This window comes from Coloeus monedula (genome assembly GCF_965178545.1).
Source record: "Coloeus monedula genome assembly, chromosome: 1".
Lineage (NCBI taxonomy): Eukaryota > Metazoa > Chordata > Aves > Passeriformes > Corvidae > Coloeus > Coloeus monedula.
Window position 1 is genome coordinate 25260443 of NC_138781.1, and position 144179 is coordinate 25404621.

Below are 144179 nucleotides of genomic sequence, written 5' to 3' on the forward strand. Positions count from 1 at the left end.
TACTCCAACCTGCAAACTCCATTTCAATAGTAACTTAAAAATACAAATTAGTCCAAGAGAATAATTTTCATGATGACCCAAATACAAAACCAGAGTAATTTCCATTTCAGTATTTCCACAAATTACAGCACAGTGTGATACTGCACACCAAACTCATTCTTCTGCAGAGATGCTGCATCTGTGCATTCCCGCAGTTCATGGCCAAGGTTGAAGGCACCCACCCCTCACCCGCCCCTCTCCAAGGAAACAAGTAAGGTCAAATTCCTCATCTTAAGAGGTATCATAGAAGACACCCCACAGGACCTTCAAGTGACTAGGTGATCATAACCCTTAACCTCCCCCCAAAAGTAAAGATCGAATATCAAAGCTTACTCCAATCCTGGCTTCTGATTGAAGAAAAGTTTCTTTTTTCCTGAGTGACATCTCCACCAAGAGATGTCTTTTCTAGGCAGGGGAACTGTGGTAATTTTTTCTCAAGCTGCAAGTGTTTTTATAGCCTACAAGTGCAAATATTAGCTTCATCTTAACCTGACTTTATCACTGAAGTTGAACAAGACATTTGATGTACTGTGTTATTTCCGTAACAGAATACCATGTGTGCATCTCTTTGAAAGGTTTATTTCTATCTTCATAAATACAGAATTTTCTAAACACTGTGCAAGGCACCAAAAATTAAGTAAAATCTTTTATTTTAGATTATTTTAATCTCTTTTGACTCAATTGAAGTAAATAAGAATCTGAAACCACCTATTTGCCAATTACAAGCCAGCAGTTAAGGCAGGTACCATTGATACAGTGCATGAATTTTCTATTGCAGTTATTTAAACAAGCAGCGTTTTACTATAGAAGTGCATATACAGACTGAATTCCAAACACCAGCAACCCAAGATAGGCACCTAGTTATGAAATTTTCTTGTATGTGTAGTAGAATGCCAAAAGTTCTGCCATAAAGTGCAAAGACTATGGACAATAACACTTTCTTTTGAGCATTTTGATACCAGTAACATAATACAACGACTAAACATTTATAAATGTGGTTTCCATTACAAAAACATGTTCCACATAAAAGCTCCATAATACAATCCAGAAACAGAACTTGTGCGTGTACAGATGTAAGAAGTTGAAGCTGTACTGGCTTACTTAGGTACCGGGTATGTATTTGCTGACCTCTACAGACACGCACCAAGTTTAAACCCAATTTACACACACAGTCCAAATCATTCTGCTTTGAGCACCGTGATATCCACTGAGCTTTCCATTTGAGTGACGATGTGCGACATCTGCCCTGGTAATCTGCAACTGAGCATTGCCTGTAAAATGATCTGGTTCATAGCTCTCACCCAGCCCACCCCAATAAATGGAACCTAAAATTAGTGTCTTCCCAACATAAGCACATGTCAGATGTGGACAAATACATTCATGGTCCCAAACTTAAAACAACTGGTAAGAATTTCACAGTGATCTGGTTACGGAAGCACAAAGACAAATGATTACATTTAAGATGAAAGTTACCTTAAAACTCAAATGAAGCTAATCTTTTATATGATGAGAAGCTAAAGGAACAAAGTATTGACCAATTACAAAAGTGGCTCTTTCCCAACTAATAACAAAAACCCTACAGCAATAAACTTATGGTCCTACTGCTGCAGCAGCCTTTGAGGTAGGTGGCGATGGCTTAAACCGAGGTAGGTAAAGTCCAAACTTATTTTCAATCCCTGCAAAAGTGGCAACTGCCAATTTATAACCACCAACATGGTCAGGGTTAGGAGCAGGGAGCGTGATCCTAGATTTAGGAACTGTTTCTGATCCAGCTGGTTTTCTGCAAAATAATAAAAATAATAAATTAACTTCCACAGAGTAAAATCAGTATTCACAAAAATCTCCTCCATAAAGTCAATTTAATGAGACATCTGAGTGTACTTCCCTGTAAGTAACTAAATTAAATACTGCAATGTAAGGAGAAATACCCTGGTTTAAAACCTTCCAGAACAGTAAGGAGCCTTCATGTTGATTGAGTATGGTCAAATCCAGATAAAATTTGCAGTGCATTAATCAAAACTGCAGTGTGAGGTAACGGGTTCATAAGTCTTTGCTACAGCACAAAACCAATCCAGGAACATAGCAGAGTTTAAGTAATTTTTGTGGTGGCTTTCAAACTGCTGTCCCCAAAGATCCGTGAAGAGTCTGCAGCTGCTCTGGGATCAAGTTAAACAGCTATATATGCCCATCCACCTGTATTGTCAACAAAGGCAGGAGGCACAGCTGAAGCTCCAAAAAATTGGTTTTGAACTCGGTGACAACTGTATACTTTTTTGGATGTCAAATACCCTAATCAGGGACACAGCTCCTCCACCAAATAATGAGGACTAATGCAGAGTGTATCCTGACCTGGCAGGCATCCCATTTTCCCTGCAGTTACATCCCCAGCCCATTATTTAGCCTCCCACTGTCTCTGTTTATGCTAACATAGGTCCCCTGCTTGAAACTGTGATATAAAATGTGGTAATATCTTGCTATGAAACAGGTACTGGAATATCATCTCAACCTCCATCAGTATAGTGTGCTTTAAATAATATTTACAAAGCCTTTACAACATGTCCTAGGCAAGCCCCTGGCTCTGATGTTCCAACGAGGACCAAGACCCAACAAAACCAAGAATAACTTCAGGATCCCTGGTATATTCAGATACCACATACTTACACTCCTCCGAAGTCCACATAAAACCATCTCTGCAGTAGCTCGTAAGTCACCAGAGTTACACCAAACTGAGGAGAAGATCGAAATACACGAGCTTGAAAGAAAAGAACACAGTTCCTAAGTGACAAATGGCTCAATTAGAAATCACCTGGCAATAAAAGCTCTTTTACACACCTCCTGCTCCTTTCCAGAGAGCCTTTGGACCTTCTTCCCGCAGGATCTTGGCAAAACAGTCCACAACACCGCTGTAGGTGGTCTGTCCTGCTCGGGCTGCCACCTGTAGCCTTGTTTTGATCACATCTGCAGGGGTGACCAGAGATGCTGCAGGCATACCTGCCCAACACAAAAGTCATCAGGTGGGTACCACTGGCTTGGCACATATGCTACACACACCTCATTTATCCAGAGGTAAGCAGGTCTTTCCTCCTAACATCAGGAGAATCCAGCCACATTTGATTTAAGCAGAAGCTGGGAAGGAGAACAAGCAACAAGCAACAAAAGGTGGCTGTTGTGGACGTGGCTTAACCCAGGGAGAGCTTCTCCCAGAGGAACCACCACATCACATGCTTCCTGCCAAGCTGGGAGGCACAGATTGGAGTTTTCAGTGCTAATCAGAAACTTGCATAGTTAATAAGCACAAAGCTTTTGGAGGGAAGGTTGATATTTCCCTTTCCTTTTCATTCCTCTCTGTGGTTGCTGGCATCCTGGTTGTACACTGTGCTAGAATAGGCTACACACACATCCAAACACAGACACACAAACACCCCTCACACAGCAATGTCACCGAGAACCAGATAATGCCGTGCATACTCAGCATGGCTTGAGAGCTAAGGCTTACAAAACGGGTCATTCTTCTCATTAGGAATGGCAGACTGCTCAGCTGCAAAGCCACAGCTGACATCCTCAGCAGAGTATGTGGAGGAAGATTTAAATTTACCCTGGCAGATAATCAACTGAAAGTAAAAAATACCAAATTACCAATGGGTGGTATTTCTAAAATCATTCCTATCCAAACTTGGGGCTGCCCATGTTTAGAAGTGGAAAGAAAAAAAAAGCCAAAAAAAAGGCAAAGAAAAGCACCAAGACTGTACCCAGAAGACACTGTCTCTTACGGTTTTATTACTTTTCCATTCTGCATCTGTTCCAAACCAACTTGCTCAGATGTAGATGCATTAATCTCCTTCCCCTTTTTTTTTTCCAGCTTAGTAATTCTGTAACAACTTTTGTCCAAACCAGCATGGTCTGGCCTCAAGCTCCAGAGCACCCTTCCTGCAGACTGCTCCAAGAGATCAAATCATGTGCATATCACCAAAAGAAGATTTCCTCCTCCTTTCCTTGTCCCCCCAAAATAACTCATTGACTGAGTGTGCACGCAGTGCAAGCACGAGCTGTCTGGCAGGCAAGCACTAAAACCTGGTCAAGGTTGTTCAGAAACACTGAAATTCCTCTTTGCTTAGCCTTTCCCATACCAGGGTATTGCCAGAGTCTTCAATTTAAAGCCCGCCATTTGTCCTTCATAAGCCAGCCAGTGCTTTCAAGAAAACCAAAGAACTTACTTAGAAACAATTCTGCTTACTACACGTTGACTTCCATCTCCTTATCACTCAGTCTATATTATTGAGGATATTTTGCACTTGAGATACTTAAAATCCTTTTTTTAGGAACTATGTGTACAGGACAAAAGCATTTTGTCGAATTTACAGATTGCTGCCAAGAGAAGCTTACAATCAGAATGTGACAAATAGCCCAGCAGGAGCTGACAAGAAAAAAGAGGAGCTAGGGGAAGAGAAGGAAGTTCATGGAGGCAATAAGCAGATGGAGCAAATTAAGGAGAGATCCTGCAGATGATATCAGAATCATCTCAGAATACGCTACAGCACAACAGGTTGAGACATCTGGTGAACACTGAAAACCAGCAGCAGATCAAGCTAGATGACATGCATGTTGCCTGTGACCCCAACCACAATGGAAAGGAAGCAGTACAAGCAACAGGCACCGGCAAAGGACACAGGTGCACATCTGAGTACTGCTAGCTTGAATATCCCAGCAGCACGGGCTGTGTGTGGGAAGGGGGAGCTTCCCACACACAGCCAGAGCTCATGCCCACATCTGAAGTCCCATGACCAGGTGAGATCCCTGGCCAGAGAAGAGACATCAGCCCAGAGACCGAAGCCAGCTTTTCAGAAGCAGTGCGTGTTTTGTTCTGTCTTTCCCTTGACTTTTGGCAAAACAGTGGACACATGCACCCCCATCACGCTTTACATGTACCCAATAAAATAAATTTCTTGTTTTTGTAAACAGTATGATGAGTGTTGTATCTCTAACACTCTAATTTGCTCCTGAGAGTTAACCTAGGATGGGATTCACAGGAAGCACTGGGTAAAATTCACATTATAGCTAGATTGGTGAGCCGTATCAGCAACAATAAAGACTGCTTCTGTGCCTGAACTTCAAAGGGACGGTTATCTCAGTCTGCAATCACCTGACAATGGCTAGAAAAATAGGAAAATCTAAGAAATTACTTGGCTTAAAAAACCCATCTTATGTTTCAAGTCTGTAAATATGATCTAAAGTTCAAAAATTGTTTTGTTCCATTAAAACGGGTGAGAAATAGGCTGGCTGTAAAAGCTCCTGTTGGAGGGTTTGGAGCCTAGCTCTGGAATGGGGTGTGGGAGGGGAGAGGACAAGGGGGTTTTGAGCAGCAGTCACTGGAACACAGCTGGTTTTGCTAGTGCCAGCTCAATGCCTTTGGACTATGAGCTACTGAATAGAGATCTATATGCCTCAACAAGACAAACCAACTGATCTTAGCTGTTGTCTAAGACCAGATACTGGCTAAAAAAGGGCCCTGCTCCTCAAGAGACACAGTCCCAAGTATAATCTTGACCAGTCAAGGAGTTTTCTCAGGGAGGAAAAAGCTTAAAATCAAATGAGAAAACATTGCTAAACCACCTTTCTGTACTGGAGTCATACCATTCCATCATTTTTCTCACCTGGCAGGTCACAGCAGTCTGCCAGGGGCCATGCAGGAGGAAGAAACTGGGAGAGAGCAAGCAGCCCCTGATAAGCATGGTGGAAATACCTGCTGATGTGAGCCCTTCTGCTTGCTACTCACTCCCCTACAGGTCCTGTTGCACAAATTTGCAAGCCTATTTGTTTCCTAGGGGCAACCATAGACACTGCAGGAGCAGGACACTCAAGCTGCCCCCTGCAGCAGATAGCTATCAAGTGGAGGTCCCCTTTGGGTGTAGAAGCTGGGTGCTGCAGAGGGCTCTGCCATGCAGCACACAAGGGCAAGCTGAGGCTTACAAAGCCTGTCTCTGTCTTCTCCCTTGGGCTCTGGCACACTCAAGCTAAATTAATCTGTGAGAAGTTACGCATGTTTGGGCTCTTCTGTCTGTTTTGCAGCAACCTAAACCAACCAAGTGCTCAAGATCACACTCTGCACCTCTGTCATATCTGGGTATGCTAGGAATTAGCAATCTGTGGTAGTGCAGAAATGTTTTAAAGATCTTCTGCTTTATTTAATATTAAAAAAAATGACAAAGGTAAAATCCTCAAGAAGCCAGGTAACTTCACGGGATACTGAGGGTAGCAAATACTGTCATCATTTTGTCACCTGTTATGTCATTGTGTTTGGAGAGCTGTACTTCTAGTGTGGCTTCTGGACTATATATACCAAAATCCAAGATTCATTCGATCACAAAGAATTTTATGAATGCCATGGTTTTGTTGATAAATCATTTCAACAAAACATTACCTCTCAGTGAGACACAGCCAAAACCAGCAGAGTAACTTCACAAGGGATGATGATATATGATAACAAAACATCAGCAAAAGACTTTATTTTCCTTTTCTTTTGCTTCCTGAACGTTTTGATTATACCAGGAACTTACAGTATCTTCAACTCATTCTACAGCATGGTAACTTCGTTGTTTCTGTGTAAGGTTGCAAAATACAGTATTGTTGCATATAGTCCTTTTGAGAGTTTTTTGTTACTGTTGCCACTGCTGTAACTATTGTGCTGCCAGCACAGTATAGAGCCCTGAAAAAAGAAATCTGGGCACTTACCAGCTATTGATCCAGCCAAGAGCAGATTTCCAGGGCTAACCCTCCCATCTTCATTTGCAAACGAAGCTTTCAAATGAGCGTAACAGGGGAAGTAAATGGCAGAGAAGGGGATGTCACGCAAAAAACATGCCTTAGCACCCTGTGTTGAAAAAGACACCAAGTTTTGAGAATGAGCAAATTTACCATGAATATCTGAGAACAGAGCAACATTGTATTTTTTCATTTTGCTGCAAAGGGTTTATAGAAAAAGCAATTTCTCCTCTCAAGAGATTCATGTATTTCACCTTGCTGAGGAGTGACTGTGTGTTGTTTCTTGGTTCACTAATTTCGGTCATTGTATGTATCTTGTCTACATGTCCTCCCTCACTCTGTAGCACTGTAGTTATGTGCTGGTAATGGAGAAAGTATCACGTGTTTGAGTAAACTCTGGAAACACCTTTGGAGAACTTTAAATAGTTGACCTTGTAGCCATGAACCCATAGTGGGAGTTTGAGACGTGTTTGGAACAGACTGAGCCACAGGACAGGTCTGTCACCCCTCACTCCCACTTAAAATAAATACTCCAAGGGAAACAGTGCCCAGTCCTTACATCTAAACAGGCACTATAATTGATAATGCAACATATATTGAGGGGGTAGGGCCATAACACCAAGTCTTTTGCAGAACAGTAACAGCCTGATTTACTTGTGAATTTTGAAGTACAAATTATCTGGGATACAGTTTGTTTCAATAAATTTCATCTCTTACTGTTAAATTTGCCTTGTTATCAATTTGTGGAAGTGGCACAATCAGCCAACGAAGTTGCCAGCAATACAGCTGGTTTCAAATCCAAGAGGGAGGCAAACAGGGAAGAAGATTTTTGGGGGTAGTGGCAAACAGTCAAAAGTTTTTCAAGCAGGGGGAAAAGCAAAAAGGCCACTAGGGAAGGTCAACCAAAATAAAATATCAAATAGTATCCGTGCTCCAACAGCAAAAGTAATTTGAAGTCTGCCTTTCCTCAGTATGGAGATCCAGAGGACACCAGAGCCTGCCAGGACTAAGACCAGGAGGAAAGCACAAACAAGAGGTGGCTTGGGAAAATGGGTAAAATCTTTCAAGCTTGAGAAAGAAATGGTTCATGGATGAGCCTAAGCCTCTTCTCTTTGAAGGAAGGGTGGAGACCAGGAGAAACTGCTTGAGGTTCATCCACAAACCCTCGGGGGGTGCCCTTGTTACTGTACTTCTCTTTTTCACAGGTCTACCAGCACATGCCTCAGTGCCAGACATTTCACAGGGGACATGTTAATATCCACATAATTTAATTAAATCTAATGATATGCCTGGACACATCTGTAAGCTTAGCTTGTACTGTAATACCACTTAAAATACAGTGCTTATCCAAGCTGGATGCTGGTTATCAAAGACAAAGGAGCTGCAAGGTGTCAGAAAAACCGTAAAGTTGCCTTTCCATGAGGCAAGGCAGGGGAAGGCAGCAGGATGTGTGACAAGAAAACCAGGTCCTGCAAGCCACTTCTCAGGAGACACTCATAAGTGCAGTCTGCAGTCAGAGAATGCCTCTGAGAAAATAAAGATGTATTAAAAAGGCCATTAGATCTTGTAGTCAGACGTTGTGCGTCACAAACTCAGCTACTGAACACAGGGAGCAAGGCTCTGCTCCAGCTCCCACTGCTTCCCACCACACTTTTGTCAGCTTATTTCTTGTGTTTTCAGCTGAGTACTGACCACTTCCCCTGACACTCCCTTTGGAGGTTAATGACTCCTGCTGTTCAGACGCTCTGCCTTCTCACTCAGTTGGATCTGTCTGATTTATGCTGCCAGTTGCTGGTTCTTGTTATGCCTTTCTAGAGATACTAAGGAAAATGCCATAAAGGAACTCAAAAACTCAAAGCTCTGCCTTGACGACACAGAGAAGGTGAACCTTTGTATTCAACAGAAACAAGGATTCTGGACTCTCATGTGCAACAGAAGCCTGTTTAACAATTTACCTTTAATCTTCAAATAGGAAGACAAGACTAGGGTTTTACCAACTTCTGCATGAAAAAACCCAACAATTTAAGGATCAAATGTCTGCACTGTATTTACTTCACAGGAAAATTATGAAACTCACTACTGAAACATTCACAGACTGACATGGTTTCTTCAAAGATTTATTTTTAGAGCATGCTTCTCCTCAGAGCAAATCTCCTCACTACCTTTGCCCTCGGGGCACATTACTTTTATTTTCTTTGCAATGTTGTCATCAAACACTGCACACATTTTTTCCTCTGCATTTTTTTCATACCCTGAAATATCCTGACATAGTTAAAATAACTTACAGAAATCAATAAAGTCCAAATGCAAGCAACTCTTAGTTCAACCTGAGCTGCTAATATTCCTCCCCCTTCATTAAAAGGCTCTTTTTCATAGGGCAGCAGTGGCATATTGTTAATATCACTAATAATAATACATTCAGGTATGCAGAGAGGGAGGGATGTCCATCAACTTAGTTGGCTCAGCGTAAACAAAACCTTGATCAAAACTTGGATCCACTTTAATAATAACCCAGCTTGGCTCTGGTCCAGCATTGCAACAGTCTAAAGTTTCCCCCCATCATTCCGTTTAAAGTCTGGGAAAGCATGTTTAAAAGCAGGCCCCATTTAACTACAAGTTAATCATCCGCAACCAGCCCAGGCCAATTAGGAAGGCTTTGGGAGATTGGCCACAGTATCTTGAAAAGCAAAAGAAACATTTATTTTACTTCTCGCACCTTTTTGATGTGGACAACGTGCTGAAAGCCAAAGGGAGGTTTAATCAATCCCCAGAAAGCAGTAAGGAGCATCCACCCGAGTTTATTCTGGCAGCCAAGGTGCAGACCTGCCAGGCATGAAATTATTGGGAGATCCTACACACCAGGACATGTGCCTTCCTCGCACAACAGCCAGTTGGCTCCCATCTTCAATCTCTTTAATAACCTTAAAGCTCTTAATCTCGGATAGTATCTCACTGAATAAACCAACAGAGGAAAAAAAACCCTGATTGTCAAAGATTCGGATAAATAAGCCCAAGTCACTGCTGGGACAGGTTCTTTAGCATGCTAATTCCTGCTTATACCAGCTCTACCTGCAAATAAGGCTCTAAACAAACTATTTCTACTACAAGGGGAGGGTAATTATACTGACAAAGGCACCTCTGTGTCGGGTTGGGCAGAAGGAGCCGGCAGGTCTGGGAGACGCAGGCTTAGCCTAGTCTCCTGCAGTGAATGCACATTGTCTAGTGCAGGGGGAAAAATGCCAGACTGGGGGGACCTAGCAGCATTCAAGACAACAGTGGTGCACCTTGTCTGAGAGAGTTATTTAATGCTTCTGGCACCTGTACTTACAGCCACCCCCTCTTTTTCTCTTTTACAGGTTTAGAATTTATTTGGCATGTATAATTGTTATTTTGATCCTATAGCTACAAACAATAGGCAGCATGTCATTTCGTGATCATTTTGCATTCTTCTTGGGTTTTACTACAGACTTAACCCTTCAGAATCGGAGCCCTAACAGCACCTAACAGGTTTTGTAACAGTCAATCAAATATTACTGGTATTTGCTTTCAAGGGCTGCATTCTTTTTTCCCCTGTAAAATGACATTGCCTTAAAAGCTATTATAGGTTTTTATTCACATATATTTATACCAACCAAAATATGAAACTGATTTAGAACATCAAGTTAGAGGAATAAAACGTTGATTTCAAATGTTCTACCAGCAATTTCAACTCAGTTTGCAGGAAAAAAAAGATAGCTGTTTTAGTTGGAAGGGCATTGTTTCGGGTAATTTCAAAGGAAATTTCTGAAAAGCAGGTTCTCACATACGAGAACAGTCACAAATAGGCATGGTGGATGCAAAATGTAACTCAAAACTTTTACTACTGTGTTTCCTATGTTTGTCATCCTGCTGTAAACCCTCAGCTTCATGACATGAAAATAGCTCAGCTGTTATCAAAGGAACCAGGTGAGAGCTTCATACATATCCTGTCACCTGAGATTACACTTTCCAGGTCAACACACCAGAAGCTTGTTTATGAAGTATTCGGGGGTAAGGGAGGGGAGGGGGAAAAGAAGACTTTTGGAAGCTTTTCTGACTAGTTTTGGAAATGGAAACTGTGTTGGCAATATCAGCCAAAGCACAAATCTGAGCTAAGTACCTTGTAGTAATTATAAAAATAAACATTACCACAACCAACATACCCTTTCCTTGAAGAATCATTTACCATTCTTATTTACTGTCTTCCTGGGATACAGAATAACTTTGTTGTGCAAAATTATGGAGTGGTACTGTCTGTTATGTTGTAAAGCACTATTCAGAATGATTATGTATACAAGGAGTAACATTTTATTAAACATTTTATGGCAGATATTATATAAATATGAGTTTGCTGTGATGTACAAAATAAGGAGGTATATTTACAGTGGTTATTTACATGAACACTTTAAAGATGTCTTTTAAAACCAATAGAATATAAATTCAACTGACTTTAACGGGACTTTATTCATATTAAGGTGTAAGACAGGTAGAAGACAGCAAATGTATTAGCTATGGATGATTACTTCAATATTCAGCTGTGGCTAGGAATTCAATAAAATCTATTAAAAATACTGAAAATCAGGAAAGTATCCTTTCCATTTCTGCCAACGCAAATGACATTTTGCATTAGGTTCTCTCTATATTTTTAAGAATATGTTCTCTCTATATTTTTAAGAATAGCTGTAATATACAGAGTATCTGTAGCTAAAGAATTGACTAGTCACAAGCTTCCATGCCCTGGTGCTTTCACAGTTACTATTACTGGGAGAAAGAACACAAATAGAGAAAACAAATTCCTTCTGCAAAAGTGCTGTTATGTGCCTCCCCAAAGCAGCAGCTGGATTTTGAGAAGTACAATGTTTTAAAATACTTATTTACACAAGTAGTTCAGAATTTTAGAGAAAGGCAGAAAAAAATATTTGCTTTCTAGCTTTGAAGAATGACAGGGGTTCAACCCAGCAGTCAGTTTAATGAGCTGTATGTGTCAAATCTTTTTATTGCTGGAATTCACATGCATTTTATTTCTAAGCTGCATATTATTACAGAATGGCTAATATCTGACCACCCAGTGAAGGAGCAGGGAGTCTCAGAGGAAGCTCTGACTGTAAATTTTGGCATTTATTATGACCCCAGACCTACTCTTTAGTTCTTTGGTGAGGAAGGAAGAGAAGGACATTTCAATTATCTGACCCTGAGCTATATGTGCTGTGATAGGAATTTTCCCCCAAAGAAAAACTTAAGGAGTTACAAAGGTCCATCAAGGACAGTCTCCTCAAAAGCACTAGGACGGTTTATTCCACTGTGTAGAAGGTTGAGCAACCAACTCAGATGACCAGCATGGAGGAACTCATGACTGAGCACAAATGCAGAAAATAAAATGGAAGCAGAGGTGGGTATAGGCTACTCAGGATATAGACAACCACTGCTTGAGTGTGCAGCAATTGAGACAGAAAAGCCAAGGATCAGCTGGAGATCTATCTAGTAAGGGATGTGAAGGGGGAGTAAAAAGGGCTCTGGTAAACACATCAGCAGCAAAAGGACAATAAATAAATTGTGAGGCTGTTGCACAATGGGGGCAGGAAACCTAGTGACAAAGTACACGGAAAAAGCAGAGAAATTACTTTTGTCTTGCTTTTTACTAGTAAAATCTGTCCCCAGGCCTCTCAGCTCCACAAGTTACCAGGAAAGTCTGCATTACCTGCAGACAGGGCACTAAGAGCCATCTGCACATACACAATCCTGAGACCAGAACAGATACCTCCAGTGGTGCCGAGACAGCTGGCTGATGACATTGTGAGGTTGTTACTAACTTCAAAAGGTCAAGTCAGACAAGAGGGTTCTGGTAAGTAGAACAGACAAACATCACACCCATCTGGAATAGCAAGAAGGAAGATCTGGGAAACTGCAAGATGTTTGGGCACACCTCTGTTCCTGGGAAGTTTATAGAGCCAATGTTCCTGGAAGCCATATCCAAGCATATGAAGGACAAAAGAGAGACTGGGAACAACCAATACGGATTTATCAAATTGCAGCTGACCAACCAGTTTGCCAGACCTGTAGAAAAGGGGACAGCAATGGATGTTGTACAACTTGACTAAAAGCCTGGCTTTTGAGATGGTCTGTCATAATATCCCATAGCTAAACCAGTGGAACATAAGCTGCTCTCTCAGCAGATGATGCTGAATTGGGGAAGCAGTGTGCTATAGTGAAAGGCTGTTGCTCAGAGACACCTTCACAGGATGGAGATACAGGCAGACAAGAATACAATGAAGTCCAAATCAGCAAATGCAAGGTCCTGCACCTGGACTGGAACTGACCTATGCAGCAGCACAGCCTGAAAGCATTTTTGGAGAAAAAGTCTGGAGGATACTGTGCCCAAGTTGAGTATGGGTCAGCAACACCTCTTTGCAGGGAAGTCAGACAGCCACACCCTGGGCTAGAGTAGCAGGAGTGCAAGGGAAGTGATTATTACCTCCATTCAGCACCGCTGGGACCACATCTGGAGCCCTGTGTCCAGTTCTGGTCTCTCCCATACAAAAAAGATGTTTTCACACTGGAGGGAGTCCAATGAAGGGCCATCAAGCCAGCTGTGTAGTCCACGGCATATAAAGAGAGGAACTCAGTGTGCTCAACTCTGAGAAGTGCAGGCTAGGGAGAGACCTTATTGCTCACTTAAAGGAGAGTGCAGGGAAAGAAAACTACTCTTGGAGGTGCACAATGGAAGGATCACAGGCAAGGGACAGCAGCTTCAAATGTGGCCAATTCAATGAGGCCTAAGAAAAAGGGTGCGGGTCTTTTTGTTTTGCTTTGTTTGCTTTAAACCATGAAGGTGGTTAAATACCTGGTCAGATTGCCCAGATGACCTCCAGGACTGGCTCTCAACAAAAATTATTCTAAGATCAAGTCTGCAAGTAGAGAGAGCACAGAGCAGAGATCTCAGCACAGTACTACTGTGAACTGTTTCTGTTGGTAGCACACTGAAGTGCCACACTCACATGCCAATGAATGACGCCAAAGAGTATTACTCTCACTTATACAGAGAGGCACCAAAACTATGCAATCCAACTTCTCAGTGATCCTCAATGGAAATTCATTTGCACTAGAATGCTGGGATAATTATGATCATAATCAATACAAGATTCACTCAGCTGGATGCAAAAAGGGTTTACACAGCATTTCTTTTGTTAATTTGTTGGCATGAGACATAAGATTTATCTGTCTGTGCCTTGATTTTCTCTGTTAATGCAAGACAGGAGCACTGAAATTACCTGTATCAGGGGGGTGTGGGCATTTTATTTTGAAATCCACAGAAGTGCTTCATAGGTAGAAAATAATACCAAATATATGAATTCAAATAACAAGCAGTACATCTTGTTAAGACATGCAGGAATTTGCCTCATGAAACTAAGACCAATTCTTCACATCTTCTGGCTGCACTTAATACATTTTTCCTTGCTGACTACTATCTGGGACTCCTACAGATTTTCACCTAAATTTCAGCATAAACGACTCATGGGAACTAAGCAGAGCATGCCAAATGGACCTGTAGTGGTAAGAACAATTTTCAGGGATGACTTTTCTCTGAACTAGGAAAGGAGAATTTTCACTGCAGTCCTTGGAATGTGGTAAATAAAACTTATAACCAAAAAAGACATCCATTTATTTCAAATTAAAATTCTTAAAATTAGAAGTCTAAAATTTTGCTTTCAACACTTGCAAAAGAAAGTCAATCAGTTAGTTTAAGTCATGGCTAAGATAGACAAGTGTTTAAACAGCTGGAATACCTACATGAAGGCCCATTAAGCCTACAAAGAAACTCCAAGATTCTCAAATAAAACTATTTTCTAGAATAACTATCTATTTTTGTTCTTCCACAGCAGTATGTATGGAGTAATACCTAGATCTACTAAAATAAGTACATCAAGGGCTTGAGATGCAAGTCTTGTGTCTTGAGACCAAGAAACAAAGACCTCAGATGCAAATGGAAGACTTGTTCATGTTAGAGCGAACAACATGAAAAGTACTGAGATAGTCATAAAATCCTCATTCCTTTTTTATAGTTCAAAGCCAATTTGAGTTGTTAAGAGTATGAACATTCCAAATATATCAAGATATTTCAGTTCTCATTAGTAGAAGATTCATTATTATTTGATGTCCACTTGGCCTTTTTATTTACTAAATTAATTTAGAAGCTCCACCAGAGAAGGCAGCACCTACCAAATCTAGTCTCATCTGAAATCCATTTAAGACCATTGATGTGTCTGGGTCGCACTTACTGGGGCTGGTGACTGATGCAATGAGTTATTAATGCCTGCCTGGCCTCACAAACACTGCCAGCTCTAGCACAAGCATTCAGGAGAGGGCTGCTTTTGCTTCTAACACTGCTCTAACACAAGCACCTCAAGGCAGTTTAAAACTATTCTGAGACAGACAGGCTCCCCATGCCACAGCCATTCCTCCTTTCGACTGGGTACAACCACCTGGGAAGCTACAGAGGGAGCTGGTCTGGGTTCAAAACAAACTAAGCCCTAAGGAGAAGGAGGCTTTAAGGACTCTCTTGTTCCAGATCATTATGTGGGTGCACCAATGCTCTCACTGGCACAGAGGAAAGGGGGCTGCTGCAGTGCCAAGTGTTTGGTAGAGAACAGCACAAACTGCCCAATTACAGGCCTAGCTGTGACTAACGGTGGTGCCCTTGGACACAAGCCTTGTGATGTGGTCTGCGCTCAGTGGGTGCCTACCATCACCAGGCTAAATTCTCTACTTTTGTCAAATAATTCAAATTTTTGTAGGCAGTGAATCCTAATGACATACAAAAGGACATGAACACAAGAAGTAGGGTGGGGGGGTTAAAAGAAACAGAAACAAAGACAACTGCTGAGTAAAACCAAACCCAAACACTTCTGCGGCTTTTTTTTTTTTTTTTTTTGTGGAGGTACTCAATAAATGAAGCAATGAAACTGTGTGTCTTGTGATTAGATAACTGTCTGTTTCAACGCAACATAGTGCTGTAACTAGCTTGTGTTCATGTGTAGTCCTGACTAATATCCACCGGTATTTACTCTAGTGGATAGAAATAATTCATGATACAACCCAAGACATTAATGCCATTAAAAATGGAAAAATGTAGCAAATTCTGCTCAACCACGAAGAGAGGTACTCAGGGAGAAAAAAAATCAGAAACTGCCACTTTAGTAAACTAGTTCACTGGTTCTCATTTTGGGTTTTCTTTTTGCTAGTCCAAGTAAAAGTCAGTAGCTGACCTCCATTCCTGCGCAGCCTCAGGGAAGCAGACTCTTTACAATATCCCTGTTTTCAGTTATAAATGTTAATCTGATCAACACAGTAATGCCATTTACTAGGAGTTTACACAATAGCCTCAGCTTCAGTAAAACACCTAAAAAATTAGCAAGTCAATTTAAAGGAAAAAACAACTCCCCATTAAATCCTATTCAGACCTGCAACTTCTCTCCAGGCCAAAACATACAGACACGTTCTCATGGGCAGGCTCCTTCTTTGTAATGTTAACAGAACAATTTTAGAAGACTGGATGCTTAAAAAAGCAGATGGAATTCAAACACTGTGGATAAAGGGAATGGGGCTCATTTGGTGTCTTCTGAAGCATCTTCAATTTATGGCTGCACTGCCATAAATAAGAAACAGAGGAATACTGCCTGCTTCACTGGAAATCCGGGGACAAACTGGAAGTGTGAAAGCTTTCTTCTGAATAGTAGGCTGCAGAGTCTGAAGAAACACCACACAGTGCTCTGCAGTATATGGTATTCATTACAGCTTTTGTTTCAATGCTTGAGTGTACTGGCTATCTCAAAGTACTTCAAGACCTTTCATATTCCCCCGTATCGAGTCTCCTTCATTTAAAAGTAGAAGACATCATAAAAGTATCTTAATCCTTTAAATTATTTGTAGCATATATCCTATTAGATTCAACATTCAGAAGATGTTTTTATTCCTGCTGCCATCATTAAACCTAACTTTACTTCTACGTATTTATGTATCTATGTGAAGACAGTAATGTAGCAAGCAGAACTGTGGAGTCTGTAGCATACACTCACAAAGGCAGCTTTTCGTGGTATTATTTAGGGAAATATTCTTCTAAGGAAGCCAGGGGAAGCTTGCTTTAGGAGTTTATTTTTATGCTGGGCTCCCACTGCCTGTATTTCTTCACTATTATTGTGCTGCAATTAATTCCCATCACCAAATGAACGATGACATCTGGGAAAGTTGCTGAATCAAACACAGAAGAGCAAAAGCAAAGTTCCAAAACTGTAAGCTCTATATCATGTAGCAGATGAAAATAAGCTTATTTTTACACCTGGCAGAATATCAGGAATCACAAACTAATACTCAATGAACCTTAAACCTGCTTTAGTGAGAGAAGTCTCAGTAAGATTTACAAAAACCACATGCTCAAAAAGATGAGACAGTTTCTTCCCTTAATCAAAACTGAAAAATGAAAATATCACATAATAATTGTTTTTTTAAAAAATAAAATTATGTCCACCTATGAAAGTTTGTGGGAACACTGAAATTATACATTCATTTGAAAGATTTATAATAGGCTTATTTTAAACATTTTTTTAAAACATACCTTGTAGAGACCAAAGAAACCCAAGTCCCTTAATACACTGAGGGCACTAACTCTTGGACCAGTAGTAATTTCTCCAGCCACCTGCAATCGAATCTTGACAATTTCCAGTGGATTGGTAAAGATTACTTGAGAACCTCCAGCCTGAAATTAAAAGTAGAAATCAATATATTAACCTGCTACAATATTTGCAGTGTGCATCCTGCTACATTCAAGATAAGGCATTTTCAATCCTGCTGCAGTCGGTTAAGATATTAGCAGACAAGAGTTTTAGTATTAGAGCACCTCCCAAGGTAAGAAACCTACTCCCCCACAACATGAGTGGTCAGGAAAAACAGAAAGGAAGCAGGTCACCCACTGAAGGACACTGCAGTACATCAGACAGACACTAGCTAAATTCTTTTTGCAAGAACACGGTCATCAACATCAAGTTATGCAATACTGACACACCAAGAACACTCTAACAGAAGTAATGAAGTAAAAGGAAAAATTAGTAACTAGTAAAGAAGCTGTGATGTGCAGTATATAGAAAGTGAAATCATACTGCTGAAGAGTAGAAATCTGGCAGAAACTTTTTTCAATTTTGACATGAGTTCATATAACAAAGAACACATGGATTCCAATAAACAGAATTGCAAGTATATTGTGCTTTCTTTAAAAAAACCTCTGAACTACCAGTTTGAGTGCCATTAAGTGCCATTTGATTCAAGAGTCTGAGCTCTACATCATTATTTAGGTACCAGGTATTAAAGAAAAGAAAGTCTACAGACTGAAGGATTCTATTAATCGAGAACCACTAAATGTTTTCAATGTGTTAGTCTCCATTTGTTGAGAAGACACCACTCAACCAATTCTGACAGTCTGATTTAAAACACAGCAGTGGCAAGCATTTCGGACTCCCTTTACTTCTTGTGAAGTTCATCTCATTCATCACATGTAACTTAGGGCACAGCCTTTCCACTACACTGACAGATCTGGAGCTAAAATTCTGCAACCAGAAAAAAAAGTAATGCAAAGGTTACCTAAGTGTATTAAAAAAAATACTCATTCAAACTCCTTCTGGCTCAAATTCAACAGAGTGTCATTCTAACTTCTGTTAAGTACGTAATTCTGTGGCCTGACAGCTAGGCTCTCCTCTAGATTCTGAAATCACACGAACTATGCAAAGGGAAACCCTTGCCCTCCCTACAACAAACCAACTATTTTGTTCTAGAAGGTAATGACTAAAATGAAATAAGTGTTTAAAAGCACTTGCATGTAGTGATGTCTAGTATGTAAACACCATATACACATCTTTTTTATATTATCCCAGTGTTAAAATAATTAATTGTAGCTCAGATTAACTATCATTCAAAATAAAAAATACGCTCAGTAATATGGTTCAAATAATGTGCTGAAGAAACGGCAAATCACATGAACAACTATTCTTGTCTACCACTCAGAGTGAGCATACACGATGTGGTTACAAATTAAAGTCTTTACATAACCCCTGAAATATCCCAAGTGTTTCCTATTTTGACCAGAAAAAGCATGCTCTTGTGTAACTCAACTGGTTTTGACTTTCAAATTGGCATAATTTAATTTAACTGCTTTTACCAAACCAGAATCCTGGTATATATAAAACAGCTATTCTTGTTGCCATCAAAAATTAGACTGATAAATTATGTGGCACATATGCTAACTTAAGTTTTGCACTTAAGCTGAAACGTGTTAAATAAGTAAGCATTCAAAACAAAAAAAAAAATTTCTTTTCCATGTCTACTCATCTTGAAAATTCTCAAAATAAATAAAAATAATCCTGGAAAAGTCCTTTGATTAATTACATATTCCTATTTAATAACAATTTTGGTGTAGGTATTACAATTATTAGGCATTCCCACATGCCAATATATATATTTTTTCTTCCTAAAGATGATAAAAACTGAATTGCAGGTGATAACGTTCATTTGAAAGTTTGTTACACCACAGCCATTTTCTAAAACACATTACTTAAAAACTCTTATCACTTGATCTATTAGCACAATTAAAGTACTTTCCCTCAGCATGATATTCCTGCAGTTTATTGTGCCATGACTCCATGAGAAATGTTCCTTTAATTTTCACTACAGGAAAAACATATTAAATTTTAAAAGATTACAACAAAATTCAGTTTTAGTATTATTATTGCTATTAATGCACCAAAACATCGAACAACTTAAAAATCCACAAAAATGTTTGTAAGTGAATGTCATATTTAAAGGCAAATAACTTCAATATAATATAATTTCCATACAAACAGATGGGAAGTACTTCAGGTGTTAGCACATACAAATGCCTGTGTTTGCATGCCCAGCTGGCTGTGTTGACACTTCCAGCATTAGACGTTTGCTGCTCTGGCTAAATCACATAGGACTTCCTCTGCTTCAGCTTGCTATTTAAAAACATGGATGCTATTATTTACCCACTTCATATAATCAAGCTTACTACACTCAAATTTTTAAAAACACTGAGACCTGCATGCACCAGAGAGTACTAAAAGCACTACAGATTTTGCTGCCCACACAGCAGGTTTGAAGAGAGACACTGGTCATTTCCAGTGAAGTGTTTCCAAACTGTCCAGATACTAGCCCAGAACTTCCTGAACAACCTTTGTCATGCTCTGAATTTGATCAAAGATATACTCCAAAATCAAATGGTGAATGACTGAAAGCGATGAGCCAGACAATACCTGACAGAGGTCTCAGTAGGAGGGTTTCTACCACCTGCCTGCCTCGTGATGCAGAGGGAGGCTGGTTTATCAGCCTGTGCAGAGGCAGTTTCAGTGGTAGTAAGTACAGTCGCCTGGTGGGGAGCTTTGATCATTCTGTTGTTTGAGCATCTGTGCTGGTAACTGCAGCTCCTTGCTCTCAAAATGGGGGGGAAGCAAACTGGAGATGGCTACTGTACTCTAATGAAATGATTTCTTGCTTATCTAGTACTGGTAACTCCTATTGTGTTATTCATCATCACAGTAATGCAAGCGTCTCATAAATATTAATTTATTTCCTCCCAGTGCTTCTGTGAGGAAAGTACAATGACTCTGGTTTTACAAGGAGGAGTTTTGAGGCAGACAGGTTAATTGTACGACCAGTGTGTGCATTCCTCCCTGCTCAAACATTCACAACTTGTCAGAGTCTCCAGATATCCTGATCTCCAAATCAGTAGCTTGAATCACAATAGCATGGCTTCTGCCTTCTTTCTAAGTTTTTGCATAGTGAATGTAATGGAAGAAATCTCATCACTCTGGTTTTTTTCCAGTCTTTTCGAAGTACTGGTATGGGAAAAAAACCCAGACAAAATATCCTCAGCACATCGTATCACCCTGCTCATTCATTTTATTTGGCCAAAAGTTGAAGAATACTGCCTTCTGGTTTGCTAGCTTTTGCAGTTAAAAATGTATTTAATTATAAAATTTGAAATAAGCTCCCAAAGGGCAGAATTTGAAAATCACTTTTTTTTTTTTTTTTTGTCCAGAATAAACACCATTTAAGCTCAGGTTGCTCAAGCTTAATGATTTCTCCACTGTGTCAGAAAAATCAAATTCATCAACTGTTTAATACAGATGGTTCCCAGTAACACCAATTTTTCTGTACTGAAGTTACAAGCTTGAATACCCTGAATTCCCAGTTCCTTATCACCTCTCCCAATCATTTTTTAAACAAATGATCTGACTGTAAATCTATTACTTTTCAGTTATTATCATGTGATTAAAGTAAAAACTACAATTTTTGAGTTATTTATAGGAGTATATACCCAGAGGTACTGCATAGATAATTATCTGTAAGGGCCCACAAAGGGCCCATATTATTCTGAAAGAATTTAACATTTGACCTAATCACAAGCACTTATGGTCTTGTTTGATTTAGAGCAAGAAAATGAAAGGGAAATATCACTGTCATCCAAGAACGATTAATACACACACAACTAGGAATCTGTATGCCTTTAAATGTGCTTCAACAAAGTCAGCCAGCTATGCACCTACACACATGTGAATTTTTAAAAAGAAGCTGGGTTTTTTCCCATTTCTGCAGTTCTTTAACTCTGCAATTGCTATGATATCACCCAACACCTCTCGATGGCAGTATAGTCTTGTACAGTACTGTCTATCATGTCTCCTGCTACTTTCCTACTTTACTGAACAGAAAGAAGAAGTAGGAATAGTCGAGGATTGGTTGGGGTTTTTGTCCATGGAGAAATAAGGCCTAGTCTGTAATGAAAAAAAAAAAAAAGTTTAGTAGCAATCACTTAATACTTCAGTTTAAGTCAAAATGTTTTCTGTTTCTTCATGTATTCAACTCACTCTGCAATAAACTTACTGGAAAATAAACAGATTTTCCTCATTACACTGAGAGAAGAAATTCCTGTTCTTTTTAATATAACTGCTTTTTGTGCCCTTACGAGATTAACTAAGAAATGAGCACACCAGACACAACTCTCCTCGGGCTTTCACATCTCCATTTGAAAACTCTGGTGTATGTTCTGAAGAGAATACAGCTTGCAATCAAAGAAGGAAGTTCTCTGTTCTCCATTCCAGAAGAAAGTACTAGATTCTTTCCCTTTCAGTGCTACTGACCATCAAATGTTCTTGTTCCCCTAATTACCTTATTATCTATTTCAAATTGTAGCCCCTTTCCTGCTCTCAGTAACAGCTTTTGGGGTCAGCCTGGATCTTTATTCTGCATCCCATCCAACTTATCACATATTTTCTTTTTTGGTTTCACGGATGAAGAAAGGATTACTACTGCTATTAGAGTGTTAATGTTTCTCAACAGTATCCCCCAGGGATTGCAATTATAGCAATTAATGGCAATCATTGAAATACATAAGCAATATATTATACAACTATCAAAAATCAACCTCTGCAAAAGAAATCGTCTACAATGTCTTGGTTACTTGTTTAATTTACAAAAGACAAGCAGGTGCAAATTCCAAAATTTTTAGTCAACTGTTTCTCATATTCAGTCCTACTGCATATCATACTCTGTCCCAAGCCCTTACTCCTTGCCAGTTGCCAGATGCAGCTTGTTTTCCTGTGCATTTCCTAGCATCCATTAATCCTAATTAAAGTCAAGGTTCCTTAAGTACAGACACGAAATAAAGAATTTTCCTTGTCATAAAAAAAAAAATTTAAAAAAATTTAAAAATGTACCATGGATTTCAAGAATGGAAGAATTACCATCCTCACTGTATAATAAAGGACAACTAAGGCATAGAACTGTTGAATCATTTACCACAAAATCACATGCCAACTCTGCAACAGAACAAGGCTTAGAAGCCAGATTTACAGAGTGCCACTACAGTGCTTCGAACTACTCTAAAAGTCTTGGTGTTTGTGTGGCAATAGATCCCAAGAGTGTTAGATGAATTATGCTGAACTGCTCCAGAGGGGATTTCACTATGGACTTTCCTGTTACCAGAAAAGCTCCCAAGTAACAGACAGCAGTCCAAAGTGACTGTTTTCCTTACAGATCTCAAAGGTGATAACCATAATTTCATGGTACAGTATGTCAAGAGCAAAGCATACTGGGTTCTCAGAAGCTTGGTTCTATGTTACGTTTTCTTTCCATAAAGTCAGGCCACAAAAATCAAGACAAGCCATCTCATGCTATTCTGTGTTCTCTCATCTGTGGTCCTACCTACACAGCATTTTGGTAATGCTCTTTAGCAAAGGGAGTTCATATAGTAAATACCTTTTCTTCAGATCACGAGACTTCCTGAGCCCTCACTCATCTGCTTTTCACTACCCTGATCAGGCTATCACAGAAACAGCTTCCATGCTGCTCAGGCAGAATTGTGTTTTTCTCTAGCTAATCTTTCTTGTCTTCTGAGGACAGCCTTCCCTTGGTCTGGCTAAGGTTTTACTTTGTGCAGCTCAAGCAGCAAACACTGCTAGAATCACAGTCTTGTTAATGTCCAAATGCACATAAAATGTACTGCAAGCTCTGTCAAATCCTCACATAAAAGTGCTCATAAATAGAATTGTAATTAATCTGAACAGAAGTGCATTCCTGCTACTGCATCAGCCAGATTTCCAAGACCCAGATACAAGTTGTGAGGACTGTCCTACAACAGAATATTAATGACCTGTCTAAACAGAAACAAACAGGAGTATGGTTTGTTATAAGTCTGCAGTGGGAAAAAAATTAAAATTGTGGATTTGATATTTTCCACGTTATAGGTAATTCACTTCTCAGAAGCCTAGCCAAAAAAACAAAGTGGAGCCTACTTGATTGGCATTATAAAAGCAATTAACTTACAGACCTGTCAAATATGTTAACGTTTGGCTCTGTCTGCTCTACTTGTCTATTTTGACTAGTTGTAGAATCATTTAATGATTTACAGACCTTTCAAGTCCTAAGGCATGGTAGCTGTATTAAAACTGTGACCCATTATTTCTTGGTCACATCATAAATTACTGTGACATCATAAATATCTTCCTTTTTCTCACAGAAAGCTAGATTTTAATTCCTGATTTGAGCTCAGGCCTTTGTTTTTGGATTTGGGTTTTTTTTGAACCTTCACTGGTAAACACTGTAATATTTTACTGCCAGTAAAAGAAGTAGTAATAGGAGAGAAAGGCTTATGTAATAAAATATAATTGTCAAAACAAATACATGTTTTAAACTGCAGTGTGCATTTATACAAAACTCTGCAGTCATTATTTTCTAACATAATAGGAGAAAAAAGAATAAGATTCAAATCGAATGAATAGGAAGTTTGTTGGAAAAAACCTGACTTTTTAAGCATTCAGGATTGTTTGGTTCTGGACTCAGAAACCTATCAGCCTAAACCTACGCATCCCTCCTTGTTTTACAGTTTGAAAAATTTTCTCTCTCTCTCTCTTTTTTTCAGGGGAGAAAGGAAATTAAAAGAAAGAGGAGAGGGAAAGCAAAATGGGAAAGTATCTCTAATTTGTAATGGAAAAATATTTTGTGAAATAAAAATTAAAATTAGATTAATTAATCCAAAAGGAAAATTCAAAACAAAGTGAAATCAAGTTCTGCAAAATTCATTACTGATTTGCGGAAAGACCAGTTTAAGTAGGTATGACTGGGTGACAATTTTAGCAAACTGGTATTTTTAAAACATCCAAACCTGCAAGGAAATAGGGGTGAGGACAAAAAGAAGCAGGAACTTTACACCAGGAACTTTCCTACCCTTTGGTACAACCTCTTGGAAGGGCTATCATGCTACTGTATGCTGCCTTCCCAAACCTCATCGTAAGGCTTAAATCAAAAATTAGATGAAAATTTATCAGAGACAATTAAAACAGAGCAGCGTTGAAATACAATGCGTTTGCAAATATGAATTAAAATTTAAGTCCAGATCTAGTTGGGGTTTTTGTACCAAACACTTAAAATTAATTTAAATGATTTTCAGCATGCTGAAAATATCTACAATTATAGCAGTTCAGAGAACAAAACTACACTTTAAAAATACCTAATTAATTATAGTATATTCAGTTACATTATATCCATTATGTTAAACAGAATTTAAATCTAATTAATTTATTGAACAACATCAATTTTATGCACAAAGAAAATAGCTTTAAATTTAATCAAGAAAAGAAAGCATGTATTAGGAGTTTCTGAACTTTTCCTTAAACCAGATGAGAAAGTTGGGCATACACAAGCAGGTAGAACTCCCCTTGAAAGTAATGGATCCTCAACCACAGGAAGAATAGACCTCTGAGAATAAATCTCCTAAGTGTTCAAGAGACATATGCCATTTGCTTTCAAAGGTCATAAGAGCAATCGTCAAGATTACCATCTTTATTTAACTATCTCAATAAAATGGACCAAAACTTTTCTGTGTGACAGCAGCTGTTTGGTTGTTTTGTTTTTTTTTTTTTTTTTCAGATATACATGCAGGTATTTTTTTCCCCTGGCATATATAAGGTTCAGTTTAATTTTACCCATAGCTCAGCTTCCCTCACCAAATATAGTAGAATGTTAGCATATTTAGGTTTCAGAACAATGGAAGAATGAATGAATGACACCCTCAGTTTCCTTTAGTCCACAACTTCCAAATCTCTGAATTTTTGCAAGTAAGAGATCTAAACGTGGGAATTGCAATTTATACCCCCTCTGCCTCCACTGCAATGCCACAGAGAAAATGTAGCTTAGATCTAGACTTATCTTTATTACTCTCTGAAACATAAAATACATGTTTTAAGTAGCTTAATAAAACTATTTGCACTGGATCTGTTATTTGGCACAATTCACCTGGAACTTCACATCACATTCCTTTATAAAAATTAATTCTGGGCAGGATTTTGCACTCCATCTTAACCGTATCTAATTTTTATGTTCCACAGCAGAGTTGAGGCTGTCCAAGCAGGTCCAATACATTTTAACTTTATTATGATTCCTATAAAGTCTATCGAAATATGCCTAAAATTGCCTTGACAATTTAAACAAAAGCAGATCTGTATGGGATCTGTAATTGTATTGTGCTACATGATTTAAGCTGGCTAATAGGGAGCACACACTGAGCAGCTGGGAAGGAAAAGACTCCATGCTCAGGAGGAGAAGGGAGAGCAGTAGGAAAGGTTAATAAAGCAAAACGTAGTTCTCTTTTCTTGCTGAAAATTAAGCCTCCTACTTACCGATATCACCGTATTAATATATGCAGACAAGGCAACATATATTACATAGCTGTTTCTTTTTAGTCATGCTATAATCCTTCTTCTGTTTTCTTAGCATTCTTTTATGTTTTATATCGCTCTTTATTTTGCATATTTGCATCTCTTCCCCAGTTACACAAACGTAACTTTTTCATTACATGTGGAATTGTTTTATGTAAGGTACCAAGAAAAATGACTGTCTCACCTGAAAAGTTAGTATTAAAGGTAATGTCTCAAAACCCCAAACATATTTATTACTCTTTTACAACAGAGTTTTCAATGTGTTAATATAACTCAAAAAATAAGAATAATATATAATACTTTATTAAAAAAAAATCAGGTTACTTTCAACAGATGCTCTTAAGTGAATTAAGTTTAAAAAAAGCAAGCAGCTAAACTTGGTATGACTTAAAATTATTTTTTATTTAAAATATAAAATCAAGCAAAAGACCATGAAATAAAGCTTCCAGAAATTCAAGATTATTGTAACTCTAAAAAAAATATTTCAAATTGTACTTACAGCTTACACATCCTTTTATGAAAGAACTCTGAAGGTAAGTTATAGCATTAGCAGAAATCAAACCTAGCATATTCGTGCCCATTTTAATTCAATAAGGTTAAGTCAGCTTTGTGGTTTAGATGCTCAGCAGATCATAGCTCTACAGCATCATCACACTGTGCCTTGAAACTGAAGCTTTTTACTAGTCTAATAATGATAAGGGCTATATAGGGTTTGCATGAGTGATGAGAGTCCGAAATGCACAGCAGAGATCAGAGTTCATGGTGGGTGTCAGGCACTGTGCAAATCTGAAAGCTACACGCATTTTTATGGGTAACAAATACTGTAGTCATTAGGAAAATTTCTTACAAACAAAGGAGATGGAAATCTTGAATTAGTAATTTACATAACAGCCGTCCTTAAGTATAAAGGTTATACTTTTAATTATATTCTTGGGGGTCTCAAAAAGAAAAAATCTCAACCACCCTATCGCTTTCATCTTCACATAATAAAAAGCTATGAAACAGGCTGTTAACTGAATTAAGTGCCACAAGGTCACGAAATAAATGATCTATTTTCTTCTTTTCTTTTTCTTTTTTTTTTTTAGGAGGGAAAACAGTTTACAAAACAGAAAAAGACTTGTTCAATGAAACAATCAGCTTTAGTTACAAGTGCAAAAGTCAGCCATGTGTACTAATTCACAGTAATTATGATGCAAAGTGAACTCCTTGGGGACTTAAAAGTCAACGCCTGGCAATGGTTGGGCAAACAGCAGAGTGGAGCTACTCAGGTGATACTGACCCCTTCAAAGCCCTTTGTGTTACTGAACAACCCAAACCATCCAAGTATCTGCTTGTCCTCCCTTTCTTAGGTATTATTACTATACCGTATTCACAGGGCTGCTATTTTAAACATTACAAACGAGCATGCATCCCAGCACTCAGCTCTTGCATAAGCAATGAATACACTCCAAGGAAACAGAAGCACTGAAGAAGAAAAATTTAAATCTGTGTTTGCAACACAATCCCAGCTGAGACTTAGACGGGGAAAGCAGAAAGGTGATAGGGCAGGTGTCTTAGAAAATTCATCTTAGTTGGCTTCCCCTTTTTAGACTTTAACACATCATGCCCTCCTGTCTTCTTGCCTCCCACATAAATGATTACTACATTGTGAAATGAGGTAAAAATCAAAGACTGACAGTTTTCAAGCATTCAACACTGTCCGTGCTGCTTCCACAGTGAAATCACAGGTTTCACGATGGCTTAAACGGGGACAAAAAGTGAGGCCAATACAATGCTGAAAGCCTGTCTTTGGCATCTCGTATTTTACACCATGAGAGAAAAATTCACCCCAAAAAACCCAGGGCACCACTGGTAATGAGAGTCTCTGTTGCTAGTCTGAATTGGGTTTAAAATTACAGAAGAACCCAAAGACCACCTGCAGAAGAGACAAGTTGCAACCTATCTACCTGGCACCAAACTATGCCCTTGAGTGGAGCACCACAGTTAAAAAGAAAACTCAGGGCATTCTGCCACTGCACGTCTACTGCTGCAACTTTATGCAGCATCTCACTGTTAATATAAATTTAGGGCAAGCCAACATTTACAGCACATTTAAAATACATCTCAAACCACCTATCTCTTAAAGCAGATCCTTAGTTTACAATGAACTGCTGGCAAAAAAGCTTGCTGCAGCATTCTCATGAATGACAGGTCTCTGTAACGAGTGCTTTTTGTACTGCATTAAAAAACTCACAGCAGTCTGTAAAATAAAAACTCTAGATCAAATGACATTTTAAATGAAAATTTTGCTGAATTCTCTGTGGCTGCAATGTTCATGAGACATTTTATTAGTGTAAGGGGCAAATACTTTTTACTCTGCAAGCACTTTATTGCATTTTTCTTTCATTTACAGCATGCTTTTTTATTTAGGGCTTTAGAGACCCACATTCTTCTCCCCCTCCCCTCCTTTTTTTCTTCCCTGAATGCTCCTAAAGTTACAGAACAAGGGGATCCTACCTGGCAGTCTACAACAGGTCAGTGATCAAACAGAAGGAGCAGTGAGACAGCAGCCAAATCCTGCCCCATCTCCTGAGAATTACAGAAAGCCAGGGCTTCTCAGCCTGCAATGCAACCGAGCCACTGCACCCTGAGGCTCAGATAATCGTAGTTCACTTTCTGCAAGCACATACAGCACACATCTCTGCACGTACTGAGGTTAAGACGCGAGCATTTTTTTTATTAAGTTGCTGCTCACTGTAGTTTTCGACACAGGTAGAAGCTGCTTGAAAATGTGACCTCATCTGTCTTATGACAGCAGAAACAAAGATAGATTAAGAACACACCAACATTGCTCTGCCCCAGTGATCAAAGCTGTTTTAAATAAACAGTGCTCTTTATCTGTAAAAGGTACTGGTCTTTGAACAACTATTCATTTTACCTAAAGTATTTACATTTGCTAGAACAAATCAATACACCAGATACAGTAACCTGTAATATGAACAGACAGAACTAGACCAAATAGTGAAGTATTACCATTTACCCAGTGATATGCCAGTTGTTCATTAAGATACTACTTTGTGCAAGGAAAACACTCCTAAAATCTTAGTGGGTTTTAAATACAGCCTACATTCAGGAATGCATTATGCACGGAGTTAACATTACACAGCCTACGTCTGCTACGAACTCAAAGAAGCATGAGCAGTCTTTGCCATTTCAAAAAGCCAGTATCACTGCAAAAAGTGAAAATTAGTGGGTGCAATAACACATCAGGAAAGAAGTGACGTGGCAGAGTGGGTGCCACAAAGTAGTAACTAATTATTAACTTCTGGAAAGGTTAGCATGAATCCTCTTTAGGCCATAAGCTACAGCCAACATGAATAAAGAGACATTCTTTATTAAGGAAACAAACTCTAAGCTGTGAGAATTAGAGTGTGCAGTTAAAAGGCACGATGCACAGAAACATTTACCCTTTCATCAAGAACGGCTGGCCTATCTAGGAAAGAACTGAGATGCTCTAGTAGAGTCTCTTGAACCGGATCTGTGGTTAAACAGAAGCCTCAGTCCACACAGTCAATCGTATAAACTGCACTTTCATGAATCTCATATGAAGGAAATTAAAGATACTTACACAGCCACCAGCAAGAATTTCTGCAGCCAGGGGAACAGATCCATCTTTACTCCGAAACTTATCTCTCACAAAATCATTAACCTTAAAAGACAAACATTTATGAAAGCTAATAAATTAAAAGGTCAGAGAAAACACTCATCAGCTGCAAATTCTGTGCAAATGAAAATGCAAATACATCCACTAAGCTACCAAACTACAAGATATTAAAGAAATCAAAGTCTAAGATTTTATATCAAATATTCTAAAGCTATGTTTTTCTTAAAAAAATTTGCAGCATAATTCAAATACTTATTACTGAAAAAATGTATCATCATTAAGTAATTTTAAAAATCAGAAAATTATAAAATTATATTTTAGAAGTGCTCACTATATTTAAAATTTAAATAAAATGTCAAATTAATATCAGAATGTTCAATACTAAGCTTTAACACAACGGCAATTCAATTAGTAGCATTAAGCACCTTTCTTTTTTTTTTAATGCATACTACCAGCTTTGGTGAATATTACCTTATCAGTGAATAAACAATATATTATGATTGGGTTATAATAAGAAATTCTTAAGTGCCTTACAAACACTCAAGAACTAACAAAATTACAGAAGTAAAACCATTCAGAAAAAAAACCCCACAAACAAGTTCCTTTCTTACAACAATTCACTACACGCTCATATTATCCATCTCCTGTTGCACTAGAATCATACATACAGGAACCACGTGGAGATACAAAAACATAAGCCCTCCAATAAGTAACTATTCTGATTTGTTAAGAAGTTAAACCAAAGGTTTCTACACTACTTACAACCAACCAGATGAGCTGAACAAGTTGAATGAGCTTTTTATATTTTGGAGTGAGTCCAAAAATAAGTTTTCAATAGGATTCTTAAAATGTACATGTACACCTCTGGATGAGACTTGTATGCCACTTGTACTGTTCACAAGTCAGATATTAACAGATGCTAATTGTAATTTGATGCATTTTACAATGTGGAGAAATGTGAAAACAATCCATTTACAAACTTACAGTAAGTTTTATGGCCTTCTCTGGTGCTACCCCTAATAGCTGTGGTAACAGACCTGTAACATGGAAATAGAGAATTCAAGGCATTGAGTAACTTGGTATTAAATACACAAATCAACAAATATATGTAGAGACCAGCACCTAGAAACAAGCAATTTTTATAGCAATTTTGTGTTATTATGTATAATGAGAGTATTTAAACATTCAATTTTGAGAACAAACTTGGTGCTACCACTTCAAGTGCTACCACTGTCTATATGTACTTGTTTCTTTTTCTTTTTAATTTATACTAGCTCATTTTATGCTTAAACACTAATACAGATTTGCCAAATATGTTTCAGCACCGTCCTAAACTAACATCTGTTTTCTGTGTCTCCACACAAAAATCAAGACTTTCTAATTAATTTTGTGAGATACACAATGCATCCACCTCAAAAGTCAAAACCTCAGTACTTTTTTCTAACAAAAAGAATGGCATTAGATGGAAGGACTGAAGGGGATAGGAATCAAAATATTGCAAAACATTCAAACATGTATGACTGCATTCTTGAGCTCTTTGCCCAGCTAAATCATCAGTTCTTAAAACAAAGGAAATTACGTTGCTTTCTTCCCAGGTATGGAAGTTTTTATTTTATTTTGTCAGAAGTGATGTGTTACAGAAGTGGAAGTGTGAATTTCTGACTGCCAGCTTCACTTGTTTGATGTGAACAGTCGATATTTGGTAAACACTTGAATGACACAGCCTAAAAATAGGCAAAGCTTACCAACAAAGCCTGAAGCTAGAATGGTGTTGCAAGCATTCATCAGCATAATGAAATTAGGACCCCATTCAAAAATGTGAGAAAATCACCCCAGCTAGAGCTCCTGGTGCAGAGCCCTTTGTTTTAGCAACTCAGGCAGCACCTTTGGGTACTTTCTACAAAGCCTGACATTTTCACCTCTCCATGGTTTTATTTTGTTGAAAAAAAACCAATTAAGTTTCCACTTCTAAAAGTTAACCTGCTGAAAAGCATTTTCCCAAAGAGCTAAATGTCAGAACACCACTGAAAAATGTACATGCTCTTCCACCCTGCCACCATCCATCAGCTTTACTGGTTCCTACTGATGCTCTTAATAAGGAATTGACATTGAAGAAAAGCACCATTTGGTTTGTGGTAGCAGGAGACCCAACCATATTTAGATGGTGATGTCTTTATACAGCTGACGTACATATACATGTAACATTTACCCAAGACAACTATGGTGCATTATGATCATATGACTGAATATTCAAATTAAAAAATATAGTAGCACTAAGTTCATATAAAGTTGTGCAAAACCAAGAGATTCTGCAGAGTAAGTTAAATTTCAGAATCTGAGTTTCTTAAAAAGTTTTACTTGCACAGGTAATTTGAAACCAGACCTCAATGAAAAACCATTAAGCCACTCAGAATGATGTAATTAAATATTACATTATCTGCAGCACTATGAGGGAAACAGTAATATAAAATGAACAGGATATTTTTCATTACAAAATTATCTTTGTAATTGCTATAATATTTACATCTTGCTATAGGACATGTTTGGCTTTATATAAACACTATGGCAAATTAATTTATATCTTTAGCGATTAAAAAAAATGTTCCATATACTTTAAAAGTACAATACCTAATCTTAAACCTAATCCAGTAAAATTAGAGCAGGTCTGATATAGCAGATATAATTTTAAACACAAAGGTCATTAATTTTAAAATCACATATACATATATTACTACACCCCACCATGACTTTCAAGTCATATTTTATCAAATAAATCACAGAAAAAGACATTCCATATATGAAAATTATAAAAGTAGTCCAGTTGGTTATCTGTATAAACCTCCAGTCTTAGAAACAACATTAGCAGGACAAATCAAATTCATTTTCACTGAACTGATCAAAGATGTCCTTTTAACCATATTTCAGCTCCCAAAACTTTGCATTTGTAAAAGCACTTGTAAAGCCATAGGGAAAATAGGTTTATCTTGGCACAAGTTATCTTTTTTTTCATCTGGTTCTTTCCTTTTGTACTCGAATCTGAATGGGACTGTTACGACTCAAAGCTCTCCATAAAACTTTGAGGTAGAGAAGTTTAATAAAATAGGCAGCATTTAAAGAAAACCCCAACACTAGAAAAACCCAACTGAACAACCAAAACCCAGAGCACTTTTCTCTTTTCCTGCCTCTACTTCAAATGATTTTATAGTATAAAAGTGCTCTTTAAGTTTAATTACATATAATGCTGTATATATCTACTACAAGACAGCAGAGTATTGTATAAAAGGTAGCAAAATTTTAAGACTATGTTTTATAGCATTACCAGGTACCAGCTAGGCCCACTGTCTCCAGCATCTTAGGAAGGTAGAGGGACCCTTCATCTGAACTCATACCTATGCAATAAAGCTATCTCTAGTGGTACCTGTGCATTCTATATGCTATGACCATCAAAATTAAATCTTTTCTTTATTGTTTTGATGGGAGCCCTGAAACACTGTTGAACATTTTCTAAACATGATAAAGATACTAGGTTTTGAAAGAAAGAAAGCACATCAAGGGCCCCATATGATAATGTCATGTTTCTGCTGGGGTTATCCTGACATGGTGGGAATTTCTCAGTGTTACTATGCATTAGCAGATCAGCAATATGATATAAACACAGATGGAGAACAGGCTTAGAAATGTCTGACAGTGCCTTAAAAATACATGCCTTTTATAACATCAGAGCATAGTATCTTGCACATAGGCAGCCTGCTAGTATAGTACACAGCAAACACATTATTCAGTGCATTTTTTATATCCAAGGTTTTTTAGCAGGAATTACAATGTACCATTTCATCATATGTGACACACTGTCATAGTGGGACTCTCAGGGAAGGTGAAGGTGTGTGCAAGAGAGAGCACCAAGAGCTGCATTCAGTTTGTGACACTGTACATGTTCTGAAAGCAGTCTAAATACACTGTGAATATGCACACAACAGCTCAGCCAGCCCAGCTATACTGATGGCACTGAGAAAAAAAAAATCTTACTTGGCCAAAGTATTTTTTTAGGTATCTAACAGAGATGCTTCACATTGTGTAACAGATGTGATTTTCCCTTCGTATTAGAAAAAAAAGTGACTGAAGGTTTTGTTACTCGGTCTATATAAAATATTTGACACCATTAGGGCATCTTACAGGAACACAGTAATGGAATACTGCTGAATTTTTCAATTACAGGAGTCACACAATAAACTGGACAAGTAATCACCACTTGCCATTCAAAAAACACTCCCTCAGACTGGAAAGGGGGTATTTCCTGAAAATTTTGTGTTTTGACAGAACTTGGGGTACAAGCAGGCTTGAAGTTCCAGTCTCTATAAACAGTATTCCATTGCATAATTTGGAAGGAAAGTTTCTGCCACAGTCTTATTACACCATTAGCATGGGAGTTCATCAGTAATAATGAAGCTGGATGATGATCAAATCATTAAAATCTAAATTAGGTGGCATTTGGAGTGACTGCAGGGCTAGAAGCACTATCAACAGAAATAAAACTAACAAACAAGCTCCTGAACAGTTCATGATCATAGATGACAGTGTCTTCAACAGCATTTCCTGTCTTTTCCATCCTCTAGGCAAAGTGGCATTAACAGCATGGCTACCAAACATTTTCCTAAACTACCTTTTATCTCTGGTACTTAAATTTCCCATGAAACTTCTATCAAGTATGGGTGAAACAATCTCTACTGGATGCACTGCTTAAGTCTGTGAAGCATTCTGTGACTCATCAGGTGGACTTCTGACTAAAATTCTATTATGACATGAAGGTGACCTCATCAGTTGGGAGAGATCTTGACAAATCACAGCTTTCAAAATTTTCTTAGATTTGCATATATAAAAATACCTGTGAGTTTCTAAATACGCATTTCAGGTATAAATGTAGACAGAACAGTAAATTACAGGTATATGAGATGAGCATTCTTTTCAGCCATGCTGAGAGACAGATGAAAAATTTATCTCAGATATGGTCTTAAAAAATATGCTAACAACACAGCATTCATATAATCCATATTATAAAGACTCTACAGAGGTTTATATCATGTTTGGTTTTGTTGGGTTTTTTTTAATCCAAGTGTCTTTTCAGTGGCAACATTGATTATACTTACAACCAAACTGACATCAAACCAAATTCAGTGATCTCTATATATCCACAAGATGGTGTAATTTATCCTTATCTGAGATGGTGGTTTAAAACATGGTTTCCAAGTTTGGAAAAAAACAGTGATACAAGAAAGAAAAATCAGTTCACTTAGTTGGACGGATATATAAGCCTTGTATTAAAAATATCATCCAAAATGGCTGAGTTCAGAGTGGGGCTTATAATTACTGCTTGCTTTCTTGAAGGCCATCATGAAAAAGAGACCACTGCTCTAAATGTTTCTAGTACAATTTTTTAAAAGCTTTTGTATCTATTCAGCTAAGAAGAAGTCTGCCAATGATTACTCCCTCCTTCAAAACCACCCACATTGACTTAACCCTGAACAAATCACAGTTGAAGAAAGAATTGCCGTGACCAATGAGTAGCAAAAAGTAATGTACTCTGTAGTGTGTCCTACCTAGTGCAGGATTCAAGACTAGGAGGAGATGACTCTTGCTATACATTTACTGCATTACATTGGGTAATTACACTAACCTATAAAATGCTCCTTTCAAATTTTCTTGTCCTCTCAAGCTTAACTGGAAACTTCTCTCTGCACTCAGCTGCTAAACTTTCTTCAACATCATCTCCTTGGGAAGTAGGCAATGGTCCAAATTTACAGAACTGCACAGAGGGAGCTCCAGATTTTTAAGCAGTTTTCTCTATTTGTCTCTTTAAAAAGAGCTAAGTCAGGATGCTCTTTAAGGAGAGAATTTGTAGAAACGCAGGTCTCAATTTGCCTCTAAAATTATGGTGCTCTACTGTATAATCCAGAAATTAGATTATTGGCCTGGTCTTAGAAGTTCAGCTCCACCAAACTGAGATTTCACTATTCAGTATTCCTTAGAAAACTGAAAAGTAGTGAAGACGATGGGGGATGGAAGGACAAGCTATACCAATGAAGTTTCCCAACGTTCCCTAAACTTGGCAATGAAAAAAATCACTCCAAATTCAGGACAAACAAATGGAGTTAAGAACATGCATTTATGACATTTCTGAGGGATTTTTGGTTTTGGGGGGTTTTTTCCCAGGTGAAAAAAACCACTGTCCTTCAGAATTTCAGTAAGACACGAGGCGGCAAGAGTGGAATTCTGCTTATTTATACTTTCAGGATGCTGGAAGAAGCAGACAAAAATTTGCAAGGAATACATTTGGTTCTTTAGCTAGTAACTGGGACTTTTGAAAGATTTTGATTGCTATAAATCCTTACAAAATAGAGACCATGCCAGTACTCTTTATTAAATTATTATGTCTACTCCAAAAATTGTCTCAAGCAGAGCCTTCCCCATCTCCAATTGTGCTGAAATAATTACAAAGTCTGTATTTTGCAGAAGAGCTACTTAGCCAACCTCCAGTAGCTTGGGTCCTATGTTACAGTGTGCACACCTATCACACCACCTAGTTTTAATGATGTTTCCCACATTGTTTTATGAACTGTTACTATTTTTTAAGGTACACATAACTTTGCCAGTTCATAACAATATGTTACCAAAATCCTCTGTTCCTCATTCCTTACTCAACTGCTTTTAACAAGTTATTTCTTTCATTACAATATTTCTATTTTCAAAAATGCAAAAAAGATTCTAAGCAAGCTGGCTGAAAATGAAGTAATGCAAATTTCAAATTCTACCCTATCAATACGGCAGAGGGGGATAGAAGATCTCAATAATTGTGACACCAGAAATATAATTTACTTTAACTCTGTGACAGAGAAGAACTGCAGTCTCATGCTGAGGTTCCTGATTCTTTATGACTTCTTCGAGGTTACCTGAACTGACACCACTGATGCCACAACCAGGACAAGGATAAAACAAAAAAAGCGCCACCATTTAACTGCAGGCACTTATCCAAGACAGCCAAAGTGAGGATGATTTACATCCAAAACAGAATCAATAGCTTTTGGCACTTTCTCCATTGACAAAGGCAGTTTGGAACAGGTAACTTCTTAACTTGGTTACATATATAAAGCTAAGTGGGATGAAATGCAGCGAATCACTCTCCCTGACTCCACAGTGACAACCTAAGAAAAGGTATACATAAAACTTGATAAAGATGACTATTTCCAATGATAACTGAAGCAAATGCAATTGGTACACAGAGACCTTTTTGTCTCAAAAGAAATACAACAAAAAGTATTCCAAAGAACAAAAACCCACAGATGATCTAACTTCTTACCAAACAGGACAAAACACTCTTGGCACTAAGGACTGCTAAGGAAATGAAAATTTTACTAACAATATATACTTGCTGTAGGAAATTGCTAATGTTGCCCTATGGCAGATGAGGAGGGAAAGGACAGAGAGGTCCTACAGAAACGTTCTCATTACAGTGAAGTTTTAACTATTGAGAAGTTTGCAAATCCTTCCCCTGTAAGAGAGAAGAAGCAAAACTGAAGTCTGAGCTAAAAAGACTTAAAAATCCAGTCACACAAAACTCTTAATAGCATCTTATCATTAGTATATAACACCTTTTAAACTTACCTCGATAAAGCCCAAAGAAACCTTCATAACGTAGCACTTTCTTGAAGCAATCAAAGCTGTTTTTATACATAAGTTCTCCCACAAAAGAGCCTGTAGAACGCTGGTTTTGCATGCGAGTTTTTACTAAATCAATTGGGTAGACTGCAGTGGCTCCAACAGCTGAAAACAAAATCAAGATATTAGAAAACATGATTTTGCATTTGCACTGTTTGACTGCAAATGTCATCTTTCACATTTACATCTAGCATATCAGTTGTATCTTTTTTCTTCATGATATATTCTGGATACATTAAACTACCACAGCTTTAACCAAATGCACTTTCCAGTCCTACCTCATTATTAATCTGATTTTCCTGAAATTTGTTTGGGGACAAATCAGATAGCAACGTCACCTGGAAACTCCAACGGCTCATAAATTCCAAAATTCTTGTAGACCAGATGATCCTTTCCCCTTCAATCTTACAGTCATCCCATCCCTTAGACACAGCTCCAAAGGAAAGTCTGAGAAGCCTTCCAAACTTAAATGAGAGGCAGAAGGGAAAGAAGGGCAAAAGAAAAGAAGAAAAAAACCCAAACAGTGAAGATGAATATTCTTTTGCTCAGCCATGACTAACCTCCAGCAACTGAACCAAGGGCAAACCTGTACGCTGATTCTGCAATCTGGATGAGAACAGGTCGAGACACATCGCCTGAAGCTTTCTGTCAAGGCAGGATTTAAAACAAAAGGAAAGACAAGAAAAATAATCAGAACATCTCATTTCCCGAGAGAACATTTCATGATCAGACAGATATAAGTATATGGATACTTGGAAAAAATCCCTCAATACACCAGAGATTTTGTTCTCAATTATTATTTCTTTTCCACTGAATTCTAAGTGTCATATAAGGCAGCCTCTTCAGATTGGAATAGCAAAGAAAACAGACCGATACTACAACAAAATTATACAACTCTAAAATCAATGGTCTAAATGTGGTCTAAATGAGGGCTTACATATTGCCCCTTAAGTCATTAATTTTCTACAGCTAAAAGCAACTCCAGCTTGGAATTTCTTTCTACTGTCGCCAAAACCAGGTATACCTATTACTTGCCAGGCTACCAAAACAAGTATGCAAGCATTGTTCACTCATACTAGCTAAAGAAAATAAGGTTCCATGAAGCACCCCCACGATTTCATTTTGCTCACAGTCTATGAGTGCTAGATTCAACCCAATGAAAAATAAATTTCAAAAGTGCTCCAGATTTAAAATTGCTATCTAATGAAAGAAAATAATAAAGAAAACAAAATTTCTGCAGGGGCGGGGCATTCAGTCTTCCATACTTACTATCACTTTTTGCAATATGTTATTTTTAGCATACTACAAGTAAAGGAACAAAATAAAAATATGGAAGGATTTTCCTGTGTTTATGTTTTAGTTTATTCCCATACAAGTGGAGTTATCCAGAAAACAGATTGAAGATATCAATGTAGCTGAAAATCTTTCCAGTCTCAGCATCAAGCAGCTGACATTAAAAAGGAATTGTGTGGAAAAAAATGAAAAGGTAGAACACATATACAGAAGAAATTGTAAGATTTAAGCAGGTTCATATGTCCTTGCCTCTTAGAACGTAAATCATGGTAGCTGACACAGTGGCCCCAAAGCAAAAACTGAAGAAGCTGCTACTTTCATCACACATTTTTGGCTACCTTTTACTGCCACCTATTGTAACTTATGTTACTTGATATTCAGACCAATGCAAATACTTTTAACTCCTTTAGGAATCTTCTAGGAATAGATGGTGAGCTTTGGGAGCCAACTCATTTGAATTCATCCCAGCATCATCACCATTTAGTCACTGCTCAAACAAACAGCAAACCACCACCCCAGATACTGTCCTGGAGAGGTGGTGGGGGTGTTCACATGTAGGGGAGGCAGGAGAAGAAAAAAGAGAAGCAAAAGAGATGCATGTGTACACACACACATACACAGAGGCCTGGCTTACGGCCTGGCAGTCCTAAAAATGTAGCCTGGATCAACTCATTGTGGTCAAACTGGCGTCTCCGCACAGACCCAGAGCAGGAAAAAAGAAAACCAACAAAAAACCCTTAGTCTCACAAGACACAAAGTCAAGACTGCCTTAAAATAGAGATGGAAAGAAACAGAAAGGTTAGTTTTAAATCTATCTGTATAGAAACTTGTATCAATGAAAATACAAATATGATAAAATAGTATGAGAACTAAAAAATCAACAGGTCTGACATTTAAAGAGCACTCCTATTTCTTTTTGCCTCAAAACCAAAAAAAAGTCCATTTGCAGTTATACCATTGAAAGTAAATATCCTTTAGGTTTTGGACATGCAGTGAATATTAATACTTTTACTGAAACTGTGATGTTTCTATTCTAAAAGCTCTCCTATTTTGATATTCAGCAGAGCATAAAGCAAAGCAGAGAACACTGTGAAGCCAGGAACATGCATGTGTGTTCAGAACAAGGGCTGCCATTTCATAGGCTAGATGCTGAATTTCACCATCCATATATGAAGTAGGAAGTCTTTTTCCCTCATCAAAAAGAACACAGGGCAATGGAATCCCAAAACATAAACACCTTAATTAGGTATACATCTAATATTTACTGAATGGCTGGATGACACTCCTGTATCTTTTATCTTTCCAAAGTAAATTACATTTGACCCATCCAAATGCAGCCCAAGAGGAATGGGGCATAGAGAAGAGGTGGAGTGAACATGACACAGGTTAAAAAATAAATTCTAACAACATGTTACTCCTCACAGTTATTACAGAACACAAGAAAAAAGCAACTTACATGACAACACAGGAAGAGGTTGGCTGTCTATTTGCCTGGCACTGGAAACAAACAATAGCAATGTACTGGCTTCTGTTCTTACCTGCCTCTGAGCCTCAGCCAGGTTGTAGGGCAACGTCCCTTCCTCCAGAGGAGCAATTCTTTCAATATCAGCTAACGTCATGCGCCTGAGAAAATTAATTCACATTAGTGTTTGCTTAGAGGTTGGTTTTCAGATCACTAAAAGATACCTGCATGTGGCCACTATGCTACACTCTCCTGTTCCCCAACACCGCCTCCCGCTCCAACAAAGAAGGGAGAGGGAGAGGGAGAGGGAGAGGGAGAGGGAGAGGGAGAGGGAGAGGGAGAGGGAGAGGGAGAGGGAGAGGGAGAGGGAGAGGGAGAGGGAGAGGGAGAGGGAGAGGGAGAGGGAGAGGGAGAGGGAGAGGGAGAGGGAGAGGGAGAGGGAGAGGGAGAGGGAGAGGGAGAGGGAGAGGGGAGAAGAGAAGAGAAAGAGAAAGAGAAAGAGAAAGAGAAAGAGAAAGAGAAAGAGAAAGAGAAAGAGAAAGAGAAAGAGAAAGAGAAAGAGAAAGAGAAAGAGAAAGAGAAAGAAAGAACAGAAGAGGAGAAAGAAGAGGACAGATAATTCTCCACCTACCCCCGTGGCTCATAAAGATCTGCTAACTGAAACAAGATGTCAACTTCCATGGGTGTAACCTGACCAAATTTCTGGGCTGCCAAAACAAACTCCTCTGAAACAGAATAAAAATACAGAAAATAAAATGCAATCAAACCAGAAGAAATAATCCAGAGCACCCCAAATTTGCTCTATATTTTAGTATAAAGTAGAAGACACTGGTTGGGGCAGGGGTGAAAGGGAAGTTACCCAAAATAGAAGTGTTCCTGTCACTACATAAATGTGTGCTTTAAATGGTCTGTCCATGCAAGTAAGTACAACTCTCTGGTCTTAAAGCTTAGTGCTACCAGCAGGATTTAGGATATTTGACATACGGTATCAATCAGCTGCAGGTCAGAGGGAAAAATATAAAATAAAAAGCAAACAAAGAAAAAACCCCAAAACAGGAGTCAAGAGATGTGGAACTTTTCATGCATAGTCCCAGTAGGCCGCATTAATGAAACTCTGGTGTTGCACAGGGAATTCTCCATAAAAGTGGTTAGATATAGCAGATAACATCTTGTTCCAAGCTTGTAGATCAGCTTACTGTGCCGCCAATACAAGTTTATGGAATTCTTCAACTACCCTTGAAGGTCACTTTAATAGGCTGCCAATTTGGCAGGGGTCCTAGGAAGTTTTTTAAACTTTTAAATATCTTTACATACTTTCCTCGCCCTGCCCCCCACCACAAGTTTACTACGACCTTTTTCTGATTGAAACAAAATGAAAAAGCTGGAGGGTGGACTCTGACAGGACTGTACAAAACTGAGTGGCAAACCAAGGAATGCTAACGAGGCAGGCTTCCCCCCCCAAATTGATTTAAAAGAATACAGATGAGGTCTTTCCCTCCATTCAAATGCCCAAGGAAACTTCCAGACTGCAAACATTTCTACCAACCCTTAGTGACTTCCACATCTTTTCTATTTCCAGCCAGAGTACTGTAGATCTTTCTAATGAGCTCCATGTTGTTAAGGAGAGAATTAAATCCATTAAAATAGGAAAAGCTGACCTGATGGGAAGTGGTACCTCCAGCAGCCTAGAGTACAGACAGTAAAAGAAGAAAAAAGAAAGGAGATTGTTACAAAACTAAAAAAAACCCTTGAAATAAAAGTTTTCAAACAATGTTATTTTACAAGAGTGACAGTAGCACAGGCTTGCTTTTTAAAGAAAACCCCTGCAAAATAAAGAACTTTAAACTATGAAAGATTCTTCTGTTACTGAAACTAATCATGACCAGAATATAAAACTCTCCCCACCCTACAAATCTAAACAAATACATATGCAGGATTATAACAACATAACCAGTAGTAATTTACAAAGTTCAAGTTTCAGTACTGCTTCAGTTGGAAATGTTTCATAAGTTGGCTTATATCTAGTAATGAGGAAATCTACTTCTACATGTAAAGCATATTACTATATAGAAAATTTCAACAAAACCAAAACATATTCTGTAAAAGGTCAACTGAAACCTTTAAATTCACAGGCATTTCAAGTCATGGAAAACCAGCAGTAAGCTCTCGGGCTTGTATCAGGCCGTCAAACATAATGGGAACAATAAGGTTCGAACAGTCACTCATTTTCAAATGAGAACTGAGCCTAAACCTCTGTTTTAAAGTAGTGTTGGATCTGCACACAGAAAAATTATTGGATCAATTCTCTATTTAAATTATAAGATCAATGATCAAGCAAATTTCTGAAAAAAATATGCATAAGCTTGCGAAAATTTAACTGACCTTGAGGGATAATCAAAAATCTTATCTTATGTTTTATGACAGAGCATATGACCCAGGAAGGCTGTTAACAGGACTGTGAGGGAACCATCGAAGAAAGTACCAGATCTCACTGTCAGTCCCTAAGCCTTCTGGCTATCCTTTTTGCTGCATGCATCTTCTAATATTCTGGTCAGAGTTTGGAGTTCTCATTGCCTCACATATCCCCCTGAAACTCTCCCTTGCAAGTCAAAGCAGAACAGATCTTCAAGCAGATCTTTAAACCTGAATATGGCCAAGCTTTAGAGTACTTAGAACATGCTGCTACAAGTTCCCAAAATTAGAAACTGTGGTCAAAACCAAATGTACCTCTTTCTTCAGTGAAATTGCAAAATTGCAGTATTTAATTCAGTTTATGCACTCCAAACTGTGACAATATACTCTGAATGTCCTTGGCTGATGTTCCAGTTCATACATTGTCCCAGGTACTTGGAAATTACACTCAGGAGCTTAGAATTTACATTACAAAGCAAGGTCTTTGAGGATGATGTCCTAAGTGGGATGCAATGGCATTCTGAAGTATTTGACACAGTCTACTATGATGGAATGGCTGGAAAAAGGCAAACTCTGCATCTGTAGGCCATAACTAAGGTCCATCTACATGCTTTGTCTTTTGTCTCTGGAGACCAAGAACATTGAGGATATACATTCTGCTATCAGAGTTAATTTTCATATGTGTCGATAATAACCGCTAGACTTCAAAACATGCATCCACAAGCTGGATTAGGTGTCATACAGCAGTCAAGGTACATAAAAAACAGAATCCCACAGCTGTATCCCAGGTCTGCCAGCTGGGATACCAGAACTACTCACAGCTACTAGACATTCTTCTACAAATGGTGTCAGCATGTGTGGCCGGATAGTGACCATAATGTCCCTGAAGTCCATAGCTGTGACTCTTCCAGATTGAGCATTGTCTCTCTGTACAAAAGCCTGTTTTGCATGTTCTAATTGTATCTCCTGCAAACATATGGGGAAAAAAAAAGTTACGTTCAAAATCGTCACCTTAACAGTTAAATTTAATGTAAGTAATGCAATCCTACAAGACTTCTCATTCCTAACAAAACACAACTACTGGTAATCTAATGTTAAGTGGCTATTGTATGTATATAGTATGTAAATTTCAGCCTTTTCTAGCAGGAGCATATATGGTCTCTATCACTGACCTCAATACCTTGGACAACATCATGATTTCTTTGCTGCCTGGACATTATGTCATGCAATTCATTTAACTGAGAAATGGAGAACGCATACCAACACACCAGTGCAAGTAATCTCCCGCCCATGAACATTAAAGTGTTCCATGATGTGCATTATCCAGTTTATTGCATGTATCACAGCAGGTCAAAATACTTTCTGTAAAAGCACTCACTACTCCTTGAATGAGGACAATGAAATCATCAGAGATTTCCATGTAGACACTTACTAATCTGGAAGGGATTCCCTCAAAAAGCATCCTCATTTAAAACATAAAGTTATTTGTCTACAAAAGACACCAGCAGTTTAATTTAGAACTCCTTGTATCATGACTGATTAAAGATCAGTTCTCAGTATTTCAGCAGTAGTAACAGGCATAAACATTATCTGATACAACCACCTGATAATCTCATTTTGTGATTCAAATGTACTACCAAGAGAAAAAAGGAGAAAAAAAGGTATATAATCTCTCAGAGCTGAAAGTCCTACTGTGACCTTCACCCTTTCTTCTTAAATTACTGTTAAGACTACTTTCCTTTTTTTTATTTAAAAGGAACAATCCTGCACAGATGTAACTTGTTATTACATATGAATTTTTGTTGAGTTCTACAGGTTTGTAAAAAAAAAAATACCTTTGGTGATGTAATCAGACTTCCCAACCTGTATTTTTTAGGTGAATGAAGGAACACAAATCACTGCCGTGTCTTCCCTTTAAATTTCAAGGATTATAAAAACTTCTTCACTGGAAATACAGTGCTTATTTTGAATACATATTCATAATCAGTTATTCAGAAAATGGAATCAGAGCAAAACTATGTCAGCAATACTAAGCAAGTCTTGCAGCGGATCATGACACTATCCAACTATTTCCATTGTATTTGCAAATATGTGCCTTAAAATACATATTAATCCAAGACTCAAGCTAGTCAAGAGTCACCATCATGATGTACTCTCAGTAAATATGATCTCCTGTAAGCTGTTATTTGTCTCACATCAGCATTCAAGGAAATAAAGAGTGAAGGGCAAAAGGCAAATTCAGATGGAGTGGAACCGGACCTGCCAGAGGCCTGCAGATGCCATCCCTCCCTCCTTCTATTCACTCAGTTCACGTGGCCACTCAAGCCATGCTTGTCCTTTTATTTCATCCTTCTGACTTTGCCAATTTTGGTCCTAATTTCTAATTGCAACACTGTACCCTGACCTGAAAGGTATGATGAAAACCTCCTAATATATTAGGCAGAGGGAGGAAAGGGTTGGGGGGAAAAGACTGGTCAATGTTTCACTCCCAGAACTAATCTGAAATTTGTTCTTTTGATGGGAAATGCTCCTGGGGGTTATAATTTGAAGTGGTACAATTTCAGTTCGGCCACGTTTTCTTTACATTACAGACCCCCATGTTGAGGTGTTACAATTCAGCAATAATACTCTGGCTGGATGCAGCCATGCAAGTTCCTACTTCACTCCAACTGAGACTGTAATTTCAACAGAAATTTGGAAGAAAGCAATTTTGGAAGGTTTATGGTGAGATGAGCACAAAAACACAAAAAGACTTAGTCAGCTTGAGGCAGGCAACTACTTGGGAGGCAGAGAGCTCTGCAGAGGAGTTTGGTATAATAATGCTTGTATCCTAAATACTCATCACTTAGCAGGTAGAAACGTGGGAACAAATGAATAAAAATGTTTGTCATTAAATGGAAGCACTACCAGAGAAAAAATAAATTGTATTTAACAGAAGGATTACATGGGAAACTGTGAATATTGCTTTCTTCTTCCCTCACTCAATTTGTTTTAACCACTGAAACTGCTGGCAGTATTTCATTGGCAGAATCCAGCACTAAAATGCAGTAAAAAAACCTGGACACCACCTGCAGAAGTCCAATCTGTTCCCATCTGTGTACACCCATCAGTGAGTCTGGAGGTATTGTACCATTGGTGAGACATTGTCTGACAGTGATGTCTTAGCCACAGAACAAAGCAGGGCTCGTGCTCCAAAGAGGTGCATCAAGTGCGTGTTTCTTGTCATCATCCAGCTAACTGCAAAAAGGCTGCTACTACTACAGTTGAGAACAAGCCAAAACACCCTATCCTCTCCTTGCTAACATGATTCTTTCCAATTTTCTTGGTAAACTGGAACGCACTAGAGAGAATTATCCCACTTGTTAAACATATTGTCAAGGTCTTGGCGCTGCCATTTACCCATCTTTTTGTCAGACAGAAAAGAGCCATTTAGCTGTAGACAAACAGCAAGACAAAACTGTGAATGGGATGATGTCAGTCTTCTGAAACTCCCTATTCATACCTCCTCCTTAGTTCAGAAACTAAGTTCCAGTTCAAAATGGTTTACGAATACTGCACATAGACAAGAGAAGACTGACCTCAGGAAGGGAGAGACTTTTTAGGCTACGGAGACTCTTTAGGTTATTTTGAGCAGAGCTACACATTTTCCAGCTACACCAGGAAGAAAGAAGCACAGGGATCTTCAGCCACATGACATTCTCAAACCATGACCATGGATGGAAGCAGTATGGTACACAAGAACACGCAGACAATCACATGGTAACAAACCATCTCAAATCTAAATTTCAGACAAACCTACAAAGTCTGTTACCAACAAACCAGACATATGTCACTTTTCTAATCACTGCACCATGCATATCAATGCAATAAACTCCTTAAAGTGTTTACCTCAAAAGAAAGGCTATACATTCCCTCAGCCTCCATGCCTGAAAGCTGAGACAACTCACAGCATAACTATGTTTCAAAAGGAGTTTCAAAACTGCTACTAGCAATTTATCAGAAAATTCTTTATGAGATGTTTGTAACATCACCTTTGTTGTGTATATGCAGCTAATATAAAGAATACCACCTTAAAAATAAGGTGAAAAACAATACAGCAAAACTGTAGTCTTCAGAGATGCCGACTTGCAGTAATTTTATTGTTGCACCTATTTCAGTCCCATATTGTTTACCTAGACAGACTAAGGTTTAAAGAAATACAATCCTCATTACTTTGCAATACAAATTACACTTCCTAAAGAACCTTCTCCAACTAGACTTTCTGTAAACTTAAGATATACATAGAAAACAAGCATCTTCCTTGATGCTAGAAGTCCAGAATTCCCCCAGGCAAAATAAGACTCTGTGAAAAATTAATTTGTACAGCATGGCAGGCATGCTGGCACCAGATTCTAATGAAATTATTTCCTATCTAGAGATTTTAACTCAGCTTTCACTTACTCCAGCTCATTAAAAGCTTCTTTACCTTGCACTTAGATAGAAATTTATGTTTGCATTCCATCCCAAGGTATCTACAAGTCATCAGATACAACACAATCTTTGCCACTGGAGTAGATCCCAAGGTTCAATTATAGAGACTACTACTTCATCAACTAATATGCTGGGCATAAGTAAATTCCCAGGCAATACAGAAACAGATTTACCAGGCCCACATATGTTAAAATTCATTGTGTGGAATAGATTTTACATGCTGAGAAAGGGGCTGATTTTGCTCTTCGTAAGGCAGACTTGCCACTTAAGTGATGATGGAACATGACCATATGCAAACAGATAGAGATGTGATGGGTATATAGTACAGGTACACAAGCTAATTTTAAGCCAGCAAATGAGCAGGGTAAAACAACACACCCTGAGCTCTAGGTTGATGCAAATAGATTGTTAACTGTATTAGAGCCAAGGAGTTTGGAGGCTATACTTTCAGGCATCTCTGTTACTACAGACAGAAAAAGTGCTGGCAGGATATAAATATTCAGAATCCCATATAAACACTTCTTATTTAAAGCCACAAGAGATCTATCTTGTGCATGGATAAAATATACTAATGTTATTTTCCAAATACCTTTAGCTTTGCCAGAAGTGATGATTAGTCCAAATGCTGCAACAGATAATGATCACGGAACAAGTTTATGTGACATAATAGGACCCAATGTAAAGGAATTTGAATCTAGCTAGATTATTCCATTAAAAGTTGCAAATTGCACTGTACTTACAAAGCGGTACCTGAAGCGCCCTACAGAACCATCTGGTCCATGTTAAGTGCAGTGTAAACTGCATTCACACATCAGGAATGCAGAAAGGTAATTTGGTATCCACTGTGGTCTCCTGCTGTCTAAGGTCCAAGGTCTAGACATCAGACCAAGAAGACTGACTCATGCACAGGCAGAATGTCAGAAGGAAAGACTGAGTACTGAAGGTTACAGAGCTTAAAGGGAGATTTCCATGCCTGTGAACAGCAACGCTCCACTTAGTGCCGAGAGCCATTTCTGTGCCCAAACTTCAGCATCTGTAGTACAATGCTGCAAGGCAAGAATCAGCAGGGAAGCTTACGTGATTTACAGTTTTAGAAAGTGGGTAAACAGATGTACCCAATTACTGTGACTTGACTGAGCATCCTAATAGACTGTACTGATAACAGGCAGCTTCAGAAGTCTTAGGACAATTAATTTATTTGAAAATCTTTCCTGCCTGCACCAATGCTGAGAGCATCTCTATTAGCAGTATTAGAATTTTTCCTGAGTGGATCTCACCTCTCCAGAGACACCCAGAATTGTCATACTTATTCTCCTGGTTTATCCTCCTCCTCCTGTATTTCTGACCTATATGGATCATCACCAGAAGGGCTGGCTGGTTCATGAGGACCACTGACATCCTCCAACACAACCAACTATCCCCGAAGTATCATCCCATCCAAGAAAAGTCCTTTCAGATAAGTAAAGAGGAACATCCCTCCACAGGAGGAGAAAGCCTAATAGTTAGCACTAATCTCCAAAGTTAGAAAACTCCTGCCTCAGTGCTTGCTTCTCCTAATTCAAGTTAAAAACACAAAAGAACCCAAAGAAAGAACTCAAATATTCCAAACACCAGCCTTAAGATTACAAGCTCTTTTAGGTCTCTGACTCTAACCTCTCAACTTCTCTCACAACCCTTACACACACACTTTAAATGGTGAAAAAGTGTCTTGTTTTTATTCTGAATTTTTCAACAGGTTTTCCTCAGATGTCCAAACAAATAGACAAATGAGGCAAACAAGACTGGTACTTTGTTAAAACTGTGACTTTAAACCACCAAAATCAGGATACATATCTGAGGCTCATTGTGTAGTTGCAAGGAGATACCAGAACACATTGCCAGAGGCATTTTTTCCTAATAAAGTAGCACATTTGCTTTTTCACTCAAAAGAGGTTCTGATTCTTATTTCTGTCACAAAACTGGTTTATGTCTTAGCTACTTAGGAGTTACAATAGTCAATACAAAGCCTAAGGGAATACAATTTAATCATGTGATACCTGACGTCCTCTTCATACAAAGTTAATTAGGCTCTGTTCTACAAAGTCAATTTGAAACATTTGTCTCAATAGCATTATCTTAATTATTCCTCATCAAAATGATACCACCTCCTACTGTGAACTAACATACTTGTGTAAACAAGAAAAAAAGAAACCTTGCAGTCTTGAAGCAGGTTCCCATTTTAAAACTCTCTAGTGTAAATACTAATACAGGCATTAAGTATTCAGGAGGAATACAAATAAGAAACTCACGTGTTTCACCTCTTTTCCTACTGAAGACTATTTTACAGTACTGCTGAAATACAGATAATCAGTTTATTTTTTTATTAGCATATTTTACTTCCTGTAACAAAGTACCTTGTATGACTAGTATGAACAGCCAAGAATTACTTGCAAAATAGTGCTTTATTCATTATATACAAGCAAATTTTCCCTAAAATAATCCTAATTCAAAAAAGATCAAAAGTAAAGTGTGTGGAAATGGCTTGTAAAAACTATTATTGGATATCAGCTCTGAATTAAATATATGTTTAGTAAACATGCTGTTTACAGACAAAAGTACTTGTTAATATGAGTCTGGCAAGTTGAGTCCAAAATGTTCAATACTGTTATTTAACATTCTTTGACTCATAGATTTAAAAATACAGGAGATTTTCAGACATCGAAGTCTAGGTTTTTAATCTCATGTCTATGGCTACACAACAGTGTAGAAATAATCACCTTCTGCACACAGGTGCAAAAACAAAGGAAAAGGAAAAAAACCCCAGCTAGCCTGAATCAGCAGTTTTACCAACAGCATATCCTATTTACCAGCATACTATACAAGTCCAGCACTCTGACTGTAAAAGCCTACACTTGCTATATATTTCAGCTTTGCTACCAGCATGGTATTTGGCAAGTTTGCAAACACTTTGATTCTTGCATCCTTCTTATTACTCTTGACAAACCATACTGTATTAGACCCACCAGTAAAAACTGAGTGAACTCCGCATATGTTAGGTGTCTTTTTCTATCCTTTCCAAAATGCAGCTGTACGAACTCTGAATTCCAGTTAAAAGGAATGTGCTGATGAATGGTAGTCTGGCCAAAAACTTGCTTAGCATCCTCTGGGAAGAAAAGAAAAATGTTCATTTAGTAATAAAATAAAATAACAATAGGGACAAACATATAAACAAATATGATATGTTGTAACAGGAAAGCAATACTGTTCATATAAATTAGTAACATAAAGCAAACCTAATGTTTTTGTTTCCCCAAATCATCACCCTCACAAATAGTTTCTGAATAATAGTTTTATTTGTGAAGTTTTATACCCACAGCATTTAATTAAAAGAAACTCAGATATTTCAAGTTTTGAATTCAAACAAGGAAAGATTAAAATTAAAAGACAATTTATAAAAAGATGACTAAAGCTAACCGATTTTCAGCATAATCTTTTCAAGCTTCTAACAATGAAAGTTTTGTGTCACTGTAATTCAGGCTTTTGAATTTTTCCCAGAGTTCTCCACATTCAAACCAATCAACTACAAAAATACCATTATTTCAAGATCCACTTTTCTGGAGTTACTGACAGAGCAGTCACAAACAGGACAGGGGATGTGCAGAGACATGGCAGGCAGGAACAAAAACTTGTCACCAGCAGTATGCAGACTTTAAGCCTATATCTCTTCTACGAGGAGGGGGGCAGCATGACAAGTATGATCACAGCTAAATACAAGCTTCATAGTTAGTAGTCACAACTGGGCAGCAGGCTTGGCAGACTGGTAATACACAGCAGTTTCCGTGAAGAAGCCACTATTTGATACACACCAAATTGTGCAGTAGTAAGGACCATACAGTTCTGCAACTAGACTGCATATACTGTAACTAATGAAAACACCAAGATCTGAGCAAGTACTTGTCTCAAAGGACAGTGCCCACTTCAATGTGACAGTTTGGTCTCTGCCAAAAAACCAGGGCAAAGATATCCTCTGAAGACAAGCTGAAGGCCAGAGGTTCCCAGCTGCTATATGCCTTCCTAATTGCTGTATGACTCCTTCAGCAACTCAAGCGAAGAGCCAGATCTTGTCTCCTGCAAGTTCTTGTGAGCATGGAGAGATGGTTCCCAGGAGTCACTCCCTACCCCCAGGCTGGGCCAGGAGCTGGTCTGCTCCCTTCACGCTTTGTGGAAGACCAGGAGTCCAAACCATGAGCTCCTGTCTGTCTCTGCGAGCAGCAGAGCTGTAAACCCGTTCCCAAGCATGGCTGGTGCCTGGGGTTGAGGAAATCAGCAGAACTTAGTGCTTGCCTGTGTTCAGAACAAGCTGGGAACCACCTCACTGGAGCCAGCCTTTGCCTGCCAGGCAGGACTGGGAGCCACCTTCCAGCTCATTCCAGTGCCACAAGCAAAGGTGGGAGCTGACTCCTTGGGGCAATGAGGTTGCATCTCCTGTGCATGTTGAGTTCTGGCTGATGGTTCAGTCCCTGCCAGGCAGGCACAGCAGTTTTGTTGACTCAGGGAAATCCAAGCAGGGTGGAATCCCCATTTTTAGGCAAGGAAGCAGGAAAAAGTGAGAGCATAAGTGGCACAGCTGAGAGCCAGGAAGATGTCAGGAAGAGCCCAAGTAAATGAAGAAAAAAGACATAGAAAAATATGGTCACAAGGAGATGAAAGGGGCAGATATCTGCTGCACCGACCCAAAAGCCCTGCAGATGGTATAACCCACAAGAATAGCTTGTTCTAAAGCAAGAAGGCTTCACAGAGCAGAAACGAAACTGCAGACCTCTTCCCATCTCACAACCCAGTCAGTAGTTTCAGCTTTAAAAACACCCACTGATCCCAGGGCATCAGTGGTGAAAGAGCAAGTTGGATTTAACTTACAAACAGGAAGACTAACCTCAGTTAACCTCAAATTCATAAAATTCATAACTCCAAGTCCTAATGTCCTAAGAGAATTTTCTCCAAGCAAAGTCAATGCCCCCCAGGACAGCCCCATTGTTCATTCATGTCTTAAGCTTCATCACAGCCAGCTTGGATCTTGTCTGCCAGCATTCTCCAGGAGCAAAATTCTACTCCTGGAGAGCAGAATGGGAGAGAAAGTCTATTGGTTCAGGGTGAGGTCCTATCCCTCTACTTGAGGTCTTTCATTTAGGGTGCTTCCTACTGCCACAGCTCAAGGCACCTTGCCATATGTCACTGGAGATCATATTTATAAAGTTTCTGCTTTCTGCCAGACTTTCTTCAAAGAAGGCAACCAGCATGAAAAAGACAGCCTGTCTTGCCTGCATATAAGAGGAAATAAAGGTTGTCTCTTTCTAGTAGTGACCACTGCTTTTCCAGAGAAAGACATTCCCAGAACCCCTGTCAGCTGTCTCTTGCACAGAAATCAGATGTTCGTTGGCTTCCTCTTTCCCTCTCATCCCACCTCCAGAATTTCCCCAAAGCAAGCCACTGATACTGTGTGGATGAGATTAGGAACAAATCATTGTTTACCAAAAGCTATGTTTGGTTATTATTTACCAAAAGCTATGTTTAGGTCCAGACTTGCCTTTGTCAGAGAGAAAAAGGTGCATTCTTACCTGATGCAAGCTAAGAGATAGCAGAAACTTAGCTAGTATAAAAGGAGTCTCAAATTTGTTTTGATGGGGCAAGGCTCCACACAGTTCTTACTTCAACTTGTTAACATATGAAAGCTGCAGTCTCCTTTGAATATGCCACTATAATTTTATTTTAATTCACTGCCATACATTAGCTACCTTGAAGGAACAATGTATCCTGCTCCCTTAGCTCTGTGTCCTGTAAACCCTCCTTGGCTGGAGCCCAAAATAAAAATTCCATCTCAAGAAAATGAAACATATAATCATAGAATAGTTTGGGTTGAAAGAGACCTTAAAGATCATCTAGCTTCAACCATCCTTGCCATGGGCAGGGACACCCTTCACTAGACCACGTTTCTCAAAGCCTCCAGGGATGGGGCATCCACAACTTCTCTGGGAAACCTGTTACAGTGTCTCACCATAGAAAAGAATTTACCTCATAATAAAGAATTTCTTCCATGTATCTAACCTAAACCTGCTCTCTTTCAGTTTAAAACCATTCCCCCTTGTCCTATCTTGTAGGCTCCCTTCAGGTACTGGAAGGCTGCAATTAGGTCACCCCCAAAGCCTTCTCTACAGGATGAACAATCCCAATTCTCTCCCCTTTTTGTCGATCCCTTTAACCATCTTTGTTTGCCTCCTCTGGACTCGCTCCAACAGATCCATGTCCTTCCAATGCTGGGGGTCCCTGAGCTGGATGCAGTGTTCCAGGTGGGGTCTCACCAGAGCAGAGCAGAGGGGCAGAATCCCCTCCCCTGCCTTGCTGCCCATGCTGCTTTTGATGCAGCCCAGGACATGTTTGGCTTTCTGGGCTGTGAGTGCACATTACCAAGACATGTCCAAATGTCAAGAAGTGGAAAGAATGGTAACTTCAGACTAAATACAGTGTTTAATTATTGGCATTATAAAAGGCAAAGGAACACACAACAATGAAACTGAAAACCTCATCAAGCCAATTAGGAATATAAGGTCTCTATCCAGGCCATTTGCATTCCCTTGTCTGTTTTAGAGATTAAAGGCCACAAGCATGCCTCAGAAGTTCATGTAAGTACAAATATCACTCTAAATAGCTCAAGCTAAATATGTGCACTTAATTTTTGTATGATTTGGAAAACACAGACTACCACATTAGTGTAGATACAGTAAAAGAACCCACACAACTTGATCTCTTCACAATCGTACTGTATATTGATGTAAATATGCCTTGGCAACTACTACCAGATGCTTTTCTGACAGAATGCATGTTGGATAATACAATGCAGGCAGCTGACTGGAAGACTGCCTACTGTGCTTCTACTGATTCTTTGATGGCATGAGACATGGTATCCTCTTTGCCACTGCCTTTTTACATATACCCTGTACTTTCTTTTTGCAGCTATGGTGCACAAATTCCTATGCTCAGTGAACAGTCTTTTTCCTCTTCCCTCGCTAGGTCTCATCACCCATTCATCCACCACATCACTGACTCAAATCTCATCTGTAGTCAGATTGCCCAATTCAGACATTAAAAACCATTCATACTACAGGAAAAATTTGAAGTGTTTTAACTTGTGATTTAACCATCAAAAGGTATCCAATTATGTACCAAAACTCACTCCAAGTTATTATTCCGTTCTAACAGTATCAGCTCCTAATCATCTAAGTCCATTATTAAAATAAAAAATGGACAATGAAAAAAAAGTAGTTTTGCATTAAATCCCTAGTTGGAAGTTCAACAGCTATCCACAAGTCACTTAAGTGAATACAGCAAAACACAGAGAAGCTGTGGTGTGGTTCAGTAGCCAGGATCCATTAAAACTTTTTTTTAAAAAGGAGCCTGTTTCAGAGCTACAGAGTAATTTGTAATGGAAAGGACACCTGGATTTCATGGAGTCCAGCCACCAGTCAAAGAAGGTCCAAGCAGAACAGGTTGCTCAGGGCCATGGCCAGATGAGGTTCGAATACCCCCTCATGAATTTCTGATTCGGGACACCAGGGTAAGGGAATGTTGAAATCCCAGAGGGTCATAATCAGTGGCACAGGTTCTAGCTGGAGGCCTGTCACTAGTGGCATTCCCCAAGGTTCAATACTGGGCCTAATATTGTTTAACTTATTCATCAATGACCTGGACAAAGGGGCAGATGCCTCCTCAGTGAGAACACAAAGCTGGGAGCACTCAAATACCCTGAGTGCTGTGCAGCCCTTCAGAAGGACCTCGACAGGCTGGAGAGACGGGCAGAGAAAAAGAGTATGAAATTCAGCAAAAGAAAATGTGGGGTCCTGTACCTGACAAGGAATAACCCCATAAACCAGCACAGCCTGGGGCTGACTTGCTGAGATGCAGCTCTGAGAAGAAGGACCTGGGGGTCCAAGTGGACCATGAGCTGTCCATGAGCCAGCGGTGCCCCTGTGGCCAAAAATGCCAGTGGTGTCCTGAGATGCACTGGGAAGAGCAGCAGGTCAAGGGAAGTGATCCTGACCCTCTAGTCAGCCCCAGTGATGCCACACATGGAATACCGTGTCCAGTTCTGGGTTCCTCAGTTCAAGAAAGGTATGGAGCTCCTGGAGCAGGTCCAGTGGAGGTCTACAAAAATGGTTAGGGGACTGAAGCATCTCTTTTACAAGGAAAGGCTGAGGGAGCTGGGCCTGTTCAGCCTCCAGAAGAGATAACTGAGAGGGGAACTCATTAATGTGTATAAAAACCTAAAGGGGGTGTGCCAAGAGGATGGACCAGACTCTTCTCAGTGGTGCCAAGCAACAGCACAAGAGGCAATGGGCAGAAACTGATGCACAGGAAGTTCCACATGAATATAAGGAAGACCTTCTTTACTCTGTGTGTGTGTCTCAGCACTGCAGCAGATTGCCCAGAAAGGCTGTGGAGTTACTCTCGCTGGAGATACTCAAAAACCATCTGGACAAAATCCTGTGCCATGTGCTCTGGGATGACCCTGCTTGAGGAGGAAGGTTGGACCAGATGACCCACTGTGGTCCCTTCCAACCTGACCCAATCTGTGATTCCATGAGTACCCCCAACAACAGAGATTCCACAACCTCTCTGGGCAACTGTGCTTTGATCCTAAACAAGTATTTAATCAAAATATCTGATAAATTGAAGCTTTAAAATCCATTTCAGAACACTGTTTAATTGCTTTAGTTTTGAAAAGGCAAAATGTTAATGCTTCAATGTCAGGAGCTGTAACAGCACAAAATAAATCTAAAGCTAGCAAAAAATACAACCATCAGTGTATTTGCATTGTTTGAACCAGAGCTGTCAAAAAGCAAAACAAACAACAGGTTGAAGATTTTAAATACTCATTTTTAGAAATCCATGCTGTCACTTTTATCAATCTTTAAAAAAATTCAACTTTGAAACTCAATTTTAAAATAAATTGCAAGGTTCTAAAACAAATAATTGTCCCTGCACAGTCTCTAACTAAAAAATAGCTACCTTGCCATTTGTTTCTGATCACTGCATGAAACAGTTGTTTCATTTTCCCTCCAGGTGAACTGCCTGCTGATTTACAGTGGGGGTTTTTGGTCCTTTAAGTCCTGGGGACCTTCTTCTCTGCAGTGTACTGATGTGTATGTTTAAATGCTTATTGTGCAAACAAGCATGCTGCATTCACATTTTCATCCCTGTGATTCCATTCAATTTTCATTCCTATGACATTCCATTTCCTGTGATTAAGAAGTAAAATAGAAATAAAGCATGCTTTGGAATAACTACGGACACTCTTTACACAACAAGGACCACCAATATTCCCCAAGTGAAATTTGGATTTATAAATTTTAGATTTTAAAAAGAAAAAAATGAAAGTCATTATTCCACTGTATTTTACAGCTAAGAAAAGTCACTTAACAGAACAAGCTATTAAAATCTTTACTGGGTATAGTCCATAAGCATCTGACATATTAAATCTGGAATTCTTTCAAACTATTTATTTTTAAAGTATATTTTTCAAATTTATTTTGCAAATATGTTTTTCACACGCTGTCATCATTAAGCCCAGTAAAGTTAACACAGTCTCAACACAGTCTCAAGAATTTCATCATCATCTGCAAAAGTCCACTGATCTTACAAAATAGTCACAACATTTTTGCAGAAAACCTGTCATCCTCAGCTCTACATAAAATCAATACATTTTATATATGTTACTCCTTTACACAAATTATTTGAACATAGTATAGAAAACCTGTACCAAAGCCCTGGGCCTTGAGAAAAAATGAGATTACCCTGATGATATTTGCAATAGAAATTTCTGTAAAGAACATGGGACTACCTACCTCCTGCAAAGAGAAAACAATTTCGTTTTGATGAGAGTAGCTGTTTCAATATCATGACTAGGAAACCCCAGCACCGTACCAACCACCTGGCCTAAAGCTCAGAGGAGATGAGGACAGAATGATTTCCACAAGCTTTGGTCCTCACTGACCACTTGAAACAATTCCGCATTTTCCATAAGCTTCCTGATCCTGAGTACACCACCAGGTTCTGCAACTTCTTCCCCATGACCCATGCACAAGCATGAGGGATACAGGTCCAGGCACAGCACTGCAGGAGAAAGAGCTGGGAGAAGCCTCATCTCAGGTCTTAATCTCTCTTGATGAGGCTTGCTGTAGGGATGCCTGCACCTCAGTGACCCCAACCCCCTGACTTAAGTTCCCAGCCTTATCTTGGACCTGTCTCATCCCTATGGACATGTCTGGCCGACCCTGGTCACTGTCACCAGACCTGCTTTTCTGTCCATGCTCAGGTAGCATGGGACTGCACTCCTTGCCAGTGAGAGCTGTGCCCAGGTGCCAGCCTCTTGGCACTCTCACTCACATCAGGGCTGTCTGTCTGGTGGAACAGCCAGCTCCTGCTCCTCCTGGACAGAGAAAAATCACAGAATAGTAGAATATCCTGAGCTGGATGGGACTCACAACAATCACTGAAGTCCATCTCCTAGCCCTGCACAGAGCAACCCCAAGATTCACACCATGTGCCTGAGAACATCGTTCAAACGCTTCGGGAACTCTGCCAGGTTTGGTGCTGTGACCACTTCCCTGGGGCACCTGTTCCAGTGCCCAGCCACGCTCTGAGCAAAGAACCTTTTGCTATTACCTAACCTAAATCTCTCCTGACACGGTTTCATGCTACTCCCTCAGGTCCTATGGTTCAGCTCAGAGCACTGAGTCCCCCTTAGCCCAGCATTCATGTTGAAGACAACAGCAAAGAAAGCATTAAACATCTCTGCCTTGTCTATGTCCCTGTTTGTGAGGTGACCATTCTCATAATGCAATGAGACAATGTTATTTCTGGACTGCGTTTTGCCATTAGTATATTTAAAAAAAATTTTTTGTCCCCCACGTTTCTGGCCAGCTTCAACTCCAGTTGAGTTTGAGCCATATGAATTTTCTCTGTAAAATGGACTGGACATACACCTTCTTTTTTTGCCTTAGCTCCAAAGTAGATCCTTGCTCTGCCAAGCCAGCCTGCTGCCAGGATTGCTTTACTTATGACATCTTGGAAGAACAATAAACTTGTGTAAAAGCATATGTGTACAGAGACAGGTACATATATGTGGAAGGTATCTTTTCAGCTTTATACCAGCTAACGCTTGTATTCCAATGCCTTAGAAAGCCTCGAGCAGCCTGGAGGGGTAGCACGGGCGATCTAGCACTTTATATATATATATATATATATATATAGCTCCCTGCTCGCTCAATTCCCTGCAGTTAGAAGCTTTCAAATGAGACAGATAACCAGAGATGTTCACAGGAAAGTAGCTGAGCAGGGAGCTATATTTCTCCCTCTTTGCTTCTGCTGATGGTATTTGCTTTGCAGCTGATTCAGGTACCGATTTAGAGCTACTAAAGTGCTAGATCGCCCGTGCTACCCCTCAGGCTGCTCGAGGCTTTCTAAGGCATTGGAATTCAAGTGCTAGCCAGTATAAAGCTGAAAAAATACCTTCCACACATATATATATGTATGTGTGTGTGTATATAAAAGCATATGTGTACAGAGACAGGTACATATATATATATATGTGTGTGTGTGTGTATATACATATGTATGTCAGAAATATTCAAGTAATAATTCTTTGTATTATCTTGTTTTACTGGAATTGTTGGGATTTATCCAAGGTTTGGGATGTCTTATTTTTGGGTTTTATTTTGTTTTCTTAGGTTTTCCTTTACTGCTGTGAACTCCAAATTCACAGCTAGTTAGAATTTATTTCCATCCTTGATAATGATGACTTTTATTTTGGAAAATGTATGTCAACATCACATCTGTTCAGGTAAGATGTGGCATGATGAGTAGTCCAAGTACTTGGCTGGGTTTTCCATTTATCCCCATTTATGTAGAAGAACAACACTCTGGAAGTACGAGCATTACAATCACCTTCTTCATCTCCCCGCTGCTTTGTTAAGGAAACAGTCGAAATAGTTTTATGGCGGCCATACAGTGAATTGAATAACACGCTGGAATAGTTTGATTACTAAGGACAGCAAAGGAAAGGTACTCACCCCTCCAACTTCCCTCAACAAAGCATTAAGAGCAGGAAGGGCTGTCACAGCCACCTTTTTCCACAGGTTAAAAGCCCTGAAATAATAAACTAATGCTGTATTTTCACTTCCTCTTAATTCCTCAAAAAACATGGACCACAACCTATTTTGCAACTGTGAATTTAAAAAAAAAAAAAAAATTAAATTAGGTTATTTTTTCCTTAAAATATTACAAAGAAAGTATCTGGTAGAATACTCAAAGTGAAGCTGGCAGAGCAGAAATGGAGCACATAATTTCCAGATAATGGGAGTGTATTGCGCGTATCAAGAAGGGGGGTGGTTTGAAAAAAGCAGCTCAGGTCAGTGCAATTTATTTGTGCTCTGTCATGTGTTATCACTGCCATTCTAAAAAAGATTCATTCAAAAGAGTGCAAAAACCTGCCTTAGTGGACCTGACTCATTTAGACTAAGATCAGTTTCACCTGCACCTGAAAAAATGTGTCTGCACATATATACTTGCATATAAACACCCGAAAACCCCCAGAATTCACTTTTTTTGATAACTTTGTGTGTAAGAGGTAGTTTATTTTTTCATAGGACTAGCTCCTCCAAATCCAGATAAAGTTCTCAAAGACAAAATTTAACTCAAAAAATAAAAAAGGTAATTTTAACCAATTTAATTATTTTGAGTTAGTCCAAGTGTGGACTAGTGCTGGATTGTAATGGACAAGCAGGAGTTTTTGCTGCTTAACATAAGCCAGTGTTGGTTGTGTGTAACCAAAGCTGAATATCAAATTCAATGCCCCACGTGGGCAAATGAAATCATCATTTGGACTCATTTCTGTTACCCGTATCATGGGGATATAAAAACACAGGACTTCCAGGATCCAGACTGAATCAACACCTTTTGTTTTACACTGGCAGGGGCTAATTTCACTGTAGTTGTCCACCAATAAAAAATTTACTTCAGAATTCACATCTTTGTTTCCTACAGCAATTTAATATACCAACCAAAGTGATAAAAGCAAACTCCTGGCTCAAAGAAATAATCCTAACTTTACACTTTACTTTCCAGCAAGAGACTTGAGAGCTCTATGTCTTTAACAGCTATTTTGCTTAGATAGATGATATTAAAGAAAAAAAAAAATCACTTTCTTGCAAAGCATTAACATACACTTTCCCTCACTTAAATACTTCAATTTCAAATACACCACAAAATGTACTCCCACAACTGTACTGTATTAGGATAAAACTATTTTAGTTCAATTAAAATGTCTAACTATCTACCCTCAAACCTATCTAAACTGTAATTTTCACTTTGAGCACTTCCAGTATGTTTTCAGTTTTGTTTTCTTTTATCAGCTTATCAAATCAGGTCCTGAATTCCAAATGTTAGGAAAAAATAGTCATTAACTGCTATGTAACAGCAGATTTTCCAATTTAGAAAACTAAACTACACACACCACAAAAACATGTATTTTGCTATTTGAAATTTCATATTAAAATCTGTAATAGCAAACCACTTTTCTGGCTCTTAGGATCTGCTGAAGTTTTTACTTCCGAATCTGCAATTCCAGGCCAGTTTGAAAACAGGATGGGGAAAAATCTCAATAAAAAACAAGCTTAAATTGATATACTGCTTCTGACACGGTTTAAAATATATTCTTGTGTGGAAGCTTTTGGTTCCTCCCCAAATGCTGCCTAGTAATCATGTTGGGCTTCTTTTTCCAACAGGATATACAGATGGCTAACCCTCAGATTACCAAAGAGTTTCTCCATTAACCAAAGAGTGACCTCCTACAGTTGAAACTGACCCTCAATTTGGCATGTTCCCACCTTTTCCACACCTATTTTTTTCTTTTTAAGTAGCAGCAGAAAGCACAATATTTTAGCCATCTGAGCATGTAGTATTCTTGAACTAACCCACCAACTGGAAGTCTGTTACCTCTGTCTTTTAAAATTGGAGCCATTATAGTCAACTGTGCAAATCTACAGTTGGTCGTTTGTAAAAAGAGGATTGTTAACCCACTGAACTGGAACATCCTCTGAGCAGTTCTTCAGATCTCTGACAAGTTACCATACAACACATACATGCCAATCTGATATTCCCAGGTATCTACATTCAGTCGTTCAGAAAACATTGCTCATATGTCACTATAAAAGTTCTAAAAATCAGGATAGTTCTTTTTGTAATAAAAGCTGATCATTAAAGAAGTGCAATAAAGCTCCACATATATAAAAAAATGGATGCCCTCAAAATGTTTTTTCACCTCCAGATAGCATACCAACATCTGGAGCCCAACAATGAGAAGCAAAAGCTTATGATTCTTGATGGGTTGCTCTTAGAAAATGCATTGGTTAACTCAGCACATCTTCAGGCATTAAAAAAGACTGTACTGCAACAGCTCCAGTGGAGTGCCAGCATCCTTAGAGGCAGCCACAGCAGGGCAGAGAAGCAGGAGGCTGGAGTCTCCCACTAAAATTGGTCACTTCTGTTCAGATACGAACTACATTCATTTTGCGGTTGGAAGAATCAACGAAGGCTGTACAGCACCTGTTGTACACTGAGTTGAGATGAAGACCAGTATTGGTAAGTAAATGTCTATCAAATGTTGTAAGTAGACTTCAAAGAAGACAACAACCAAACAGATCCCCCAAAATGCCTGCAGCAAACCATAAAGTCCAGTGCAAATCCTAAAAAATGTTCAGCATGCATTCTTTATCAGGAGAGAGACACGAGCTACTGAACATAATTCATTGTCCTAGCCAAACTTTTCAACAAGGACAGAGCAGTCTCACAGATTAATTTTACCTTAATGAAAACATTTTCACACAGAACATGTTTGTGCCTCCATGATTTTTCCCAACCAAAAAGATCCATGATAAACTTCAACTTCACAAATCTGCTGAAATTGTTCTCTTTTTAATCATCTTACCTTCCCCCTGCTCTGGTTGTTTGTGCTCTTGTCCCTTCTAAAAACTACTAATTCACTTTCTCATGACATGTCCATACAGCATCCTGTTCAACTTGGCCCTAATTTTTGATTGAGATACTTGTGTACTTCTCTTACCTGTGATACACACTGCAAATACCACCAAAAAAAAAACCACCCCAGGCTCTTTCCAAAAGTGCCATCACCCTCAGCAAGTAAGGCACTGGATTCAAGCTTGTCTGCATCTTCTGTCTCCACTGTATGTAAGTGGTAACAACATGAATTTACACACAGACTATTACATAATTTGCTTACTTAAAATGTTTTCAGGAATTTTCCAGAATGCAATCCCTTAAAAATATTTCTATTTAAACTGTGGCTATCCATAATTTCAGTTCACTGGCAACAGCCTTACATGTCCTTATTACCTTTAGTGTCCTCATTAGAAGCTAGCAACAAACTGCCAGCACCCTAAGACCTCAAGTTTGAAAAGCACTAGGCCCCCTGTGGGCATAAAAAAGAAACTTACTCCTCTTGCCCTGAGAAATAATAATAATCATAATAATAATAAAAAAAATCATATCACTTTCACCAAGGGAAACAGCACAACCTGCTAACAAAAACAGAGTATCACTTCTATTTTCTCCATACAAGGCAGCTGGGGGATGATGCATGTGACATGCATAGAGAGGCTGATGGAATGGGGTTTTCTTAGCCTGGAGAAGGGAGATCGAAAGGAGGACCTCATTGTTGTCTATAGCTACCCAAAAGAATGGTGAAGGGAAGACAGAGGTGCACAGTGGAAGGACAAGAGGCAATGGATGCAAGCTAGAACACTGACAATCCCAACTAGGCCTCAGGAATTTAGTCTTCCACTACAATAGTGATCAAACACTGGGAGATGCTTGCTCATACAGGCTGCAGAGTCTCCAGCCTCAGAGATTATTTAAAAAGTTGATTAGATATTGCCCCTCAAGAAACTGGTCCTGATGGTGGTGCTGCAAGGGTTTGAACCAGATGGCTGCTGCCAGCCCCTCCAATCTGAATTGTTTGATGATTCACTGACCACGCCCAACAAAACAACAGAATAAAACCAACAACAAAGAACAAACTGAAGCACTGAATTTCAGTTCTGGATGATTTAGAAAACTCAGTTGCATTTTCTAGACCAAATGAAACCAAACAGTTTAACAGGACAAAAGCTTCTCCTAATATTTAGAATGACAGACTCACTTTGTATCTAAACAGGCTTTTATTTAAGATGCCTGCATCAAAGTCTACCTGGTTACATAACATTTTAGTTAAAAGAAAACAAAACAAAACAAAAACTTGCCAAGTTGACATATGTCTAGAAATGAAATTCTCAAAAAATAGTCTGAGAAGATTTCAAAAATTGTTTTGAAGAAAATAAATATACTAACAAGTCTACTTTACATCCTCTTGTAATTAAAACTGGCAATTTTTTGTGCAAAATCCAATGTTGTACAAACAACAAAACCCATCAGAGACTAAAGAGATGTTGCATTTGTAATGTTGCCACTGGGGCCACCGTATCTGTCATTTATAAACCAACAACATTTCACTGTATAGATGAAGCTGTGATGTGTAAGCTAACACATCACTAGCTACAACGGGTTTCGAGTCAATTTGAACCAGCAACAGAAGTATCACTGATAAATACTGAACACTGCAGTTTGTCAAGAGATCAAAGCTTACAGCTCCAGCGATTTATTTTGTTGGTTCAGATTTAGCTTTTCATTGCTTTACATGGTATTCAGTGTACCAGGCTGGGCATCAAGAAGCTAGGTGTTGTGCAAGAGATAAAAAGAATTACAGATACCATAAGAAGAACCAAGTCATACCAGCAATTACAGCGTGAAGTATAAAAGAAGTAATCATCTGTAACAAAAGCAAGAGCTACGTCACGCAATCAGAACCTAATTCTTTGGTCATGAAAGCAATGATGAAACTTCTGTAATAACTTTTTGCGTATTAAAAAAATATCAGAGCATTATCATAGAAGAAAAAACTCTGAAGCTTATCACAATAGCTGTGTAGCTATTTAAACCTCTGCTAAGAGCTATGTCCTTTTAGAAAGTTTACAAACAAGTATTCAGGCAATTCAAGTATCAGGTATCAGCAAACAGGAGCACTTAGTAAGATGTATCCTTAATTAATGTGTTTATCTAAGAACTGTACTGATATAATTAATAACAGAAGCAGAGACCCACAGTAGCTGCTGTCTGCATGCCAATAAAGTCTTGTTTACAGACAAAAGCAAAATACAATGCTCAAATCGGCAGCTGTTGCGCTTAACAAAAATTTGGGGGTTGGGTTCCCAATTTCCTTCATGTTTTTGCTGGCTTTGGAGGGAGGTTGTTTTTTGGGTTTTTTTTTTAATTAAAGGACTGACATTTTACAGCATACTCATATTTCTCAAAGCAGCACAACACAGCATCCATTTTGAAACAGCTTCAGATTGAGTTAGAGGACCATTTAAAAAGAAAACCAAGGCCATAAAAACACACACTATACCACAGCTCCATTTCATTAAGTACAAGAGCAAGAATTTCTGTCTGGTGGGTAACTAACACAAATCAGAACTAAAATCTTTAAAGCAGGTTCAATAATGGTTGGCAGCACAGACTCAGGCAACCACAGCTCTTATTGTGCCTTTCCTTACTCTCTTAACAAAATCAACATGGACAATACTTATTTTGCCCTTCACTAGGGCTTGTGAGAACTGGTATCAGAAAAGGTAAGTTCCAGTTCCTGGGTATCACTGCTGTGTTATTCACAGCTCAGAACTGTTAGGTGCCATGATGTAATTTACCCATCCAAAATTAAAGATGAAGTTTACAACAACTTAGTTTTTAAACACTTTTTTACCCAACCAGCTCACCTTTTTTTAAATGCCATCTAGTAAAGAATTTCAAAGGGCTCTGCTTCTTTAATGAGGCATTAAAATACAGTCATACAACAAAAAAGCAACTCTACTAAGTCTCTTAAACCCCTGGACTTACATTATCAGCTTTTATGTGCCTGTCAACACTCAACAGTAAGAAGCAATGGTTTGCTCTTTGCCTCGAATTTAAAAGCCAGCTAAACTTCCTCTCACTTTCCTGCTGAGAGCTTTAACTCCTTACAAACTGTCAAAGCTTTGACACTTCAGCAGAAAGTAAATCTACAACATGATGCAACAGCCAGGTGTAGTCTCAATCAGCCACTAGCCACTAATTTACTAGTGGCCATTTAATTCACCTCAAAAAGCAATAAACTAGAAATACTTCTCCCCACCATGTACCCACACTGCTTGCACATCAGCCCTTTTAAATAGGTAATACTTCTGTCAAAGAACCAGGTACAGTTAACTTGCAACTCGAAAGAAATGAAACATTTTAAATTGCAGAGATGCCAACATACAGCTAAAATGCAAACACACTTCCAACCCAAAAGCTAAAGTAAGAGTGCAGCATTTTTCAAGAAAAGTGCAAAGTGTTAAATTGGAACTTCTTTACCCAGAACACTTCTCTGAGTATCCACAGCCCGGATCTCACATTCAGTGTAAAAGTTCATTGACATAAAGCTCATTATTAATTCATTTAACAAAGATGCTGAGCCAAGTGCACCTATGGAAGAAGAAGATTTGGATGGATTTGCATGGTAGAAAATGTGAAGTTCACTGCTGGGAATTATTCTGTTTGATATAAGCTAAAATATTTGTATCATTATTTTAGCGTACAAAAAACAACGACCGCACAGATAAGCGATGCTGTTTCTTTACAACAATAAAATGAGGTACAGACTTAAAATGAGAGCCTTGAGATACAACACCTAACAGCAGTATACTGAAAAATTATCCTTTCCCCTTTCTTCTGTTCCTTTCACACTGTAATTCCACAGTGTACAAAACCCCTATTTAAGTCTCCTAGCCTCGATAAGGACTTGATACCACTCTCATTCAAGTGAATGGAAAAAGATCTCATAATTAACCTCAAAGACACGTGACTGAGGCATTGAATGGCAACGTTACAAGATAGTATTTTAATAATGTATTTATAAAAAATATTAGGGGGTTTTTTTCATAATAGCAGGAAAATAAAACTTCTTTTTCCTCCTTGCGATAGAAAATAAGGAACTAGCTTTGTCTAAAGGTCAACCATTTCCACTGAGAATGCACAACACTGAGACAGCTCTTCCTTCCTCCCCAGTCCAGGCATTTGCTGGGGTAGTAGCTACAAGGTACTATACAGAAGTTACAAATACATTTATGGTTTCAAAAGGGGAGATGAAGGAATTAAACAAAAGCTATCTGAGGTTCTGCCAATGTTGGCATGTCTCCTCTTTCAAATACCTTAAATACAGTCTGATATGGGATTTTCTCTCATCACGAGAAGGACTTCAATGGACTTCAAATGCCAAACAAATCCTTTGACTCACTGTGTCAAACCCCAAGGGAAGCATTTGACAGGAGGAAAAACAGGAACAAGAATGCCAAGAGTTAAAAAGTCGGACTCATTCAGCATTCAGATCAAACGATTACAGTTCTTCCTAGATTATTAATGAGTGCTCCAAGCAACCGGAGGCTCTGACGCAGACAAGAACCTGCACATCACAGACATTCCAGGAACTCTGGTCTGCCTTCACTAGAACAAAACCCTAGCAAAATATGCATTCCCTCCTGTTTTAAAAGCATGGCATCTCTCACTGCTTCTCTGCCCATTTACATGCACAGAAATGTTAGGCACAAAATACTTCCTTCATCAAGGTTATAATCTGCAGAAACTTTTTCTGAAATTCTTGCAAATCTTTTATCATCTGTAGTAGCTTCTAAAACATTGCACACAAAAAGCACATCTTTCACAACCTCAACAGACTACCAAAATAATAAAAAACCAAAACAGACACAAGAAGAGACAACAAGTCTTCTCAACGGCCGCAACTTCAAATACAGATTTTTGGAGTTGGTGGAAGGAATACAGAGATGCTTCAAGCAATGGTTACAGAATCTTATTAGTTCAAATGGAAAGAGAAGGGCTTTTCTAACTGGAGCATGACATGTATGGGAAATACTAGTAAAAGGCAACGGATGTGTGCACCATACATTTTGGAAAGACAGAGTCAATGTCATCAAATTTTCCATTCACTTAGAACTGTTTAACAACCAATCAATAAAACTTAATATACATGAATAACCACATCCAAATGTAGCAGATCAGAAATAGCAATTTTATCCAGTAAAGGTACTCAGCAAAAGAATTCCCCATACTTTTTGAAGTGCAAGCTCAATATCAGAAATTAGTCCAAGCTGCTAAATTCTAAATCCTTCTTTCAGATGGAATTGGCCTTGTCATTAGGCAGATGGCAGATAGTCCTGCAGATATCAAAAGCTATCTCTAGGATATCTAGAAATAAACAGTCCCCTTAATCAAGTTTTATACTGGCCTGAGTGTATCTCAGTATCAGTGCAAACATCACACCTCCAAGGCACAGCTGAATTTTCTAGGGGAGGGAATGGCAAAGGGCACACAGTAATTAATTTATTACTGAAAAATATCACAGAATACAGTTTTAAGAGTTAAAAGTCAGCCAGATTGAAATATAGCCAATTTAAACAAGTAATAATTCTGGGTAATAATTTCAAATCCAATATTCACCCAGGTCTGCTGGCAACTTTCTTGCAGTTTTACAATCATTTCCTATAGTCACCTTTCACTGCTGTTCTGGACCTGCACAAGCATGTTGGGGAAGAGAAAAAGAGAAGTGACCAGTTCTGCAGAGAAAACTATGATGATGACCTTGGCTTCATACTGTGCACACATAAATTATTTTAGAAGTTCAGACAAAGCTGCTCGGCTTTAGTGTAGTTCTGCTACCAATCACCGTCTCCTACAGTAACAGAAGGTGAAACAGAGTTTGGCATAGGTAGGGATTTTTACATTAAGAATGCACATTTAAGAATGTCTTACCAAAAGTAACTTCTCCTTTGCCAGTCTTGTCAAACAGCTGAAAGGCTACTATGAACAATGCATCTGGAGCACACAGGACTGATTCAAACGCCACAAACTCTTGAAAGGATATCAACCTAAGGGATGAAGGAAAAAGCAATAGCTATGAAACCAACTTGCTTGCACAAACCTGAAATACAATATAATACTGATTATACAAAAGAAATAAGATCATAACCAAACTGTGTTCAAAATGTGTTCAATAGGGATTAAAATTTGTCCTAAAATGCCCTATCTCCAGTGATGTCAGGAAGCCTTTATATCACTAAATGGAAGTGTCTGTTAAACAAGGAATTATTCCCCTCAGCAAGTCACAACAAAACATAAAATAAGCAAAACACTCAGCATGGCTACTCACCTCAGCTTTAATGTCTAAGTGAACTGCCCTCTGGGGGAGCCTACCTCCCTCCACTAGCAAGACAGAGCCAATAAAGACATGAGTAACTTCCCTCAAGACTCAGTAGTTAGCACTTTTGGAAAGCAAATCCATTCAAGACCTACATGCTGCCACTCACTTCAGAAGGAACCGATCAGAATGTGTTAACTGTTTGCTAGCAACTTATTAGTCATCCATCACAGCCCTCCAGTCCTGCATGTTGAGTCATAAATTTCAATCAGTAGTCTGCCTGTTCTTCCTCAGCCCAAGAGCAGTTTATTCAAATTCATCATTACAGCCAGGTTCCTAATGTGCTAGCACAGTAGTAGGGCATAGATAAAAGTAGAGCTGTCCTTCCAGAAGTTAGTTCATAAGCAGAAATACATAATTAGAGAACTTGGCATTGTTTCCAGCAGTAGGGTTGATACAGCAAAGACCCTGAGCATTCTAATTTCTCTGTGTCACACCCAAGAGTTGAAATGGAGATCAAACTCCTATTCTTAAAGAGGCAAAGGCCAACTATTCTTCCATTTTGCTGCTTTTTTAATGTCTAGGCTGTAGAGTTTAAAGTCATCTTCAAATATGTGGCAGCAGGGCCTGCTGGCAGTCTGGGATACTTAAGATTGCCGTCTCTCAGGCTGCTTTATGTCAGTGTAGCAGGCAGGTAGCTTTAATGGGTTCATGTGGCAGCAGCTGGGGAACAAGGATTATTTCTGGAAAGCACAAAATTCAGAGTATCCAGTGTCAAGAAACACACACAAACCCAAGGGATTTTTACTGGAAACTAACTATATCCTTAGGACTTTGATTCAAAATGACACTGCAGCCAGTTCAATGAAAACTTCTACTCAGGATGCAATAACAGTGAAGAACTAAGAGTTTGAATAAGTTGGAAAAGGTATTTTTTCCATCAAGTTATGATGACCGATGACTATACAGCAATTTCCAGTCACCTGTTTTATGGGAATTCAGAGAACATGCTGAGTAGGAAGGGGCCCGTCAGGATCATGGAATCCAACTCCTGGCCCTGCACAAGTCCATCCCCAAGACTCACACCATGTACCTGAGAGCACTGTCCTTCCTGAACTCAGACAGGCTTGGTGCTGTGATACTTCCCTGGAAAGCCTGTTCCAGTACCCAACCCCACTCTGAGTCAAAAACCTTTTCCTAATATCTAACCTAAACCTCCTCCAACTCAGCTTCATGCTGTTTCTTCCAATTCTGACACGGGTCACAAGAGTGAAGAGTTTAGTACTTGCTCCTCCTCTTCCCCTCATGAGGAAATTGTAGACTGCAACGAGGTCTCCCTTCAGTCTTCTCCAGGCTGAACAGACCAAGTGACCTCAGCTATTCCCCATATGGTTTCCCCTCAAGGCCCTTTATCATCTTTGTTGCCGTCCTTTGGACACTCTCTAACAGCTTAAGGTCTTTCTTACATTGCAGCATCCAAAACTGCACACAATATTCAAGGTGAGGCTGCCCCAGTGCAGAGCAGAGCTGGACAATCCCCTCCCTTACCCAGCTGGTGATGCTGTGCCTGATGCCCCCCAGGACACACTTGGCCCTCCTGGCTGCCAGGACACTGCTGAATCATTTTCAACCTTCTGCTGACCAGGACCCCCAGGTCCTTTTTCACAACACTTCTCTTCAGCCTCTCATTCCCCAGTCTGTCTGTATATCCAGGGTTGCCCCATCCCAGGTGCAGAATCTGACACTTTCCCTTGTTCAACTTCATACAGTTGGTGATTGCCCATCTCTCTGATTTGTTGATGTCTCTCTGCAGGGCCTCTCTGCCCTTGAGGAAGTCAGCAGTTGGCAAACTTACTTAGTATCCCTCTAAGTCCTGCATCAGGGTCACTTACGAAGATGCTGAAGAGCACAGGGCTGAGGATGGGGCCCTGCAGAAACCCCCCAGTGACAAGTCGCCAGCCTGATGTCACCCTGTTCACTGTAACCCTTTGTGCCTGACCTGTAAGCCAGTTGCTCACCCATCATGTAACATGGCTATTCAGCTGTGTGCTGGACATTTTGTCCAGAAGGACACTATGAGAGACAGTATCAACAGCTTTGCTGAAGTCTAAAAATACTACATCTACTGGCTTTCCTATGTCAACACTTGAAGTGTGCTTGCTGCACATCAGCAGCCAAACATCCACCGAGTAACAAGCAGACTTCCACGAGGAACATAAAAACATGAGAAGATGACTAAAAGAGGACATTTTTTTAAAAAAAAGCACAGCATAGAGATGGCCTAAAAGCTGTTCTACACTACCTCCCTCAATATACATGCAATAAAAGTAACAGAAACGTAGAGTATGAAATGGTCTAACAAATAATTAACTCTGGGAGCTTGCCACCATAAGTTATAACATAGTGCAAGAAGTAAATAAAAAGAAACCTCCTCAGGTATTCTTAAGATTAAACTCACAATTGATGATGTCAGCAAACATATAAGAATGCCTTAAGCTTTACTGGCAAAGAAGCCCGTGCCTTGTTACATATGCACATGTTAGCACACGAGCAATCTATCAGTCCCTTAAACTCCTTGAGAGCTCTAAGTACTCCCCACTGTTAGACACAGACTACACAGATACTCAGTCTTCAAAGGAAGAAAACTTCCATCCCTTCTAAGCCAAAAGAAATTTTTTCTAAAGTAACATTTCCTTCAATTTTAAACCAATATATCACAACCTACTCAGTTTTGCATTGATGCATATTTACTGTTACAATGCGTATTTACTGTGACTTACTGGCTATAAAAGGCCATTATTATTTGTTATTATTGGTTACGTACCTGACAGAACAGTAAACAGATCCAAAGCACTGAGTTCTGTCCACAAGGTTATAATACATGCACACAGAAAGAACAAATAAGACAGCAGGTGACAAGACTCTAGAATAGGATTGTTTAGAATTACAAATGCAGAATCTCTGCCAATGCCATTTTGGTAAAGCCACTTTTTGTGTGAAACAACAACCTGCACATGTCCTTACCAACAGATCACAATACACTGATGACAGCACGGAAAAGAAATACAGCACCTAGCCCAACAGAATCCCAGCACCATGTTAAGAACATATTCTATGTTACTAGGCCTGACTTTGATTAAAACTCCATGTATTAACACTCATACAAGATTTTATACTGGTGGAAGCATTCTTTTTCAGTACTTGGAAGCAATAACCTCCCTAGTAAGTCACAGATAGTTGCTGAAAATAACCCTATATCCATTTTTTAAAACAATTATTCATAGAACTAGGAAGATTAAAAGTGTACAAATTGTGTGGTTCTAGCCAGACTGTTAAAGAAGAGACATTAATATCTGCTGTGCCAGCTGAATTCAAATTAACCCAATTTTTACATGTTAATTAAACCAGCTATTTTCTTCTTATTGTATTTTTGCTCCCTAAGTAGAGTAGCCTGCTAGTGATTCCCAACAGATCTATTCTAACAACGACGTATTCATTTACTTCTATTATGACCATACAATACAGTAACTGAGCAGTAATTTTTCAGTCAATTACACGTGTGATTCTTAATGCTTAAAGATGCTGAAATAATGTGTACTACATAGCCATATGCTCACTTCTCTATACTGCACAAGGGTAGTTGCCTGGGTAACACGTTTTCTCTCTGGTTTAGCATCACCCTTTTGGGTTTAGCATAACCCTTCAGTGAATATCATTAGGTGTCATTAAACAGCACATATTAACATGGACTTCAATATACTACTTAAGAGTTATTTTATATACCTAAACAAGTAGTCATTTATGTAACAAAAGCAGAGAAAAACCTAGTGATTTTAACAGCACAAGGAGAGGAAGCTGAAATGTTTACGAAATTTTATTTCAGTTTTGAAGATATTCCACCCAAGTAAATCGAAGTCTTCCTTCACCTTCACATCCTCATTATCAGTGCCAATACTGCACGATTTATTCAGGAAGGTTCAAATCGTGATATTTTAAAAGCATCCACATACAAAAGCACCAGTCCAAACAGAACAACTGGGTATGGTGCAGCAAAATCACTATTTACTACTCTCCTTTCTTCCATGCTCACACCCATGGTATCTGCACACGCCATGGACACGACACATTCCCACCACAGAAAGTCTGCAAGTAGCCATGCAAAGAAAAAAAAGCCATTACCTGCTGTAATAATACATACAAATGCAATGATGAAGAGGTTTTCTTCAGAAATCAATGCAGATATTTTTACTGTATCAGCAATTTAAACATGGTAACATAATGGGACACAAATTGAAGCTACATCTATTATTTTACACTGCAAGCTAGGTAAACTAAGTATAGTGTAAATTGCTGCATTAGAGGATAAATTTATATCCAATAATAATGGAAAATGCTGGCATTTCCAAGTGTTATTTTTGAACATTTTGTCCTTTCTAAAAATAAAGCATATGGTATTTTTCAGTAAAGTGTTAGTTACTACAGTCCAAACAGAGACGTGCAGTAAATACTTATTTTGTTAGGCAGATGTTTAAAAGTACAACAAAAATCTGAAAAATGATATTACAGTAGGCAGGTTGGAAAATGCCTGGCCTGTTACTGATAGGCCCTGAGAAAGCTACTGTATTTTGAGAAAATTTCTTATCTGGCTGAGGCTAAATGAAGCCTTCTTTTTTTTTTTTTTTTAACCAAGATTAGGAGCTAGAGGCTTAAGGCCAGGAACCAGGCTCTTCAATCTGTTTCATACAAACAACAACAACGCAATATAACACCTATTAAAATCTGTGTTATTACCAGTCAACTACTTTGAAAGGTTTGTCAGGCCATCAGCAAGGAAAATATCTCCTTTTCTTAGAGGAAACCTTAAAAACATGCCTCCGTTAAGAGAACAGCAGGAAAACCCACCATCAAATAAACCTCTGCCCTGGCTTAAGATGGAGGCAAAACTTGCTCCCATGGCAACGGATATTCATTGAACAGAGGCCTTAAGAGGTCTTGTATGTTTCTCACAACAGTAGCTCGTGTAGACCCTCCAATCCTTAATATCTGATAATGCAGGAATTGGGCAAGACTTACATGAGATTTTGTCTACAGTAACCACTGTGAGATTGCATGTAAGGGTTACAGTTCTTTCCATTTCATGCTCAGAACTTCTTCAGCTCTTGGGTCAGAAACTCTTTGCCCATCATATATGCCCTTCTCATGAGACAGAAGTTCTTGTGGTGTCTGCCTTTCACCTGTGTACTTACCCAGTTTAGTATTTCACACTGATTACACTTGGTACGTATACTTAACTTGTCATCAAAATCAGAAAGAATTAATAAGCATTCTGAAGAGTGCTAGGAACAACCCTGGGGGAGGCTCAGACCCTTTTAGTGACAAGTGGTCATGTTCACCAGTCATGAGCAACAGCTGCTTCTTCAGAGCGAAAGAGGGATTCAAGATGCTGGATAAATGCTTCTGGAAGTATTCTAGCAGTATTTTCAGAACTGCAGTACTTTAAGTCGCCAACACGGTAACAAAATTAACTTGTCATTGCTCTTACAAGATTCTTTCTATTTTATGATAGAAATAATGCTAAATTACTGAACCGACTCTCATGACCTTAAACACGTGTAAATCTGTAAACACTGGCAAGCCTATTAAAAATGAAAACCAACAAAAGATGGTTTGTGCTTCGCTGTAAAACTGGCAGTTCTGGACTGCCAAGTTGGCAGTATTCAACAGGAGAAGACCAATAGTCCTGTTGCTGTCTCTAGGAGATTTCATGACAGGAACCAAAAAGCAGCTGACCCTTGCCTCAGATGATCACTCCGCAAATTACTTTAAACACCAGGAGAACAAGGTACAAATGCTGAGCCACATGGCAAAAAATGCTACAATGCCACGTTAGAGAGATGGATGCTAATCCCTTTCCGAACTTTCTCCATTCTTTCACATACTAGCTAAACAGGAAGACAGCCTGAATACCAGAAGAGACTCTCCACAGACACGTTACAAACTGTCACTGCACAGTGTGGATTACAGAAACAATCCTTACCCACGGCAGAAAGCAGCAATTAGAAGCCTCAATATTACACCGCAAAACTCTTACAAGATCACGCCAAGTTATGAAATCCCAACTTGTCAACAAGTTCACATAGGCTACGGTTTTACATTTTGTTCTTCCTGACACCAGCTTCTGTTTGTGAGGGAGATCCAAATCACAAGGTATGGATTATGTTCTCAATCTTCTTATTACAAAACGGATTTGAAGCCATGTAATTTGGAAAATGCTGTTTTTGCAGGCATCAAACCAAGGGAAGAAATCTGAGAAATGTTTAACGTTTTCAGTCAAACACTATCTGAAGCCATGGCCTTCTTGATGCCATCAATGTTACCAACAAAACCCTTAAGAGAGTTCTTTTACCGAGGCAGCACTCATCACATTAACTCATCTGCAAGGTTTAAGGTGCCTAGCTGCCAAACACATGAGACTGGCTGAACACAAAAGAGAGCACAGAAAGTACTGCAAAACTTCTCAGTTATGCCTGCATCTGTTACCTAGGAAGACTGCATTCTCTAGTCATGCTTTGTTTATCTCACATTTTACTCTCTGCAACCACTGATATGAGTCATGCCTGAAGTTTTCTGGTTTCTAAAAATGCCACAACTACATACTTTAAGTCCGTAGCTAATTATTCTCAAGTTTCTCTAAGGACACTTTAAAGGGAGGGTTCAACCGAGGCATTCATATGGGTGAAGAGACAGCTTGCCTGGGCAAGTACCAAAAGCAAAAGCTAGGATTTCATTAAAGTAGGGTGAAGGAAGATGGAAGGGTAACTAATCTTGCCTATTGGCAAAGTCAGCCTTTCAAATGCAAACCATGTGCAACCAACTTCACTGCTGTCTTCCCAAGACTGCAGAGTGGCTCCCTAAATACCTTAGGTGCTCCTCCTCCCTCTTGAAAGAAAAACACAGTGGTAAAAAACCTTTCACAGTGCCATGGCAAAACAAAGCAGGGGCACTTTTTTCTAGGATCTCTTCCTACACCATCTAAACTTACTTTGGATTTCTATTTGAATGTGTTTGTGACAGATACATAAAGTAAACAGAGACAGAGAGACTCAGGGAAGGAAAGAAAAGCAGGAGTTAAGGGAGCCAGCCAAACAACATGAAAGGTTCCATGAATTAAAAATACATAGTAGACAGAAAATGGTTTGCACCGCTAAACGGTAGGTGCAATTGAAAACATTGTTTCTACTCTTTTCACTTAAAAGATACTGTATTCCTTTATGGATCTGCAGGGGAAAACAAAACAACCCCCCACCACTCTTCAAGGATCAGACTGATCTTTTCAAAATGACTGATCAGACATTTTAAAAAAGTGGTTTTGTATTTTTTAAATGAACAACAGAAAAAGAAAAAAAAAAGCCGATCAAATACAAATCCCCCCCACTCCCCAAACCAAAAACAAATCCACAAAAAAAACACTCACCCATCTTTTGTCTGATCCACCACACCTGCAAGGAGCTGTACAGTGCTTGCATTAGGCAAACCATCTCCAATTATCTTCAGGTACCGTGTGACGAAGTCATTTGGAGACATGAAGAATTCTCCATTCTTCTCCACACTTGCATACTGTTAAATGAATACAATATTTAGTTCCTCAACACATCCTTCTCCAGGCATTTATTACCACCACTCATAGTTTCCAAAAACAAGCAGGCCTCTGACGGTTCTGCTCCAGTGAAGCTACAGCCTAGACTCAAACAGGAAAGAGTAAGAGGGGAGTACTCAAGCAGCTGAAGGCTTGGCTTCCCAGACAACAAATGGCAGATATACGAATTTTGGATTATCAACAATTTCTCCATAGTAGTCTAGAAATGCTCCATACCAGACATGTTTTTGAAGCAGAAAAAGAAGCACAAGCTCATCTGCAAACATGTATGTGGCATCTCAGGCCCACTGAAACTTTGACAGCAATAGGGTACTGCAGCATATCTTATTTATCTGTAATGACTCCTTTGTTTAGCCATTCTACTTTGGGATGAGAAGGCAGGGTTGGTTACACCCGCAAAATGCCAGTGGAGCAAATGATCCCGCAGGAATGTCCACCTGGGGGTGCTGTTCTGAAGAACTCTACTGCATCACCTGCAGCCATGGCTGGTCCGTACGGAAAAGAGAACTGACAGGTAACTCCTCCTTGGCTTAAGTGCTGAAAGAAGGCCAAAGAACAGCATTTGCAGAACAATGTAACAAAAACTACGAACTTTGACAGTTCAGCACACTGCAGAAATAAGACAAGAGTTCTGACACCTGCCATACATTATCCCTGCTTTGCACACAGTTACTGGCATAGTACTCCAGAATACAGCTACTGACAGACCCAAGTGTATTTGCTCCCAGGGGAAGAAGCCTCCAGTAACATGTTGCGAATAAAAGTAATATTACTATTTTTGAAGATCATATCTAAATAAATTCATAAAATTCCCTTTGTTACCACCCCTACCCTCATTCCTAGGTGATTCCTCAAATTTTAAAGTCCTCATTTTCTGCAGAAGGTCAAATTTGAAATCAACCCTAAAGAATGTATTTTAAGAAAAAAAAAAGGATAAGGACAATCATTAAGAGGAAAAGAAATCCCAGGCAACATTTGCAGAACCATGTGTTAGCTTTAAGGGAAACAGGGCTATCTTGGGATAGCAAATGTACACTGAGAACTGGAAAGAAACTGCTAATTTCTCTTTTTTTTGTTGGTTTTTTTTGGGTTTTTGTTGTTGTTGTTGTTGTTGTTGTTGTTGTTGTTTTGGGGGTTTTTTTTGTTGTTGTTGTTTTTTTTTTTGGTTTTTTTTTTAAGGCAAGGTGGGATGATAAACTATTGTTGCAGTTCCCCACAGAGCATTATCCACACTAAAGTAATAAATAAATTGGATGCCTATCTCTATTTTGTAGTGTACTTCAAACACACGTTTTCTTTCACATTACTGTGGCTCTGCTAAGGGATGAAAACTGCCAGTTTTCATTTCATACTGGTGCCTGCAGCGTACTGTTATACCTGCTGTAGGCATATAACTCTCAGAGGGATGCCAAAGTGTTACAGTAAGTAGATTATTTCCTTTAGTGCTATATAAATACCATTTTCAGGTACAGCAATATCTTCAAGAAACAAGGCTTCAGAGAAGCAAGCCCAAACAAAACATAACTCGCTTTGGCATCTCTATATTGGTTAGCACTAAAGGATTCCTGTCTCAACAGACACTGTAACAGAAGCTTTCTAGTTGCTACACTGCAAGGAATTTTGAATTGTATACTTTTATAAGAACTAACAGATCAATTGATTTCAATGTAATCATTTGCAGAAAGACAGAATCCTTCAGAATCCCAGCCTCAGAAACTTTTAACACAGCTGCTGTTGAGAAACAAATCAAATAAGTCAGACAGCCTATGCTTCTGTATTTCTTTTTTTTTATCCAGGCTAACCCCCTGCTAGGGCACTCAATAACAGAAAACAGCACAAGGTTTCAGTGTCCCCCTGTTTCTTGTCATTGTGATTTACTCAAGTGTATTTGAAATCCAATCACGTACTCTATACTACATATAGAAAATGACCTTCAAAAATGTCAGCTTGATCACTTTGACTAAAATCTAATCTCTTAGGGGTTATGTTAGAAGACTTAGAAGAAGTACTCTTGGAAATTATCTTCACAAAAAGAAAAAAAATCAATTCTATTCGTTTTGGAGGAGCAACATTTAAAAATTGGTTCTTTACAGTTTTATTTCCCCCCACTCTGACAACTATATCCACAGAGAATTTGATATTACACAATAGTACTTAATGGCTTTTTGGTAATTTATTTACATACATTTTAGATAGTCAAGTAATAACAAGTTTAACCCCATTTTAAGTAAGATTTGCAAACACACTACTGGGGATTTGGCATATTAAATATGCTAGAAGTTGACTGCAATCAGCTGCATTTAAACTGATACTTTCATATTTATTTCTACACTGTGGGTACCATTCCTACATGGCGATCATATTTTTTAATTTTTAATTGAAGTAGGAAAGAATGGTTGTCAAATTATTTTTTAAGTGAATATTCCACAATCTGCAGAAGCAACTGTATTGGCTTCACCACTTAAAATAGTCTAGAGAAGCTTCATTAACACTCTGGCTATCACTTATCTCTAGAGCATGAAACAACGTAATGCATTCACTCATCATTTTTCCTTCTTGGGAGTAAGCAGCACGACAATTCTGCATTACACTGAACAAACATTTAGCTCGTATTTAATTACTCCACTTTATTGGGATGCCTTCTTTTTAGTGGAAGGGGAAACAAAAGAGGAAGAAAATTAAGTCAGAGGTGGCATTTAGTGTGCTCAACTACTACCCGTTCAATCCACCAAATCAGAAGGTTGTCAGGAGCTACAATCTTCAGAAATGCAAGAGATGAATACCCACAGGAGGGTGGGAAACACTTTTCACACTATTCTCAGCAAACCAACTAACCAACCTCCCCACTCTCCAACTGAGGATCACCTCATAGTTCAGAGAGGACCAGGCCTCTCTCTAGTGTGTTTATTTCCTTCCTCAATGCTACTATCTCTCAGGTCAGTGTTCTACTCCTTGTCTGCCTTTTCTGCTGCTGTGCTCCTGCTCTTCAAATATTTTCCTCTGTAAATCACAAAACCCCTTCTTTTTCAAGAGTTTTTTTTGCTGGCCTGACAGATACAAGCTCCAGGACTTAGTAAGTTAAATCCTGGCTTTCTCAACTGAAAATCTGATTTCAGAGCTATAAATACTGACAGTATATGATAAAACTATAAATACTGGCAATATACATTGTGACACCTACACATCTTGTTAATAATAGCTCACAAGGGACAATGGAAAAAATACCAAGAACTACATGGAGAGTGAGGCATGATGCTGGAAAAAGCAAAGGTGGAGGGAAGAAACTGGAAAGGTATGAGCTCCCTTAGGCCCTCAACACCTCCATAAAAGCAATTCAGATACAACAGCTCTCTAGTAGCACTGTGGCATCTACCTCGTACTTATTCTTCAGAACCACAAATTTTTTACTCTTTTTCTTTAGTAACAGAAAACTAAACTTACCAGACACTGTACTAATATATCTTAGGAAGGCTAGAAATAGTTATTTAAATTTAGGAAATGGGTCAAAGAGAGCCAGTTTCACAAAATCACAAAATAGTTTGGGTTGGAAAAGACTTTAAAGATCATCCAGTTCCAACCTCCCTGCCATAGGCACACACATGTTCCATCAGACCAAATTACTCAAACCCCCATCCAACCTGGCCTTGAACATTTCCAGGGATGGGGCACTCACAACTTCTCTGGCAAGCTATTCTGGGGTTTCACCACCCTCACAGTAAGAGTTTCTTCCTTACTTCCTTAATCTAAACCTACTCTCTTTCAGTTTAGAAGTCATTCCCCCTTGTCCTATCACCACATGTTCTTGTAAAATGTCCCTATACTTCTAAAATGTCCCTCTCCAGATTACTTTTAGGCTCCCTTGAGGTACTGAAAGGCTGCCTAAGATCTCCCTGGAGACATCTCTTCCCCAGGCTGAACAATCCCAACTCTCGGTCTGTCTTCATAGCAAAGGTGCTCCTGCACTCTGATTGTCTTTGTGACCCTCCTCTGGACTAGCTCCAACAGGTTCACATCCTTCTTATGTTGGGAGCCCCAGAGCTGGATGCAGCACTGCAGGTGGGGGTCTCACAAGAAAGTAGTAGGGTTGGAGAATCACCTCCCAGTTTCCAGCAAAAAAAGCACACTTCTCTCAAGTATATAAGCAAGTATGAGTCATTTCTTTACTTGCATGCTTTCCACAGCATGCCAACAGAGAAGGAATTTCAGTTAAATAATAAATATGGCCAGCACTTCGCAAGGTGATCTACCCAACATTTCTACAAATTAGAGAAGCAGAGATAACCCTAAAGGAAGAAAGGATGCAAGGACAGAAGAAGAAAGTTTACCAAATCATCTAACAGTAAGATGTCTACACGAACATTTTACCACATGCAGGAACAATACTGAAACTCCCACCACATTCTCTGAACAATGTGTGTTTTTTCTAAGATAGCAATACTTCTTCTGAGTCAATACAATAATCACTCAGGAATATATCTGACTTCTTGGTGAGCATTGTTCAATTCTGATAATGGTATTTAAGTCTAACATGGTAATAATACGGTGAATGATTAATGGTTGGAAAAAACTATCAAGAGTTGTATGCAGCAATAATAGAGCAAAAGATATGAAAAATTTAAGCAGAAAGAGTAAAATATTTACTTTATACATACCTTTAAAAATATTGTTTTCAACTCAGCTGGATCAGCTCTTTTGGTTAGAGCCACCTACAAGTAAATACAATTACATTAATATGCATAACTTATACAAAAGATGTCGAAGTGTCATTTAAAAACAAGAACACAAACAACAGAATGAGTGATGAAAAGAAATGTTCACCTTAGATAAATTACGTATTGCTTTAGCTGGCCATGCTTATTTTATCCATTTCACACTTACATAAGGTTATTATTGTTCTGCTTTCCTTATGCAACCCTGCAACTCTTAAACAGCCACACATTAACAAGTCATAAAGACATTCAAGAACCAAACCTTTATAATGTATCTCTCTGCTGGGATTCAGCATTGTATCATCTTTACCATAGACATTTACACTTCCAGCAACTTTCACCTAAGGATTTCAGAGTACCATATGCAGTTCACAACTGATAAAAAGCAAGAATGAAATACTCAGACTCACAAACTTGTTCAAGAAAGCAGCTCCATAAAAGACAGAATTTCAATGTAATTATTTGGTTTATTACACCATTTTAAACTTACAGTGTAGATCCTTTTAATGAGGTGAATTCAAAAAGCAGAGTATCTAGATTTTTCTGCAGATCAAATTAAGCAGTTCCAACTACAATTTAAGTTACATTTATCACCACAAGCCCAAAGTAATCAGATTTTCTTTTCAAAACACTGAATCAAAAAATATTCAACCCACTGTGGAGTAAGTCCATCAGTATTATCCTGGTTGATATACCATACAGTCCTTCTGCTGCTTTCGGCAGCAAGTGGATTTGTCCTCTCAGTCTGTGCCTACTATAGTTTCCCCTTCTTTATTTGGGATACTTTGATAAAATCTTGTTTGCTAACATAATAATCCTCATCTGACAAGTCAATTTACCATACTATTCCAAATAAAAAAACCCGAATACTTTGCTAGCAAACCTGGATTTTCAAAAAACTTGTGAAAATGTATCTGGAGTGGGGAATAAATAGGCAAAGGACAAGACATACAATCTTACCCTCACTTAAGAATTAAACATCAGAAATGTTATCAATAAAACACTACTTTACTTTACTGAGTCTTAACAGCAATGGTAGACTGTAAAGGTGAACGTGACCCCAAGTGCATTTCTGGTAGCACACTGGGCTACTGCAGAAAATTGAAGGAGTCTGTGCTGTACAACGGCATTATATCTTCACACGTACACTTAATGACAAATCTTCAATAAGTTTATCCTCGCCCTAAATGGATCATTTAAAAACTAAAAAAGACAACAAAACCCCCACAAAAACATGTAAAAAAACCTCAGAAAACCAAACCAAAACCCAGAATATTTTAGGAAAAGCATATGATTAAGGTTTCTTATAAAATTCTAGAAGTTTTTTTTTAAAAGGGAAAAACCACACCTATGCTAGGATTCAACTGACAAAGTCCACAGTTGGAGTCCCAATTCTGTGTCTGCACAGAAATCTGTGTGAAAGCAGTTGCAAAAAATCAAAGTGTAATTGTGAAGCTAAGAATATAAAAATGTGTGTTTTCTAAAATGCAAGCTGTCCTAAATATAATCACTGCAAGCAGAGATTTAATTTAACCCCTTCTGTAAAAATCTGATAGTCGAGAGCAATTGGGAACTTTGTGGAAAGAAAAAACCAGTATTTCTATGCTGCTTCAATCCAGAACCTTGCCACTATACAGGCAAAGTAAAGACGGTTCAAACACCTGTAGCCATCAAATATAAATCAGTGTCATACTTTATCTGTCTTTAAGTTTAAATTCCACACTGTTACAGAAAGCTAAGCCTAAAGAAACCAGGGGAGAAAAAAACCAAAGGAAAATGTACATGAACTTACACTCATTTTCCTTTAGTTTCACTGATATTAACTATCTTGAGAAACTCGGGAGATGTGCTTGGGAGGCAGCTGCCATTTTTCAGCCCCCACTTGATTATGGAGGAATTAAGTGGTGTTTTTTACTGTAAATTTCTTCAAACCATATACTGAAAGATGGGTTGAAGTTGGTCAGGTAAATGAATGCACAGAAGGACTGCAGACTGGCAGCCCAAGCAGTGGCTGCATACCACAGCTTTTTTCCATTTCCCAGTCTACTCCCACATTCTTCCATTTCCTGGCAAACAGGAGAGGAAAGGCATGGTTAACACCATGTTAATTGGTGCATCCATGTGACATCCACCAAAGTCCATTCTAAAAGGTGTATCTGATCCCAATTACGAAAAAGAGCCTCTATTATATTATGTGAGAACTTCAGGAAGAGTGATGCTAATGCAGTCATACCACTGATAAAAGAAGTTTTTGATTCAGCTCTTCATCCATACCCAGCTAAGGGCAAGGCAGAAGCTGCACACACAGCCATGAAAACTGATCCTGATGACAGGTGTTACTAGAAGATTCCCACTCCAGAAAGCTCAAAATATCACTTTCCATACCATTCTGTAAATTGTTATGTCAGCAGTTGAAGGCTAAGTAACCTGACGCCAACAAGACTGCAAGCTGACAGGTAACATGCTTGATGAAAAGTGACCCACAGAAGAAAGCTGCTGCTTCTCCAGTCAGCTCAGGTGGTATTTACTGACTCTCACATAACTGGGTTTAGGTGATGTGTTTTGTTACTGGAAAGACCTCTCCATTTTACTTCCGTCTTCTCTCCATAAAGATAAAACCAGCTATGAGCTGGCAGGCCTAACACCTCTCTAGCGGCATGAGAAGGTATTTGATAAAGAAGATCTGAGGGAAATAATGTTTGTTATTGCTCTGTACAAAGAAATACTATGTAACAGCCACTAACACTTAAAACAGCAACTTCTATTAAGTTAGGTTCGGTGAAGAAAGCTCTCCAACAAACAACATTTATTATTACAAAAACCCAGGAGAGAACAGGGAGTACAACAACTGAAGTGCAGGACTATAACCAAGTTAGAACACTCACAGGAAAGACTGGGATAATGCATAGAAAATACCAGCAGGGATTTTCATCCCTAAGGTAGACATCTGAAAGTCTTTACCAACATACTATGTGTACATGTGTGTTATAATATATATGAAGAATGAGACCAAACAGGCAATATAAGAACTGCACTTAAAAATGCTGAGTCCCTCCCATTAGCAGTAACATTCAACAAAGGGTGCACAGAGAAAAGCAAAGCTCTGTGACAGTAACACAGATTGATTTGCATGCTGAAGCTCTTCATATCTTTAGACTCCCTTGCACCTTGATCTTAATTTCAGCCCATTTTCTCCAGGAGACCTCTTTTCTCCTCATTAAGTTATGCTCAATTTACAGAGATATGCATTTTCACTCTGACTTCCATACTCGAAATTAAATGCAGAGTCTTTCCAGAAAAATATAACTGTACAACACAAGAAAACGGAATTCATTCAGAATCAAAGAAAATTATATTATATTTCCTACCAACTCTATTAATGTATTTGTCATACACAAGGTAGAAGAAACAGGTTGTCAAAGAGTGCATGGTATCAAAAGACACAAAAAGACTAACAACATAGTGAGTGTTCCACCCAATAAAGAACAACAACATGGGTGGGCGAGAAAGAAGGGCAGTAGGAAAATCAGAATTAATGTAAATATAGCATTAATCTAATGGCAAAAATAGAATATCTGATCTTCTCACCTTTATGGCAAAGACCACTTTAGTAGCCACAGTCTGGATAGAGTAGAAAGGTGATTGGGATCCAGGAATACTTGAGAATTGCTACAATATTCCAGAAAATTTATTGCTACAACAGCAAGTCCTAACCAAAGATAAAGAGATAAACACCTCATATTGTTTCTTTCTCTTGGTTTAATCTGAATACAACTCAGATGTGAAGGAGAAACTTGACAGAGGTAAGGTTGCCCCCCCCCCCCCCCCCCCCCCCCCCCCACCTCAGCATCTTTAAAATCTCCTGACACCAAGTACATAAAATGCTGGACAGCAGTCCTTCTCCAAGCAGAGAGCCAGAGCTGTGGCAGGGCTGACAGCAGTGAGCTCAGTCTGTTTAGCTCTAGAGAAAACCATCTACAGACACGTACAGAGAAAAGATGTTTGATGAAAGCCTCAACAAGTGATCACAAGATCTTGTAACTTGTGTTGAAATTAAGATTATTTTTCAGAAGTTCATCCATTCTTAAGCACAACTAAAGAATGCAGTGTATTTCACACCACTAAAAGACCTCAAATTAAAATTGAAACCTTATGTCTTATGGGGGTATTCTTTAGTTTCATCACAAGTTATTGAGTCCACCTGTAAGACTCAAACACATGTGGCCCAGTTTATGTAAGAGGTCAGATTAGATCATCATAACGTTTCCTTCTGGCTAAAAGTATACATATACACATCAAATGTGCAACTCCAAAGGAGATCAAACTGGGGTTTGACCTTACATTCTTTTTTAAATGAGTGACTGGAATATCAGAAACCAGTTAAAGCACAGTTACTGGACAAGTTTGAATTCAGACCAGAAACCCATTAATACTGCTTAGGTATTATGCTAAAACAACACTCCAGTTTTTATTTTAATACAAATAACTTATTTATATAGATGAGAATTGTCTTTCCTCCATATTTAGACTAATACTACCACAAACATATATAATCATTCTTCTAACCTAGCAACTCTCCTTGGTCACTTTCCATCATCACACCCATATCCTAAATTACAAGTGCTCTGTATCAGCATCTGTGAAGGGCACTGTCTCCTGTTTCAGCTGCATCAATAAGCATTTTCTGTTAGTTCAACATGCATACTCTCACCTCAGCAAAAGAACTGCCATTCCTTCTGCAGTAAAAAACTTGACTGTGATCTACAAGGGAAAGTGAACTATGCAGAACTTCAAATTACAAGATTTCAAGCAAGATGTGGACCAGCTCACCAAGCAGAGAATCAGACAACTGCTGATCAGACAACAGAGCTGGCACTGAATGCAGATCAAAAACCTTCTCAACAGACCTCCCTAACTAAACTGAGTATTTCTCCCAGGAAAATACAGTTCAGATGGCATTTGGCTTATCTGTCCAAAGGCTTAGGGTAGGAAGAACTGCAAGAGACGTTGATAACTACCAAGAAGGTAGGTACATTCAGTCTGATGAGTCTGAGTACATCCATCTTCACTCCATCTTCACTATCAATCTCTGGTAAATTCCCAGTCTTATGCACCATGGTAGTCATGGAAGCCTCACTTTTCCCAAGTGCATCAAAGCTAACAAACCTACTTTATTGTGCAATTACCTTCTAGCTTTGATCCTACTTTCAAAGTCCCAGAGCAAATGCAGATGGCTTGTTCATAAGATGGTTCTCACACAAGGAGATTCCCAATGAACCACAGTATTTTTGCACACAAACTGATCAGGGACCAACACACAGTTATCAATTATATATACATCGGAAAATCCTTGTCCAGTTTGTCCAATACTGCCAAGTAAGTACAGAAACCAAGGTGGGAGCAGTACATATCTTAAGAAAAACTGGTACAAGAATTTCCAAGATTAGCTCTATGTAAAAATACATTTAGACTGTGTACTTCTACAATTTTCGTATTTAAAGACCTGGAAAACAGAAGGACAATATAACTACCCCAATACAATAGTAAAAATAGCTAGGCACTGCCATTGCTCAGCAGTATCATTTAACTAACAGAAAAAGCACCATACTTTGCTCAACACAAACCACTCCAAACTTTAAGCACTTATCAGAAAATGGAGTTAGAAACAAACTGGACTATTTGTAGTCAGCCTCAAGACTAGGACAAGGATACAACTGCTGTCCTTCCAGCAACAAAAATTGATGCACTACAGTACAGTAAGAAACTGAACCTGAAAACCTGAAAATTTCTTTCACTTTTCATGTTACTATCAGAAAAAGCTCAGTTCTTCAATAACTCTACCTGTCCATCATAAAGTTCCACCATACTCTGACTGTATCTTCTACCTCATAGTAATGTTCCCTATTGTCTCATAGGTCTTCTGCAATACATTTTTACTCAGATTATCTTCAGGACAGTGATCCAAATATAAACAAGCCAGCTACGTTGTGATGGCCATTATGAAATGTTAACACGTTCCAATATATCTCAGCAAACCAGAGCTCCAGGCCTACTTGAAGAATGTAATAATTATACATAAGATATATAAGGGGCCCTTCAAATAAAAAAGAATGAGCTACTCAGAATGGTCTAATGACATTTTCATCCAGTCACGGGTATTTTTCAAAAATACCCACTCCCACTCACCATAGATGGATGAGATTTTAGATGCATCTAATGCTGCTAAAATGCTGCTACTTTGCTCTCTGTTTTGCTTCCTTACACCTTTCAGAAACAGAGGGATATCTAAGAATTATGAACCTGATAAAACATTTTTGGTGGCTACCTCAGCCCATATTACAGACTTTCCCTTTTGTTTCTTCCAGAGCATGTTTTGTTACACCAAAAATGCTACTGTACAACCAGCGCATTGACCATAAGCTCAAGACATCAACTGCCTCATGTTCATCTTTTGAAAGTAGTCACCCCAGTTCCAGCAATTTGTCTTCTAGAGGCTTACATCTAGCAGAAAAACATTCATCTCACTCAAAGAAGCAAAGGATAGGAAAATTCTCCAGTGTTGCAACTGCAGGATTGAAAGCAGTTTCTGAAGAAAGCACAGTTAAGATACTGAATGATACTGTTATCATTCAAAAATTGTAAGGGAGAAGTGCCAAACTATTAAGCAGCATGAATCTTACCTGGCAGTCAATGTTATTAGCATAAAATATGTATTTGAACCAGGATAAAGCATCCATCTCTGAATGCAACATACAAATTAATAACAAACCTCTCCAAGGCACCGACGCTTACAGTGCTCAAGGTGCTCAAGGTTCACAGCTTAAAGGAGACAATCACTCCTGGTTTCACCTGGCTTCAAGCTTCAGATCCCAACCACCACCCAAACACTCACTCTTTCCCTGCCACAGCACAAACCAGCTTTAGCAGCCTAAAGAGGTGCTTCCATCAAGAGACATCACAATCCAAAGATTCAAAAGAACGATATGATGCTGCACTCCCAGGGAACTTCCTTGGAGTCCTCAACTGCACCTGACATCATGCAGTACACACAGAGTCCTAAAAAGAAGCATCCCATGCTTTATCTGACACCTTAATGAATTACAGAACCAAGATAGCAAACAATGGCAAGAACAGACACCCTGAATAACATTACAAAAGGTTTCTGCATAATTCTCTCTCCCAGATGTCAACACGAGGTCCCAGTGAGTGAGCAAGACCATTTGCAGCAACAAACAAAAACCTGCTGCCTTTTGAAGAAAGCAAACCTGGAACAGTGCCATACAGGGGTATCATAACCAGAATGATTCACTCTTAAATAACTACTAATTCTATAATAAGAAAAAAATTATATATGGATGTGCAATCAGTCCCCATAAACTTGTGGAAAGTTTATAGGCAGCATCTTAAGTTGTTGCTAGAGTAATTTGTTATTTGTGACTTCATGCTTGTGAATGAGCAAGTAAAAGAAATGTGCTGGAGAAAAGTTCCTATACATTACATGTCTTGACTAATAATTGCATAACAGGAATTATGTAGGAATAACTGACAGGTAAATGTGTTTTGTTTCAGTGTTGTGTTTTCTTCTTTGAAGACAGAAGAGACAAAATGCTACACCTCAGCAGCTCAGAGAACTGGGAAGGGTGTGGGAGCGGGCATGAATCCTTACATGTGTATGGATCCAATCTACAACCTTAAAAAGAACAAATGACACTTGCACAAGGGAAACAACATCACACACACAAAGTAAAATTATTAAAAGGCTATAAATGGTGAGACTCAAAGAAAAGCTAAGGTCCTGTGGTCAGGAACCCTTCCCCATAGCTAACAGAAATAATAGGAGCATTCCAGCACATACTTGGGCAAATGACAACACTGTGCTACTTGAAACAAAAAAAAACAGGTTTTTTTTTTTCTTTTTTCTGTCCCTACAGCAGTCACCATAGTGGTACACTGGGTCATGGGAAGCACGGCCATGGTCTGTGAAAGCCGACTCACAGTAACTATCCTCCTTTCCCACATAAACATGCTAATCAACCCCTGACTATGAAAAACCTGGACTTTCACGTTACCAAGTACCTCTCTCCATTACAGGTTTATACCTGTAATCTCAAAATACGGATGCCAAAACACGTGTTTGCAAACACACACTCTTTTGCCTGTAAGCAAGGGTATCACTGTTTGTTCAACTCGCATCATATGTGCTTTAGTTTAAAATTATTACATCATCTCCCTGAAGACAGGGAGTACAAAGTAAAGCCAGTTTAACATTTTATTTCACAATTCTTACCTTCAATATTAACAACAAACAACTGCTTGATGTTTAAATATTAGCAGATTACACAGTTGCCACAGGACACTGTGGTTGTGTGACCTTCATTCTTGCTGAAGATCTGAACTAAAAGGTGAAGCTATCAAAGAGGATACTTGGAAATAACTTACAGTTTCATGTGGGAATATAAAATAATCCAGTGAAGACTTATATTGTTTATGCAAGGCAGTCGCTGTAATCCTAGGAGTTTATCTGCCATTGACTTGCCACACCTCAGTCAAAATTGTTAAAGAGTTCACAATAACTCTCCATAATTCACCTAAGTTGTAAGATACCTGACAACAGTAATTAAGATCTTCTCATCTCCTTAAGAAACTGCAGAAACATTTTCAACATTTTAATTACAAACTACTCTGATTTTAGCTTGAATGATTTTGGCTTCTCATCTGTAAGTCTATTTTATCATAGATATTTGCATAAAGCAATAACTGTTTCATTAAAACATTAAATTTACTTCTGCTGCATTGCCCTCAGAATGTTTTTGTGAGATCACTTGGTTGCAGTGGAAATAATGATGATGATGTCAAACTGAACACTTTGATTTAAACACAGGAATTTAAAGATAAAATCCTTAAAATTACTTTCAGGAAAGCATTTTTAGAAGAGGGGGAAACAGCATCAAACCTTTTTTTTTCCAAGAAAGGCATTTCCATTTTCTTTGACTGCAATGCAGTCAAACTAAACTCTAAAAATACCAGATTAACAAACATAGAGCAGTGTTTAAGACACTAGAGAAAATCTAGCACTATTCTGTCGATGTCTCAGTAACCAGGGGCTCTTCCATTTCATTCCTTGGACACTTGGGTTGATACCAGCACCCTGACATCACCAAATGAATTCAGAACAGCATGTCTGCCATCCCATAGTATCATACTTTTTAGCACCAACTGTCAAGACTGTAGCAGAATTCCAAAAAACCTCTTTCTGACCAGTTGATCCAGCCCTTTGAAACACAAAAAATTAACGCTTTACCTCAAAAAAACCACTGGGTGATCAGTCAGTGATTACACCTCACAGCTTTCACAACCTGCACTACCTCAGAAAGCCTGCAGTGAACAGAAAAGCCAGGAGATCACACACTAGGTTTCATTATATACCCCTTTGTTTGATCAAATTGTGGGTCATACACAACACAAAGTATCCCCAGGTTTTCAAAGCTACAAAAGAATTGTAGGTAGATATTCTCTATAAAACTTTCTTAAAACACTGAAGGAAAACAAGTGTATTTGGCAGTCTTTCTGTGCATATTTTGCTAAGGTATTTCCATCATTTTCAAAAGTTCAGTGCTCTCTTTACTTCCTTCTCTCCCCACACATCCACAACAAAAGGGAAAAAGCTACTTTATTATCTTTAACTTGTCAAAGGCACACAGAATAAGGAACTATTAACTGCTGTTTCAATTATACAGGATTTGAATGTTTGCACACTTGAGAATTAATTATTCTGGTTTGGGCTATTCTCATACATGAGATATTGAATCTATAGGTTACATGTAATGGAAAACCAAAAGCAAATTGCAAGAGTTTTACAGGCATTAAGAGTTTTACACCACTATTTTCTTTATGGAGAGAAAAGAGGCTCAAAACTTCTGTAGTATAACGTTCACAATGCAGAAAAGACTCAACCTGCTGCTTCACACCAGTTAGTCTTGGAAAAAAAGATGCAGACCAAGTGACTGATCTAGGTCTGAACAGAGTAAAAGCAATTGTATAAAGTTTGTTGTTGCCATGTTTTTCTTCCTTTTGAACACCATCAACATGGGACTAATTCATGATCTTTAGAAAGTAGTTTCCAGTTAGACTGACACACAATGGCAAGCAGTCTTAGACAGGTGAAATGACAGGAAGGAGGAAGGCTGACTTGATGTCAGTGACAAAAACTATTTTAATGGAAATGTGAAATTATTCAAAAATTTCTCCTCCTAAACACGTGAAAATTTCTCTAGTCAGATTCAGACTGCACAATGGGCTGAGAGCAGGAATCAGGCAGACACAGTATTTTTACATACTGTGTTTTCCTAATGGCTTTTCATACTCAGTGCCTCACTTAAAGGTTTCTTCTGTCAAAGATCTGTTAAATCAGTGATGTTTCATCAAATAGTAGTTGTCAAACATGATAAAGAACTACAATAATAAAATACGTGACCAAGAGGTTTTAGTAGCCAAGGATCCAGGGAAGAGTGGAAATAGACTGTATTTCCAAGGCACAGAAAAATGACAATAGTAATGAACAGTCTGCTGTTTGTATTCAGTAATACTAATTTTCAGACCTCTTCTATCCTAAAATAAGACCTACACCTCAGATCATGTGATGGATGGATATGACAGGAAAGTCACATAACAAAGGACAGATGATAATGCTTGACTGCTATGGCAGAACATATCTTCAAATTAAGTCCTTTAAGTAGGGAGACTCCTGCCCTGTTACTGATACGAGGCAACATCCTAGTCTCTCTCCCACACTAAGAGCACACACCGGACCCCAGACTTGATTAAGCAGATGTAGGGGGCACCTGATGTAAAAGAACTGCAAAAAAAATGCAAAGCCACACCATAAACAACACACTACTAAGAGGCATTAAGACAGGAGATTTTATTTCTCAGTATAGGACACCATGTGTCTACACATTTGAACACAGACCTTTAAACCAGAGTTCCATGTACAGAGAATCTTTGTCTCATGATCCTGCTGACGGCCTTTCATGTTTTGAAGATGTTACCTGCATTTTGATTAACACCTATCAACCTTTGACGAAAGATGTAGTCAGATGCTGCTCAAGCTACTCCAACACTGAATAATTTGCTCTAATTTATTCCTTTAAAACTACTCTAATTTACTGCTTTACTTTGATGAAGTGGGCACTTTTGATAACTTCCCAGAATTAAATACCCCCTGGCTGAGGCAAAAATCCCAAAACACCCCAAAAAATGATGATTCTACTGGCTGAGAGAGTTCAGGGAAGTTGGGATAAGAAACAGCAACTAAAATATAAAGACAATTAGAATTATTTTCCTCCAACTAGCTGATTGATTGGCATTTGGTTTAGGATCATCCTTGTGAAAGCATCCTCCCCATGTTGACTAAGTGCATTTTTAGGCAGTAGGCAAACATCATGAGGAGGAAGGCAGAAAAATGTGTGCCCTTCCATATTCTGAAATTCAGGCATTTTTCCCTGTACACAATGTCAGAATGAAAAACAAAGCACAGCAAGTGCTAGTTAATTTTTTCTTCTCATCTTCTTGCAAAGCCAGCTCTAAAAAAAGACTCCAACCTGCCACGGAACCTTCTTTGAACCTTCCATTTCCTATTAAGTTTAAACTTATATTCTCAGATAGAAATGAAGCTTGGCTCCAGGAAGGAACATCTTTAAATTGTCAGTGAATAAAGATCAGGCAGTATTCACCTACAGAAACTGAAAAATGTGAAAAGATAAATACAGAACAGTGCATGGAACTGGAAAAATCTCTGGTCAACAGCATTTTACGTAACAATTTGAATTCCAGTGAATCAATTTCAATTACAAAGGAAGTACCAACAAGATCACAGTGTCACAAACAGAAAAAGAATAAACTCTTTCGGAGAAATGACAAGTGAAAATCAAATAAATCACTGTTCTCATCCTTTTCTTAAAGTTTTCAGTCTAAAAAATGTGTTCAACTATATAGGAAATACATAGACTTTAGATTCCCCACACTTCCCTCCGTGTGCAGTTCCACAACTGCTCGGGAATGATCTATTTTAGATTTGCTCCACAGCTGTTTAGCTCCATGTGGCGGTGCAGGTGGCTGGGGCCACCCTGCCCCCAGATGAAACACCAGAACCCAACGTTCGGTGGTCAGGCACCCAAGTTTGAAGACGGCCTTCTCGGTGAGGGTGAGAACCCATCACCCCTTGGCGCAATTATTTGCCTACTTTGTGTTGATTGGTTCTTGTTTTCCCCGCTCTGTTTAATGTATAAACTGTAAATATTCATTTCTCTTAGTTAAATATGTATTAGTTCTATTCGTTTCTGTGTTACTCGATACCCCCACTGGCTATCCCCTGTAATCCCTCCTCTGAGTTATCCCCATTGGCTCCTCCATTGTTAATCCCACCTCCTCTGCCCTGTCCTATTGGCTGGATCCCTTATCCCCGCCTTTCCTGCCCCAAGTAAAATCCGTGGACCCTTTTCAAAAATCGGTTCTTCATCTCTAGTCCCTTCACCAGCAATAAACCTGCTCGCGCAACCTACACGGAGAGTCCCCTCCTTCCCTTTTTGCCTCTGCCTGTGCACCCCGACAGCCTAGCCCAGGACAAGCTCCTTCGGGTGAGGAGCTCACTCTCTCCCTTAGAGCCGCGGATATAGAGGGTGCAGCCAGACCTCTGGGCTTCTTGTTTTCCTAGCTAGCGCCCCCTCAGCTCAACAGCCATGGTTTTGATACTACAGAAGACTAATTACATAAAAACATCTGAATCACAGAATCCCAGAATAAGCTGAGTTGGAACAGACCCACAAAGATAATCGAGTCCAATGCCTGTCCCTGCACAGGACCATCCCCAAGAGTCACACCAAGTGCCCAAGAGCATTGCCCAAACGCTTCTTGAACTCTGCCAGGCTCGGTGCTGTGACCACTTCCCTGGGGAGCCTGTTCCAGAGCCCAACCACCCTCTGGGTGAAAAACCTTTGTCTAATATCCAGCCTAAACCTTCCCTGATACAACTTCAGGCCATTCCCTTGGGTCCCGTCACTTGTTACCACAGAGAAGAGATCAGTGCCTGCCCCTCCTCTTCCCCTCACAAGGAAGTTGCAGACTGTGATGAGGTCTCCCCTCAGTTCCCCTCTTCTGAAGGAGGAAGGAAAACAAGGTCTGCTTCTGTGTATTTATAAGACTGGCTAATAACTGTGGTCATCTAGCTACACAACATCTCCTGTATTTTAGCTTTGAAATTAAGTTTACTCTTTGCAATCCTTCAGTTAGCCTAATCATCAAGGCCATAACAATCATAATTGTAAAAAGCACATGTATTACTCTTCTGATAGGTCCCCATAATTGCAAAAATAACCTTTAAAAGCCTTGAAATTTTTAAACGGATGGAATTTTTTTTAAGAAAACTAAACTTTAAGAGTTACAGGGTGTATTATCTTCACATAGGATTGATTCACAGTGGGACCGGAAGACTGGAAAACAATTTAATGACTACACCCTTCAAGTGTAATGCTAATATCCTTCAAGTAAAACTCTTCTTTGGTATTTCTGTTTTGAAAAGAAGACACAATCAAGTTCCAGCTATATAATTTGTGGCTAATCTCAATATAATCTAACAATAGTTCTGCAGATAACTACAACTCTAGGACTATCATTGCCGGCTCCCCAAAACTTGGACCTTAGCAGGTGAATTTAATTCCATATTCTGGCAGCTTCTAGCGAATCATATATATTCTGGTCAAAAGCCTTTAATGAGCTTTAAAATGCTCAGTTTCTAAAAGACTCTTCTTCAAATTACAACATATCATTAACTATTTGCCTCCCTGATCAGTCTGTTTTGCTGTCAGACAATCCTGCCCCAGGTACCCCAAAGTGGTGCTGGAGTACATTCTTTATCAGCTTTCTGCAAAGCACTGTACTTCACAAAAAGGTGATCTTACAGGTCTGAATGAATATACGTCTGTGTTTCTCTCCACAGTACATCAAATTTAATTAATCTAGTAGTATGCATTAAGATATAGTGTTAACATATTTTTTCATTGTTTGCACCTGATTTTAATCAAAGAGAAGCAGTAATAATTCAAACAGCACTAATACGGCTGGAAAGTGTTCGCCTCTCATAAGGACAGTTGGTGGAGCAAGAATTAACAGTTTCAAGAGAGGTTACCTGTCCTATTCATTGAAATCACAACCACCTAAAATATAAAAAGTATGAAGGCCAAAAATGTGAAAAGACTAAGGAGATGTACAGAGTAAAGAAAATTTGTCACTTAAGAATGGAAACATATTTTAGAGTAACTAAAACAATCACAAGTTGCAATAGTACTATTTATTAGAATAAACTTAAGATTGCCCAAGTTTTCCAAATATGATATCTGGGTTAAAAAAAAATCCAAACCAAACCCCAACCAGCAAAAAAACCCAACACAAAGATAAATCCCAAAAAAGGTCTCAGGTGTCTGTTCTCAGAGTACCCTCCCTCCAGCTCTGGTCCAGAGCCTTTGAGATTGGGTCTTCTGCTAAAGGGATAAAGCAGTATTATTGATGCTAACATGGCCTGGCTGGTGGGGAGCAAGACCAAGGGCATGTGGAGGTCATAAGTCATAAAGACAAGAGTAACCTAAACCACAAATGCATGAAATCTCTCTGTAGCGACCTTTTTCATTTCGACCTTTATACATGTTAATATGGGTAATTCATAAAATGACAGAGCGCTTAACAAATCACATATGTATCAATCATTCAGAAACTACCAATCAAAGGAAAAAAACACAGATTATTGTGTGGCACTCAAGGTTCCTTCATCTTCAGCACTACAGTCATCCACCTTTAATTTCCCAAATTTCTGGAGAGTTAGGATTTCATTTCACAGAGTTAGAACTTCACCAGCTGCCTGACTCCTACAGACTAAGGCTGGAGTCATCTTCTGTGTGTGGTGTTGAGCTAAGGCTGATCAGCACTGTTAGATAAACATGTAGGGACCAGCTAGACTAATCAATGCAAAACCAACCACAAACTTGCCTAAAGCAAGTGGCAGTTACTCCTTCTACAGCAAAGTCAGGTCACATTTGAATACATAAATAAGCCAATCAGAGACACATCTTTTAAGAAACAAAAACAACACAACATTAGAAACCATTTGCAAGGGCAGTCTGATTTTCTACTTCTGCTTACTCAGAAAACTCCTTTTAAAACATTTCTATCAGTCCAGGTATTAGGCATTATAGAGAAAATGGGACAAAATACTTTAAAAGAGTTGAGTATGAATATTTAAAAGAAGAACTATAACAAAGCTTTCTTGGTGTTTCAGTTCCATTTTTTACTTTCATTCCTTCAATTTAAATTTTTGTCCACTGGCATGTAAATAACTAATGGGTAATTAGTTGACCAGTTAGTTCTATGACAGTCTCACAATTTTGCCTACGCAATATTACAGTTACATCCCCATGGCTACATTCTTGCACTGCGCCTCCTACCTTTAGGGAAAAATCCCTGCAATCTCTATGGCTATCCCAGCATGAACCATGGCTGACAACAGACAAGCCACTTACCAAAAGTAAAAAACCCAGCCTTCCTATTTCTCTGCTGAGCAATGGAAAGTGCAAAAGTACCTATAAATGCACAGCAGTAAATTGTTCTATGGTGGTCACACTAAACAACCTTTTGCAGGTTTCCAGTTTAAGGTATTCCTGTGCTCAGTGCCATCCATGTAACTCCTTAAGCTGCTTTGCTGCGAACCATATTAGGAATTGATCTCATCTGATGCAAACCAATTTATATATACTTAAAAAGAAAAAAAAAACGGTGTCACTTTTTGCCCAGTCAGTTACCCACTCTAATTCACCCCTGCACCATTACACTACCCTAGTTTTGCCACTGAATGATTACTTAGTGAAATCACAACTTCATGGCTACCACAACTTTTAAATACCGCAGTGACCTGGCAGTTCAGGAAACAAAGAGGTACCTCTCCACACCAACCCAACCAACACAACAGCTACAGCAAGTTCAGCCCTGGCATCAGAGCAGAGAAACAATCAGCCCAGTATGAGGAAGGCAAAGAACCAGTCTCCGAGATTTGGTCTAGCCTAGCCTTGGCTTTCAAAAAGGAACCATTAAGCTCCTAAAGCTATGGAAGAAGTGATGATATTGAGATTTTAAAAGTATTTTTAAAAGGTTTAGCTATGTGGGCACAAGCCTGCCCATCTCTGTGCACTCTCTACAAATAAAACGTGTATTTGTGTATTTGCAAACTCCACTTTGCTCAGCCTCTGAGGGTCATACCCATTAGCACGCTCCACTACCTCAGTCACAGCATGATGCAAAAACCATTCCATCTCTACAAGCAGAAAGTCACATGCGATTTAAGGTTTTAGGATTCTAGAAGTTTCACCAAGGTGCACATCCAGAACTGCCACAGCCCTGATTTGAGCATGTAGAGACATTTTAGACACACTAACCAGGAGCCCAGCAACCAGCAACCACACATGCAACACATCTAATGTACATTGACAGTAAGCACCAGGCAGCAACCCTCCGAAACTGTGGCAGCTGGAAGTATCGTTCATGCAAAATGCATCAACACTGCTGGCAACAGAGAATCCGAATCTCCCCCCTCCCAGCTGGGTACCCTAATTGCTAGAAACTGAATCAGGTTCTGGCCCACTCCTCATGCCCTCAGTCCTTGTGTTGCGTTACACCTACACAGTGGCCCTGCATGAAACAGAGGTGCAAATCTTGCTGTTTAAAGATTCTCCTGGGACTTTTCTCCATCCTATCCCTTCATTTCCCACTGGCTGCCTTAAATGCTCCCTACTCAGCACACCGGCTGTTTAGGTACCGATTCCTGACACCTCTGGTAGGTTTCTTAATTCCAAAGTCAAGTAGGTAAAAAAGTTCAGCATGACGATGTTAATCTAAAGAACATCTAAAAATCATCTTTGCCTAAACTGGTTTTCACATGGCCAGAGTGTAAGGCAGATCTCCAAGGAGATGTGAAGAGTGACCATACTGGTCAGCATAAAAACACTTCTTGCAGGCTGCCTAGGCATGCAGGACATCATAGATATATGAATCCAGCAGCTGATGTTAGGGACCTCACATGTATACACCAAAAGGAATGTGATTAGTCCTGCGACAAGCCGTATTTCTTCTGTTTCTTATCTAAAAGCACATAGTTTGGTGTATATGCATTCACTTTGCCTGTCTCTCTCTCAAATGTTTCTTTTTTTCCTCTTCAGAGAGAAAGAAAAATGCCAACAACCCATTCTTTATGAGCAATTTCATCCTTTAACACACTGGATTTTGTTCAGGTCAAGTAACATTTTTGGTAAAGAATATAATTGCAATTGCATGTTTCTAAGATCTTGTAAATAGCATGACATTATTTTAAAAACTTATGAAAAATGCATTTACAGTGTTCCTTTAAGTGTTTTAACACAGCTTCAGCTGAAATTGCTTTATTCCAAAGCAACTGAATATAGAGTATTTTTATAAGGACCTCTTTGTCTCTCTGCAAATGACTGAGATACAGATACTTTCCAGAAAGAGAATGCACCAGAAAATACCCAACCTTACATTTTACTAGCCATAGTTATTTAGCACCATAAAACATCAGTTGCTCTGTTCCTGAAGATTATGTTGTAGCTAAAGCAAAACAGCATGATTAGCAGAGTCAAGTAGTGCCTAGAGGCCTTATGCAAGTTTAGGTTTGGCACCATACAAACACACAGGCTCCATTCAGTATGGTAAAGCCATTCTACAGCCAAAGCAGAGGCAATTCCATAGATCAAAAGCAAAAATGAAGCTAAAATTCAGCAGCACATTCATGCCATCCTCCAGGAAATACAGTATCACATACCTCCTTGTCATACTCCTTGGACAACATAAACAAATAAAATAGATATTGGCCTAAACAAGCTGGTCAGAAGACACACTGTTATCATTCAGGGCTGTAAGCTTGTCTACATTACAGCTCTAGGAGGAGTGCCTTTAACACGTGGTTTGAGGCACACGTGGAAGAGCTTCTCTAACCTCTTGCGACACAAAGCTGCATAGAAAGAGGAAATTATTTCCCGGTGTGATAAAATCCAGATAACTTTAAATACTTTTCAGCAGGCATCACAAAATACAAGATATACACATAACTGCTGGGTCCAGTAGCGCTCTCCTGGGCTATACAGGAAGTAAAGCCACCCTGCAATTCCTCTTACAGGGACACCATAATGGAAATAAGCAAGTTTCAAAAATTTGCCAAAACCACTGGCAGTTGCAAATTGTGATGGCATCAGTACCTAACATATTGAAGACATGAAGCAACCTCTTTCGCCACCTCCTATTACCCCCACCTTGCTCTGATAAGGAAAGGTGGGGTCAGAGAGGAAACAGTAGTACAAAGACACAGGTAAACTCAATTGAGACCAAACTCCCATTCTAATAAAGCTTCTTTTCAGGGTAACTCAGTATCCACTGCAGAAGAGAACTGTATACACTTTATCCACATCAGAGTTGCTCCATGAGTGCCTTTCCTGGGATGATTCTTGTCAGTGGGCCCTGTAACACTGCGAGCCTTGTAAGACTAGGACTCAAGCAGTCTTCCTGAAGGTAACCACGATAAGGAAAGATTTATGCAGTAAAAGAAACCAAATAGAACTAAACACATAAACTATGACAGGCAGGACAGTGGAGTAAATTACTTGGCTTCTTCTCTGTTTCAGCTGCAGTCATCGTTCATGCTACTTTGTACTTAGAAAAGGTCTGAAGTTATCAGCACTCATACAAATTCAGTGTCCCTCTATCAGGCAAATTCTGGTCTCTTAAGAAATCAAGATGCAGTAATAAGTCATAAGCAGCATAAATACATGGTTTTTTTCTGAGAGGAAAGTGGAAAGAAGAGTCTTATGATACATACAGTTTTTAAGAATTTACATATTTCTGCACAGATCCAAAATAACTATGCATGAGCAAGCACTGCTGGACCTGTACAGACTAGCAACAGGACTTTCCATATGGATATTACATAATGTTATCACATCCAAAAAAATTACCGTGGTACCATTAAGTGCCATGACACTAATTAAATCTATAGTACATAAACTCAGTGGTGCTTCAGAGAAACAGATTGCTCTCTCCTTACTCACCAACCACTTTCCTCTCCAAAACTGATCTCACTGAGTGGCTGGAGCCTGTCCACAATGGACTCCACTCCTTTCATGGACACAGTAGCCCATCATGATGCCAGAATCCCTCACCTCTTCTTTTCTGAGGGCCCAACAAATCCATGTCCAATGCAATGCAATTCTTATCTTCCATTTTGCTGGAGGAAGGGAAGAATGGCACAACTGAGGGCAAGAAGAACGAATTCAGTCTGTTCCCAGGCACACCCCACGCTACTGCTAGCACAGGAGAGAGGAGCACGGGAGAAGGAGCTGAACAAAGAGGCACAGTGGAACTGTATGATGCACAAAGGGACACACTGGGTGTGCATGGCAGCAAAATAATCAAAGCGGCATGGTTGTGCCAGCATCTAATATTTTCAGGATTGTTTGCAATCACATTTATTTAGAATTGCATTGCAATGGTGCCTGCATTTCAACCACTGCTTACCCAAACCTCACTAATTCACATTCTCCAGGACAGGCACTGAATCGCTTCTGCAGACAAAAAGGTTCGTAGAGGCAGGGCCAGTGGCATCAATCCCTCACAGAACTCCAGGTAATACAGCTGAGGTGATGCATCTTGCAGGACTGGGATGTTCAGTGTGAGATGTCTGACTACAGTAACACCAAGAAATAAAAGGAGCCTGTGACTGGGGACTAACTATTTTTGATATGACAAGGTTTAGGACTTTAAAGGGAAATGTGGCAGTAACCAGAAACAACATTTAACTCCACTGGTACAGCTTCCATAATAAACAGTTTCAGAAAAACACAAGAGAAAAGAGAATTAAAAAAAAAAAGTTAAATACATCAAAATTGCATAACCAATTTTCTTTACCTTGCATTAGAACTATCCCAAATATTTTCCCATAAGTCAGCAACAAATCTCTTTTTGTTACATTATTGATTTAGTTCTGACAGTCAGGCATTTGTTCTTCGAAAGACTTACACATGCACTTAAAATTAAGCATGCAAGCAGTCCCCTCGGGTACTGATGTAAGGTTCATGCCTTCTCTTGAACAGTCATTTTACACCTAGCTTTTTTAGCATGCAGTATTTGTGTTCACTTTGCTCGTAAGACAATAATTTTAAAATAGTTTATACATTCTGGGTAGTACGGGCAACCAATACGTGCCCCATGGATAAAAGTTCACACACGACACACAAAAAACCAATTACATTAGAAACAGAGATATTCCACAGTATTTAAAAATCAACTCCTGTATCACTATTATGCAGTTCATACAATTATTGAAGTTTATTCCCTGCTATCCATAGCATATTCAATGCTATCCATAGCAGAGATAAAGTGTAATGGTGTTCAAGTGCTTCCATGCTAAGCCACTGTGTTTACAGTTTTCTAGGCTTTGATTTATCTACCAAAATTATTTGAGTTTGGAATTTTCACTAATGCAATTTTTAACTGTTTTGAATGTAGCTTAGTGGTTATGAAATATAAAGTTTAAAAATATTATGTATACTAGCTCCCCTTATAAATGTCAGTTTCTGACCTTAAGTTGAACAGACAAAGTAGCACAGTAGCAAAGGCAAAATCAGCTACAGAAAGAAGTCTCATTGAGACATACCTTAGAACCTCCCACTGAAAATATGTTCATATTTTACCAAGCAGTAGAACTTTAAAAAGACAGCAAGTCACATTTTGCACATGCATAAGACAACAGTTATGCCCAGAACTGTGTAGCGGAATAGGGATCAAGGGTAACTGACATTCACTCAACACAAACATTTAATTTTGCTGTAAGATACACACCAGGTGAGTGGCAAGGGGCATTAGCTAGACTATGTAAATTCTCTGTAGAACTATATGGCTAAAGGGCAGAAAAACAACATTGTGATTGCATTGTTAAACACTCAAAATGAAGAAATAAGCAGGACACACTATGTAAAACATTAGTGCTTTGTACGTGCATTACCATGAAGAGGTTCCACATAGCCTCTTTTTTTTGCACAATGCAGAAAAAGCAGCCAGTACCCAGGACAGTAATTTAGTTACCAGTGGGGTAAAAATCTACTGGGAAATCTCACCTCTGGTTTTTACTGGCAATTTGTGCTAATATAATTTACAGTGTAGTTTTCCCAAAGCAGTTTCAGAAAATGTTTTCAAAGTTTAAGAAAACACACTGATGTCAATATTCAATGTTTAAAATATTGTATAAGTTGCAAACATTGAGCTATATACAACAAAGGAAATTAAATGGGGCTGTAGTGCCCATTTCTTGATACCTGAGTGCTTAACTATGCAGCCTTAACAGTATTCCATTTGGGTTTTCGTTTTGAGAGACTGAATTCCTAGAGTCTGCTTAAAATGTCAACATTTGAAATCGTGCAAGCAAAGACCAATTACATTCAGTCCCAAAGACTCTATGCCTAAAAGGGTATAATTAAAAAATTAAAGGAAGCGGTCATGCAGGATACTGGCAAGGAAAAAGTACTAAAGAAATTTTAGAAAAAGCATTTAACTCACCAGTCCATTGTTTGGCTGAGGTGAAAAAGGCAAACATTACTGAGATGCATCAGTGAGGAAGTTAGAACACAAACCAAGGCCCATGCCTGCAAGCACACGTGAGTAACTTGAGGCCCAGAAGCTCTTTCCGTGGCAAAGTTATTCATATGTGTGCTTGCAGAACCTAAGCTGAAATCGTACCCTTAAAGTACAAAATGCTACTTGCATTTTGCAACTGACCTCAATAAAAATAGAAATTCACCTGTGTTTAACTGTTTCAACTGAAGACAAAAACCCCCTTGAAGTCTAACAAGGTAATGTAATAATTAATCCATTCTAGCTGCTCAGAGTTACAGTTCGTTTGTTTCTAACATAAGTCTCTCAGAACGCATTTAGGTTTACAACCAGAAGCCTTCCTTGAAAGCTATGTGAGGACTGTACACTCTGGGGTACAAAGAGCTGTATCTCTGCCTTGCAATGCACCAAGAATGCATATGACATGAGGATTAAGCCATTATTCATTTTATTGGGTATCTCTCTGCCAAGCCTGATGTAACCCGAAATGTACAATATTCAGTTAAGTGTCTCTTAAAGTGCTGAGTCTTTCTAACATATAATTGTGTAGATTTTGGGGATCTGAACTGTGTAAGAAATCTAGCTGAAAGAAAAAGGGCACCATGCAAATGTAGCATGGAGCACACGTGTCTACCCAATTAGACAAACACTAACTACATATACAGTATTTTTTGAGTATATGTAACTACTACAGGTTCAAATGGATTGCAGAATACAAAACCACTGCTTGGAGAAGAGAAAATAAGTAAAAGGTTCAAAAATTCAGAGAATGAAAGACTTTTACATCTTTAAAAGCCAATGGTTTGGTAAGAAGTAACTGATATGCTGTGTGTATGGACCAGTAGGCAATCAAAAATTTTAAAAAAAGCTAGACAGGGCAGCTGAGATTCACAAATAGCGAACACAAGATTTGGGGATGACTGTTCCAATACATGCTAGCAATGAGAAGTCAAACATTGCTCAATCCATTAAAACAGCACGCAGTTCAGATAACCTAAGTTCTTATTGAGAAAGGTGCTGACCAAAGCAGCTCTGCTCTAGACAAGCTGAAATAAAGGAGCACACAATTACAGACACACTGAGCCATGTGCTGCTTTGAGTTGTTGGCGGAAGCTTTGTTTCTGATGTTTCCTCAACGTAAGTTTCACCACTGATTTCAATATAAGAAGGACATGGAGTATTTTCTTTTTAAAGTGTCAGTATTCAAATACGAAACCTAATGAAAGTAGTAAGTTTTGAAACACCAACACTACATCTAATTTTATCTGCCATTCGATATGGACTTGATCCAGCTAATTGCAAATTTTTCTTCTGGGATGGGAGTATATTTTAGGCAATTAAATAAAGTATTTCAATTTGTTTATCCTTCTGATCTGCAAAGAAGTCTAAATAGCAGGTATCAACCTCACAGGAGAGCACTGAGACGTAAAAATGGTTGGAAATTATAACCAAATGTGAAAACAGAAGGTAAAAATAGGTACATGGAGAAAATGGGAGAAAAAGCAAAAAAAGACCATCACACTAAGGCCTGCAAGCAGGACAGGGCCAATATCTGTGCCCACTCCGGGACCCACCAGCCGCCGTCCCAAGAACCCGCTGCATTCTCTCGTCTAAACCGGTGTGTGTGTCCGCATGTATAACATGAGTGTACGTGTATATTTATGCATCTGTACATTGTGAAAGAAGGTGCATGGTGGGGCTCTCACTGAGGCACTACTGGGCCCAACTGCGCTTGGCGGAGCCGCGGCCGGGCCAAGGCACAGGTGCCCGGCGGGGCTGTGCGGGGCCGCGCCGGGGAGAGCGACACCGGCACCGACCCCGGCACCGGCACCGACCCAGCGGCACCGACCGCGGGAGGCGCCGCGCAGTGTCATTCACACCGATGATGCATCGCAAGCGGAGCGCAGGCCCGCTGCTCCCGGCGCGGGCAGGTGCGGATCCTCGCCGAGCTGGCACCCAGCCCCACCGGCCGGGGGGCCGCCCGCTGCCCACTGCCCGCTCCCCCGGGGCCGGCGGCGAGCGGCCGCAGAGCCCCGAGGAGGAGGCGCCACCGCCGGGCTTCGTCAAGGACAGGCCCGAGGTCAAGCCCGGCAACCGCCCCGCCGCGGCCCCTTCCCCGCCGCCGCCCGCCGCATGCCCGCCCGCCGGCGGCGGTGCCTTACCTTGGCAGCCATGCTGTGCCCGGCGCGGCCACCCCTTCCCGTCCCTTCCCTTCCTCCGCTCCCCTCCCTTCCGACCGCGGCACGCAGCTTCCCCGCCTGCGCACCAGCCCGCCAGCGCCGGCCGTCACCGCTCGCTCTCACAGGCAAGGACGGGGCGCCGCCCCCGCCCGGCCCCGCCGCGGCCCCGTGATCGCCCGGCACGGTCCGGACCGGCCCCGCGGGCCCCGCGCTTGGCGGCGGGCGAGGCTGTGGGAGATGCGGCCTCGGGCACCGGCGGAACGCCGGCGTTGCAGGGCGAGCACCGCCTCATCCCTGTGAAAGGCCTGATTGCCCTCCGGGTTCCTCCACGGTTACGGCTGGTGGCCCAGCGGGGGCAGGGGAACTCGGAGCTCTTGGGGGCCCTGCAGCCTCTCCGCCCGCAGACGGTGACCGTGCCACCAGTTGGTGACTCGCGCTGCTGACCCCAGGGAATGCCCCCGCCGTGTTCGGAGAACACCGGGGCAAGCAGCGGAAGGATGCCAACACCTTCAAATCGAACCCTGCTGTCTTGCCCAGCGCTGTTTTCTACCCCTCAAGACAGGCTGCTGTTGGAGGGATATTTCATCCAGTTGCAGCATCTCGAGCCATCATTCTGGGATGTCCCAAAACCAAGCTGTGCCTTCAACCAAATTTTGTCAGCGCTGTGCTAGTTTCTAAGTCAGCATGAACGTGACACATGGGCAGCCCCGCTGCAGTCCAGAGCTGTTTCCGAGACGGCCGCAAGCATGGCACGCTCAGCCTCACCGGCGGTTTGCAGACTGCCTAGCACAGCCTGCCCGGGCGTGTTTGGCAGTGCACCGTTTGGGATGCGGGCCTGTGGCTGCCTCCAGGGCAATCGCCAGGCTGCCAGTGCCCACTCTGGCTGGTCTCGGGCCTTCTGAGGGGATTTTAGGATAGACTGGGGTTGGTAATAGAGGCAGGGAGCTTACCACGTGCGTGTAACTAAAAGGTTGCATATAAAACCAGCTCCAGGGCAAGTTTTCAAGTTAATAATGATGTATCAAGTTAGTCATAGCTTTGAGGTAGCTATTTCAGCGCTTTCCCTTAAACGGAGTTATGTAAAGATACTAAAAAGGTAAAGGATCTCAAAGACACCTATTACATTATAAACCGAAAACATTTAACTCTTTAATTGTTTTGTCTTAGAGACAGTAGGGGAATGATAAGGATTCCTAAATGCATCTTCACGGTAGAGAAATTATAAGGATTCATAAACAGATCTGTATTTGCCCACTCTAAATCTGTGAAGAATATCTGTTTTTACATTTTCAGTCCAACAAGTCAACTAATTCCAGTGTTTCGGCAAACTGTAGTCTCCCCTGTGCCCCTTGGAAGTTTCTTCCATCACCTCTGAGGCCCAGCAACATATATACCCCCTTTTCAGCAATCTCCCAATCTCAGCTTCTTGTAAAAGCCTCCCACTCACAGGATTCTCTTCCTTTTCTGCCTCCCCCACATATGCGTGCCCACTGCACATGCTCAGCTGTTCTGTGAGACAGCACAACCTTTCTCTTCTTGCTGCATCTCACTGACCTAGAAAATAGCAGTTAGACCAAAGCAGACTTGGAGCCTTCCTCCAACCCCACTTCTCCAAATAAACACGAAGAACAGACTATGTAGTGCTTATCTGCAAACTAGATAAGTAAATACTGTCACCTTGTCATAAATGAATAGATAATAACAGTCCATTTATAAACAATAGAAAACAATCTTCGATTATTTTAATGATACCACTAAGAAGAGAAGAATTACATAGAGAAAATAACATAACAATTGTCTTAGAATACAAACACAACATTCTGTGTATATTCATAAGTCAGGATATTTAGATGTGAGACTGAAAGTTGGTCCTATTGAGCTTTATTTTTGTGAAAACAAGCTTCAATGGATTTTTTTTCCCATTTAAGACTGCTAAGAAAATTACTAGAATTCTCATGTTATACTGCCACATGATCTTGAGCCAATTCTCAAGGAAAAACACTAGTAAAAAAACTGCCTATGTTTCAAGTAGACTGGTGGTGAAATTCAGTGAGGTGAGTGAAGAAGGATGACCCTGGAAAGCCTTATTCAACTGCTCCCTAAATACAACAGCACCTGAGCTCTTTTAACACTTAGAATCATAGAATCATGGAATGGTTCAGTTTGGAAGGGATCTCTGAAGGTCACCTAGTCCCAGCCTTCTGCAATGAATGGGACGTCATCAACTGGACCAGTTTACTCAGTTTATTCAAGATCAGGTTGGATGGATAGGTGCCCCATCCAACCTGGTCTTGAATATTTCCAGGGATGGGGCATCTACTACCTCTTTGGGCAACCTGTTCCAGTGTTTCACCACTCTCACTGTAAAATATATCCTTTCCTTTGTCTAGTCAAATCTTCTTCCTTTCCCATCCTTCAAGAGCTCCAGACACCTCAAGATCTGAGCATGCCTTCAGCACTGCCTTGGTCCTGACAAGACTGAAAGGTCACTGCCTTGCTTACAGGAAAACCTGAGTTTGGCCTCACAGGTCTCTGATCACGACCAACATGCATGTACAGGACCAAGTTCCTTATCTTCATAGAAAAGGCAGTGAAGGCTAATAATGTTCATGTTTTAGATGGCAAGCAGTATGACTGTAGTGGGTAGTGGATTATAGCACTCTTCTTGGCCACATAATCAACTTGTTTTCAAAGTCCACTGTTGACTGAGGTTAGGTTCAGGCCCATGTGTCATACTCATTTCAGTATGTTTTAACCACAAAGCCTTAGACTGGGGAAGAGAGGGGGAACATTTTTCATTCTTTCTAGTGAAGACATGTTACTAGGAGGAGAATCCAAGATCAGCTGGACTGGAGAGAAACATGACTCTTTTATATGGTAAAATGCGATAGGATGAGGATGAAGTTGTGAGTCAGTTTTCATTACAAAGCATACAAGTATTATTTAGAGAAGATAGGACATTGTGTCTCTCCAGACAATGGTTTTTTTCAGTATTTTATTTGTAATACTCACAAAACATGCAGTGATTTCAGGGCTCTTTTTTACAATGAAAAACAACCTGGAGTTAGCTCCTTCTTGTGCTCTCTTCTGATAGGACATCTTGAATTTGTTTGTACACGTGGGGATGGGTTTTGCAGAAAGAGCTGTAGCTTGTTTCCAAAAGAAGCTACAACCAAGTACCTGGACACTGTCCTTGTGGTAAAAAATTAGGCTTTGATTGTTTTCATGTAGAAGACAGAATGAGAGCTGATTCACTGCTTGATGTTTTAGCTGTTAGGGTATTGTATAGCAGGGCAACGTATCTTAATAGACACACAGGATCTTTGCTGAGTTTATTAACAATTACCCTGGAGAGACCAATGGCCTGGGGCTCATGATTTTTTAGACTTGCTAAACAACTGATAAAGTATTATTAAGTAATGTAAGGCAGAGCTCAGTGTGCTGGCTATTTTGGATCTTACTCATTACTCTTTCTGTTACTACTTTCATTACTCTTTCTATGATTTCTCTTAGAATGTTCTGGATTTTGTATGGGCAGATGAATGCCTAAAATGTGGGCATTGCACTATGTAGCCTAAAGGCAAGTAAATATCTTCTTGGATCCAGAAAGATCTGAGTGCATCTGGGGAGGTCTGGAGAGGACTGGATCAGGGAAAATCAGATCTGGACAGATCTGGATTACCATCTACCTTGGTGAAAGGCTGAGGTAAAGCAAAGACTGACCCAAGGCCCTCAAGATCTGTGCTATCCAAATTATTGGTCTGTTTTTCTCAGTATACCTTCTTTCTTCCTCACAGCATAGAAACTATCTTCTGGATGGCTCCTTCTGTGTTATATTGTATGTTCAGCAACACGGATATTTTGCTGTGTGCTAACTTACCACAAAACTGGCACCAAGTACATCTTCCTACAAGTACAGCTTACAGTCAAAATAAACAAGGGGCCTCAATCCTAGTGGGAAAGAGCTGGACATTAAAAAGAAACGAGTGCAAGGTTTTCCTGAGCAGATCTTGTTTCTTAAAACTCTTTATTGACCTCTCTCCTTCCTCTCTCCTTAAGCGAAGTCTTAAGGAAAGGCACGAAGCAGTATCCCCTTCCTTAGGTCAAGGGGTTGGTGTGGATTTTTTTGTTCTTTCTGTGGGGTTTCTTTTTGTCTTGTTTTGTTCTTAATAAAGGATGTTTGGCTGATGTGAGTTAGCACATCAGTTTTAGTGACTCTTAGCCAAGAATTTATGCTGCACAGTAGGCCTAACCCTGAGAACTTCTCTAATAAAATGTGACTCACTCTGAATGAATCATTCACAGTTCTTCTGTTTGAAGGATATTCACTGCAGATCACGATTTCCTCAAATACATTTGCTGTTTTTTTGGTTATTTTGTAACATTGTCTAATGATTGTCAATATTTCCTTTTTTGCTGTTGTTCTTTGAAGTCACACATATTCTTAATTTAAACCCTGTTGTTTATTTGCGATTTTTGAGAAGGTCAGCCAAACATGATCTTATTCCCTTTCTTAAATCAAGATTTTCAAGTACTTTTACATGCACATCTAGAATTCGTTGTCTATCAGTGTTTCTGCCAGTGAAAAAAACAAACTGGTCATTTAAATAGTTCAAGGAAAAGTGAATGTAAAAGCAGCATGTAGAAGTATGACTAATTCATTAAAAAATCCATGGTAGTATATTTTCATGGCTTTCCCATTGCAAAATGCAACACCATCTCCCAGCATGCGTATTACGTCTACCAGGAGAGTGGAATTCACAAAGTTGGAAGGAGACAGCTATGATTCTGTCTTACAGCTGATAATGGCATTTACACAGGCATTGCTGTAAAAATAAAGCAGCTGAAAATGCTTTACCAGAGCTATGTTTTAGAAATGCTTCTGAAATAACTGGAGAAATATTGCTGCTGATGATGAGTAGGGGGTTAATTCTTCTGTTGGTGTAAATCAGTGTAGGTGGTAGATTTGTGCTGATTTACATTGGTAAAGCCCAAAAGGTAGAGGGGATACAGGACAAACGAAAGATGCTGTATTTATTTCACAAGTGAAAAATACTTCATAACTCAGGCACATCATTGACATGAATAAGTTATGAAAAATCTTCACAGCCAAAAGAACATAATCATCCTTCATGTATAACAGATTTGTTTATTCTGTAAAGATTCATTTCAGTTGATTAATTATCTGTATCTGCTGATGGTGGAGGTAACAAGCCATCTCTGATGAGAGAATCATTTTAGGACATGCTCAGAATATTTTATCACCTAGCACAAGTTGTGTATGCTTAGAATATTTATCATACTGTGTACCAATAGTATCACATTTTATAAGTACTGAATGTAAATTATATTAAAGATATAGGATCTATCTATATTTTTCTTGGGTTTTTTTTAAAAGAAGGATATAAAAAATTAAAACACACTAATGGTTGTGTTTGCATGTCAAGTGCTGAACTGTGCTGCTGCATTAAGTCATTGTTATTCTGGACCAGTAAAAATTTGCATAAATGCAAATGGAAGCCCCTAACAATATCCTCAGAATTGTTTCACCATTCACCAAATCCAACCAGTACCAGGCACATTGCACACTCACTAGCCATTATTTACAGATGGAAGCTAACAAGATGGAGGTTTATCAAGAGAAAAATTACCTTCTTTTTTCTGCAATTTTATTTATTACCTAAGCTAAATTGCAACTCCAAGTTAAAATACCAAAAGAGGGATTAGATCATCTCAATACTGAAGCATTTATGAAGAGGGAGAAAATTATAATAAATCTGTCAATCACTGCAAAATAAAAAGCAAAAGTAGATCAGATTTTTAATACAGTATATTAATTTGCTATTTATGAAGTTAACCTTAGTAACCGAAATACCTAGAATGTAAAGTATTATCCCTAACAAGATAGATTGAAATCTGTTACTAAATCCATTGAATAGACACACTGCTTTAATCAGACTTTACTCACAGAAAAGACTAGGCGTCATTTAACAATATTTGTAGGTCTTTAAAGTGTACGTATGAATGTCCCCATACGCTGAACTTGCATTGTGTGCAAAAGGACAGCTGGATTTTAATTAGCCAAGACTTTGCAGAAAGTAATAGAACCTCTGCAGAGTTTTGTAAGAAGCACTGAATTTCTCATAGCTTCAACAAATTTACATGCTTGAAAATATAAACATTTGGTCATCTTGAGACTCAATGCTTTCTTTCATTCTCCAGCCAAAATCCATCATTTTTTATTTTCCATGGAGATAAAACATTTATTAATTATTAAGACACATTTCCAAGGGACTTACTGTGAACTAGTCTTTTTTCACAAGCTGAAGAAAGATGGTCTGGCTCAAAGTCCTTTAAAGCCAGCTGGAGCTTTTCTTTTAGTTTCAGTGCTTTGCTTAAAGTTGAAGACTATCACCCACCTTGGTATTTACAGCTCTCTGTTATCAGCATATGCCAGCTTTTGGAGATGGATTGAGGCAAAAGTTCAAAAGGTTTTTAATTACTTACAAGATTGGAACCACTGATAGCAGGTGTGTTTACCTGGGGATGTTGGTAACTTCTAGTTATTTGGAGTACTTGTTTTTAATTTCATTACTGAGAAATGCAGGTCACACTGCTTTTGTATGCATCTCGTCAAAAGTCAGCTGGCATCCCCTTTCAACTAGGCCTGAGACAAAAGTAGCACTCTCAGAGGAATTCCATTCCTCCACATTTTGTAAAAAACAGCAGCCTGATAAAGACTTCTTACTGCTTTCACTCAAGAACTGACTGCACTGTAGGTTCATCTCTTGTTTTCAAAGAATCCCTATTTAAAGAGGCACTAGGGAAGCCTAACTACAAGGGAAGACATCAGCCCGGCTACTTACCTCTTTTAAGCTCCAGAAGAATCCACAGGAGATCAGACTTTCTAGGTTGCTTTGCTCACATAGCTGCGTGCTTGGTAGATTGTTTCTCTCCACTTTTCTCTTTTCATTTTGTTTGCTGCTGTTTTCAGTTTGGTTAGAACCAGCCTTGGTGAAGTGGGAAGAAACCACCTGGACCTGCGGTTTCATGGAGTAGGCATGATATTCCTCAGGATGCGGATCAATGGTGACTCAGGAAAAAAGAGTTGTGCAGCTTTTGTGTTTGGTGTCTCTGAGCTTTTCCAGCCAGATGTCCACACTCTACATATCAGAAGGGGATTTTCAGGGCTTTCAAGTAAGTTCCTGAAAGTTGGACTGAGACAGATGTTTTAGTTGTTTAGTCCGCTGTTTCTGTAGTTAGCAAGATTTAAACAACAGATACAGAAAATCCCCTGCTATGCTTGCTGAAATCAGTAGGAAAATTCCCATCTGGGATTATGATTTATCCTCTGTTAGATTTTGTGGGTGGATAGAGGTGTATGAGGCAGAAAAGGATTCATCTTTTTTCTCCTTTTCCGCTGCTTCTACTACAGCAACAGTGCTAATTACATGTGAGTCAGCAAAATGTCCTTTTCCAGGGAAAGAAAGAAAGCTTGTAAAGGGGAAAAAAGTATTCATCTCTGCTGTGGTGAGGAGAACCACTTTGTCGTGTACTGCTTTCTTGTTTATATTAATATAGTGTGACTTAATGTGCACATCACTGAAATGTTCATCACCTGGTGAGGGAATCCATTACCTTAGCCTTCTGCAGGAGCATCAAAAAATAGTCATAAAATGCTCTCGAGGCCTGTGTACTTTACTCTTTTTCTAGAATATCCCTGTCAGTGTGGAGCATATGCAATCACTATGAGACACATTAGTAGATTCAGCCAGATAACTCAAATAAGTAGTGTGTATTTATTGAGAGAATACATGCAACTTTTGCTCCCAAGATTTGATTACCCTTCTTGAATCCTCAGGCACAAATCAGATGCTAAGGTGATAACCAGCACTGAAGATGTGCAGATTGGTTGTTCTTCCATTAGGGTCTGGCACTCTTTTTAGTAAGGATCTACTCACTTTCCTTTTGCCTCTTTGAAATTGGGCTTTATGACATCCACACAGAAGTTGAATCTGAAAACCATTTGGAACTTCAGAAGAGTATTCGTGACTACTTAATGTAAGGGCTTATTGGGGGAATTGTGTGTTTAAGAGACTCCTAAAGGAGCCCACTAATATTGTTGTATTGTTCAGAAATTGATATAGAATAGCATTTTGCAGCTGGAACTATAGTGGATGAGACACATCTGTCAGACTTCTTGACTCTGGGCGATTGCAAAATGCAATACTTATCTCCCACTCTGTCAATCTTGTATTGGTTCCTAGATATGTCCTTAGGCATATAGTGGGATTTTAATGGAGATTTTGGTCTTGGTTTATTTGCTCTTAAAAGCTAAGCAAACTAACAGCCTTCTCTGTATTTCCTTGTTGTACTTGATATCAAGTACTTGATATCCTGCAAAACTTGGGCATGAGTAGAAATGACTTTCAGCTCCAGAGCATGTTTTCCTCTTAATTCTGGAAGACCTGAGTTTGCTGACCTGCAGTGCCTGTTGAAGAGCCAGTTGTTAAATACGTTTTTGGACAAGAGCTGAGGAGATGAGTTCTGATCAGTTTTTGTGGAATTGTCTACCCAACTTTGCATTGACTCATTTAAGGTGAAACTCAGCAAATCATACCTTTTGAGAGTCTTGTTAGTCCCAGTCAGAGCTTTATCTCTGGAGAAAAGAAAATATTCCATGGGTGATTATGCAGAAACAAGCTCAATGTAAGCATCTAAGATACCACTTTCAGTTTCAGGGGGGAACTTTAGATGCTTAGGTCAAGTATAATAGCTGAGCTTTCAGATTCCTTTCAGGCAGATCTTCTATATTCTTGCTACTAAAATCAAAGATACTCATTTTGGTGCCAGGGAGTTTGAAATGCTTATGTAAATCATTAACATGAACCATTTATTCTGACCACAGCTACATGGGCTGAAGTTGATATATGGAATCTGTTAATCATTACTTGTCAGCTACTTGCTGCATATCAGAAGGTGATTCCAAAAGCTCCTGCCAGCTTTTCAGAGGTCAGTACCTCGGGTTCTCTTTGCTTAACTAACCAGCATCCAGCTTTTGTAAGTGATCCTGAAATGCCCAGTCAGGTGTGTTTTGTAACCTGTGACACCTGAAGAGAAATCCTAACTTCTCTCTGTCAGATCAATGAAAAGATGGTGAAACAGTTGGGAATGTTATTCCAAGGCTGGTTTTTGGTTTTTTCTTCAACAGAGTCAGGAGATACTGCAGCCCTAGAGAAGCCATATAGTATAGTTCTGCAAGTCTCCAGGCCAGGAATTGGAATTGCCTCGGAGGACTTGATCCTGCAGGGACTTTGGACACTGAACAAATTTTCACACAGTGTGGCTTGCAGCTGGGTAAATGACAGACGGTGAAAACAGCAGAAATACCTGCAGAAATGCTGGTGCCTCTCAGTTGCTTGGTGTCTGCTGATTTTATTTATTCCTAACTCATTATGGTCTGGTGCAGAAAATATTTTGGTCTTTCCCCAACAGCTACTCCTCATGAACCTCCTTATCTGGCCAATTGCCTTTCTCTTCATGGTCTCCCTTTCATTCTTTCTGCTACTGAGCAGCCTTGCTCAGTCTGAGTTTTTTCTGGTCTGGGTGCTTGCAACCTCATCCTTCTTCAGTTCACCAGTTTTCCTTTCCTAGCCCAATACTTGAAGTCCTTTGCCATTTTGTTTAAGATTTTTCAATGGCTCCACTTCCTCAGCCTCAGATTTCTTACCTCAAACTCTGTAACCCGGCACATCAATTCTGACTTATTTCTCTTGTGCCTTAATGGAGCCATTTTATCCTCTTTTGTGCAGTGAAGCAGAAAAGAAATTCCCTAATTGTAGTTTGGATCTAAAGTGTTGCATTATCCAACATCAAAGAGTAGCCATTCTGTGGCAATGTGGGGAGCCAACATCCTTCAGTTGCTGACTCAGTGTAGAACAAATATTTAAAGAATTTTGGTACCAGCCGTGAGCAAACCATTACTGCAAATCTTCAGGCTTTTCCAAATTTTCCAAAGTTTTCATCTTGTCCAAATTAGATCATTTTACTGGCGTGCAGTAATAAAAAAGCACATCCCTAATACAAGCATTAGCTCTCTATTAGTTTTCATCCATCTGATCCAGAATAGGGTGAATGCCACAGCTATCTGAAAAGACATTTAGAATTGAAAAGACATTCTTTGCCTGTCGTTCTTCAGCATCAGTTTTGCTCAAACTTTCAAAAAAATGTTACTGTGAGCCAGCCAGCTCCATGGAATATTACGGCCCAGAGTGATGGGATAATCTGTAGTCAATTGAAAATAAAATCTTATAATGGAAAATGCTGAAAAAACTTTGTATTTTTTCTCCAGTTGTATGCTGAATAAGTTATTATTGTAATCTCATTTTTTTTCCTTATTGCAGTCTTTTCTTTTTTGAGACACAGGATGTAAGTAGCTACAATTAGAAATAGTAGAACAGCAGAAAAATAATTGTTGCATTGAAGTGCTAGATGAGAGATTCCACTTGCTTTGAAGAAAAGGGCAGGTTATCAAAAAAATAGCTCAGACTAAATGCACTATTTTTTGTCAGAATTAAAATGCTTTGTATGTCCAGTCTTCTAGAAAGGTAAATGACTGCGCAGAATGTGTGTAGAAAGTCTTGACATTCCTTGAAACAATCATTGATCAGACACTGTAAAGCCTCAAACAGAGGTATGTTGGTCCTTAGAGAATGCCAGAAAATTACAACAGATTAAGAATATTTACTTTGGCAAGACAGAAGTAAAGTTTCTGGAGAAAAATGATTTTTGACACTGTTGTAGAAAGAATCGTGTAACAGTAGAAAGCATTCCAACTAGAAATGGGATTTATACAAACCACTGATTTCTTTGTTGTCTTTTGCTTCAGATAGTACCCAATTTTATTCCTGTAACTATTCTTTAATTTAGAACTAATCACAGATGTAGGGTGGAAATGGGAAACAAATTTATATTTGCAAATGCAAAATATCATTTCTATACTACTGGAGAAAATAAAAACATTTACTTATATACAACTTTTGATGTAAAAGTTAGGATCCCAGCTTTAAAAACAAAATCGTACAAATAACAGATAGTTTTTCAACACTCATGGTTTGGCAGTGTTCTGTAGAAATACATTGTTTCTTAGTAATTTTCCCAGGGATTTAGTTCCTCATGATGGTCAGTACCCTAAAACATAATGTTTTATGGAAGTGTGATGCACACCTGAACTTGGAAGTTGGTGTTATACTAAAGATCACGGATCCTACCTTTAGGTTTGCACAATTCTTTTGCTGAATAAGTAAAAAACGATAGATTGCACTGACTATATGCACCATTCATTTTTAGTGGAAAGTGGAGTTTTAATGTGCTGCAGTGTATTCTTACTGTTCTTCAGAGTGGAAGGTACATACATATGATTGCTTTCATCTGATGCCTGGAAGAAATTCTGGTTTCAGGCTGCAGTAGTCGTGCTGGGTTAGCTGGAAGTTGAGAGGAAATGTTTTTAATAGATGCATGGTAAAAAACTGGTTAAAGGCTACTGCTGTTGAAGAACAAAGTTAGGCTAAGAATAACCAAAGGCTGAGCTCAAAGGTTTATTTTTTTCATTATAGATTAATTAATTATAAATTCTTAATGTGCACTACTTCTCAAGAAACAAACCAAAACAATGCTCTAGTTTCATTCTAAAGGTGTCATTAACTGTAAATCCTATTTCTCACTGAAGCAAAGCAAATACCAAAAATAATCTTCCATTACAGAGATGTATTGGTAGTTCTGAGAAATTCAGTTTTATCTTCAATGTATCCCATTTTGTAAAGGACCACTTTTCAAGCTGAAGAATATTCCTGAAGACTTGTCATTTTCTTATTACTGTTTTTCTGCAATCCTTTCTGCGCTGCTATGACATTTTTAAGCTGCAGATCTTCAGTGTTGTTTTCCAAGGGAAGTTATTTCCATTGCCTGAGCAAGCGAACTGTGCAAAACAGGCCGCAAAGCAGGAAAAGGAGAACGAGTGTCTGAAGGAAAACAACCACAACTATGAGCAACAATTGCATTGAATGAACCAGGGGAGTCTGAGGTTTTGCAGCTCTCTCAAACTAGCCTTTAGAAAGCAAAAGTAGATTCAGGTCACAAACATGTTTACTCATTGGGACAGTTTTGTGATGTGTATTTTCCTTAAGGCCCCAGGCAGGCAATTTCTGCCAAGGGGTATATGACAGCATAAGCCATGGCTTAGAATTCAGATTTCAACTAAGGAAACCCACAGCAGGACTTAGTTAAAGAAACTAATCACATTCTCCAGAGTAGATCTAATGGCCTTGATTCACGTGAGTGAAAATCCTTCTGAAGTCAACAGCATTATTTGCTGGAGTGGAGAAGACTCTTAAGGAAAAATGATTAATTGATCCAAACTCCATATATAGTCTATAGCTTTAGGTAAAGCTGATATTTGCCGACGTTCTATGTTCTGGCTTTTATAGTAATTGACCACTGGCTACAGAATGCAGTCACAGAGGTGTCCTCTTCTTCATTTACATCTGTGGTCATTCCCTCATAGTCGTAGCTGATTCAGGAAGCAATTTACAAAAGTTTTCTCTTCAACTGAATATCCATTAATTCTAGCATCTCTCTGATTACTTACTGTGAGCTTTGCTTAGACAAATCTACATTCTGCTTGTCTAAAAGCTTCTGCAAGTCTGCTTGTCTAAAAACTATCTTCTATAAATCTTAGAATGTGAACATAGCAAAGAGTATTTAAGCCGTTTTCACCCTGTTCAGTTTCTCACTTGTTTCTCTGGTCCAGCTAGAATGGATTCAGGTGATACAAATGTCAACATTGTCCTTGGAAACTGATAATAAATCCTGCAATTAGGAGAATATCCACAATGTTACAGCTAAATTTTCTTTTGTTTATGCCTGCATTTCTTTTGCCTGTTTCCCAACTCTGGCGAGCTGAAACTTGTCATCCATAGGGATTCCTTCTTGAGGTAACACACCAAGGGGGAAGAAAATATGTGCGTGGAGGGAATGGTGAGGAAATCCCTTCAGAAGTTTATGTACTTGACTCTTAGTGGCTGTAGGAAGAAGTAGTGAGCGTAGGCAGGAGGAATGTATTTCAATATTCTGGTACTTCCACTCCCTCTGTACAGGCTCACACACTCAATCAGCTTAAAAGTGAAACAGAAAATTGTTGTGAAAGGGTACCTGCTCCTTTTAGTCCATACCATTCACACAGAGTCTTTAGACTGCTTTCAGTATCCTATTATACACATCAAAGTCACCACGAGAAAACAGAAAGCAGGAGCAAACAGCATGGTTATTAAGAATAAAAGCAGCTAATAAATATAGCAGTAAACAACGATGGCATTTCTGACACAGTTGCATTTAGTGGGTGTCTGATGGTGGATATCATATTTGGTTTCCCTCAATTTAATCTCAAAACACTGATCAACAAAAGCAAGCAAAAGTCAAAGGGCTGAAGGACAGCAAACAGAAGAATCTGGGGGGACACTGAAAACAACTGAAGGTATTTGCTTCATGACGAAGATGGTATTTATGTTGTAAGAAAAGGATTGCTCCAGAAAAAAACTGAGCTTAGTAGTCTTGGATCTCTCAAAAATTCACAATCAGACTGACTTTCAAAGAAATTGAAAGGCAATAAGTCTAAAACTATAAAAAGAGATGCCCTTTTCCACTACACGTAATTACATTTTTTGAAGACACCACTACGAAATGCTGCTGCATTAAGGTACTCCACACCAAACAGATTTTTTTTTTTTTGGTTATGAATACTGAGAATCCCATTCTGTTACATTTGCTAGAATAAAACTATGTTGAGTCCACAAATTGTGCTTGAATTTCAGAAAATGCTGCTGGAGCTGAGAAAAGATAATTTTGCTGATTTTTTCTTTTGAAGTTTTGGGGGTTTTGTAACTTAGAATTGTGTTCTGTGGGTAATTTTTATTATGCTTTGAAAGAATGACTACTTTTGAGTAATAAGAATGCTATATTGCCTGAGATGGAAAGACTCTATTGCTGTGCATACATCCTGAAATAAGAAGCTCCCTTTTTATATTGCTTCATCATTTTTCCCTTCTTTTGAATGCTTTGTTCATCAGATACTTACCTCTTTAGATTTCAGTGTGATTACAAACATTTGCATTACTTCAAAAGAGCTTTATACTTTCTGTTCTCTTTGGTTCTACTTTGTCCTAAAGCCCATGGGTTTCTATCATTTGGGTACTCCAGTCTAAGTCTTCAGCCATTCTTTGTTTTTGGTGTTACCCTTTATTCATTTTATGTTAGTATCAGTGACTCCAGCAGAGATTAGACCTTTGCTGTGTTAGATGTGTTATAATCAATAAGTAGGTTTTTAAAACTGTATTTATTTGTTTCTATAGAAGGAAAAATTAGAAATTTAATTTATAAGTTAAAATTTTGTATTCGCAAAAGAAATGCTAGAGATCTGTTCATTGTTTTCTTTGTCTTTGAAAATCACTCCAGAATAATTCCTGTGCAGTGTCTGGCCCTTTAGTCACAGTTTTTATTCAATCCATGTTGGGTTTGACCATGCTGATGAGACAGGGATGTTGAACTGCTACAGCCTCAGCATTGGAAAATATGGTTGTATTTCTTCTGATGCCAGAGCTGGCTTGTTCAGAACAAGCAGGGAACTCTCTTCAGTGTAAGAATAACCTTTACAGTGATATAAAAGAGACTTAATTCCATGAAATTATAAATAGGTGGCTATTAGCTGTGTTCAGTTATGAGGAACTGTTGTGATACGCGCTTTTCAGGCACACTTTGGCGCTTCTATTTTCACACCAGATGATCGCCTGTAGCCATATGTCTGTGCAGCCCCAGTTTGGCTCATTGCCTCCCCAGCCTGAAGAAGCCTCAGCTTCTGCTTTTTGCTATTTATAAGGAGCACTCTGTTTTCAAAGGTGCTCAGCTCTATGAAATGTCAGACTGATTTCACAGCCTGGTCCAGCTAGCCAGACCCATGCAATCCTTTTCTTACAACATCAAATCTTGAAGGCAATGGCAAAATGGTCTCCACTGTGGCCAGAAGAACCCGTGTGTGTAGTGCACTGAGGTCTGCAGAGGTCATTCAGGATCAGATCTCTATATAGAAATGACAGAGCTTTTTATAAACTTCAAAAGAAAGAATGAAGGTTTCCACAAAAGCCCAGAAGCCACTTTCACTGGGAACTAACAAAAGGTATATTATATAGCTGTCATCTTAATGGGTTTACTATTTTGGACACGAGGATGAAAATTATGCAGTTCTTCCATTTTCCCTTTTTCTAGACTTGCATTGGTTACAATGTGGTAACTGGTAGACCAGAGCCTTTTCTGTGTAAAGTGGTGAACATTCAAAGACCTACCACATGAAGTCCCAGTCCTGCAATCAGACACAGAGAGAGCTTCCCATGCATCCAGAGGCCTACTACCAGCCAACAGAAACAGCAAAGATCACTTTTGAAGGTGTAAGCTCAGAAACTGAGACAGATTTACTTTGATGTTTTCCTGCCACTGAAATGCAGACATATTTTATATTTCTTTTTTTATTAATTTAATTGTTCATATTTTTAGTTATCAAAATGTGCAAAAGCTCCTGAAGGGCAACATAAGAGAAGTGATATGAAAATACATTTTAATTCTTAATATAGAGAATTATAATTATGTGATTCAATGATATTTTTTTTTCCTTCCCTGATGTTTTCCAGAATGTGCTATAAAAATAAAAACTTACCACTGTCTCCTGGCATGTGGTAACATGGTACTGGCTTTCTTTATTTTTCTTTTCCGGCCAATTCAAAGTCACTATTTTGAAAAAGTCTTTTTATTTATCTTCCTCTGGATCACTTTATCCAGAGTAAGTGTCCAATATCAACAAAGAAGAAACATAGTAACTTAGCATGTCCCTTTGTTCCCTCTGTGAAAAACGGCAGTGCTATACATCTTTGCTCCCACTGGCTGCATGGCTGTCAGACATCAGCATTTTGGGAGTAACTTTCTCAAACACAGTTTGTATTTATACAGACTAATTTATGTAACCTAGGATTCTTCTGGTAAAGCAAGTAGAGCTCCTGAGGAAACCAGTATATCCTCTTTCCTACAGAAAGCTGGAAACAGAAAGCTAGTGGAGACCTTTTTTGTAAGTGTTAGCTTATAGAAAACAACATAAAACTAAATCTAACTGCTTGTTGTTATTGATATCTTCCTGCTGGCAAGGTGTGGAAAATCCTGTCATTTCAGACCTAGGTCATTTCAGACAGTTAGAAAATATTCATATATTATGATAAGTAACTTCAAAAAATAAGTTATGCAATGACAAAGATGATGTGGTATAAGTGTAATATCTTGCCATATACATTACAGAAAGATGTTACACACTGTGTGACCCTGTATAAGATGAGACTTTTTTTTCTTCATCTCAAGTGCCTGAGAGGTCTAATCCTGGTCCTGATGGCTGTTCACATTACTGAGATACCCTCAGACCAGAGTTTTGGGGGGCTAGTGTGATGTGGTACACATGCCATTTCTTAGATATAGGGGCTTGCCCCAAAGAACTTCCAGTTTCAAAAGGTCTTAATTTGCTGTCACAGAGAGGGCTTGAAATTCAAACACTTGATTAAGTCATTAGCAATTATACAGTAAGAGGTTTAGTAGTAATCGTAACATACAAATAAGCCTTTAGGCCTTAAGTATATGTTGTTTTTATTATACTGTAACTAGTTTACCTTTGTGTTTCCTTATGACAGATTGTTTTCTTCCCTGTGGAACACAGCCATTGCTAATATTTCCATTATGCTAATATTGTAAGGGCCAATTATTGATATTGACATCACAACCTTTTCAAAAAAAGTACCATTCATGAGTCCATGCCATTCATTTTCCTAGAATGAGTTAATTTTTTTTACCATTAGCATGTCAATTACTTGAGTCTCCATAGATTACCCAGTTCCTGTGGATACTGCTGTCTGTCATTGCTGCTGAACACTGATTGCTATTCAAGAGCCTGTCATACCAGAGAATATTTTTGTAAAACCAAACTGGTTCGCTCCAGACACACAAGACCTAGGAATTCAGATGGCCAACCCCTGTCTCCAAGAACTAAATAAACCACACAGCTGAGCTCAGATATGGAAAACCCTGCAAACCAAACATCCAACTCAGTATACACAGCAAGCCAAAAATTCTCCCAGATACAGAGCCCAGACTGCCAGCTGAGAGTGGCTATTGCTAAACAGGAGAATATGCAGGCAGGAGTTGCTTAAGTGAGCAAAAATTAGGCAAGAATATTTAAGCTGAAGCAGGGCTTAGCACAGCAGTGACATCATCTGAATGACTGGCTCTGCAAAGGATTGCATATTGTCAAGACAATGGATCTTTTGCCCTCAGTGATCATGGAGCAAGCGTTCTGCAGAAGGTGTGCAAAGAAGTTGGGGTGAAGGTAGCAAGAAGTCTCAGGTGGAGACATCCCCAGGCATGTGGCAGCGTGCACATAAAGAGCTTCTCTTGGTTGCAGCACTAACAACTCACAGGGACAGTTAAGTTTACCAGTGTCCTCACCTGCCTGGCCTGAAGCTGAGCTCCAGGACCATCTCACAGTGTTTCCTGGTGTTGATGGTCACCTGGGGCTGGAAATCCTGGGGAGCAAATGAAGAATGAAATGTGTGAGTGGCTGCAGAGGAGACTAAGGAAGGAGGGGAGAGAGCTGCTTTAACTGCTCCCTGTAACCTTGAAAAGCCTTTGATGGGAATGGTTGCAAGGATTAAAAGCTAATGTGATTATTTTAACAAATTACATTTTTGAAAAGAATAGCAGGAGTAAGTTTCAAGCAGAAATAGCGATGAGACTGTGAAACAATTTCCAAAGAAAAATGGTTCACAAAACTTCCTTGTTAAGAGTTGTTTTAAATTAAATTGGACAAGTAAACAGGGAGGAAATGATGCATAAAATAATGGAAGTAGTTTCTTACTTAGTAAACAAACTACCTAGAAAACAGAACAAACCCAAGTTTAAGTATGTAGGAGTGGAAAGAAATATTCCAGTTTTAAGAACTTGTTTGTCAGAGGTCAGTGTCTCTTTACATAAGGAGGATATGTACAACATATAGATTCCTATTTTTTCTGCAGATTCTGCAGACCAGCAATAAGACATTTTGCAAAATACAGTAATTTCTTTAAAACTACGGTATACATCATTCCTTGTGACCAGCACATAACTTTGCACAAATAACTGTCACATAGCACAGAAAATGCACTATCTTGTCAGACGTTGGAAGACTCTTGAGGAGCCTTTTTTTTTTGACATATAGAATGATTGCTCTACTTTTTTGACAAATTTGTTTTAATAGCTTAAGAAAAAAGGCAACAATAATGTCCAAATTCCTTTAGAATTTCAGAGAAGGACCAGAACATTAAGGTATGTGTTTCATGGCAATTTCAGCACTTCCCATTGTGTAATTTTAATTCCTAAAATATCCTGGGGCTGTTCTGCATTTAAAATTATTTCTAATATAACATAAAATAGAATTCAACCAAAACTAACCTAGTATAGATTTCTGTTAGTGCCTAGGACCTACGTGTTTTTTAATTTGCTCACTTAGCATATCAGCTCAGTTAGCAGGGAACCACCTCTGAGCCCCTCTCACCAATGAAAACTGAGATCTGGGGATACCACAAGTAACATTGGCAAAATATGTAAGTCACATCTTCAAAAGCAGGTTATGCATCCAAAGAACAAACCTCACAACTCTATGGGCTGCCAGCTTCTACTAAAATAATCAGAAATTAGGCCTGGGAATATCTAAATATCATAGCCTTGTTAATTGAAAGTCACTGATATTGTCACTTACAAACCCAGAATGAGAAGGAAACAGGTATCCCGTTGCTGTAGTCAAAGCACTGGGCCTTTCATTAGCATTTATTTTCCATATACATTGCTAAAGGACAGTTGTGTGCTTTGGGATGACTTCATGTGTTTTACAGTACCTTGTGTCTCTAAAGCATTTTAACAAAAAATAAAAATTCAGGCCCATATGTTCCTTCAGTGCCTCTGAGGTTAAGCTGTAGTTGAGCAGGAGTTGGCAGAATTGCAGTCTTGGTCACAGGTACTTAAAACCTCCCTAAGTTCCATTTTAATCACATAAGCCCTTTTCTAGATCAAGACTTAATGTACAAATCCCTCTTAGAAATGTTATCCTAAGAGAATGTCCTGAGGTCATGTGGAAAGCATATAAGAGAAGGAATTGAAATTAGGTGATATTCTCAGATAATACTCTCTGAATATCCTCCCAAAAAATTGTTTTATGTAGTAATAAGCTAATGGTGATTTTTGCTGCTCTAAAATGTATCATAACATCATTAGGAAGCTACCTATTTTCAGAGCAAATGAAAGATGCCTTTCAAAAAGGGGTAGATATTTACATCCAAAGGCTTTTTTTTCCGTAGGTGAGGCAGGAAAATGCATGATTCCCGATCATATAGGCTGTATTTGCTTTGCATGAAAACCATGGTTAGAAGGTCAGAGGGCATCAGGAGTGGAATTAGGATGCCTCAGCATGAGCTACTCACAACTGTGGCAACTGCAAATGAAAGGAGAGGTGAGAGGACTATCTGGAACTGACAGCAGTATTAAAAGGGGTGATGACTTCCATGGTGCACATAGCAAAGGGAGTATAGAGCAACACTGCTCCTGAATAGGAGACATGGCTGAACACAGAGAATGAGCAAAGTCACTTGCCATAACTACAAAATGTATAAAATGGGGTTTATGTCTCCTTTCAGCTAAACTAACACAGCATTCTTAATGCTGTATGTTATTAAGTCATAGATTATGTAGTCCTTCCTTCACTGCAGAGAGTACAGAGATGATACTTTATGATTTTGTGGGTGAGCAAGTTGACTGTGCTGTGACTCTGCTGATGTAAATTGTTCTTGCCTTAGACCAATGAAAGGTGACAGTTACAATGCTTGAAGATTTCCCTTTTCTTTCTAAATAATCTGTGTTTATGAAAATAGCCACACCATCAGTATGGTTAATCATCCCACTTAACACCAGAAAATTAGACTCAATTGATTGCAAGTTCTGTCTGCATAAATCTGGTTAGTCTTCTAGTTGAAATTGTTTCTAAAACTCATCATTTGATGCTGTATGTTCAGTTGATACAGAATGTGTTGTTACTGTATTTAGGGTTTGTGAAACCTTCATGAGGTTCAGATAAAAGCTGATACCACATAATAAAAATATCTAAGTGCAAAAATAGAAGGAATAAAAGGAGGTTGCAGTAGTTTGGTTTAAACAAACAGGGAAAATAATTTATTTTCACATACTCCATTAAATAAAGCTCCTCAAAGTTACTTTTAAATGTAGCCTGTGGATTTTATACCTTTAATCTTTGTTAGTCACATCCTTTTCTTTCCAGCCCTGCGTATGAAGTCATAAACACTCTTTTATTAGAGAGGGGGAAAAAGTAAAAAATTGTGCAGTTAAAGAGGTCTTTGCATGCTTGTTTACTCTCAGATCTCTGGAAAGCAGGTTTTAAAATAAAGCAGAAAAGATGGTTGTCTGACATGTGAGGAAGATTTATCATTCTTCAAATACATTTTAATGAATGTGAAGGGTTTTAAACTCTCTCTGTCTCTGACTGTACAGCTTTCTATTCCCTTTGAAAGCAGTTTAATTTCTGTTAGCATGCAGACACTGCTGAGACTCTGAGACTGCTAAAACAAAAAAAGCCTAATTTTATAAGAAAATCTGTTCCAGTATCTTAATTTTGCTTTTATTAGTCGCTTATTGCTTGAGATCATGGGTCAATAGACTCAGGGAACAAAGCAAAGGCACTTGGCTCCACGCTTCACCTGCTGTACTATTTGAAACTTCAGAAAGTTGCATGCTGAACACATCAAAGATTGGTTGGGGTTTTTAATACAGTAAAGGTATATAATAGAGCTTTTGTGCTTTCTCCCAACAGTTAATAAGCATCCTGAACTTTCAACATAAAATCCTGACATTAATTCAGTTGGGCAAATTGAGTAAATCCCATGTTTTGACATGAGACAGTCTCTTGTTCTCATCAGATCGAAGTGAACATCCTGGTATTTTAGGTCTAGGAATCTGAAAATGTCAGAGCAGTTTATGCCTGTAAAAAGGTATCCAGTGAGGAAATATCATCAGTAAAGAATAACAGTGGATTAATTTTGTGATATACTTGGGTTTATCATTCCGCCTTGCTTCAGATGCCCAGTAGTTCATGCAATGTGCATCACAAACAGCCCACATTTCTACCTGCAACATCAGACAGAGCAGATAGGAATAACAGAGAGTATCCTGTTGCCCTGTTTCAGGTTTGATTGTGGCACTTTATTATCCAGCTGACATGACACATTGTCATGATACAGCCTGTACGTGGTGTCAGTGAGCGAATGTGAAGGGACTTTCCCGAGAGACTGAGGAAACGCCACAGCTCCGCATCTGCTGCTCCTCTGTTCCTCCTCTCGGTGGCTGCAGGCGTGGGTAGGTGAAAGCTTGAACCATGGTGAAAGATGGGGTTCATGTGAACAGGTTGCAGTGGAAAGCAGACAGAGGAAATAATTAGAAGTAGCAATGTAAGAGCTAGCAATGCAGCAGAGGTGCCTCTGCTTCAGCCTTTGCAAGCCTTTTAGTTTGAAGGGGAAAAGTTAACAAATGCTTCATGCCTAAGTTCAGAGATACTGTGTGCCTGACCTTCCCATACTTCCTTGGCAGTGCTAGAGGGCAATGCTAGAGTTGCAAGAAACTCAGAATTGCTGACCCTTTATGTGCCATCTCATGAACCATCCTTAACAAGCAAAAATGAGAGGGAAACTACCTTAGGCACCAACTATCCTGTAAGAGCTTATTGCAAGGACCTGTGCATCTTCCTTTGAAGCAGCTGGTACTGGTCACTGCTGCAGAGCAAACCAGCTGATCCCATATGGCCATTCTGCGATTACCAGCTACTGTACATGTTGGGATTGCAAATGTTATACAATATGTGCCCACGTGCTAGAAATCTTCCAAGTGTACATCCAGTGTCCACATCTCCAGTACAGTCAATATTAAGTATGTCTAAAAGTGAACATCTAGGAGAAATTGAACTGCAGATTTGGCAAGAAAAGCAGCTGCCAAAAGTGAGGTTGTGTCCTTTTTCTCTCTGTAAACAGAAATGTGGTCCTCCACAAATGCCTTGTCAACTCTCACCTCCCAGTTACATCCCAAAAGCTCAGTTGTGCTTCTCGCCTTCATCAGTTTTGAGCTTTAGCAGATTTCTCTTGCAGCAGGTAGAAATGTATTTTTATGACCCTAAGAAGAACTCTGTGACGCACACACAGATGTTCAGAGAGAATTTGATTGACATTGTTAGCAGATTTTACAGAAATTTGTGTTTCATGGTGCTGCTACCACAAATAATCACTGCTTCCTTGTGGCCTCCACATGTAGATTTTCCTCTGAATTGTTTCATTAAGATAATTCCCAACTATCAAAAGAGGGGGGGAAAGAAGCAAAACACAGGGGGAAAGAAGCAAAGGAAATAGAAAAGGTGTAGTGATAAAAGACAAATGAAGCATGGGCTTGGGCAGTGAAACAGTTAATTAGGAAAAAGTTACAAAAAAAAGCTCTCTGAGGTTATTGTGAGCTCAAGAATGGCTTCATTCTGAAGGATGAAATTACGTTGTGTTAGACCATCACTTTGATTTTACCAATTTAACTAAGGAAGATGTATTATTATTTTCATAGTAGGGGTTGACCTACTGAATTACACATTGCTGATCTGTCACTCAAAATGACAACACAGACAAGGGATCTTCTTTGATCTCAAGACAGTTGAGGTTTCAGACAGGAGTCCACCACGAAGATAAAGTTAATTTTTCAGACCTTGAACCTCAGAACATCCATGACTAAGGGAGGAAGATATTACAGAGTTTATTTTTAAGCCATCAGTGAAGGCCATTGATTTGCCTTCTAACAGCTATTACAATGAGAATCTAGTAGATCTTAGAAGCCAATTGCCAACTGCATTATTACCATTACATCTCAGTTTAACTTAATTTACCAAGAGTTTAAAAATAAAGCAGTTAATTCTTCACATAGGTTAGGCTGGCCAGATCTTCAGCTCATTTATACCAAGCTCTCTCCTTTAAGTTCACTGTAGTTATTCTGCTTTGCAACATTTGAGGACGCAGTCCTCTAACTATAGAACATTGCAAAAGATACTTGAATATATAGGGACTTATTCAAAATTAGAAGTAAACCATTTTTCCACAAATATTTGGATGATAAAGAGTAAATGAGATCATCTGGAAATGAGGCAGCAGATTTACCAAAGCAGGCTATATAAAACAGTTGACCAGTTTAGGCTTGGATCCTCATTCAAACCATCAGGACTCACTATGTAGTTTTCTGTTCTGGTGGCATTTGCAAGCAAATATTTGTGTGAGAGCCTCTTGAAGTGTGAATGTACTACTGACAGCACATTAAGAAAAAAAAAAAAAAAAACCTACCTGAACTCTTGACAGTTGTGTTTCTTCAGCTAAGTTTGCAGAATATTTTTAACCTCTGGCATCTTAACTGTCAATTAGATTTTCATAATGTAAATAGCAAACAATGGAAGAAGGGTGCAGCCCCAGGTTTCCACACAGGATGTGTAAACCTATTTGTTCCCTGACCACAGACATCTCTGTTTACCTACTAGGACAAATTAGTAATTGCAAGTGTGTACAATCACTCACATTTTCATGTAAGCCTTTACAATTGCAATATGCAAACAGGTTTTCCTTAGCCCAGTACTTACTGATGGGGAGCTCCAGCCACAGTGTGACTCCCAAACCTGAGCAGCTGGGGCTAAGTCAACAAAAAATCAGTGTTTCTATTCACCTCATGTAAATGATAGGACATCAGTGCTTGGAGAAAAGGGACATGTCCAAAACGAAGAGGAGCATCTGTAGCTGGTGCAATGAAGGTGTGGAAGAGGAAAGGGCAGTGGAGGGGTGTGCACTCTGTGTGGGGCTGTCACACTAGCCGGCTCTTAGCAGCATCCCTGCACATTCCACCTTTTCTCTGAGATGGGCACTGATGCTTGCTGTGAAGCAAAGCAGATTCTACCTAAAGGCCGCTTTTCAGAAACAAGGAAGAGAGGAAATCTGTGCAGAAAATCCATGCAAGAAAAACTGAAAAATATTAAAATGAGATATAAAAGCAAAACAGTAGAATGATGATGCATATTTCTGTGTCCTTATTTTTTCCTCTCACTCTTCTACCCCAAGAATAGAAGGACATAATATTTTGAGTCAGAGTTACCAGCTTGTGTTTGAGCAAATTAACAAATATATTCTTTAAATTCCAACATACACATTACTAAGGCATTGCTGCTGAAATTCAGTGTGAGAAAGCAAAAGCTCTGCAGGAGCATGGAAGTAGCTTTTTCATGCCAACCATGCCTTGGCTATCCCAAACAGGGATCTTTCAAACAGACACGTGCTAGTTCCTTGAGTTCCCACTCATTTTCTGTTATACTTTTACATTTTTTTTAGTAACTCTTGCCTTGAAATAAGCATCAGGCTGAGCTCTGCACTTTGCAGTCCTGATCTCATGCCTGGTCTAGCCCAAACTTCTCCTGCCCAGCCCTCTCATCCCTCCATGGATATAATTCTCCTCTCTGTCTTCTCTGGTCTCTTGTGCTTTCAGCAGCTGAACCCAAATCCTTTGCCCAAATTCTCACTCATCCCATTAAAAGTGATTTAAATATAGTGCAGATGCAGAAATTTCCATTCTTGGGGAGATTACCAAACATCACTCCTGCTGCTCTGAGCCAGCCAGGGGGTATGAGCCCACATCAGTAGGGCTATGGACCTTTTCCATTTCATATTTCTGCAAAATAAAGAGCCCTTCACACATATTGGAGAAAACTCTTAATAAACGGAGGCAAAACATGTTTTGTTTTTCTCTCAGAGGAGTTCAGTCTTGAATGTACTAAGACAACATTCCCATTTCTTCTGAGTTTTAAGAGGGATAAAAGGCAGTATTTACAGCTTTTGCCATGGGGCCAGTACAAGACATGAAATAAATAAACAGTTTTTGGTGGGTGATGATGCCTGGATGAATCCAGTCCATGGATGGGGTCAACCAGCCAAAGGGCTTTTTTACCACTGCCCTGTTTGCTGGAAGCCAAAAGCCACCATCCAGGTGGGAGGTCGTGTCCCAAGGTGAGCAAGGGCAGACAGGCAGAGTGTGAGGACAAGGTGTAGCATCCCTGGGAAGGTGTTCTGGCTGCACGCCTCCAACAGCATCCCCCTGCCAGCTCACTCACAGAGTGGCCTTGGCAGCAGACTCACAGGGGTTATTTAAGTGCATTTCTGTCTGGGGTAAAGATGTTACGGTGACAAAATAAACAAACTTTGTTTTGGTAATGATGTAAAGAGGAAATAGGAAAAAGCAGGACAAAATAGTAAATGTTGCTTTAGCAGAGGGATGAAATAGAGTGCAGAGTGCTCCACCTTGCATGGCAAACATCCTTTATCATCCCAAAAAGTAAATAATCTCCCCTTTTTCAGTTTCTTGTCCCACACTCTGAGCAAAAAAAGATATTTGGGCCTGTTACATTACACAATAGTGCACAACTCGCCAATAAAATTGAGTCTGATTGGAAAATGCCGTTGCTGGGATTTTCAAAACCACTCAGTTTTTGCCAATGGTGTTTCCTTTCAATGCCAATGTAATTTTACCCTTTAAATGTAATTTTAATGAGAAGGACTCCCCATTACTTCTTCAGAAGAACTGTTAAAACAGGAGTGAATACATCGGCAAATCCTGGCTGCTAATACTCCATCCCCAATAATTTTTTATTTAGCAGGGAAAACACATAAATCCCTCTGCTGAAACTGCTTAATCATTTTTCCCTGATCATTTAGCTGATTTCTTTTGGAAGACTACCCAGATTTATGTTGGTGGTTAAGGGAGACTTTTGTGTTCTTTTCGTTCAAGCAGAGGCAAGGCTTAGAGCCCATGAAATTACTTCCGTTACTACATTAATTAAGGAAAAACATTGTAAAAAATGGGATGTGAAACTCTCTGCATCTTGATTCATCTACAGAATGAAGGATGATGTTTGACCTCTGTATTTACACCTGATGTCTTCAATAACAAACGCAGCTGTTTCCTATGTGCATAGTTGCTATATTCTGTTTTAACTCACTATGGCCAAGAAGAATTGATTGAGTTAAATCCTTAAACAACGAGATTTTTATTTTCTGTGCTATTTAGCATCATATTTTAAAATTAATTTTGAAGAGCTATGTTATCATTTGATTTTTTAAAGTACTTAAAATCCATGATAAAATTGTAAGAATTAGGAGCATTAGCCCTCTTTTAATGTGAAGACTTCTTTGCTAACGTATTGAAATTTATTCTACTACAAAGAAGGTAAGCTTGTAGTTCTCCCACTGTCCAATTTTGCATTTCTGAACGCTTTCAAGTTTGATCTTAAATTTACTACTTTTTACAGTTCTTCTAATAGATTACATGAAGGTTGAGTTAAATTACTTTTGGTCTTTATATACATTTTGGATATATGCTGGGATATATTGCTGGGATTTGAGAAAGGAAACGTAAGAAATGGTGTGATGCAGCAGTCCCATCTTCTTGCTTTACCTGCCATGCCTTCTCAGGACTTGTAATGAAATCTGATGAGATGATTCCTTTGATTCAACACAGCAGTGCAGTGGGGGTGATCTTCCTGAGTACTCTTTGTTGACTGTCCTACAATATGTCCTTTTTTGTAGGCACTGGTCCCAGTCCTGAGGTTCTCCTGTTGCTCTTGCATCTCCTCCTGAGTACTCCTGAACTTCAGAGCGTGTTACAAACACACGGCTTTTGTTCAACAGTTGAGTTTGTAGCTTGCTGATTAATAAAATTTTCTATCAGTTCTGGCAGTGCAAAAAGATCTACAGTCAGAGAGACTAATTCCTCTTTTCTTCCTTTCACAACCTGCAGGCAATCAATAGATAAGCTTGGACAGAGAGATATCCTAATTTCAGGTGCAGGAAGGCTCAGCAGTATAAGCCTGCTACCACTGCAAAGGCCTGGTGACAAAACAAGAGACAGAAAAAATAATACTGCACATGCAGTTGTGGTGAAGAGGCTGAGAAGAACAGATGAAAGAAAGAGAGCGGAAGAGGTTTTGCATTGTGGTGGGCAACACAGTTCTCCAGCAAGGACCCTGCTCAGAGGCACAGGGAGCTGTGGTCATCCTCCAGCAAGAAGCCTCTAACACTGGCAGGTCTCCTGAAGGGAAGAGGTGTGAGGACAGGGGCAGAGCTGAGTGACCTCCATGTGTGCCAGGTTACCATGGCTGGTTCAGGCAGGGAATTGGCAGAACAGGAGGAGGCTGCACTTTTCAAGGACTTCAAGGCAGGTCAGACATCATCACACTAAGCTTGTAAAACTGTTCAGCTCATGAGAAGTGGTGCAATGATGGGGCACTTCCCTACAGGAATGTTCCTTCTAGCTGACACTGGCATGTGGCCCCAGCTGTGACAGTGTGTGTTCCCAAGCCAAGCACCATTTCCCCATGCGAGTCCCCTGGTGCATAACCTCTGCAGTCACACAGAGGGAGATGCCGTCCTCTGAGGGCCCCTCGGGAGGCTGCTTAGTGAGCCCAGAAATTTGCAGTGGGGTTTGAGCCAGTGCTATTCACTTATTCCAGGAGGAGCTTTGAGACTTTTGAATAACACATTTGTTGCTTCCTACAATGGCTGGCAGTGGGGTACAACTGAATACATGAATAGAATTATATTTGATGAAATATGATATGACTTCTCATCTCTGAATTGATACACTGTCCTTCTGAGCGGGTCTCTGCATTTTTACATCCCCAGAACAGTGTTTAGATATTGTATTGACAGACACTTTTGAAATATTTTTTGCTAAATCACAGCTGGGAGTCATGGCTCTACTTAATGAAGTGCGTGTTTTTATTCATGAGAGCCTATTGTTGAGATTAGCAAATTTTTAAAAACTTTTCAGCCACAAGATCTGCTGACCAAAAATTTTCTTCTGAAAAATCTCATGACCCTCAGACATCACCTCAAAAGGATCCTACTTACTCTGGAAAATCTCATATCTTATATTTGTATGCCCAGTTGATGGTATAGGAAGTGGCAATAGAACTTCAAAAAGTCTTTTCTCAAAGATACCTTCTATGGCCCTACAAGGCAGTGGCATGGCCCTGCTCTGAGAGGTGGCAGTTGGAGAATCAAGCCTGCTCTGGAAATTATCTGATTTAGGATGCTATCTCCAAGCCTTGTATTCCAGTAGAAGGCTGAAGAAGAAACGTAACACCAAGATCCTTTGGATGTCATGCCAGAAACTTGCTTGAGGAGCAATGTCTGCATCCACTTTGAAATAAAGCTTTTCAGTTGCATTTCTGGCTAATAATAACAGGGATTAACAGCACATCCTTTCATCTGGAGCAATCCTGAAAAGACTTGTTCAAACATTGGTGAAATATAACCACACATACCACTTAAATATAGCTGACAGTTTTTCTCCAGCAGCAGTATATGAGACTCCATAGGAGAGGAAAAGAGATGACCTCCCATTTTGGAAGCAAAGGGTGAATCATTTGAGGTAGGAAGGGTGTCATTAACCAGTTTGAGAAATGTCCAAGGCTGTACACAGCAAGTCAACACACAGAGGCAAACGGTGGCAAACTAGGAGCAGGAGGAAGAAAGAGGAAGAAAAAAGAAACTGCTGGCTGAAATATGGACTCAAATTATTGTTTTCAAAATAATAAACCAGTGATCAATTCAGTACACAGAAGATGGAAGGACTTGGCACAGAGAAGATAAGAGAACAAATACTGACTTGTGGACATAAAGCCAACTCCCAGCTTGCATTCTGAGAAAAATCTTATGTAAGCTGAGCTCAGCACCTACAGGGCGTCAAGCTATTCCAGGGAAAACCAGTCTCTCTGTGCACATACAAACCCTTTCTTTACTCAAACACCCAAAAATGCAGGCATCATGCTCTTGTCAGGAAAATGTGTTACTGCTGCTGTGGTAGCTAGGAAAACCTTTATCCCCTGTGACACATCAGCTGCATATTCACTGTCTTTATATTCTCATACATCTGAGTCAAATTTGTTAAATCGTCCAGTCATTGAGGCTGTGTGTGAGCTATTCCTGTTTAGTGAATCCCACAGTCAGGCAGTTGTGCGCATGGGCAATGGCAGAATGCCACTGCATTCCCACAAAGGGAAAAGCAGCTATTTTTAAAATGTGTGAGATTAAAAACTCTGCATTGTAATTTTTGGTAGAATTTTTATTTATAAAATTTTCATGTACAATGAGTGTAAAATAATATGCCACATTGAAAAAAACCGGATGAAATAATTTGAAACCCTTCTAAAATAAATATCTTCATGTATGTATACACAGACATGCTCACACATATATAATATAAATGTATAAATAAAAGCATAGCTACATCTCACATTAAAGGCATCTGTGGCAAAGACTCTGGCTTCCTTTGAAGTCCTTAGTCACTTGGCAAAGTATTTTTCAGGTACCTGGAGTGTAATGAATGTGTTTTCTAAACAGAAGGAATAGCTTTACAAAGTCCATAAGGGCACAGTAAATAGGCAACTCATCCAAGTATACAGAATAGCCAAAGAGAAATGTAATATCTCTGACACTAAGAAGTTCAGATCACAGTTTGGAAATTCCCTCATTGAGTTAGAGAGGTAGAATGTTTTTTAAGGCCACCATTTCTCTTTCAGAGTCAATACAGTTGCGGTGAAGCGTGTAACTCAAATGTGTTCCTGAAATATCCCAGAATGCAAAAACAGGAGGCTGGATGAGTGGCTGCAGTGTTTACTCAGGGCAGTGCTGAACCAGCACTAACCCAAGCTGTGAGTGTACCAGTGTGTGCTGTTTGCAGCTTAGAGTGCAGGGACCTTCAGCCCAGAATGGGGCAGCACCAGGCAGTGCTGTCTCTCTGTTAATGAGAAGCTCATATAATTACATTCTGTAGAAGATAACTAGAAAGAGAAATCTTAATATGCCTTGAAAAATGGGCTCTGGCTGACTATGAGTAGAAATACCGAGTTTTTCCATTTTGGTGGCCGTGCAACATCAATGAGCTTTTGTTTTCATGTGCAGTGGAATACAGGCTTAGGCAACGCTGCAGGGCCATGTCCAAGATAGGGCTCCCGCTGGAGACAAGTGCTCTGCATCTCTCTTTGTCCTACTGCTGCCACCTAGGGCAGGATTCAGGTGCCTAAATCGGGTGCCAGGGAAATGCCTTGAGGTAACCAAGAGGTTTGCCTAAGGCTAGGAAAACCATGTAGGAAATCTGCGGAAGGTTTCTAGTAGTAATGGTTGTCTCTACTGGGCCAAAGAAGCTCTTTGCAGCTGAGAGAAGGGGGAACTTAGGGCAGAAGCCTCATTTTGGAGAGAGCTTGAAGCTAGTTTGTTCCTATCCCTTGCAATGTCACTGTGTGACTGCTTTCTGCTCTGCAGGATTCTGCAGCCAGTATGTGCTGGTGTGTCCCTTGGCAGCTCCCAGCTCAAGGCCTCAAGCACTTCCTTCTGGTGGAGCCAAGGGATCTGACCTAAGATCCTGTTTAAGTTTAATCTAACGAGGTGCTGTTTAGCTCAGGCTATCTGGGAAAGCCTGCAAGTTTGAATGGAAGTGGTGAATTCCCTGATAATAATGCCTAAAAAACCCCCCAGGTTAAGTGCAGCAGCTGTTCCCAGAGCAATGAGAACTGAGATGCTAGAAGGTATCTGCCAAGAACAAATTCAGAATAAAAATAAGTGAGTAGAGAGAATGCTCATCAGAAAAATAACTTGGAGATGCAGAAGAAATGTGGTCTTCATGTAGCATTTCTGCATAAAGAGAATTTCTTGGAAAATCAAATTTATCATTGGGAGAATACTACAACACTTGCAAATTATGGGAATAAAATTATTCTCTTGGCATAGTAATGGACTTCATATATTTCTGTAAGGGTGTATCTTAATTTGAAATAGCAACCCCCAAGTCCACTGGCTACAGCAATGCTGTGATCTATGTGAGGTGCATTTGATGACACAAAACACCTCTTCTCTGTGTGGGAAGGACTAGTTAAAACACTCTGTTACATGTTCCACCAGAGCTGTGACTAACTGAGATATCCATGTTGACATGCAGAAACTGCTTTCCCAGGCAAGTGTGCTCCCATGTGCTTTCTATCAGCAGCCAAAAAATGGGGCACTGAAGCAGCGTCACATCACGAGTGTGAAGGTCAGTAAGCAATCCCAAGAGCATGGCGTGAATCAATATGCCTGTGAAATGTGGTTATCTCTGATACTGCCTCTACTGCTTCTGCTCCCCTGCCTCTGATACTGACTCTAACCCAAAACTGCCTCATTCCCAAAACTGTAACTCGAGAAGTTCACAGTTGACAGAAGGATTGCTGTGGACTAAAAATAGAAAAGTGGGACTCATGCTCCATGCTGCCTTTCAGCTTCAACAGGTGCTCCAGCCAATGCTGGAGGGAAATATGGTCAGAAAGTACTGTGTTGCAAGAGAATCTACTTTTGGTAGGATGTCCTTTGGAAAAAAGTCAGCATGAGTAAGCTTATTTGGATAAAAGTCTTGTTTCTGAATGAAGCCTCTGACAGCCTTCTTGGCCTGGAGTAATAGTAAAGAAATTCCAGAAAAGATTTTTCCTTAGAAGCAAAATCTAATCTCATTCAAAGCCAGGGATCCACAAAGAGAAGGAGGTAACCCAGAAGATGGTATAAGCCATGCCAGATCACAGCAGTTGTTCTGAATTATTTAACACTAAAGGGGCCACCAGGTTTAAGCCCTGTATGAAAGTGCAGTAAGTAATGTAACCAGTCTCAAAGACATTACTGCTGTTTGTGTGGTGCCTTAACATGAGCACAGTAGTTACCAGACAAATAAAACTGGTCTGGTTTCAGCCTGGAGGAGTTGTCTCTATAGGACAGAGCACACAGCATTAAATCATGAGTCAGTAGGGGCTGGGAGAGACAGGGGTCTCGACAGACTCAGGGAGTGGTGGTAGCATTAGTCCCCCTATATAGCACAGTCAGCTGTGCCCTCCAAAATAATAATCCAGGAAATTTGTCAGGCTATAGGACATCTGAGGCTGTCTGCATAACTTCCATTTCAGAGAAAATAAAATAGCCAGGTGTCCTTATGGCTGCAAAGCTGGTAGGTTAAACTGATGGAGTAAGCAAACAGAGGATTTTAAAATGAGGAGGAGCTAACACCTTGGGGGGGGGGGGGGGAGGTGGAATGAAAAATGTAAGCAATTTATTTTCTTTTATTCCTAGCAAGCAAAATCCAATTGAAACACATTTTTCCAATACATAAAGCAGTCTCCAATACATTTTCCCAAAAACCACACCCCTCAATGTTTTTTATTGCCTAAAATGTCATAGAGCCCTTTACAAGTCCTAAGGGCACATTATTGTCTAAAGGAAGGTTGAAGAAAAAAAGTTATTTTATTAAAAAAAAAAAAAGCAAAAACTTATAAATGGGTTTAACATTCTGGGCCTGACAGAGTATCTGAAGAGATGGGGCTTTTGTTTGGGGAAGAAAAAATGTGCATATAAAACCAAAAAGAAGGAGGGAGGTTTTCTAAGAAAGTGATTTGTGAAAAATGTGTCAAGCAAGTATACTTAAAAACATGCTCTCTGTTTCTCCTCAGAATCTGGTTTTAGTAGCGTGTTTTTTCCTGCACTGTGCTTTCACACAGAGCTTTCAACTATGCATATTGCTAGCTATACCAAAATACAAATATATTGAAATGGCTGCAAGGGTAAAAATATATATCAGAAAACAAAGTGTAAATGAGGAAATTTCAGCTACATCAACATTATCTGAAGCTCAAGTATTGTGCACACAGAAATTTGCTAAACAAAGTCACACTTAAAAAAAAAAAATTTTAGCAACTCAAGGTTAAAAAAAGCAGCTCAGGTAAACGTCTGAAGCAGCTAAATTGTCCTTACAGACATTCCATGCAATCAGCATACTATTAAAACATTTTAGTACCAATCATTCCTGCTTCAGTGACTTTGTTTTTTAAAGATATTGTCCTTTAATAAAATGTTTCACCTTCCTGATGCACTTACTCTGTCATAAGTGGTATTTTCCCTTCATGTTTAGTAATATGGAATTGTAAACAAGTAACAAATCCATCTTTCTTTATTCCTCAAATATAACCACCCCAGGAATTTGGTTTACAATGTCCTTCACTACAAAAATGACAATTAAATTTTACTACAAAATAACCTCTTTGAAATCTAATGATATGTTAATAGTTTGGGAAGTGAAGTAACAGAAGCTCAATTGTTTTAGGAAAAAAACCCACCCACAATGTCTTATTTTTAGTGAACCTATTTTTAGCATTCTAAAGTTAGCATTAGAATAACAAAGTAGTAAACCAAGGTCCTAGACTACTTCATTATCTTAGTTATTAGCCTGACAGCCTAAGTGACTCGATTAAACATCAATGACAGAAGAGATGAAGAGTTTAAAGGTCAATAAATACGGTGATAGGAATCTTTCAAAATAACCTTTTGCTAGAGACTTCTGGGGTTTAAATGTTGACAAACTAATTATTCCTCTTCCCTAATTTAGCAAGCAGCTCTTGATCAGCTGGTCAGTGAACAGCTGATCACAATTGCTCATTTTTAAGTTCGCAGAGGTCTAACCCAACCTAAATAAAACTTGTAACCGGCAGAAATGAAAGCCAGATCCCAAGCAGTTGTTGTTATTAATTGTATTAGTTGTTGTTGGAGAAAAATCTATTCCCAAGTTTTAAAACTAATTATGCCATTGAGCCAAATTCTCATTCACAGTCCCATGGGAATGAGCCACCTCACTCATGTCCATCAGGGTGGATGAGTCTTGAGAGTATGAAGCTTTAGTATGGAAAGTGTCAAAGGAAACAGGCTACAGCATTCTCGGTTGCCTTCTTAACCTCTTAATCTCTCATAAGCTCTCTGTTTTCCCCATTGAGTGAGGATCTCAACAATTACCCTGAAAGATATAATCTAAATCCTCTATGAATTCAGAGGACTGCAGGAAGAAGAGGGCAGATAAAGGTAGCTCCACTGCCACCATGATCAATGTATAACATATTCATTGGCCAGATAGGAAATGCTTATCCTCACGGCATCCTGCTTTGGCTGTGGTGTACCAAAGAAACGGCCAGGGTGGAAGAAATCTCCCAGTCCTCTCGTTCGTTTCCTGTCAGGGAAGGATTTGAAAAAAATCCTAAAAGCTTTCATGGGAAGCATGAAGCTCCTTCAGTTCCTCACTAGCCTGTTATTAACACTGTTTGTCTCCTATTCCTGCCATTAACGACCTTGCAACTACTGGTATCAAAAAGCAGTGTATTCTTTCATATAGATGTATGTCCTGTGGTGGCTTTTCAATAGCTCTGCTGGCCATTTGTGCTAGCTGCCCCTCTTTTATATAAAGGGAATTTGAGATTATGTGTACATAAAAATACAGGTAAGAAGTAGAAAATGCATCAGTCATAAAAAGAAAATGAGCCACATGTAACAAAAAAGAATTTTACATCAATTTCTCTAAAGTTGTACGGCTACATGAGGCTTGGTAAACACAGGGGAAATAGAAAAGCAAAGAATATACTGTGCAGAGCAGGACAGGATATTGAAGCATTGACAGAAGTAAAGGGATCCTGGGGATACAAGGATAAAACAGTGCAGGGGATAACAAAAAATAGAGCAAACACTGGACAAAAAGGCTCTGGAAGGAAAGAGATAGCAAAACTTTCACCCCAGTTTTAGCCAGTATTATTCTTTCCCTCTTCGCAGTTTCTCTTCAAATGCTTCTGGTGTTTTGTCTGATCCTGGCTGCTTTATGGCCCACTTCCACCATGCCTGTAAGTAGTGGCTTAGATGGAAGAGCTTTCAGATGAGTACTGCAAGAGAGAATCAGGCTAGAAAATGGCATATGTGCATGATAAGAAGGCCCCAAGGAACAGACCAGCCCAAATAAAAGAAAAAATTGGGTATTAGTTTCACTGAAAAGGCTGGAGGGCTTCACTGGGACTGCTGAAAAATTGCATCTGAGTGGAGAAAGCACTATACTAGGTTTTGATGGCTTTGTGATCAAAAGTTTACTGATAAACTGCACTCCATCATCGTGAATTCTTCCTTCTATTAATTAAAAGATGTATCAGTCAGATTTGCATGCTGTAAAATTAATACATGGCTGGAGATTAGTGGGTTTTCCACATTTTTCAACTGACTTTTTTACTGGAACTAAAAATCTGGCTCTCTGATATCACATGTATATGTTCTAAAATCTATACAGCAATCATCTAGTGCTTGGAGGTGGGTATGTGTCTAAGCATTTTCTTAGATGTTATAGACTGAACCTCTATGCCATGAAATGAACACAGAGATGTCTAAGTGCTCACAGGTGGCAATATTTCTCCACTCACAACCAGTGAGTCCCAAAGGACAAGAAAGCAAAATTTGCCTGGTATAGGGGACATCAAACACAGAAAAAGAGAAATGTGGTAGTAAATTGGAGCAATACTTCTGATCTCCCCACTCTTGCCTCCTGGCTATGGACAGCTGATGATGCTCCTTCTACACAGCTCTTTGTCTGGACTTGGTTGTTAGTTCACATTGACTCTGTCCATACTAATAAATTAGATAGCCCTGAAGAATGTTTCCAGGCGCTAGAAATCAATCATTCACCCTTTTAAATTGTCTGGGGGGTACTGACAGTTTAATAGCACGGACACAAGCCATCCCATGCCAGCCAGCCTCAGAAACAGAAGAGCCCTGGGCACATTGACACTGCCCCTTGCCCCCCGTTGTCAGGTTGAAGCCAACCTTGTCATAGTCCTGGTGTGGAGTCTGAGGACAGAGGTTGTCCCAGCCCTTCCTGTTGAACTGTGCCTCTGCAGATCAAGCCCATGCTGTCTGGAGTTATTTGAGCCATTGCAGTGGTGTCCTATTTACCCAAATTGGGACATTAAGGGCCAAAACTGGTGCCAGGAGGTCACAGAAGCCCCCAGCTCCTCCGTAACAGGTACTGGCTCCCAGCCTCTTAATGTCTCACAGCACTCGCAGCCCCATTCACACATGTATTTACTGCTGCATTAGTGTGAAGTGACTGTTGTGCACACAGAATGTCTCAGTGGGATGTTCTTGGCACTCAGGAATGAGGAGCCAGGAATGAGGAGCCACGACTGCAATGGCTGCGCTCCACTGCCTGCAGCTGCTCCCTGTGTCCTGCTTCGTCTCTAAGCCTCAGAGTCAGCTTTTTAGGAAACTGAAATGGTCTTGTAGTAGAGTAAGAGAATTATAATGTCTCATGCAAAATGTAAGAAAACTGGCATACACTGGTGGAATTACCAGTTTACTAAGGAATATTTGATGGAAGTCCTCTTTAGTTCTCATACAAGGAAGGTTCTGCTTTGTTGACTGTCCTAAACCCCAGTGAAACTCTGGTTAGCAAACCTACCTAAGCAGATGAAAGTACATTAATAAGAAGCCCTCTCTGAACATAAAGGTCATTCTACTCATCTTTTGCAGTGTTCAGACACGCTGATGTGCAAATCTACTTTATCAGAAAGGTTTTTTGTCCACATTTAGCTGCCCCATGGAGAGGGAAGTAATACAGTGACCCTCGCTGTCAGAGCTGCCTCTTCTTTCCACATAAGATGGTGCTCTTGTGTTCAGACCAGAACCCAGCTCACTCTCGCATAGGTTTGACCCCTGTATCACAGCTTCTTAGGAACAGGATATGAGCCAGCAATTTGTAGCAGCATCATTTTAGTGCTGTTTATTTGTTTGGCTCAAAGATCAACAGCTGTTTTATTTCTTTCCTCTCTTTGGCCATTCAGCCACTGCTGTGATTCCTGTAAGTGCATTATCGTAACTTTCACAGCACAGAGGGAGCAACAGCTTTGCTCCAACTGACATCCCCTTCTACCTGGGTGTATGTTAAATACATGGCCAGAGGGGACTGCCTCCAGCAAAAAGATATTTCTAATCTCCATTTCTAATCTCAGATGCCTAAACCTCATCCCCAGACACTCTATAAAGTGATTTGGTTTAACTGAAAATTGAGATGGGAGCAGCAGCACTGGTGGAAGCTTAGCTCCCGTTGATACTGTAATTACTTTTTCTGATCATTTCATTCACACGTGGTCTGCCCTCAAGGACAGAAGTGCTGTTCACATGGCAAAGATGGGAAAGGTGGAGCAGGTATCAGCATTATTTTCAGGAAGAAGCTGTAAGGGAAAAATCCCAACTGATTCAACTAAACCTAGCAAGCCAGATAAACATGGTGAGTGAAACTACTCACTGATAGTAACTTCTGTCAGTTTTGCAAAGAGAAAAGAATGTTCTTTTTGCTGCTATACCCACTCAGCACCGTAAATCGCAAGTCTTTAAGAGTTAAAAAAAAAAATTTAAAAGGGACCTTCCCCTACACAGATTTTTTTTCAGAAATAATATCTCTTATGGAATCACAGGCCAAGTTTAAAAAGAATCAGGTCCATTGCAAAAGAATAGTGCACCATTTTATTCTTCTACAGTGTTTTTGGAAGTTGGTATTTTGTAGGCAACAAACTCCATTGTTGTTTCAACAACATATGGACATTCAAAGTGTAGGCACTGTTGCATTACTTAAAATAATAAATTGACTCTTATTTTTTGGTTTGAAGGGGAATTGCCAGCCAAACTCTAATTGAGGTCTCATTGAGAATTAGTTAATCAGACTCTGTGTTTGGCCTGCTGGAAGGGCGTGAAAACTTTCAAGCAAAATATTGCCTCATTCTCAAGCCTGGATGTAAAAAAAAAAAAAAAAAAATATATATATATTCAATTTAGCTGTCTTTAATAAAACAAAAACTGTCCATTTGCTTCAAGAGCTGTTGCAAGGAGCATATGCAGCTGTACTAAGAGTGACTAAAATTTTATTTGACAACCAATAGGGTAATTAGTAAATCAAAGCTTGTTTGTTTTGATGTCTGATTTATTTGAGTGACATCCGGATTTCCACTTTAAACATTCTTTTTTTCAAAATTCATCACCACTGGATTTTATTCTTTTAAGTTTATTCCTCTGGAACACAGCTCTGCTTCCTCCGGCTGCAGAAGACCAGCAGATGGTAATCAGATCTCAGTGGGTTTTTTTAATTTCTTAAAGAAATCTTGTATTTGTCAGTTTGCTTAACACTAAAGACTTCAATGCAAACCCTGACTACAATATGTCAAGGGAAAGTCTACTTATGGAGGAAGTAAAGTTACATAATCTCATTTTCAATTACATTTCATTTAGGGCATATTCTCATCATCACCCACTATTAAATACAAAGGTTCTTGACAAGGAACTCCTTGAGGAAAACATGTCATGTTTAAGGATATATAGCACACATGCTTTGTAAAGGGCCAGAAACCTTGTTTAAAAAATCCTAACAGCTCAGAGCTTTAATTATTCTGGGAGGAGCCTCTGCAAATCTGACCCATATAGCTCCCATTAGGGAAAGTCTGGTGATTACAGCTGGGGTACAATCCTCCCGTCAGCGCACCATGCTTTCCTGCCATGTGTTAGTGGCATCTTTAGGGTGGACGTTCACAAGACAAATTTCCTGCTAAGACATGGACATGTTATATTCAAGATTAAAGGAAGGTAAAGGACACTTCAGAAAATCCATGTTTCTGATGTTTAAATGTTATGGGCTAGTTTAGTCCCTGGTGCAGGGCAGGGAGCTATTGCTAAGATGAACTTTACACAGTTTATTTTTGCTTTAGAGAAATGCACCCTTGTACATGGGGCAACGCGAAACTGTGCCAAATGGACCTCTGTAAGAGCTGTCACCTTGTTATTAAAAAGAAATTTGGGTTACTTGAAGGAAGTGTGATCTCAGAAAATGCCTGCCCAAAACTGAGGACACAGGTGATGGATGGGTCGCACTGTTATCACAGCCAGGTTGGTGTCACATTCTCTGCAGAACAGAAGCCTTGAGGAAGAACATCTGGGAAAGGAAATTCAGCCATCTTCCTCTGTGCTCTGCTGGGGGAGCCAGAGCAGGGGCATCTGGTCCTGGGGGAAGGAGTGGGACAGATGGCTTTAAAGCCAACCTGAAATATGTATAAGTTAAGCAAGATTTTGAAGGACTTTGGACTAAATTATTCTTTAGTAGAAGTTTGTTGGTGTTTGTGGAGTTACGCCCTGGATGAATTGGGTTCTCTGGCATGAGAAATGAATACTGCCTGACTTTAAATAGAGCATGAGCTGTTTGCAGTTGAGTCAGGCTTGTTTCCTCATGGAAAAAAGTTCCTTGCAACCTTTGTACCCCATGATTTTGTGTTCTTATAAATGGGCTGACTGAATGAGACAAAAAGTAGCAGAGTACCATGCTGTGTGTACATGACAGG

At 39.3% G+C, this 144179-nt stretch overlaps 1 protein-coding gene across 2 annotated transcripts; it reads right to left on the reverse strand.

Moving 5' to 3' along the window:
* Positions 1–632: 632 nt before the first annotated feature.
* Positions 633–104727, reverse strand: SLC25A13 (solute carrier family 25 member 13). 2 transcript variants are annotated; one of them, XM_082285067.1, is made up of 18 exons: positions 104684–104727; positions 80754–80807; positions 75919–76061; positions 68060–68175; positions 50080–50219; positions 43427–43573; positions 41742–41880; positions 40827–40920; positions 40272–40356; positions 38001–38085; positions 37387–37545; positions 30715–30767; positions 29695–29775; positions 17426–17566; positions 6769–6907; positions 2872–3030; positions 2701–2791; positions 633–1819 (listed from the first exon to the last, which is right to left on the reverse strand). In XM_082285067.1, exons 1-18 carry the CDS (start codon positions 104693–104695, stop codon positions 1630–1632), a joined length of 2028 nt encoding a protein of 675 aa, XP_082141193.1. In that variant the 5' UTR covers positions 104696–104727; the 3' UTR covers positions 633–1629. The 2 variants fall into 2 exon arrangements, with proteins under 2 accessions (XP_082141193.1, XP_082141194.1); XM_082285068.1 differs by lacking the exon at positions 50080–50219 and having other exon boundaries at positions 41854–41880.
* Positions 104728–144179: the final 39452 nt, after the last annotated feature.

Bases quoted from the DNA above. Each gene is read 5' to 3' on its own strand.
- SLC25A13 (XM_082285067.1), bottom strand. The intron at 37,546-38,000 runs GTTAGTCATGGC...TTTTGTTTTCAG, and splicing joins CCTTGGTTCAGTTGCTGGAG to CTGTTGGAGCCACTGCAGTC. The intron at 6,908-17,425 runs GTATGTTTTAAA...TTTTCAACACAG, and splicing joins GTTTCTTTGGTCTCTACAAG to GGTGCTAAGGCATGTTTTTT.